Source organism: Atractosteus spatula, chromosome 11 (genome assembly GCF_055471065.1).
Source record: "Atractosteus spatula isolate fAtrSpa1 chromosome 11, fAtrSpa1.hap1, whole genome shotgun sequence".
NCBI lineage: Eukaryota > Metazoa > Chordata > Actinopteri > Semionotiformes > Lepisosteidae > Atractosteus > Atractosteus spatula.
Window position 1 is genome coordinate 24420195 of NC_142716.1, and position 144179 is coordinate 24564373.

The following is a 144179-nucleotide window of genomic DNA, read 5'->3' on the forward strand; positions in this document are numbered from 1 at the left end:
TTTCCTGCTACAATTCTTGCAAGTGAGTGGCTCTCAATTAAAAGCCATCATAGCTCATGTCAAAATGTGCACGATAACAGATTTTTAAATCATATCAGAAATTAAAATAGCCTGTATCAATAATGGGACCACAGTTAGAACAAAAATGGATTTCAAACTTTTTATTATAATTAGTTTCACCTCTTGAGGTAGATTATATTATAATGATAGAATAGTTTTAACCCAATTTATAATCTGCCTCTTCCCCTGTTACCTTCCACCTCAAATTCCATTATCCTCTTTGTTACTTCCTCAACGTCCCTCCTCATGATATGTCCATACCATCATAACCTCGCCTCTCACATCTTCTCAACCACATCCACCACCCTACATCGTCTACGGATTTCTTCATTTCTGATCTTATCCTTCCTTGAAATCTGCAGAATAAATTAAATAAATACACAGCAATATTCTACTTTCTTCATAAACATTTTATGCATCAAAGTCTTTAACTCGGTCGCTTACTGTGGATATTTTGGAAAAGTTTTGACATGCTTGTTCTGACTATAATACATTTAAATACTTTATAAAAAGCTATAATGTTTTTCTATGAGTACTTGCTGTTTTAATTTCAGTAAAAAAGTGTACTTTTTAGAATCCACTTAATAGGGAATATAATATGGAATCACGTAGCTAAAAAACTAATAACAATGCTAATTTAAGGATTTAAATATGTTTATATATCTGGTAGTATTGCCATATTCCACTTTCTTTGTAAGCATCTGCATCAAAAGACCGCAGACACCTTTTTTAAAAATAAATATATAATAAATATTATGTACACTATATTCTGTTTTTCAATTATTATTATGTATCATATATATATTTTTATATGTCACAACTTGTTCAATGTTAAATGAAAAACATGAATGAGAAAAAGTGAATACTGTCAACAGTGGGAGAAAAAAGCAATTCAACTGGTTGTAGGAGTTTTGTGAATTCACTGGGACACTTTATTAATACAAAATATATAAATTGTGCATATAAAACATACAACAGTCTGCCTGGATACAGATTGCAGATCTTACTGTGAGGGTTACCAAGATAAAAGATACATATGATCACGAAGAGATACAAAACAAGGAATATGCATTCAGGACACCGTTCAGCTATACTGTTTTGTTAATCAGTCTCATGAATATGAATTCTATATTAGCTACTCATATGTAAATGTCTTACTCATATGAATTAAATTGATATCAACCCTTGTTGAGATACAATTGAGTTCTCAATTGGCAATATAGAAAATTGGGTTACTTATCCAGATATGGATTTGTATTTCCCAGGGCACGAACACAAAAGACAAGCTGGCAGGCTCTGTTGCATCCAATCGGCGCAATGCTGGCTCGGTGCCCAACCAGTCCTGTTGCAGATCCAAGTTACAGAAAGAAGGAAGGAGAGATTTCTGCTGTCAGCGACGCGCCAGACAGTGTCTGTCTCAGGGACCTAGTAGTCCAGCTGACTAATAAAAACTCTTTATGCACAGAGGGTGACCGCGTGTCCGAGCAAGTCACTCTTTAGGGTGGAAGAAATGTGGTTTGCTTCTGGCATAGTGCTACTGCTGAATAAAACTTATTCAGATTATCGACAAGAGTCCAGACTTATACTTCGGTGATCAAGCGAAGCATCGGTGTTGGCTGCTAGCGTTTCAGAAGGCCTGTTGCACGCTAGACCTCGGAATCAGAATTCTTATGTACAGAATCCTTGGCCTCAGCAATTAGAACAAAGTCCAAGTTCCAGTATAGACAACACTGGCAGTCACATGATTGTTTCTGTACACGAAAACAGCAGAGAAGAGCAAAGTTCTGAGCTCTGCAGTGTCTTTTTATCCAGAACAAAGACAAAGAGATGATTGGTTGAAAGTTTAGTGGGCATTTGAGACCCACATGGGGTTACCACACCCTGAACGTTCCTGATTGGTTGGTCACTTCTAGGGATGAGTAACAATGAACTCTGACACTAGGATTGCAATCCAGATGTTCCTTAGAATGTCATAGACAGATAGGCGCCAAGAATGGCCATTGATCATGATAGCCAGGCATGGCTGAGCGCATCCCCATTTGGGAGCTGCCCCTTATCGGAGAGAAAACACTTTAAAGAGAAACTACATGAATAGCTTCTCTGTGGTGCAGGAAGAGAGATGGGGCCTCATTTAGGAAAGCACAGCAACACTTAATGCTCTTTTATTAATAAGCACTACATGGTTTAATTCAATGCAATTCAAAATTTTTTTGAATACTTTATTCATCTCAGTAGGGCAATTTAACACAAGCCTTTACAACAAGCCTTAAGATTAAATATAGATGTATATATTCTAATTATAGGAGTTCAGGTGGGCAGCTGCGTCAGCATGCGTAGGCTGCAAAGGAACAAGTAATAGGTTTATTCCATGCTGAAAAAAAGAAGAAAGAAAACACATCGTTTCGGCCATGGAGCCTTCTTCAGGTGTGAGAGAGACAAGGCAGTGAGCAAAGGTAATGTAGCAGGAGAACAAAGGCTGGGAGAGAGGAGGTGCGAGAGGCGGGACCAGGGGACAGAAAGAGAGGCCAATCAAGAGGTATGAAGTCAGAATAGGTGTAGAGAGGTGTGAAATAAAAACGCCAATGAATGGAGAAAATTTAGAAGAAAAGTAGTCTGTTGTTAAGAGAAGGGGGAAGGTGTGATCCTAGCTGCAGGATAATTTTGGTTTCTGTAGTCTTTCTGATGTATGAGTTCGGAAAACCATCTTTGAGAACACAGACGGAGAGATTAGAGTGGTCATAGCTGTCAGAGGTGAAATGGGAAACAATGGGTTTGGAGAGATCTTTAATCTTTACAACCCTAACATGCTCTCTGAAGTGGTCTCCGAGTCTCCTTCCTGTTTCTTCAATGTAGATGGCTGGGCAAGCCACTTGACCGCTTCTCTCACTAAACCAGCATTCCGTCTCTTTACAGCTATCTGTTCCAAGACCAAGCTTTCTAACCACCTTCTATTCCTTTACAGATGTCGTCGACATAATATCATCCCTAAAGGATTTCGCCTGAAATTTAATACCTTTTCTTTTGATTCTGATACCACCCAGAGTAACACTCAGAGACTTCTAAAACAATTTTCTAAATAATTAATGCTTTCTACCATTTTCTCCCTCAAAAAACAGATTATCCTTTCCAACAAGAACATCAAGGAAGCTAAGGGATTTCTACGGCAGACAGCTCCACATCATCTTCCCTTTATAACTAACCTCATTAGGTCTCTCAACTCTAAACTCTACCAGTTTCTCACTACAGAGAAGGACAAAAAACTTAGTCATCATCTACAGAAGAAAACCATCAATACCCCAAACACCTTCACCAATCCTAACCTTGTTGTCACTATACCTTCTGACCTTTCCCTTTCACAGGATGAGTGATCCCTCCTCAGCAAAGGCCTCAGTTTAGTACCAGTTCCCAGGAAGCTGGACATCCCCCAGACCAATATCAACCTCAACCGCTTTTACCGCAGGATCTGTCTCAGAGCACATTTTGCTGACAATTTCTCTTCACAGGCAGCTGACAACAATCTGGTTATTGATGTCATTAACAACATTAATCCCAAACAGAACTGTTGGACTCCCCCCTCTGGCCGTTTTCCACCAGTCGATTATTTCATTAACCAATGCATCAATCAAGCTCCCAAGACACTCTCTATACCCAGTAAACACAGGTCCAACCTCACCCAAGGAGAAATTCAGGCTCTCCAGTCTCTCCGCAACAGAGATGATATCGTCATCAAATCAGCGGACAAAGGAGGCGCTGTTGTGGTGTGGCGTAAGGACCTATATATCTTTGAAGCCTCTAGACAACTAACTGACACTTCTGCTACCTCCCTCTCCAACAGGACCCTACCACTGACTACCAAAAGGAAGTGGTATCCACCATCTCCCTTCTTATCAGCAGTAAGAAGCTCCCCCAGGAGGTGAACCGGCTCATCATTGAACATCCTCAGGTATCTCAATTTTACCTCCTCCCCAAAATCCACAGACCGGACACCCCTGGACACCCCATCGTATCAGCATGCAACTCCCCAACTACTTACATCTCGGCCTTTATCGACAGCCTGGCCGAAACGTTGTGTTTTCTTTCTTCTTTTTTTTCAGCATGGAATAAACTTATTATGTATTCTAATTATAATCAACTATAATGAACTATAATATCTTATCTTTATTAACTCTATGAATTTATAGTTCAGGGTCATTTGTTTTTTCCAGTTTTAGCGAACAAAGGACACAGAGCCTTCAAACCACAGACATTTTAAAGATTGTGATTTGTAAACATTTTCACAACTTCTGCATTTTTAGAAACCTTAGTTTGAATAAAGTAGATCCCAGGTGTAAGGGAGTTCATAACACGAGACTTACTATTTAAAAGCTACTGTATGCGAAACACCTGAATATACAAAGCATGCATTACCAGAGTATGCATTATGCTACATTTTTATGCTTTAGTTGGAGCGTTCTGAAGTGTCTGAAAAATGTAAAAAACGTTAAAAAATTAACATAATACTGTACGGCACGATGGGCAACTGATTCTTTTATTTTTTAAAGAAAACCAAAAGTAAGAAACAATGACATGTCCCTGTCTTAACTCGGACATTACATGACTTTAAGAGCTATAAAAATGGGTTTAGTTAAAAAACATTTTTTATGCGTGAAAAAAGGATGATTTTTCTTAGCTTAAAATCTTTGTGCATGCTGTAAGTTTTTTACTTTTTAATTAAACATGTTAAACACTTTAATTTGGTAAACACAAGACGCGTTTTGAACAGAAAAAAAAACATTCTCCACTCTTCCCGTGGTGTGAAGCAGCTAATTGAGCTCCATCAGAAAAGAGGTGGCACCAAGAGAATGAGCAGACATGGAACTTAGCAATACAGAAAGACCATTCTATAGCCTGGAGTGTGTACGGTTTTTAAAATTAATCAAGCAATGTAAAGAATTTATTTTAACTTAAAGTCTTTTAATATTCATTAAACATACAGTAGCTTTCTCACCAGTTTTATTTTTGAAACCATCATTAAAAAAAGCAGGAGCTTATTGTACTTCCTAATGACATTACATGGAAAGATTATACATTTTAATCATTTTTAATTTTTTTTATAAATTTTAGAAAAGTTTAATCTATACAATTAGTTCAATGTTTTATAAACATCTAAATAAGAAAGTCAGGTTTTAGTATAAGCTATTAGTAATCAATAATTAATATTAAAATTTGCACTGTAATAAATTGTTGCACTTCTTCCACATCTTGTAAAAATATTAATTTACAAGACTTTGTGCAAATATATGTTAAATTTAATTATCATAAAATAAGTAAAATGCAAAATTATAAAAGAAAAATAAGAATAAATAGAAATAAATATTTAAAATATTGTACTAACTAAACAATCAACAATTAATAACAATTAATAAAAATATAACTGTTTATAAATGCATTATCTGAAGAAAAGGGTGGCACAGTAGTTACATTAGCATGCTTTTTGTATCTTTTATCAACATAGCACAGTTGGAAATACAACAGTAGCACCAGAAGTCTTAGTGATGTAAAGTTAAATTATCCCGATTACTCAATGCTCAAATTTACAGATCTAGCCATTCAAAATAAGCAAGGGATACTGTGGTAAACTACATTGCATGTATTGCATGATACCGCATTTTTCTGAAACAGGTGAAATACCTTTTAAAAATGCCAAGTGAAGATGGGAAAGCTTGATGTCTCATGTGCAGCATCTGGGCTGTCATCAGAAAATGCCCGGTTTTGAATCCCGATCAATGCTGAGGAACAATCTTTCTTCTAGTTACAGAATTTACGGAGTATACTGTTTAGACTTTTAATAATTTTAAGTGTATTACAGCATGTTAAACATTAAACTGATTAAAAAATAGGTATATTTTAAAAAAGCAAGATTGTTCAGTTGGACAAAAGTACACAACCCTCCACCCTTCAAATAATACATATTTTAATTATGCATAAATATTTTATCCATCAAATACTTTAACTTCGTAACTTACAGTGAGTTGTGGTTTTAACTTGCTTGTTCTAACATTATAAAGGTTATATACTGTACTTCATAAAAGTTATAATATTTTATTCTTTTCTAAGAATACATAGTAAGAACACCACTTGTTGTTATTATAAAATGATACACGTTGTACTGATTTAATACCACTTTAATAATTTAATAATGTTAATTTGGAATCGTGTAACTAAGCAGCTAAAATATCACAAATAGATCATAAGTGTCCTTATAGTGAGTATTGGGCAATGGACTGTAATGTAGCACGCTGCACCCAGTTGGTTCAAAGCCCCATCTGAGAATTACTTTCAGTTTGTTTCTTACATAGCCAAATATATAAAAAATAGTTTACTATTATAGCTTATTGTGAACATGATGTGCCTCTTTCAGGTTTACACCCGAATTGGGAGAATCTATATTTTGTCTTCATCCAAATTTCAGCAGTCAGTAATCAGCCAACAATTTAAATTTAAAACTGTAAACCGTATATTGTACTCTACAGTACTGCACAGTCCGAAGACTTACTCTGGAAGGTTGTTTCTAGCAAAAGTGGCTCTGGTATAAGTGTGTGTATCTGGATGAAATGGTTATAAGTGATGGTTTCATGATTAAGGATTTTTTCATGGAATTCTTTAAGTTAAACAAAGGAGGGAAGAAGGGTTATTTTTACAATTGCCAGTAATCGGACAACAGTTTATCAATATGTTGAAACCGTACCATAGCAGTGAAGACGTGCTACACCTTTACTGAGCCAGTGACTCTGTAAATGTACACTGTCCAGATGCTGACGTGAAATATTTTAGACCAAAGCCCTCACTAATTAAACTCCGAGAGCTGAAACAGAAAGAGAAATCATACAGTAGTTAAATTTAATGGAGTGTGCTCTGTTTCATTAACAAACCTGTGGCATACAGAGATATAGATGTGAGTTATGCCACCCCCATTGCACTTATCTCATAAATCCTGCTAAACTAGAAGTGTTGCAGAAGGTGATAAACTGTTCATTATTTACTGGAGCGTAGTTTAGTTCAAAGAAGGTCGTCCAAGAAGCCCCCTAGATTGTTAATCCTTCCAAATTGCTTTGTCAGTCTGTCTGTGAGGGGAAAGGGGGGGAGTGGGCATCTCCTTGACATCTGACACTCCTCCGTACACTTAAGTGAAAAATTAATAAAAACGCCAATGTAAACGTCTAATTTACAATTGGTTTAATTTGTCATCGCACTTCAAACTTGCATCACAAAGAAAATAAAAATGGTTGTTAAGTTCTCTAAAGCCTTCTCAGTCAAGAACCAAGAATTCATGTAGGGAGCGGTGTCCGCATGAGTAGGCTGCAAAAGATCAACTAAAGAGGGAAGAAAAAGCTTTCAGAGAAGACCTTCTTATTTAGATGTATAAAAATATAATAAATACAATTTTAACAATAATGTAATATTGTTAATAGTGATCAGATTCGTTATTATAGTTTGTTTTGCTGTGTATAGTTATTTAGTTGGGATGCAGTATTTTTTAATTGAACTGAATTAAACCGGTTGAGCTATTTTTTACTTCCACTGTTGACAGTATTCACATTTGCTTCACATTAATATTTTCAATTTATTTATTGAACACATTGTGATATATACAAATAAAATATCAATATATTGTACATAATATTCACTACTTTATTTTTTTGCAAGAAAAACACATGCATTGGGATTCGAACACTGACCTCCTGGTTGATAGGCAAGTTCCTAATCCAACATACGAAACCACCACTTGGTGAGAGTGCTGAAACAGGTTGAAATGTTTTCAACATAATTACGAGTGAATGAGTCAAAGAAGTCGATGCAGATGTTTACAAAGAAAATGGAATATGGTTATACTTTGAGCTATAAAAATATATGATATTTAGATCCTTAAATTAATATCATTATTAATTTCTTTAGATATGTGATTCCATATTATATTCCCTATTAAGCAGATTCTAAACAGTATACGTTTTTTTTTACTATGATAACGAGGACAAGTATTCATAGAAAAGGTTAAAACATTATAGCTTTTTATAAAGAATATAAGCTTAATATCGTCAGAATGAGCATGTCAAAACTTTTCCATAATAACCATAGTAAGTGACCGAGTGAAAGACTTTGATGCATAAAATGTTTATAAAGAAAGTGGGATGCTGTTGTGTATTTTTTATTGAAACTACCACTACCAGCCATATACAGTTTGTATAATATATTTATATTTCTAAATTAATATCATTTATGACGTTCAGAGACATTGTGCTCCTGTTATATGCTCAGCTACCAAACTTTCCTTTTAGTTGTAAATTTCCATATTAATATATCATATTAAGTGGATTTAAACATACACAGGAGAGAGATTAAAAGAAGCAATCATTTCACTAACAACTAATGCACCACAAGTGCCGCCTGTCAGTCATTTTGGCCAGCCAGTAATGTACAGTGGTAGGCTGTAGATGTTTTCCCGTGGTACAGGGTTTTACCATGCATTTTGAATATGTGTGTCTTTACATTAAGGCACCATATAGATTATCTCAATGTGAATGTAAGCCTGAAAGAAACACATTGGTTCACATCAAGCCACAGCAGAATAATAAAATATTTTTCATATATTGATCTGAGTAATGTTGTTTTTGTACAATAGCCCTGCTCTCTTTTTAATTAATTTAATATTTAAAATACTGTAATATATAGTTTAAAAATTAATAAAAGTCCACATACAACTAAAATTCTATAATTGGAAAAAGATTGTCTCTCAGCACTGACCAGGATTCAAAACCAGGCATTTTCTGGAGACAGCCAAAATGCTTCTACATGCCATGTGAATCTTTCACTGCTCCACCTGGCAATTTTACAAAGTAGTCCAGTCTAAGAATTTTTTAAAACATTTTTAAAAAACGTGCAGTAACCCTCACCGCGCACACCGCAATGTACTGCATTATGCACCATGCATTCTGAATGGCTGGATCTGTACACTGCTCAAAACATTTTAATGTTTCCTCAATTTCCCTTCTGCATCAATAAAGTCTTATCTATCTTAATGTTGTTTTAATGACTGCTTGCAAAACAGTGGTGCAAAAAATTGCATGTAAATGATGGTAGTCCACAAGAACAACACTAATACTGTAGTCGATAGATAGTTCCCGTTCCATTTTAAATAGACCTCTTAAAATTTAAAAACTTAATAATTTCAAAATCAATAAATGGCACTCAGAAAAGACGTACAGTATACCTGTTGTTATATAGTGGATTTGCAGTTGTTCTATATTTCAGCAACACAAAAAAATCAATTTATGCTTATATCACATTAATTTGACTTATTTACATATTTACACAAATTCACACAGCAAATGGCAAGAAATGTGTCATGTGAAGGGAGAAAACAGTATAACCCTGTTGGTGGCGAAGTGTTAGCAGTAGTATCTCGTAACGCAATATTATCTTATTTAAACGTACAAATTTTTACATTTCATTGCATGTAGCATGGGATTATAATGCCATGTGTAGCAGAGATTAAGAAGAGTGTAGAAGAGATTAAGAAGCCATAAATGCAGCAACATTCAAATAAAGTGTTACCAAAAGTCTTATGTAGGAGATAACTCCAAATAAGTTTAGTATATGATCTACGAAGGACATAAAAAGTCCTACATATGAGTTTTCTAAAATATTTTTCTTCCTTGTATCATCAGGACTCTGTCATAGTTTAAGGACTACAAACTAAAATATAAAACAAAAATCTTTTGATGAGCAACACTAGACAACTCTACTATGGAAGCCCGTTTCCGCCAGGGAGTCAAAATTAAACGCGCTATGGTATCTCGCAATTGCGACATTGTATCGCAGAAGTTTATATCTCACAATTGTGACTTAAAATCTCAGAATTATGACTTCATTTCTCGTATTTATGACTTTATATCTCACAATTTTTACATCACTTCCAGCGCCAGCAATGAATGTAGCCGGGCCTGGTTGCTCATCTGGCAAAAGAAGCTTACCGTGGTGTTATACCTTCTTGTGTCTCCTTTTGGAATGCTATGTTTAGGAATATAAATGGAAAAATAGTTTGGACAATTGCGGGTAGATATTTTCTTACAAATAAAGTTAAAGAAATTTCATTTAAGATTGTTCATAGATTTTATCCTGTTAAATTGACACTTTCTAGATTTAAACACGAACAAGATGACTTATGTGTAGTTTGTAATAATGAGAAGGAATCTTTCTTACATTTGTTTTTTAATCTGATTTGGATAAAGAATATGTTATTATTATTAATCTGTTAATTATTTTGGCAAAATACTTCATCTACAAAAGTAAATGGTATAATACTGCTCCCTCTATTAAAGTACAATTCCTTTTTTACTTAAATTCTATTAGATATTTAAAGAATCAAAAGGCAAGACATACAATGGAAAAATGTAAAAAGTATCATTTTCAGCTTTTTTAGAATTGTGAATTCCTCTGGATGTGAAGTGTCTATTTCTGTATGTTTTTTTCATATTCTGTCTCCTTTTTTTTATTTCTGGTGTTTTAATAAAAAATTTTTTAAAAAGCCTACCATCCACTATTCTATCCGGGTACTATGGAAGCCTCCCTGGCGGAAATGGGATTCCATAAAATTTAGTGCAATTAATTTGATTTTCATCAGGGCACTTGACAAGACAAGTCTTCAGGCCTATAGATCCTGTACGATTTATTAATATAGTGTAATGGAATGGCTGACATAAAGGTTGTACGATCTGGTTGCAGTGCGGTGACGGCACCGCCCTCCCCTGCGCAAAACAGGGATGTTGGCCGACGGGGCTAAAGAAGGTCTTGTTTAGCTCAGCTGGTAAGACCTGGGTTCGAGCCCATGCAGTGAGGGACGAACTAGGGTGGGAGCGGCGAGGGCACAAGCCCTAGAACCTGAATCCGTTACAACAAATAAGGACAGACAATGAAATGTGGGCATCAAAGTCGCAATTGTGAGATATGAAATTGTAATTCTGAGATGTTAAGTCGCAATTGCGAGATATAAACTCGTAATTATGAGAAATAAAGTCGGAATTCTGAGATTTTAAGTAGCAATTGCAAGATATAAACTCGTAATTCTGAGATACAATGTTGCAATTGCAAGATACTATAGCGCTATTTTTTTTACTCCCTGGCGGAAACGGGCTTCCATACTCTACAGATATAATGAACACACAATACTCAAATCAGCCAGATAAACATTCCAATAAAAAAGAAAAAAAATAGGATCAGCAAACAGGAGTATCCTAATTCATCCACACACATTGCTGTTTCTATTCATTTCAAAATACTGTATACTGAAAAAAAACTTACATAACTAACATAGCTCCCAACTGGCTGTACTTGTGTCCTGTGCCACTAAAACAGTTTGTCAAGAAAGCTCTGCCACATTATTTCTAATTTCCAAGTTAAATTGATAAAATAAATCATAAAATGTAAAGCTAGATGGTACAGACTTTCCACTGTCCACAAAATCTAAACCTCCCAGAACTTCACAGTTCTGCTTCCTTGGGTACTGCAAGTCCCGCCAAGCCCTGGTGTATTTATCTAACGTATGTTTGTTCAGTCATATATTGTTTATTGTATTTAATTTGGACCTTGCAAGTGGTCATTTTGTACCTTATGTTTTTATTTTCAGTTATATTATATTTATATTAATCAATTAATATTTTCAATGAAGTTTGTAAACATTTTATTTTGGCTAAAAAATGTATAACAAAATTAAAGATGATTAAAATCTGTAATCTTTCCATGTGTAATATCATTAGAAAATACAATAAGTTCCTGCTTTGTCTAACGGTGGTATCAAAAAACAAACCTGTCCTTAATGATAATTAAGGGACTTAGAAGTCAAAGAAAATGATTTACTAAATCTCTTGGTGCCGTCTCCCCATCTGACACAGCTGTTTTCAGAGCCTCTGATTGGGGAAAAAAGACCTGATCTTTTTCTTGATCTGTTCTACATACCAGGAAGACAAGAGAATGTGATTTTTTCTATTCGAAACGTGTTGTTTTTATGAAATTCGTGTATTTTAAACGTTTAATTAAGAAGTTTTATAAATACCAATACCAGCAATATACAGTTTACATGATATGTTTATGTTCCTAAATTAATATCGTGTATGAGCATGTGAAAGGCATGGTGAATCAGAGATTCTCAAAACTTACTTTGTATGATTGGAAACAAATACGTGATCGGAATCAAGGGAATCAGTGCGAATTTTAATACTAATTAAATGACCACGGGCACTCTCCACCCCCTCTACTCTAGTAGAATAGGCTAACCTTCGGTGGATGTTTTGAGTTTTGTTCACATATCTCCCCTTTTTATAAAACGACATGGTTGAAAACTGTTCCAGAGGCACTGTTTCATCAGTGAAAAGTACATCATGAAATGTCTCACCCTGTTCAATCCATTAGAAAAAAGAAAAGGAGCATAAAGCGTCTGATGGTCATAAACGATATTAATTTAGGAACAGCATCAGAGATATTATTTTAACTGCACTGCATCGGAGAGAATACCATAGCACGTTTTTTTTTTACTCTCTGGTGGAAACGGGCTTCCATAAGAATCAGTATAGCTTCTGGGAAATACATTTTTCCTGCATTAAAGTTTAACTCATTCAGAACTAATTTTTTATTTCTTTTTTAAGCCATTTTTTGACCATGCTCAAATATTCTTTTGTATTCTTTTGCTCATATCTTCAGAAGGGAAACACAGAAAGCCTTCAAACCAAATGCATTTTAAAGACATGACGAAAATGTTCACAGCTTGCACATAAAACTATCAGTAAACTAATTCTCTTTTTTTAAACTTCCGGTTTTTCATCGATGTGTAATTAAGCACTAGCTGGAATCCGAGGGGATTGCTGTATACACATGTTCACAACGCGAGAAATATGGCTCAATATGTGAAAAACCTGTATATCACCATAGGAAGCATAACAGCGTGGCCTCCAATTACCGAGACTAGCACAGGAATAAAGCTTTGTTTGATTTCTGAAACCCTTTCTTTATGTCCTGTTTTCATTCAGGTAAGGGTCAACTATATACACAATACTGCTGAAAGCAGGAAAATTCCTATACTTTACTCAGCAGCGTCTTAAAAACAGCACTCACGGTGTTCAAACCAATTTTTTTAACACCGAAGACTAACACAGCTTCGCGTTGTGAATCTGTTTTTCTAAGAAAATGTGTCCGTGGGGGAAGGTGGAGTGTGTGTCTTTCATTGGAAGACTTAATGCAGGGCTTTACACCCTGCGGTACCGTTGTGTACATACAGTACGAACATGTGATATTTAGAAATATAAAAAATGTCAATATACTGTAGTGTCCATAATATTTGCTATTTTAGTTTTTCAAATAAATGTTTATTTGTTAAAAGAAAACTCATAGTGATGTAAGAAAAGAAAAGATGTATGATGATGCAGAGACCTGCTTGAATTCTATGTATTTCATCTGTTTTTGTTACATAAAATGGTTTGGTTTCAAGAAATATGATTTGAGACTAAGAAAAAAAAACAGATTAAATGAATCTACTGTTTCAGTAATAACTAACACAAAACAAGTACCATCTACTGATCTACGTTGAGGAGTGAATGGCTGAAAGCAGCATGCTGAAAGGAATTTTAGTATACTGCAGTGTGCTTTCTACTTGCATTTTGATATGCATCCTAGATGGCTGCATTTGTAGGTGGTGCTGTCCTTTGAAACATTAAACCAAGGTGTAAAATAATTGGTCATTACAGAACCCAAAGCATGGCTTGTAAGAGTAGGGGTGTTAACCCTATCATTATCTTAGCTAAATTAAACTCTGGGCTTCTACGGACTAGCCTCCAAAAATTACCTACTTTAATTCCCCAATTTTTTACTTTTCCACCCACGATGCTGTGAAGAACTACTGCGGGTGCATAATGAATTATGCATGTCACCTGAGTACATGCTGGACTTCAGAAGTAGTTGAAATGGGTCCTCTCCTATATGTGAAGAATGTTAGGGTAAAATAAAATACAATACATTGCAAACAATTTTTACATTATTTTACTTATTATTTTAAGTGCTAACAGCATACAAAATTAATGATCTGATCATCTAAGAAACTTAAGTGCTGACTATTCAAATAAACTTATAGTTTAGTACTCTTGAATTCATTATTTAGGAATAGACCACTCACAGGAATAGAACAAGTGGTTTGCTTTTGGCTTTGTATCACAATTAACTCCCAATCCACCATGCTAGGAGGTTAAGGACGGTAATTTATCAGCATCACTGAAGCTTTTCATCTCTGCTGACTATAGTTCAGATGTTACTTAGCTCAATTCTAAATTTTTATTCCTATTTCAACCTCTGTGGGCATTCATCCACACCCTGAAACCATTGAAAATATGATTTTTTGAGGTCTGATTAACAGGGAATAGTTTAGGTCAAGGTGTACTGCAGAGTTATCACAGGAATCCTCAACCCTTTTGCTGGCACTTCGCCAGATAGTAGTCAATAGTGTTTTTCCAGACTTATAAAAAAAACTAAATCTGTGAAGAAAAGAAGAAAAGGACATTGAGTAATGGTGTAATTGTTAGCATTGTTGCCTTATAATGCTGGGGATCTAGGGTGCTATCTTTATGTACATTCTGTGTTTGCGTGGGCTTCCTCCAGGTGCTCCAGTTTCCTTCTATAGTCCAAAGATATAGTGGTAGATTAATAGGTTTCTGGGAAAATGGCTCTGTTGTGAGTGTGTGCGTATTTGTGTCTTTATATGATCTGCATTACTTAGGGATAAACTTGATATTTTTTTATTTTTACAATAGAATATTTAACAAACTAAACTTAACACAACTATTGCTCCCAGTACTCATTTTAAATCAATCTTTTGTACAAAAAACATCAGCATAAATAAAAATTATATATATTGTATATATCTGCAAGCAGCAAGTAAAAGTTATGTTTTGTAAAGCAATAAGAGTTCTTATTTTATTGCATAACACCCAAGGCCCTACCTGCATATATTATGGAATTATATTAATTTTTATTTGACCAAAATGACAGACCAAAGGTCTTATACAGCAGTCAAATCATGTGACTAATCAGCCTTTTTCAGATGTGGTCTATAATTCCCAATGGCTAATATTCCTCTGTGGTTTTTCATGAGCCTACATCATTCTGTTATAGCCATAAATCACAACATATGCGCAAATAGAAATATATGTAAGGTGCATTGAATTACAAATGTGTGTAGACAGTTTTCACATTTTGTTGTTTTAAAGCTTGCAATCATGACACTTTGAAGGAATTAATATATACACAACCTACTTCACAATTTCAAAGCAGAAAAACAGAAACAAAAAATCTGAAAATGTCATGATTGTTGCATGTGTTGCATGCATGTGTATTCAAACATATTGCTTTGGCAATCCTAAATTAGGTGCCTTAACAAGCAACACAGTTTGTTGAGTAGCCTTAGTCTATGTAATATTAGTGGTATACCTGATTTAAGAATAAAAACATCAAGCTCTGTAAGGTCCCTCAGTTAGATGAATTTCAAAATTCAACCATGGAGGTTTCAAAGTCCTTCAGGGATAAAGTTGTATTAAGGCACAGATCAGGAGGAGGATATAAAAACATTTTAAAAACCCTTAATCTCTATTTGAGCAGGGTGGGAAGTCGATCATTAAGAAGTGTAAGGTACCCAGGCAAGTGTCTAGACCAGGCTGTCCCTGCAAACTGAGCGAGGAAGAAACTGGTTAAGGAAGCCAATGAGTTAGAGTTTGGTAGCTGAAATGGGAGACATTGTCCATGGAACAATATGCTGGTCACTCCACAGAGGCTTGTATGGAACTGTAAAAAAACATTAAATTCTACATAGGGTTTGTAACGCCTAATGATACCAATGAGATGAGCAGAGACTTTACATAGATTTTAAAATGTACTTGACGAATTCTAGAGGAAAACCTGCTTAAGACCTAATTGTGGTCTAAAAAAGGTGAACAAAAATTCACCTTTCAGAAGAACAATGACCAAAGTACACTGGAGTGGCTTATGAATATTTCTTTTTCTCTTTAGATTGTTAACATATACTGCAATTGATCTTACCCTTAGAAGTCTTCAGTTTAAGCATTTAGGGTTTAAATAAAAGTATTAAGTTTAGAAAAATGTGTATACTTAATTTTGTAAATGTAAATTTATTTTTTAAAGTAGCAGTTTGTTAAAATAATGATGGCCAAGCGTTTTGAAAAATAAGTTCTGAAAAATCTAAAATTGTTTCCAAACCATGTGACCATTCATTTGTGCTGAACAAATCTGAACACATTGTTACATGAAGTAATAATGTGTACAAAGTTTGAGATCTGTACTGTCACTGGTGTAGAAAGATGTTTATAAATTCTCTAAAAAAATCGTGAAAACTCAAGTATGGAGCTATAGATTATGACCAAACCTATCGCATAGCTTGTTAGCCATTTCCACACTCACACTCCATGACAGTCTGGCACATTGTATCATCATATACAAATATTATACCTATATTAATTGTCAGATGAAGCAGAGTTCTAGTTCTGACTTTACTTCAGTTTCAAACCTCTGTTTGTATCGTGAATCACTCTCTGATAAGAGCCACTTCCACTGCTGTCTAAGACATTAATAAAATAAAGTACAAAATAGAGTGTAAATTCTGGACAGCTTTACAAATATACTGCTGCAAGAATCAAAGGAACTGTGTTCTTTGGAAAAGGCATGTTAGGCAGAATGAGTTACATTTTCAGGAAGTCTTGTACACATTTCAAACTGTCACAGTTCTATGAAGCCCTGGAGGCAGACTCTATCGTCCATCTTCACCTTTTTGTCCAAAGAAAGGTGGTTGTCATACTGAAGTGATGTATCTTTTTCTAAGGCTAAACACATTCAGAGTTTTTTCTCCACCATATGTTTTGCTTTTTCAAACTGAATATAAATAGAACTAAAATATGTAAACATGTTTAAGTGAAATAAATGCCCACGCCTGTAGTCTCTTGGTTGATTTGTACCAATAAAGCTGAACAATTAATTTTAGAAAACAAGAAGCAACTTTTTCTCTAGAGGAAAAGCTTTAGAAATTATTTTACTTATATGACAGAACCATGGTTCTTTAGGAGCTAGATTTTTGTTTTTGCCAAATATTTAATATGCATGATTGTCCATGACTGCTGTGATTCAACTTAAATTAACAACTTTATTTAAACTTAACTCAGCTTAAACCTTATGAAAGATGTATGCCATAAACTTTACTCATTGTCCTGACTACACATTTTAAAACAATTTTTGTAATAATCTGTTCATATTGGAAAAACTAACAGTGTCACACACTCATATTTTTTATAGCAGGATAACACATTACCATAAAGACCTCTAGAACTTGAAAAATAATATCAACAGAGTATAGTGGTATACTCTGAAGCCATATCACGCTACAATGCACGACTGACAACCCACTGAAGCTAAGAAGGTTTGAGCCTTGTCAGTACCTTGATGGGAGACTTCCGGCTGCTGCTGGAAGTGGTATTAGAGGGGCCAGTAGGGGGTTCTCAGCCTGTGGTTTATGTGGGTCTTAATGCCCTAGTAAAATAATGGAAACACTATACAGTAAAAAGGCACCATCCTTTCCGATGAGATGTAAAACCAAAGTCCTGACCTGTCCTTGTGGACTGCACTACATAGATAATCTTAATAGAAGAAAATTCAAAGGAACTGCACTATTGTGCAGCAATTTCAACATTCCCACCTCTGGGTTTAAATTTGAAGATTGATTAAACATCTGTTTATGCCCCTTTTCCAAACAAATTGCGTCTGATAATTGGTATTCATCTCATATTACTGGGTTTATCAGTAAACAATGTAGACTGATTCAATTCTGCACACAATGTTAAGTGTTTATTTTATACTTATATGTATTTACATTTTTAAATGATGAACGTTCCATAAGCAAATTCTTAGAAATGCCAATTGTGGTTTACTAATTCATTTATGTTTTTATGCTTACTTGAATGTTTTAGCATGTTGTTAATTAGTAGGTTGTTGCCATGCCTGTGTCATCTGAACTTTAAAAAAAAAGGTGAGAGAATATCTGCTTTCGCTGATGATGAAGATCAGTTGTTTCAGCCATAATATCAGACATTTTCTATGATATTTTAGTGATTTAAACAAAGTTTTGTAATTGGGGTGAAGGTTGTTTTCTTTTCCTGTTACGCTAATTATTAGAAATTAACAGCTGCATACATACATTTTAACTGCCACAGTTTTAAACACAAGAGATGGAGCATTTTCCAGGGGTGACAAAATCATATAAATAATACAGAACTGGGTCCTTGATGTCAAGAAGAATGTATTTTAAATGAACAATAATTTTACTACTAATTATTATTATTCCTTCCTTCTGGGTACTGTCTCAGATTTTCAGTGTTGAACAACATTCTGTTAAAAACTGCTAGATTTTCAAAAACATTTTCCCTCAGACAAAATGTATGTACTATCTTGCTCTAGGATCCAGAGGGAAGATTAATTAATCTTTTAAATGGGAATATATCAAAGACCAGAAATTAAATTGGTCTGCTCTCTTCAGCATACATTATATGTATTTATAGTTTTAAAAAGATAGGAAACAAAACAAAACAAGAACTTCTAAGAAAGGCATATTTTTATTCATTTTATTTAATAAAAGTACTAAATGGAAGACGTGAAGTTGTCTTCACAGGAAATTTATATCTTAAAGTAGAAAAGGCTTTTTGTTATAAATTAGTAAAATTTCTGGAGAGGCTGAATACAATTAACACTAAACAGAAGCTAATACAACTTTGCTTGATTTAATGCCATTAAATGTAACAACAGTCTGTCATACTGTTTCTCCTTCACTTTACCTTTGATGTCCATATTAAGACAGAGCTCATTAGATCTTTATCCATTCTTGATCTGTTATTCCCAAATGTCACCAAACAGGTTAGCATCAGGACTGCTTTGAATCAATATCTGTTAATTGTTCCTTCAGAACAGAAAAAAATAAGCTTAAGATCAATTAAAGAATGCATTTCTCAGCTAATGTAAATTAAAACATTCAATTAAAAAGGGTCACATTCATAAAGTACATCATAATTACATAACTAATTCTAGTAAATACTTCCACAGATTCAAAGGTTAAGACATTGCTATCTTATATTTTTGACTGTTTAATTGTAACATCAGGCATGTCTATTAAAATTTCCAAAGATTTATAGAACATTTGTTACTGTGTTTTGCTTGAAAGTCTGAGATTCCAATAGCATTGTAGCTTTGTATTATATTGGCTGATGACAGCAGACCACAGATCCTACATATATGAGGTTGACTACAATTACTTGTCTACCATCATTTAATTGGGGGTTTCAAGACAGCTTGATATCCCACAAAAATTGCTTTAAGCCAAAAGACAGCAAACGCAGCAAATCATCCCTTATTGTTGCTGCTCAGCAGTTCTCATGCCAGAATGCATTATTACTAATGACTCCTAAACTACTCATCAATTTTCATCTGGCCATCTGTTCAGTGCCCTTTACCATTATAGTTTCATGTAAAAATCATTACTTCTTTTAGATATACTGTACCATAAGTCAATATCGTTGATTAGGAGGTGTGTTTTTCTATCCTCCTTTAGTGTGCAGTCTCACCTGCTGCTGCTTTGTCCCCTATACAAAGAGCTTTTGACAAATTGGAGAACAAGTTATTTTCTTTTGGAGTTTCGTTTTCCAATAATGCACCAACAGAACATTTTCTGTCACATGAAGAATTAGATTTTTTTAAATGGTACATCTGATCTTTGTGTGCCCATGTGAACAATAGTATCAGCAACAACAGCAACAAAAAATTGAATTGCTTGTAAAAGCAGACACTTTTACATTGTTTATAGTGTGAGTCTCACATCTGCTAATTGATTCTTGTTTGAGCAGGCAATAATATCAAATGTTTTTTTAAAGCCAACCCCTGAATTTTCTTTAGCCATGGTTTTCTAATGATAAAAAAGACCTTCAACCAGCCCTAATTAAAAGCAGAGTTCATTGAAAGTTTTATCGCTTAGAACCTCTAGGGTGTCTAATTGGAGTTTTGTGTTTTATGACTGGAAATGAAAACCATTTTCCCATTTTCAGGCAAGGTGAAGAAAAATTAATAATTCATTCAATTATGTTCTTTATTCTGATGTGGAATGATCCTAATCTAAAATATTATTAATGTACTAAATTATTAAAAATAAATTACAAGGCAAACACTTAAAACTCAACTGAAATCCTTGGGGCAAATTCTATGCTGGCGTTCTTAATAATCTTCCTGGAATGAAGATGCCCCAACCAGCTAGTGCATATAAGAACTATAGAGAAAAAAACAATATGACTTTATTTTAATTTTAATTTTATAAACATTTTTTAATTTTTTTATTGCAATTATTTTTAACAATAGAAATTATTGTATTATTTATTATGTTTTTGAATGTTGTTCAAAATCTTATGTTTCATGAATGTTAAAACTATAACTACACTGTACAGAAAAGTTCCATGTGGCTTAAAACAAATTAAATAATGCCTCTGTTAGTCATCATTAGAAAATCAACAACTTGACATTGCACTGGAGGCTAAAAAAATAAACCGCCTTCTTCAGAAGAAACTGAATTGAATACACACATTGCATATGCTTGGCAAAAAAGAAGCTGTAAACAGTTCCAGACATGACATGTACTTAGATTGTCAAATTGTACAGAAATAAGAACAGAATCCCATAAAGAATTTAAAGAAGAACAGTGCTCAGTTCATTCAATGTCAAAATGGCAATGCATAATATAGCACATGAACCATAATCAGAACTGCTTTTTACACAAACACACTCGTTCACATAGATGTGTGTATGTTAGTGTTAGTAGGTTTACTTTTAATTTGTGTTCTGTTACACAATCCAAAACAAATTGTGCTGTATGTAATTTCTTTTAAAAACAGTTACTTCAAGTGAGAAATAGTAATATCTTACAAATTTATCTTATAATTGATTGATATTTAAACACATGAAAATAAAGCATGCTTTTTTTCGGGTTAGATTTGAAAGACGATTCTGCAGTGACAGAGATATGTAGATTTTACTTCAAAAGAAAAAAGGTATTTTTGGAAACATTTATAATTTAACACAAGCATCTTTTCTATTTCATGTCCCTGAAACATTGATAAAGCAACCCGATCAAGCTTCATGTTTAATCTGTAACACATATGTACTGTAGTTGAAAGTTTATTTTATTAAATAAGGGTCTGAAAAAGTAAAGTTGATTCATAAATATAAATTAGTGACAAGGTATTATTCACTGGACTGTGACATTTTTCTACTTGTTTTACAACATATATTTCAAGATGCAATGGTAGATGCTTTTTGATGACACAGCTGCACCATCTGTTGGAACTAGTTATTGCTTGTAAATATTCAATCTCATTGACCATCTTTCAAGGATTCAAATAGACAATATTGCATGGGATAAGATGCTAACTACAGGATGGATGTGACACAGGTTCAAAATACGTTTTACTTCAAAGTGTCAGCTGTCAACCAAGCACTGCAGTGTCTGGTATTTTCTTGATCCAAATAATCTTGAGTCCACAATCTGCAATCTTTTCTCTCCAACAACCAGCTACAGGCTATTCAGTAGGTGACAGTATACTATGTTGGTGATTTTTACTCCATGCATCATGAGGTGGAGAAAAATTGGTTCCTGGGGCTCCAGTAACACTTAGAACCCTCTACCAAATCCTTGCTAAGGATTTTACTCCATTGTATTTTTGTGATTGTAAACTTTGCAAGTCCAGTGTTTTTTCTTTGCAATTAATATCAACAGTACAGTAATGTTTAATCATTTGTTAAATACTGATATTGAAATCAGGATGGATGCCCAGTGATGAAATGGTAAAAGAAAGCAGAAGAGAAATCCACACAGACTGGGATTGTAGACTATGAGAGAAAGAGGAGAAAAGAAAGGGTACAGGTGTAAGCCATTATCACTGAGATACCATCAGGTCAATTGCTCCCCATAATGTATAGAGAGGTAGAGGTAGAATTTGAAGACATGCCTGTTCAAGTTGGCATAATAAAGAAGAAATTGAAGAAATTGTGTAGTATTGCACAGTGAGGGCTGTATCTGACAAGAGCATAGTGTCATGAGAAAATTAAATATTTTTTTTCTACATGTGTATTTTACTCTTCTTTCACATTCCCTTCAAGACCAGCAGGAGGAGCAAGTGCTGGAAAATGGGCAGGGCAAATGGTGGCCATGGGGACACAGCTGTACTGAAGCTCCATGGAGGCATAAGGTAAGCAGGAATGAGACAAGGAAGAAAGGGTAGCATGGTGACATATATTCAACTTGTTTTCAAGGTGTTAGGATGTTGAATTGGAATGGCCAGTTTGGAAAAGAGATGCACTTGTAAAGAGATGCAGGGCTGATTTGACTGCTAGAAAAGTTGAAATCAGACACGTGTAGATGCATAAGGATAGGTGGAGGACAATATGGTAAAACCAATCACTGGGAGATATGCAAGATTTTTTTACTTTAGATTTAGCAAATTGTACTTTAAATGAATAGGCCTGGTTTACAGAGACTGTAGAAAACTGGAGTTTGTTTTCTTTTGAGCTGGTTGAAGAAAAAGAGAATAGCAAAATGAGCTCTGTTCCTGTTTCAAATGTGAAATTAAAACGTGCTTGAAGGAAATGTAAGAGGGGAGCTTGGCTTTCAACATATTTATGTATAGGAGAGTGGAAGTGGATTCGATTTTGCCTTCCTTCTGAGTATTTAAAAATATTGTTTACAGGGAAGATTTAAATACTCACCAAATGCTAGTGGTTCTAAAACTAATTTATTACATTTTAATGTCTCTCAGTATATATTCTAAGACTGAAATTTTAATTATTTCCTACTTTGTCTGTAAAAAGAAAATAATGAGTCAACATAAAAACTTTAATCATAGATTTTCAGTCTAAGCATTTCCCACTTATGCTTATAATTTATGTTTTTGCTACAATGCATTTTGTTATAATTTACAATTTTATGCTACAATTGTCTTCATACAGTATGTATATTACTGGAACCAAGTTTTGGGCCCAATAGTAACAGGGCAGCAGAACAGTGTATACTGCCTAAATACGCACAAAGATATTAGGATTGGTATCAGCTGTGTGCAGTCAATTTCTCCATAGAAGGTTCAGGGAGTGAGTAGTCCTGGTTGAGTTGGAAACGACTTGACCAGGGGAGTCAGACTCTCACTACCAGCTGTGGCAGCAAATAGGTCCTCACTGTCAGGTGTGGCAATGAGAAGCTGGGTCACATGAGGAGACACAGAGAAGTTGAAAGATCTACACCATGGAAAGGGGGCAGTTTTACCAGCAATCCTAGGGGGGACTGGAGGATTTTATAGACAGCCTGTTCTACTGGTGAGCGACAGAAAAGGGCTGTGTGAAGAAAGCGGTGAGAGAGCTATGTTATGTCCAGTTTGAATGAGGACATGTGTGCGATGTCTAGTTTGAGTGTGTTGGTTTATCACCCTCAGTTGTTGTTATGTCAACTCGCCAGTAAGAACAAGACAGGCAGACCAAATGGCATCAGCTGTGATGGGGTCTGTGTATAGACAAAAATGCATAGATAAAAGGGAAGCACACTGGCATATTGTTCAATTTCTTGGGTGCTATTGGCATGGGGTTTGTATGTTCTCCCTGTTTGTGTGGGTTTCCTCTGGTTTCTATATATACTGGGAAGTTAGGTTTCTGAGAAAATTGGCCCTGGTATGAGTGTGTGTGTCTATGTGTGCGTTGAGATGAACTGGTGTCCCATCCACATATATCCTGCCTTGCACCTGTTGCTAAAATGGATGGATGTGTATTTAAGCAATAAGGCATTAGAGGCCATGCTATATCATGGATGTAGTCACAGTTAAAAGGTGTTGTTAGGCCCGACGTGATGCTTGACTATATCCACTATATAGCACAGGCCTCGAGTGCCTTATTGCTTTTATAAAACGGTCCGCAAATATGTGATTGCTGTAAAGTATGAATTTTAATTTAAAACGCAGAAAACGCAGAAAAACGCAGAAAAACAGTCACAAGTAACATTAACTAGCAAAGAGAGGACATTAGTTAGCCAATATGATAAAGGAATAAATTACTTGTTTTTTGTTTATTTCTTCAGCAAATTTATTAGAAAATTTCCATTTATCATACAAGCATTGAAAAACTGTCAAATCCTTAGTTTGTCAGGAATTTTCTTTTTCGCTGCAGGAGTGGTCCCACTGGTCCAGGATATCACTCCAGTGCTCTGTCATTAAAATTGGGTTTCCAATAACACCATAGTGAACTCTCGTTTTTATGTCCACTATAACAGACATAATCTCCCTTGCTTTTAACCAAGCGTTTCATAATTTCTAAGAATGAAAATGATTTAAACTATGCAACATTTATCATTCAACATGAGCACAAAATATCACAAGGATCCTCAAGAGCGCAACAAAGACAGCAGAAGATACATGTATTAGATACCCAAGAATCCAAGCTTTTTAATATATGCTTTCTTATCTACGCTAAGAAGTAGTCTTTAAGAGCCTATGCGATTGATTTGATGGACCGTCATTTTTCAGTAAGCGCATTCATATTTCTTTATCACACAGTAAAAAGTCTAAATTCCGGGGTGTTCATATATTAGAGAATATAGCATGGCTTCGAAAGTGTGTCAGCCAATCAGATTCTAGGACCGGAACTATCTGTTTTATAATTAAAATCAATCAATGGCTAGGCATGTAAAAGATGTGAACATTGTGTAATTAATTTATGTAAAAAGGTGTTGAGCATAATGTACAAATTTTCACTGTATATAGGATTACAAAATAAATACTGTCATATTTTGTTTCAAAATTCAGAACTAATATTAATGGTTTGTGTATGTACTTTTTCATACAGTAGGACTAATTAATATACTATTATATTGTTTCTACATTATAACTATATTAATTATAATTAATACCACAAATATCTATTTATTCATATTTATTTATATGTCATATTTTAATTTATATATTTGTTAAGCAACCTGTATTTCAATAATCCAAGCAACTTCCTCTGCTTCTGCTGAACAGTACTTTAATTAGGACCTTATTATGGTATAGGCTATAGAATTCCATCTCTTCAGCTCATTTTAATCACTGCTGAGTTTTTGTTCTTTGAGGTGCGGTGAGGATGTGACAAGAAAGTAAATCTCTTCAAAGAAGATCCATTCACAGTTTGATTGACAGAGTCTTCAGGTGTCCTGTTGCACCCTTGTCTAAGCGGATTTACAGAATGATAGATGTTCGTGAAGGGAATTTCATCTGACAGTCCAGGTTTTACCCAAAATTGTCTACTTTCATTGTTCTTTTTTCTCTTACCAATCCCAAAAGCCTGCAGCTTTTAACAACCATACAGAAGAGTGATTTACTGTCATTTCTAAAGCTAATTTTAATCCAGTGTAAGGGGAAAGAAATGCATGTTGTTCCCAGAGTTGATTAATTGGCCAAATTTCTATCATACTGGCATTTATGTAAGAGTGGTGGGTGAATTGCATTATATTGTTGACAAAGACTAATATAATGTGAAATTTGATAAATGCAGACAAAATAGAATAATTTAGATATTTAAAAGAAATTGAACCGACCAAAGAGGATGTTTATCATTTTACTTCCATTATTTTATGCTGTCATAAAAGCCAGACATCTTTCTTTGATATTCACAGTTAAATAAGTAATTATGAAACAATCCATCTATAATATTATCCTTTATTAATGTCTGTAGAATACCAGAGAATTAAAAGAATAATAAGTTAATAAAATCATTCTATTTTAAAGTCTGTATTTGGACAATTCATATGGCGTACATTTGAGAACAGAGATTTTGCAAGCCTTTATTCATATATAAGTGAATGAGGGAGTCTTCAGATGAGACTCCAGTAGATAATTAATTTAATTGTTAAGCTACAGTCCCACACATGGGTGGTCTTGTCACAGCTGACTTGAGATAAAAATAAAACTGTTTTGTTTTCTTTACTGTACATACATTTTGGAAATAAAAATAACATTTTTCATAAAATACATAAAACAAGTCAAAATTAAAATTGATAGAGATCTCCACACAGTAGTTCCAGTTCAGTATTTGAAAGCACTCTTACAGAGTTTATAGAAACATGACATAAAATGATCCTGAAAATTACATTTAATCGTTTTTATGATTTTTACATTTAAAACTGCCTCAAACTGTAAACATGCCTATTTGGAATTTTCTCATATCATAAATGTTTAAGCTTTTGAGCCATATAAACAAATTAATAAATTATAGGAAGGCTAAAAAATATGGCAGCAACATAAAATCTGGTTAAAAACTTGATAAAATAGGGTTACAATATTTTAAAGTAAAGTACAGAGACAGTTTTGTTTCTCCAAAATTAAAATTAAAATCAAGAAATCTTTCCTTTTAAGGTGTTATGGTGTGGGTACTGAACAGACAGGAATCTTCCATTCCTCATAGGGCGCACCTCTCTAATGATGGCTACAGTCCCTTTACTTTTTTTTAAGTTGGATTTTTGTTTATTCTATCCACACTGCAGCTACTATATCTACTGATCACTAGCCCTTTAAGAACAGGCTTCTGTAGCTCAGAACATCTGCTATTTAAATCTATGCATTAAACAAAGGTAAGCAGCTACCAGATAGAGCATAGTAAATTCACTGTCCCAGATTTGCAGCAGGAAACCTTTTGACAAAGAGGAGAGAGGGAATATAACTGGGGTGCATGGTGCAAATGATTCCATTGTATCTGTACATTTATAGAAAGCCTCTTGTTACATAGCTACATATATTTAAATACATCTGTAAAGAAACTGTTAAACAATTATACTTACACTTTATCAGATTTGCTTAGTAAATATAGAGGTCAGAGAGGGAAAATTCTGCTGGTAGAGGTTTGATAGAATACCTGAATCCAGAATCTGGCTTTGCAATTATTTTTATAGTTTTATAACCCAATCCATAAACATTACATTAACGGAGTACATTTACAGTAAAATACTCTAACTTAACGCATCACAGATTAAATCTACATGAGCATACCTCAAAATAATGATTTTTAGGATAAAATGCATTACCTTTATGTCTGTTTTAATGGGTACATAGCAAATTAGAAAGAACTTCAATTTCTGATTTTGCAGTTAAAGTACCAAACTGAAAAGTACAAATTTTATTTCTCACATAAATGAACATTTTATGTTCATCTTAATACAATCTTATGGAAATGATCTCAATAAGTTTAATGTTTCACTGTAGTGGGTTGGTTATGTAAGTTTTTGATTTACACTGCAGATAATGGTGTTTCATTATCTTTTGGCTTAATAAACTTGATTATTAATTGTGATTCTTTAGAGAGCACAAGTCCTAAATCCAAACTGCAGATGATATCAATGTACCTAAACCAGCATCTAAGATCAACTACATCTACAATCCTTGTGCTTTTATTGACTTCCAACATAAAGCTAATTACATATGCTGCAGGTAGCTGGTTCCTATAGTTGTTCCATGTGTCTGCAAATGGTATTAGCCACTGAAGTGAAAACCTTAACAGAAGTAGAAATGTAAACACCCTTAACGTTAAACGTTCAATTGACAAACTGATCAACCCAAAGAGTTTTTTCCAATCGTTTATCTGCCTTGTAGAGTGGGAATGCAAGGGAAGTCTTTCCATCTCAGATGTACTTCATTCTGTTTAGTTTTGAATTAAGTTTGCATTTATGTCAAGTTGTCTTTAAATGTTTTTGATGTTTCTTATTTTAAAATGCCTGGATAATGTGTCATGAAAGGAGCCACATAAAACAAGTCTCTGCCACATAATTAATAAAATGTATTTAATTTAAAAAAAATACTAAAACCTAAAACATCAGATTAGACACTCTCAATATCTGTTGTTTATCCTCTCAGGTTATCAAGAAACACTCTCTACTCTATACAGAAAGTTATTTTTTCTTTGATGCACAGGCTTTCTGAATTCTTTGATTACAATTGTTGGCAAAAAAAACGTTTTTATATTATAGGTGTGATTTTAACAAAGTGTGCCTCTTGTTTTGAATAATTAATGAAAAGAGAACCTGAAGAAAAAATTGCTAAATGTTCTAATATTGAAGTGAGATGGGGGATACATCATTTATAAATTTCAAGTTAGAAAGTAAAAAATAACACATTCTGAAATTGTTTAAAGTTGAAAAACAAAAGTTACTTTATATCCAATTGTATGCTTGTTTACTGATGCATTTGAAACTAGGCTAAAAATGGTTAGGATGATTATGATTATGAATATTTTTAAAACATACACACAGAAGCAAAAAATATTCTAAATTTTATACAAAAAAGTTTGTATTGTACTATTTTTAACCATTCTGTGTTTGATCAAGTTGGAGTATGCTGTAGAGTTTCAAGCTGTAAACTGAAAAATAAAATCTTATTTGTTATTATGGTATTTCAGGCTTTGAATTTTAGCAGTAAATATCAAGGATTAGAAAAGCAAATCCCCAAGTGATGATGCTTATCTGCTGTTAGCCATGCATTTCAGTTGCCCGGTGCAACCAGAACTCTTCACGGTTTAATTTATAATTGACAGCAAAAAGTAAACACAAAAGAATTTCAGATCAGGAAGGTTTTAAATGCTGGAATAAGCTGTCTGTACTGCAGACACAGAATAGTCTTAAAAGGGACCTCAAAATGAGGGAAAGTATACTGCAAATTCAAAGCAACGTACATCAATCTTTAATTTTTTAAGAGGCTGTAAGGAATTATTGGCACCCAGCTGCTTTGAGTATTCATGGTAACAACAGTATGACAGCACTTTTAGGAAACTATTGAATTCTTGTCACAAAGATTGAATGTAGTAGAAAATGTCTTAAGTTAAATTTAGACTTTATTTTAAAAAAAGACATGGCTACCTACATCTTAAGCAATCATTAAAGCAAAAATGTTATCAAATTAAAAAACATTCAATTTTTACATAATCATACTGTATGAAGTCTTATGGTCTAATTAATGACATCCTAGTTAACCCATTTTAATCTAGTATTTTTTTACAGTAAATACATAAGTATACTCCTAAGGTTTTTTTCCATCATAATATGCTGATATTTCAACAAAGGGCTCTTGCAAGTTAAACGTGTTGGATTCTCTGAATGGAGTTGATTTTTTCTCATTCTTTTTAAATTTCCAAAAAACTTTAAAACCCCCAAAATGTGAGAGGCAGCTCACATACTGTATGGATTATTCCATAGCACATTCCATAGCTGCAAAGTTTTCCTATCTTTTATAATACAGTGAAAACTCAATGAGACTATAATTGCATGAATACCTTTGCTGAAGGGAGGTAACCAAATGAAAATGCTGAAATTAATTGCAGAAATCTTTCTGTGTATTCTTCTAGAACATTAATGCCCACACATACAGCTGGGTCTTTAACAAGATCTCTGTGCGGTCAAAAAACAGATGCTTGGGAGCTGTTTTATTGTGAACAGTTACTGAAAAACTGTTCATATGTTATAGGAATTCTTAAACTGAATGGTACTATTTTAGAGAATATGAATAAAATCATGCTCCTTGGTTCGTTTCTGCTTCAGCAATGGCTTTTTATAGTCATGACATGCTTATCAGATTATGACAGCATAGGGCTCTTGCATGTTAAATATTTGGTTTTCTCTGAATGCAGTTGCTTTCTTCTTATTGTAAATACATTTTTAAAAGTATAACCTTTATAAGAAGTGTAGCTGCAACATAAGCATGTTTTTTTCTGTAGCACACCCCCCATCTACAAAACTTTAAAACATTGGGGGTGACACTTCCATGGATTTACAGTACATTATTTCTGGATGAACATCTTGACTGTAGTACTCTTAAAATATCCTGATCTTCAAAATTTCAGGTGGAGACCTTTGCATCATTTAGTGAACTGTCACAGAGGTCTAAGGTCTCCTTTAAGTTTAGAACCACTGATGGAAAGATCAAATCCTCAAGATCACTTCTGGAGAGTTGAGGCTTTCTGCCTCATTCACTTCTTTTACCAACAGTTTTGTTTTGACAGATCTTTCTAGAACTTGGAGTCAGATTATAATCTGTGCTATAGTGCATTTCATGTTTACATGAGGTTGGACTTTTTGTATTATTTGCACTTCATAGCAAAACACTGCTGTTTTACACTGAGTAAAATTGTTCTCAGAAAATAAATTCTCCTCAGTAAAAACCATACTTTAACCAAAATATTTGGTCTTTGAACATAAATGCATGTGTATACAAGACTGACAAACTAGGTCTGGCAGTTTTAAATAGTTCCATGAATATGAAAATTACAGATCTTTTGCATAAATTTAATGTGAGACCCCTGACTACCAAACACTTGATAGGTTCTTAAACCTATCAGAAACATTTTTGTATTGAGGTAAATATATATGGTATATTTATCAACTATCTAAATAGTTGTTTTTTTTCATTGTAATTGTAATAAGATTAAACCTAGTTCAACTGACTGACTCACAAATTTCTGTTTGCCATTAGCACTGAGGCAAATCGGTCTGTATTTAACTGATCATGTCTGTCTTTTACATGGAAGCCCTTAATCAACTCAGAGAGAGACAGCCATGCTATCTCTTGCAAATACAAGATATTGAACTAAGGTCATGAACATTTTATTATTGATGATGATGATGATGATGACGATGACAATAGTTCTGGTCCTTAATCAGAAAGTTATGCTAAAACTATTAGATACATGGTTAAACTTTAATTTATTAAATTCATTAAAATTTAATTTACTTTTTGCTTTTATAACATATACAAATACTAGTTCCTTGCATATATTAATCCCAAGGGATCTCAAAGCGTTTAGCATATTAAGGGGGACCATCTTCATCTACCACTATAGCTTCTAATTAATAATAAGTATATTGTTAATATAAGTATATTGTTACAGGTACAAAATTCTGGATTTTATAAGCTTTTCAGATTGCAGTTGATTTTTCAAATATCAGAAAAAAGGGTAATGGAATTAGCATCATTTTAAATTGGTGATGTAATAATAAAGACTTTTCTGCACAGCAGGCCTTGTTTCCCATGTTTCTTTATATGCCTGCCTTCCCTAATTTTCCAATCACTTACACCCCCAAAGAATATCCATGTCTGGAAAGAAATTAATCTTGATGGAATTGGCTCTTTCTAGACTTATCCCATGTTAATGAAAATATGTAGGAGGATGATTTATTCTATATCTCTTGGTATTCCTTATTTGTGGTTCAAACAGCCTGAAATTCCCAGGAGAGAATGTGGAGAACTACTGGGAGATTACTATCAGTGCAAATTTACCTTGCTGTTAAATCAATAAAATCAGACCTTATTTTACCTTCAAGTTAATAGAGCTGTATGAAGGTAGTCAAGTTTGATTTTATATATACAGTTTTTTGGTGAGTATGAGTTTTGTAATGTCACTCTTGCTAGAAGTATCAAAATGGATTTAATTACATTGTTTACATTTGATTTAAAAATATTCATAAAATTATACAATATCTAGTAGGAATTTGCAGCAGCATCTGTTAATTCAATTTTGAGCAGTAGAAAGAAGAGATAGTGTTTCGGCTATTCAGCCTTCTTCAGGTGTCACACTTAAAAAAGACTCAAAAGCCAAAACATTGATTTTCTTCTTTGTGCTTTTCAGTGTGGAATTAACCTTTTTTTCTATACCATATCTATTTTGCTTAATTTAATGGTATTTTCATCAAAACACATCAAGAGAGAATGACATACTGTATCTCTCTTTAACAATCTCTTCCATTTTTCTTTCTCTAAATAAAGATAAAGCTTTTGTACATTTTTAAAATTTATTTTACATGAATCATGTGTTTCTTGGAGTCTGGGTTTATAGTAACATTTTAGAATATGTGAATATGAATAAATTGATATGGATCAATTTAGCTGCCTTGGAGCTGTTGCGTTGAGTCCATATTGAGTTCAAACCATCCTCATCCTCTGCTTAGTTCCAAGATCATCCTTACTAGAATTACCTTGAATTCAATCAGAAGACAAAAAGATGTTCCCCATAATTTACAAGTGCTTATTTTTTCTGTTTATAAGGTGTATTTTTCATGTGAGGATGTATTATACAGATGCAGCCATTCAAAACGAGCGGGGTACGCTGCGGTACAACGCTGTGGGTTTTTCGCAATATACCGTATGCAAATTAGATTATGTTAATTGTATCCAGAATCACCTTGTAAAACCACCAGGTGGAGCTAATAAAGCTTAACCTCTCCTGTACAGCATTTGAGCTGTCACCAGAAAACACCCAGTTTCGAATCCCGATCACTCCTGAAGGACAATCTTTATTCAATTAAGAATTTAAGTTGTATACTCTTTAGACTTTTACATTTAAACTGTGTATTACAGCATGTTAATCATTATACATTAAAAAGTTGGTATATTTTATGAAAGCAAGATTGCTCAGTTGGACAAAAGTAAACAACCTACCACCTTTATCATAAATATTTTAATTATGCATATTTTATGCATCAAAGTCTTTACCGAAGATATTACTAATAGTATTAATAATGAATGATCTTGGACAAACTGTAAACTCAAAGTATTACCCTGGTCCACATTCTGTGTAACCGTCTTTATAAACGAAAATACTTTATTTTTTCATTGACAAAAAGTAAGACCAGAGTATTCCGTTGATCCGATCAAACATTCATTTCCAATCATACAAAGTATGCCTTTCACATGCTCATAAAAGATATTAATTTAGGAACATAAACATATTACTGTATGTAAACTGTACTGTATATGGCTGGTCTTTGTAGTTTAAAGAAAAAATACACACCAGTATTCCATTTCTCCCTAAACATTTTAAGCATCAAAGTCTTACATGTGGTTATTTCGGAAAAAAAAATTACGTGCTCCTTCTGACCATATTACTGTACCTTTATATACTTTGTGAAAAGTGATCGTTTTAACCTTTTCTGTGAATACACTCATTATCGGAGTAAACAAAAGCAGACTTTTAGAATTTGATTAATACGGAATATAATATGGAATCCCGTATTTAAAGAAATAAGTAACGATATAATAATATTCAGGTGCTGTAGCACAGACAGTAGTATAAAACTTTCCTTTGATATGTGTATTGCTATTTCAGTACTTGTCACATGACTGCATCAGTGGTGTGATAGCTTAAGTGACTGACTTATAAGCGTAAGGTTGGGTGTTCAAATCGAGCAATCACTATGAGTTTTCTTTTAACAAATAAACATTTCTTTGAAAAACTAAAATAGCAAATATTATGGACACTACAGTATATTGACATGTTTTATATTTCTAAATATCACAACATGTTTGTACTGTATGTACACAGTGGTACCGCAGGGTGTAGGGCGCAAATCTGCAAGCCCTACATTAATGTTGTGCATTTGTTTTATGCTGCGGCCGAAGAGCGCCCGGTTGGGGTACGCGGCGAGGGGCAGGACAGGAGTGATTGCGATCAGGGCGAGGATTAGGAAAGCCGCTGACCAGTGCAGCTGACCCACTTTGAAACGGGCATACAGTCTGGGGAGATCACCTGGTTTTCTCACCCCTGTGTCTGCTCTGCTCCGCTCGCTCGCTCGCTCGCTCTCTCTCTCTCTCTCTCTCTCTCTCTCTCTCTCTCTCTCTCTCTCTCTCTCTCTCTCTCTCTCTCTCGGGAGTGCTGGCTGTGCCGAATTTCACTCCACAAAGTCTGAGTGTGTCTACATTGTTTGTTAAGTGTTTCCTCAGCTTCTTCATTTTCAAAGTAGAATAGGGCAAGTCATCCAATGAAAGACAGTCCACCTTGCCCCCACGGACAGACTGACACATGTTTTCTTAGAAAAACAGATTCACAACGCGAACCTGTGTCAGTCTTCTGTGTAAAAAAAATCGGCTTGAACACCGTGGGTGCTGTTTTTAATAAGCTGCTGAGTAAAGAATAGGAATTTTCCTGCTGTCAGCAGTATTGTGTATATAGTTTTATGTACAGGTTGTGAAAAGTAGAGGCCTTAAAATTAGGCGGGGCAAACTATTTTTTTAATTCTTAAAAAATAAATCAAAAATGAGATATAATGTGTTCCTGCTTAGACATTGCACGACTTTAAAAGCTATAAAAACAGGCTTTGATATTTAATAACCACAACAGCATCCAAATCATATCAGCTACTGTATATAAAATAAAGTAATATATTTAGAGTAATTTAAAGTATATATTTAAATTAATAATTTAACAATATATGTAAATGTTTTATGATATGTCTTTGTTGTAAATGTCTGTAATATGTCTGTAGATGGTATCTTATTTTTAGTTTTTGTTTTGTTTCATGTTAATTTTATAAGGGAGAGTGTCATAGGGAGACCCCCTTGCCCTCATCTTGATTAAAATCGCAAACGTGTGTTTCATAAAATACTTTTATTTTTCACAAACTGACAATGCAAGACAGAATTCACATTCACTGCGCCCAACGGCCTTACAGATCAGCAAATCAAGGAAGAAAACAATTATCATGCCCGGCTTTTCAGTGGAATTGCTTTAACTTGCTATTGCATTACTGTAACAGTCCGAGTGTGGCGAGTTTCTAATGTCTCTTGACTGTCTTGGGCGAAAGGAACCTGTCTTTCATTGGAAAGTAGGGGGGTGCTGTACCAGCTATACCGAAAAATAAAGTGCCATTTTTCATTCAACGAATGTCTGAGTCACTGTGTCCGTCCTATATAATAATGCCACAATATGTATTTTATGTGTCGCAAAAAACTGACTTGTTTTAACAAAATATATTTACTAATCCTTTCGCCTGGCAATCTACCTGAATGCCCAACTATCTGAGAAGCCCTCCGTGAAACCAAAAGACCCACAATTGAACGAGTTTTGATAATAAGAGAGAGAAGAGAGAAATAATAAGAGAGTCCCCATTACCCCCATTTTGATTTAAATCACAAACGCCTGTTTAATTAAATGTCTTTATTGATTCGCAATCTGAAAATGCAACATAAATCGTTATCTTTGTCTTCTAAGTATCTTAATAAACTTTCAGCATACATTTCTCACCATTTAGATTTATTTTTCATACCATCGCTAAACAAAGCAGGAGCATATTGTACTTCCTCTTGGGATCAAATGTGGAAAGATTAGATTGTAATCATTTTTATTTTTTAAATAAATTTTAGAAAAGTGTAATCCATACTAAAAAGCTTTATTTATTTAATACCACTTGATAGTTATATTAATAAAGATAAGAATTCAAGTTGATACTGTTTAGACTTTTAATTATTTTGAACTGTATTACAGAATCATACACATTAAACATGAAAAAGTGTGTATATTTTATAAAAGCAAGATTGCTCAGTTGGACAGTATAAAGCAAGTATGATTTTAATGTTTGTAATCGCTATTCTTGCAAGTACAAACATAAACTGGAATGCTACAGAACCCTTAACAGACAATACAGTTTGTCTGGATTTTACAGTTTAGCAGGATTTGCGCGATAAGCACATTGTTTAATGGGGATGACATTACCCACGTCTATTATCACTATTAGCCTGCGTAGTATGCAAAGGAACAAGTAATAGGTTTATTCCATGCTGAAAAGAGAAGAGAGAAAATGCAACGTTTCTGCTGTGAAGCCTTCTTCAGGTGTGAGAGTCTTCAGCTCAAAATGAAACGCTAAAATGTAATGTAGGCTCTGAACGGGTTAAACTTTGATTTTGGCTTGCTTGACGTCACTGCCTTTCATCTGAAATCCTGCTTGAATCCTGCTAAACTAAAAATTAGACACAAGAAGAGTATTATTGGACAATGTTGTGAGGCTCTGGTGAAATTTCTCTGTGAACTGAAGAGATAAAGTGTAGTGTCTCCTCCTTTTAAATTTGTTAATGCGACACAGAAGATATTACTGTTTTAATGATGTAGCATTTTAGGCTCACGTGGGTTTGCGCCCTACACCCTGCGATACCTCTGTGTACATACAGTATGAACATGTTGTGATATTTAGAAATATAAAATATGTTAACATACTGTAGTGTCCATAATATTTGCTATTTTAGTTTTTCAAAGAAATGTTTATTTGTTAATAGAAAACTCATAGTGATTGCTCGATTTGAACACGCAACCTCACGCTTATAAGTCAGTCACTTAAGCTATCACACCACCGATGCAGTCATGTGACAAATACTGAAACAGCAATACACATATCAATGGAAAGTTTTATACTACTGTTTGTGCTACAGTACCTGAATATATCGTTATTAATTTATTAAAATATGCAATATTATATATACAGTTTACATAATATTTGTATGTTCCTAAATTAATATCGTTTATGACCTTCAGATGCATTATGCTCCTCTTCTTTTTATGCTCGGCTACTAAAAATTCCCTTTAGTTGTAAAATTCCATATAAGTATTCAATAATAAGCGGACTAAAATGTGCACAGTAAAGAGATTAAATGATTAAATATTTTCACTACCGACCAATGCACCACGAGTGCCCCTGTCGGTCATTTTGGCCAGCCAATCACGTAGTGCGGTACTGTGCGGTGGCTGGTGCGTAGTTGCATGTGGTACTGGTTTGTACCGCGAACTTTGAATGGTTACATCTGTATGTTTTCCAACTTGTGATTAAAGATTAAAGTAACAAAGAACGATCCTTAAATTGTGTTAGATTTAAAAAAAAATAATCATCTACTAGAAATCAATTTTTTTCAAATATTAAAGGGATAAAAGTTCCATTGTGTGACATCATGCCATGTTAACTAATTCATTTTCCCCAGATATTTTAGACAGGGCTTGTGTTAGAGATGGTGAGGTGTCTTGTGATCTGCTATTCCTGATATTCATGCTGTATGTCATCAATTATATGTGTGTATCTACTTTTTCCTGTTTTTCATGAGATTAAGTAGAATGTGAGGCACTATAGAATATCTGGATTTCTTGTTTATCCCAAGAACAAAACATCCCCTACCTACTTTTAACTTATACAGTATATTCTGAAAATTACATATAGAACAAGGTATGGAATGCACTTTATGATGTCATATTTTTTTTAGATTTCAGGTACCTTTTAAGATAGCCATGCCTAATCCAAAAAGGTGATGATGCTTATTTGAAATTCTAAATTTAGATCTATATTGAGTCAGAGTACTAGCTGCAGCAGCCTTTTCTTTATTTTATGTGAAATTACAGAAAGCCAAGGTTTTGAGGCAATGTCCTAAGATGTTTTGCTTGTCTTTTCATAAGGTACTGTGATGGTATTTCTGATATTCTGTGGCTGTCTTTTCCACAATACTTGAAACAGAGACAGACAGACCCTTATCAGCATACGCCGTAAAAAAAAAAGGTTACTCCTCTGGCATCGTCAGCTGTATATTAAACAGTAAATAAAATAATAATGATGTATTGGTGCTATTTTACTTGATTAAAACTATGTTGAATTGTCGCTACATCAAGAGAGATGTGTATAACTACTTAAAAAGTTTTATGTGAAAACATTCTTGAACGCCACCATAATTAAGGACAATGAATGTGACACTTTTCTTTTTTATGCCCTATCCTCATGTGTATTTTTGCATTTTAAACATGTTTAAATACATTTTGCAGGTTTCCAGTGGACAATTTACAGGAGGCTGGTAACCTATTAATTTAAAAAGCTACATTTAAGACACTCTACACTGTTGCTTTACACAGTAAAAAATGGAAAAAATGTTCAGACCATTGTTTCCAGAAACCGTCTCTTGATACTAATAATATAGATTTGCCCTTTATGGATAAGAGAGGGTTCTTTCAAAAAGCATTGTGGGTTACAATATTCCATCACTAATTGTTTATAGAAAGAATAAAAGGACTTTTGCTTCACATGCAAAAAAAGCATTTGAAAAGCTTTTTTTAAAGATTCGCTTTGATTTAATTATTCACGAGCCAAGCTTTTTTTTTTTTTTACTTCAAATGACGATATTGAAAAGCTTTCTTCAGGCAGTATTATGATAGTGACCTACAATATCACACCAGATATTATATGAAAAGGGTTAACAAAACAACAGTGATGAAGGTGATGAGTTTAAAAAGTTTAAGTGCAGAGGTCTGGATAAGCTAAAAGACACCATAGGGTAGAATTGATAAGATACCTGGTTTTGGAATTTTTTGTGTTTTAGCCATAGCTTGCATTGCCATTACTGATTAATCTATTATTGAGTGTTTGTAATGACAGAAAATCCGATATTACTTGGAAAAAATATCAGATAATTATATCAGATAACTGGAACAGATATAAGTATGCTCTGTTTTATTTCTTTAAAAACTGTTTATCCACCAAATACTAGAAATGCCTGCTTGAAATCACATTTTTAAAGAAAATATCTATATTTTGAGTTAAATGTGTGTATCAATATGGAATTAATCCATCTACCATGAAGCAGATAACACTGAAAATTCTGTTGTGTACAACCTATCATATTTTTGGTTAAAAAGTGATAATGGATATATCACAGATTATAAATAGTCACACTCAGAGAAGGCTCCACAGCTAGAACATTGTGTTTTCTTTCTTCTCTTTTCAGCATAGAATAAACCTATTACTTATTCCTTGATAATAAATAGTTACAGTCTACTGTACCTTTTTTAAGACATATTTCTGTTTCATGTGTCAAGACAAGTCGTAGCTACTCAGTTTTAATAGAATTATGCTCATTTTCACCATCTAGGAATTCCTTTGAATAACAGCAGTATATTACTTAACTACCTCATAATGTTAGAAAGCAAATTGTTCATGCAAGAATGTCCATCTGTTATGATTACTATTGTCTAAATATCTTAATGTGTACACCATTTATTCACTTTTTATCTTTTAATGTGTGTTAATCAACCCTAGGGGATTAATACCTACATAATAACAGGATTGCAATTTCTCCTTTTTATCTAAAGGACAAGTCCTCTTGGAAATAGAGGAGCTTGTATAATGCCTCTTCATTACCCCCCCTCCCCCATATCTCTTAATTGTTATCACACCTGCTTTGATTGGAAGTGCACCAGCCCAATTAGGAGAGAGGGCAGGGATGACTTCAAGTATGAAGAGTAAGAGTAGCAGCAGAAGATGAGCAGTATGATTACTCTCACTATTTTATACTCTCACCATTTTGTTCTAGTCTGAAACTTATATTAGTGGATATTTCCACATTGCCTGCCAGCTAACTGTGTTTGTAATTAAAGGGGAAGTGTAGTCCCATTTTCTCAGACCAGTTATTAAATCTTGGTAGCAAAATAACTTAATTGATGGTATCACAAAATTTTTCAACTTTCAAATCAAACACAAAATTGTGAAATTACTATATGTTGTTGCAAACAACTGGTCTCATCATGGGCAAGAGTGAGATTTTTTGTGTGAATTGGGACTTGAACCAGCCCTTCCTGCTCTCTAGTCACTGCATTGACTAATGATAATGTGATAATGTTGCTTTATTAGCCCTATACAATTTCTTGCATTAGGAATTCATTTTTTCGCATACCCCAGCTTTTCTCCATGAGACACAGACATACAGACAAGGAGAGAAGCTTGGGGTCAGAGTGCAGAGTCAGCCATTGTACGGCACCCCTGAAGCAGTTGGGGTTAAGGGCCTTGCTCAGGGGCCCAACGGAGTAGGATTCCTCTGCCGGCTGCGGGATTTGAACCGGCAACTTTCCAGGCACAGGCGCAGATCCTTAGCCACAGAGCTACCACTCCACCCCATTACTACTCTACTACTGTACTACTGTAAGGCATTGTACTGTATGAGTGAATAAGTACAGGTTATGCAGCAGACATTTCACCACAGGTATCTTCCAATATGATCTACATCCAGAGTTAAGAAGTAAATTGTATTTGTCAGCAAAACCATCTTGAAGTTGAAAGCAATATTTTTTTTAATTAAAAGAGATAATGCAATATTGCCTCTTCACCTCACTGCAGGCTTGGTTGCCTCATTCTGAATTGCAGAATATGGTCCTGCACATACCTGGAAATGTAATCTATTTTGTGATGTAAATTGGACGTTTTGCATGTTACTGAGTACATTTTACTTTCATTGTGGTTTGAAATGCACTCATCAATGCTTATTCTTTCTAATATAAAAAATCATTGCAGTTCCCCTTTTAAGAAACAATATTTTAAATATGTATGATTGCCTTTATAGTCTGTTTTTATAAATATTAAATGTTTAATTTTCCAGCTTAATATTTCCTGGACTTTGCAACTTTATGCACTTCCTTTTATAATTAAATATCATCAGTCCAGTTGATATAGTTAACATTTTGCATTTATTTTGGTTGTACTTTCACACTCAAAGGTATAACTTTCCAGTGGAATATTTAAGGTCAATTGCATTCTAAATTCAAACAAGTACAGAACATCCTGAATCAGATGTCCTAGAAATTGTATTTAGATAATATTTTCTGTTTATTTAACTGCTGGACTTGAACAGTCTTTCTCGGATCACTGTCCATTGCAGCCTTCCAAAAATTCCCTTTCAGACTTCACCCTCCAATCCACAGGAACAAACACGAAAGTCCTAACTCTTTTTAACAAGTGTTGACACTAATTTTCCATATCCTTTCCATCACAACAATAAATACGAATTGGATTTCCCTTTTCTTATCTTGGGCAGTGCAGCATTCTTTCCCATATTATTATTAACCTCATGAATCCTAGGCCAGGGACTGGAGGAATAGGAAAACAGAAAGTTTGGCTCTGGGGAAAAACAGCCTTCTGCTTTATACAGCTTGCACAAATAGTGCATAAGATAGTCAAACCCGATAACTAGATCTTATGCAATACAAGCCCAGAACAAGAAACTAAGATAACGGGAAGGTTGTTCTGATTTATTGCATTTCCTACCTGCAGGAAATGGAAAAGCTAGTGTGATGTTACAGAGCCATTGAAAACTGGTTATTAGGCCAATGAGAGCTCTTAGAGATTCCTCCTGAGAGTTTTTACTCATGACAGAAGGCCTAAATATGCTGCACAGTGACAGTATGCTTCAGTATAACATCAGTATATGTCTTTACAATTCACTTTAAAGTTATAATGCCTCTTAAATTATTTTGGTTTCTTTTTTGGAGTTTGTTGCAAATGTTTTTAATAAACTGAGCTGTGACTTGTAAGGCAATAGTTATGTGTCTTTGTGGTTGCATACATTTTCAGAATTTCCTGTTAAGCATACCCTCTGGGTTTTATTTTGCATTGGAAAAAATACACAACCAATGATTCATTTTAAGTATTGGCTCAAGATGTAGAATATGATGAAATAACTGATACTGCAGACTTTAGATAAAAAATTAGCAAATATTAGCAATTTTGAGGATATATCTATTATATTAAGACTGGTTTGATGTGCCACCTAGTATTGACCAATGCAACTAGTGACACATTAAATACATTGGGGAGAATTTAAGAAAGCATATTGCACATAATATAGCATTGTCAGCTTTAGTAACAAGGGATTTTAAGATCAAATTAATTTATTGATATTGTTTGATAATGCATTGAAAATAAGTACATTAGGCCATTACTTATAGGGGGTGTTGAGAGGGTCTCTGTGAGCTTTGTACATACTTTTTTCTGCTGAAGCTGCAGAATTTATAAGGTGCATTCAAAACTGGTTTGAACTGGAATGGAAGAATGCTGGACACAAGGGCTACTATGTAATTCTATACCATACTGTGATATATACGAACGTGTGCTACACAACTAAGTAACCAATTGTGTTAAAATAAGTTACGTTTGGCAAATAGGGAAGAGGAAGATGTGCGTGATTCTGGAACACTGCCAATCTGATAAGCACAGGGAAGCATGACAGATAACAGAAAAATATTTAAAGACTGTACTAATTTAATCACTTTGAGAAAAATACACCAAGCATCTCTGTATGTTTCACTCCCATGCTCATGAAATAAAAACTTCTTTTAACTTCTGAGACAAACTCATGTCATGTCACTCACATCACACCCTTTATGAAGTATATTACATTAATTTATTAATGGAGTGCTTAATTCCTGATCATGTTAAATAGATTTTTTTCTTGAATTCTTCTCAGCAGGAATACCATGATAAATATAATCAACTTTATTAGAGGATTGTGTACTGTTCAGTTATCCAGAAAATGTTTTTTTTTTCCTATCAGGTACACAGACATTACAATAAAAGACATTGCACAAATACATTAAGTACACTTAATAAATAAATTAAGTACACTGATTAAAATTTGTCATCTACAAATTCTAGGGTTAAAGTTACTTGCTAATAACATGTGGCCACCGTTGGAAACAATACAAGCTCTACATCTGCAATCATATCTTCACAATAAGTTACTACCTTTTGAGTTTTTGTAAAATTCCTCATATAGAAGCTGAATGAGTATATGACTATTTGGGTATAAAACAGGTTATGATCGCTTATAGATAATACTTTGGCTTGAAAACTACAATTTCCATCAAACCTACTAGCGACTTTGTGACAGTGTCTACATCACCTGTGGGCAAACTATGGCCTGTGGGCTGGATCTGGCCCGCCAGACAGTTTTAACCGGCCCTTGAAGTAAAAAATAAATTAGTCAATATTCGCCATATTCCACTTTGGTGCTGTTTTTTCTTACATGTCATTATTTGTGCTGTTAAATGGCGCACAATCGATTTACCACAGTGATTCCAAACTGCATCGCGCCACCTTGGGGAGGCACCATTGTCGGTCAGAGGTGTCTCAGGTATCGCCAGTCAAATAAATATTTTATTACGAGCAAAACCCACTGTTCGTGCACACAGTGTATGAGTCACGCACTACTGTACCTAGCTAGATTGTGTCACATGACACTGGCCACAAAAGTTGGATGTCTGTAAGCAGTGTACCAGTTGACCACGGCTTTGGTGTTTCATATTTCTATGAGTGGTCATTTTGTGAGCTTACTGTTACAAGATCGCAATTATTTAATTTTTAAATATGAGTAAAAACCATGAAGGACACGGAGCCTAGTTCTTAAGAGAAACGGAAACAGAAAGTATGAAGACAGTTTCTTGAATTTCGGTTTCACATGCACAATTGTGGACACCGAAGAATGTCCTCTGTGTGTTGTCTACCTTAAAGCATTGGCTGCTGAGAGCATGCTCCCCAATAAATTGAAACATCATTTGGAAACTGTTTACAGTAGTTTGATAAGTAAGCCTTGTGAGTATTTTTTTTTAATGAAGTTAAATGAATGAACAGAAAGCTGCTTTTTCTAACCAAACTAATAACCAAGGAATAAGCAACAGAGCTCTCTGAATTCTGCTTCCCTTTACAATTTCCTGCCTTTGTGAGGCTGGGTTTTCAGCACTTGCAGTTATCATATCCAAATACAAATCAAGAGTCAATGTTGAGAAGGAGATGCATGTTGCCATTTCAAAAATACTACCCAGTATTTTTGGTGAATTATATTAACAATTTATTGAACAAGCCCACCTACCAATTAAGAGACACAAACAAAAAGACATTATATTTCTCCCTCTTTTTAAAAAAAGACATTGATGTAAAATTATTAGATTTTCTAAGTCATTTTATTTGCATTTTTCAAAGATGTTGATTTTTTATTTTTTTCAAATTGTTTGCACATTCAAATAATTTCAATAAAATGTGTTGTCGAGTATTTCTACAAATTTGATTAAGCCTATTGGTTTTGAAAATTATTAAAAATAATAAAAATTGGATCAACTTTGTTTTATTTTAACACATCATTTCCTTCTCAAAAGTTATAATCTTTTGTAAAATATCGCACTGCCATAGAAATGTTTTTTGACACAGGGGAGGCATGTGGAAAATCTGTGGAAAATCAAAAACCATTTGATTCACCCGTTAGAGTGGGTCCGTCGTACTGTAGGGAACCTGCGCCAAAATGAGTGGATTGAAGAATCAGAAAGTTGACAGTGAAAGCAGTGTTCAATAAAGAATGGACTGCAAAATACTTTTTTACATAAGTTGGAATAAAGGATATATGTTTAATTAGATAGATAGAGATAGATAAATGATTTCTTGATCCCGTGAGGGAAATTGCAGTGCAACAGCAGCTTAACACAGTCAACACAGCACAGTGTAACGAAATTATACAATAATACAACCATACAATACAATACAATACAATACATACAGATGCAGCCATTCAAAATGCGCGGTACAAACCCACGGTACGGTAACCTACCCACAAGCCACTGCGGGGCACCGGAGGGCACCACGGTAAGTGATTGGCTGGCCAAAATGACCGACAGGGGCACTCGTGGTGCATTGATTGGTAGTGAAAAGATTTAATCATTTAATGTCTTTACTGTGCACATTTTAATCCGCTTAGTTTTGAATATTTATATGGAATTTTACCACTAAAGGGAAATTTTAGTAGCTGAGCATAAAAAGAAGAGGAGCATAACGCATCTGAAGGTCATAAATGATATTAATTTAGGAACATAAACATTACTGTATGTAAGTAAACTGTACTGTGTATGGCTGGTCTTGGTAGTTTAAAGAAAAAATACACACCAGTCTTCCATTTCTCCCTGAACATTTTAAGTATGAACGTTTTATGAAACGGTACCCAAATATGCGATTGCTGTATAGAATGAATTTTAATTTTAAAAAATTATTTAACATGAAAATTAAGCTGTTTACATCTTCCGCCTGAGAACAGTCACCCGTTGCTACCCAACACAGAAACACAGCCACTAACTAGCAACGAGAGGACATTAGCTAGCCAATATGATAAAGAAATAAATGATTATTTTGTTTATTTCTTTTGCACATTTATTTGAACATTTCCATCGATTGTACAAGCACTTGGAAACTGTCCAATCCCTAGTTCATCAGGCATTTTCTTTTACGCTGCGGGCATTCTCCCGGTCTGGTGCCGGTCTGTGTCTTCTAGGATATAATGCCAGCGAACTCTTGTTTTTATGTCCACTATAACAGACAATCTCCTTTGCTTTTAACCGAGCGTTTAATAATTTCCTAAAATGAAAATGGTTTACTTTATTTCCCTCACGGGATCAATAAAAGTATCTATCATCTGTCTAAACTATGGGACAGAATTCTGGGTTCTCCCTATACCAGAGATTATGGTAGGGCTTCAGAATGGTGATTGGCTGACACCATCTGACACCCCTCTGATTGGAGAAAAAAGACGTGCTGGTTTGCTATACATACAGTACTGTACCAGGAAGAGGATTTCTTTCTATTCGAAACGTGTATTTTAAAAGTTTAAGAAGTAAAAACCTTACAGCGTACACAGATTTCTAAACTGATCAGGATCGTTATCTTTCTCTTATGCATAATAATGTTCACCGCTCTGTCCAGCAAATTAATAATAAACTTTATTTTATATAGCGTTTTAAACGAATAAGTAATTAGATTGCTCATAAACCTAATCACTTATTCTACATAAACACAGCGTAATTGCTCTCTGAAAATGCTTTTTCTTTTTATTTAGGCTCAGATTTCAACTATAGATCGTATTATTAATAACCATAATAACAACCAACCAACAAAAACAACCATATAAACATAATACCAACCAAAAACATAGATAACAACCACAATACAAAATCAAATATATCAAACCATTATACTCTCGCAAATTCCTCCAATTATCATAATCCCGCCCCTTATGCAAAACCAAACCCTCCTCCCATCCCAGTTTATCCTCTTTATCATAAACAAAATCCACCTTAATTTTCAACATAAAGCATTACACAAAATCAATACCTCAACACTCCATACTCAACAACGATAATTCACAAACAGCCAGAACATGTAACTCCACATTCCCAAACAGACCTCATTTCCATAGCCCCGCCCCTTATGCAAAACCAACATCCCTCCCCTGTTCTCTCTCTCCCCTGGCGTTTGTAATCGTTTTTATTTTCAAATAAATTTTAGCAAAGTCATTTATTTTAAAAATCTTAAGATTTCTATATTTATGTCTTTATTTAGTGGTTTCATTAGTGACAAAGGCTAAACTTTCTTGGAAAAATGTCTTTTATGTAAACCATGTTTGCTATTAATTCATTTAGGGCTAAAATATGTTAATTGTCTTCCAATGAAAGAAGGGTTCCTTTCGCCGTAGTCGGGTTGACATTAGAAGCTTGCCACGCCCGGACTGTTACACCAACGCATTAGCATGTTAAAGTGATTTCATTGAGGAGCCTAGCTTTCTTAACTAGTAAGCACTGTACTTACTGGGTTTTTGAGGGGGGGAGGTGTCTTTTGCTGGAAATCTCGCCCCCTTCTACTTTGAAAATACCTGTGAAACCGGTTTAATTCGTCACAGCCAGCACTCCCGCAGAGAGGGGGGTTGTACTTGCAGTGGATCGGTATACAGTAGCCAGAGCCGACCGCTACGCCGCCCACGTGTTATGCTCTTCGTTAATGTCTAAGCCGGAACACATCATTATATCTCATTTTGTATTTCTTAAAAAAAATCGTTTGCCCAGCCTAACAGTATTGTTGTTATTGTTTTTAACCTGTAAAGCGCTTTGAGGAGCCACCTTTAAAGGCGCCATATACAATAAAGTTCATTATTATTACTATTGTTAATTTGCTGGACAGAGAGGTGAACATTATTACACAGAAGATTACACATTGTGCATTGTGCTGCTGTAATACAGTTTTAAATAATTAAAAGTCTAAACAGTATCAGCTTTATTTATGGGTTTTAAATAAAGGCGATTTAAACGCAATTTAAATCAATATAAATGTATATATTGTAACGCATAGGTGACTATTCATTGTTATTAAAATGACTTAAATTCGATCATGTTGTGATATTTAGAAATATACATTTGTTTGGTGCGAGTGAGGTTTTATTTAATCTCTGAGCCATACTGATTCTTATGGAAGCCAGTTTCTGCCAGAGAGTATAAAAAAAACACACCATGGTATTCTCTCCGATGCAGTGCAGTTAAAAACATATCTCTGATGCTGTTCCTAAATGAATATCGTTTATGACCATCAGACCCTTTATGCTCCTTTTCTTTTTTCCAGTGGATTGAACAGGGAGAGGCATTTCATGATGTACTTTTCACTGATGAAACAACAGTGGCTCTGGAACAGTTTTCAACCATGTCGTTTTATAAAAAGGGGAGATATGTGAACAAGCAAAACCCAAAACAAACATGTATGCCATGCGGCGTACGCGTTACTGAAGCTAAAAGTTTAGCCTTTGTCACTAATGTAACCACTAAATAAAGACATATAGAAATTCCTACGTTACAGACTGTATATGGCTGGTATTGGTAGTGTAGCGGCGAGGCTTAATAATAAGGCAGAATTAAGTGTTTCTGAGCTTCCCAAATGAGGCCCCATTTCTCTGTTCATCTCTGTGGAGCAGCCACAGAGAGACCATTAGTGCAGGGTGATTTAAGGTTTCCTAGGACAGCTCCCAAAGGGGGATGCACTTAGCTAAGTCTGGCTATCATGATCAATGGTCATCCACTGGCGCCTATCAGTCTAGGGAGTGCCGGATGGACATCTGGACTGCATTACTAAGTGTCAGGACTAAGTGACTCATATCTCACCTTGATCAACCAATCAGGGACTGGTAGGGCTGAGTAACCCACGTGGGACTCTGATGCCCATGGAACTTTCAGCCAATCAACAAGCTGAAGTTCCTCCAGGTAAAAACAGGCCACACAGGCCTGGAGATTCAGATTCAACAAGATTCAGATTCGGGAGATTCAGTAAGATTCTGGAGAGGATTCTGTGGACTGTTCTAAAGGGAATTCAAAGGAGAATTCCAGGGCAGGACGGCCCAGGAGCAGAAGGCTCCCAAGGGCAGGACATTCTCGCAGCGCGCCTCCTGACCATCCCGAGACTCAGCCCGGACAACCACGGAACGGCCAGTGTGTCCGAGTGCCAGAACTTTCCTTTGTTCTAAGAGTCTAGAGTGGAGGTTGCCAGAGAGTAACCAGCAGCAGGCCTCGTGGACAGGTCAGAACTGTGGACAGCTGAATCACTATTCAGAACTAGCTCTTCATCAGGAACGAACCGGTCCTCTTCCTGACTTGCTGGGATCCACAGTCATCTTTTCTCCTGTGCACAAACTTTGCTAGTTAAAGCCAACACTAACTAGCCGGTCAGTGAGCATCAGCAGCGCACCGTCGCAAGCCGCACAGCACAGCCTGGCACGGAGCCAGAGAGCGTGGATTGGACAGCAACAAGCCTGCAGCTGATTGTTTGTGCCTGCAGGAGATCTGAATCCCCAGAAATTGGATGAGTATTCAACTTCAATGCATTACAGCTCGAGAATTCAATTGTTATCCCAACCAGTTGATATCAATTTAATTCCTAAGAGTTATGTACTTGTTTTGAGTATCTAATGTAGAAGTTATAACCAAGTTCATTTACGAAACGGTCTTAATGAATGATATACTGAACGTATGTCCTCTTGATATGTGTAACACTTCGTAACTGATTGAATATATACCTTTGTATTCTGATAACCCTCTCAATAAGATCTGTTAGGTTTACATGCATATTCTATGTATTAATAAATGTATCCTCGTGTATTAGTACCTGTGTGTGTGCGTTGTTTGAGTTATGTCGCATGGTTGGATTCTAAAGCCATCAAAAGAATCAACTTTGTGATTTACTGCTACAATTGAAAATTGTCTCAGTAAATGCCCAAACCCTACAGAACTGGTGCCTTCAGAGAGCCACAACGTTACATATTTGGCGTCCCTGAACGGCTATGAAACATTACATTTATGGCGTCCCTGGGTGGGCCTGGCAAGACTGAAATGAATCAACCAAGCGGAATAATTCATATAAAACGCCGCGGGTTTCATACACGACAATACAGTGTGCTGAAAGCCGAAAGGAAAAAAGTTCCCCTTGCTCTTTAAGCAGTGCTTGAGTGTTTTGTGATCTTTTGCGATCTACAGGGTTGATTGCATACTTGATCTTGTGGTTTTCTGTGGTAAAACTGTGATTTCGTGCTTAAAAGTAATACTCTTTAAGTTTAACGATGGTTGCTAAAAGGTCTGAATTCGAGTCGCTATTAGGCACTCTCTCTAGCAGCGACAGGTCTGACCACGATCTCCTCCATATCTCCGTCAGCGGAGAAGCTAGAATAAATCTCCATTCTCTGAGAGAGCTAGCGAAGGACATAGAGAGATTTGACCCCGCAGTGTCAGAGGATAATATCGAGAGTTATATTCAAGACCTCAGGTATAACCTGCAGTACCTGCCAAACGCCACAGAACAGGAGAAAGTGTTTCTGGTCAGGAAAACTACCAGCAGAGCTGTACATGAGTGGATGGCTAGGCAGATGAAAGAAGTCTGTAATGACTTTGAGCAGCTATGTCAAGCACTTATCGAAGAATACAGTGCGTTTATTGATCCGACTGCCGCGATAGCCGCCGCCCTTAACATTAAGCACGAGAGAGCAGAGTCCCCTCGCGAATATTACGAGAGACTTAGACGAACTTATTTTGCAGGGCGAAATGATGAGGGTTGCGAAGAGAACACACATTTCAAGGGTTTATTCATTGCGAATCTCCACCCATCAGTCAGAAAGATGATCTTAATGCATACAGATGCACAGACCATGAAAATGACTGATATTAAGAGATTCGTGCAGAAAGCCTGGGAGTATGATGTCCAAAGTCGCTCTGAGCAAAAAGCTGTTAAAGCGACTGTGTTCGCCGTCAGAGCCAGCAGGGTTAACTCCCTCCTGCTCGAAGGAGCACAGGCTCCTGAGCTGGCTAAGCCCCGTTCCAAAGCAGGCACACAGGACCGCACCCAGCATCCTAAATGCCATGAGAACACCGGGGGAGGGAAAGGGCTAGATAAAGCTGAACAAAAGGATTCAGTAGCCGCCCGCCTGGCCAGGCTTGAACAAGTTTTATTAGGACAGGGACAACCGCTCCCCAAGGCTGCCGGAAGCGTGAATGAGCTGATACTCTCCACTGGAGGAGGCGGAGACCCGCCCCCTCTCCCTCCCTCAGTCTATCTGATTGAGCGGAAGGGTTCCTGCCTGGATGAGGTCAGCCACTCCCAAGTGAGTGCTGACTCCACCCCTGAAGTCACAGAGCAGGCAGTAAAACACAGAGGAAAAGCAGGAAGCTTTTACCTCAAGGCTGCCATGGGAGATGTCTTACCCAGTGAGACACTGATTGACACTGAGGTTGAAAGGTGTTTGATGTCACACAGCAAGCTCAAACGGGTAAAAAAAGAAAAGGGTATGCGACTCAGAGTGGAACCTTTGGTGGATCACCGGAAAGGCAAAGTGTGGAAACAGGTCAAGGCTCCTAAGCCTTCTGTACAGAAGGAAAGGGGGGCCAAGAGGCAGACTGTGCTCACACAGTGCCCACCGAACACAGAAGCCTATGTGGAGATTCCTTCTGTTCCCTCTGGACAAGAAATAAAAATATTTTCTTGTTCCCCGGATATACAGGGAAGTCGTGTCCCGGCTGAGGTCACAACAGCCTCCCTGCCACAGGAGCGGTGCTCCGAGCAGCCGCCTGATCCACCAGGTAAAGCACACCCCTTTTACATCCCTAAAGAGGAGCAGATCTCCCCACCTGGCGATGAAAAGGAGCTTTCCCTGTGCACCCTGGCACCCAAGAGGGGTCAGGAACACCACCCTGCAGTGGTGGAAGGGATCCAGATGGCAGGAGAGCAGGTTGGTGATGTAGCCCTCACCCTTAGCCCTGAGAGGTCCTCTATTAGTGAGGATCTGCTTGAGCAGCTGTCGCAGGGCCACCGCCAGGTGCCCCTGGTGCAACATTCACAGGTTAGACAGGAGGTCCAGCTGGACGCTGAGACTACTGCGCTGTGGACACACCTGATCCCAGATGCCGATTCCCTCTGCTGCGACCCAGGGAACCTGCAGTCAGGTAACATTATTTCTCACAACTACCAGGTAGTGAGTGAGACTGACCTGATTGTTCCTGCCTCAACGGCAGGGTTTCCAACACACCCAGTCCCCCAGAAGGGACAGGGAATGAAAGCCGAGCTGGTTTTCTTACAGCCACCAGCTCAGTCTGTCAGTCTGAGTCTGACCAACAGTGGTTCACCCAGACTGGAGCTGGATGGTCAAGCCACCCGCCTGCCAGTGCAGGACATCGCAAAGAGGGGTGTCAGAATCCCCGCCTGCACTGACATGGGCCTGGTGGGTGATAGTAAGTTCAAAGACAATGAACTAGCTATCCCAGTGCTGGGGCAGCTCCCTGAACCCCTAGCGAGGGAAGGGGGGAGCGAGCAGGTGTCCTACACCCACGCCCAGCGAACGATTGTAAACATGCCGATAGAGGGATTCCTCAATCAGGAAGTGTGCAGGGTGGACCTGAACAGTGAGAATGGGGTAACAATCCCAGATCACTCAGGTGCTCCAGATGACCACTCAGCCGAGGGTCAGGCATGCTCCACCGCTGCACCGCCCCCTGCAGGGTTCCTAGAGCACAGGCATGAACAAATCGAAAAAGCAGATGCCCTGGAAATGGAGGAGCAGCATCAGCAGCTGTGTCAGATCTCCCCAGATTTCCAGGATGTTGGTGCCCAAGATGCCACATGGCATACTGAGAAAGACACCATGTACATGCTGCGCCAGCTTAGAAAGACAACAGTCACTCAGAAGGAGATGACTGGGGTCAGCCACCCGAAAAGACTTTTGGGAGGACTGATTGCTGCCGCCACTGTTGCACGTTTGCTTTTTCTGGTAGGTTTGTGTGCTACTGGCACTCTCACCCTGACTGCCCCAAGAAGGCAGGTGTCAGAGATGCCAGAAGGTAGTGACAGACTGTATCGACAGCAGCAAAAGTTGGAAAGCTTAGGGAAAACCCTACAGGCAACTTCCTATGCAACAGGGTTAAACCTTATTCCCCAAACAGTGGACATGATTGTTGGTGGTATACAGTGGGTTTATGCTTGTGTGCAACAGGCCAGAATGTTGACACAAGACCTGTTAAGGGAGTTTAGTGCCACTGTAGCCAGTCTAACCACGGCACAAATCCCAACCCACTTGATTCCACTCTTCTCAGTAGAGGAGTATGTGACATTAACCCCATTGCTCATAGCTCACCCAGAAGGCAATCCAAGATTGAATTCGGTTCCAAATCTTGAGATGGGTATGGCTACTAAAGCTATCCATTGGGGGTGTCTAAACGATTCACCAATGAAGGGTGTAAAGCTACTAACGAGCAGAGGGAGGTTAATGAACCCCATGAAGAGCAGGTGGGAAGTAAATGGCTGGTCAGCACACCACATTTAACTGTCACCATGACTTGTGACAGGCATGATACAGCTACCGCAATGCAGCTACCTAATCAAAATAGTTTTCCTATAAGTTCCCGAGGAGGCCACAGTGCTCTTGAACGTAACACTGTACTGTCTAGAACCAGACAACATAAGACCATACTTGAGGTCATGGATGCCTTCAGATGCCACACTAAGGAATTGGATAGAAATCCAAGAAACAGTAAGCCTGAAGAGGTACAGGTAGTTGAGTTTGCTTTAATGGAACAAACCTCCAAACCACCCTAGCAGATACCCAACACAGGTGTTGTGGTTTATCGGGGGGCTGGGAACAGGAACTGGTGTTATTGTAACACTACTGCCGGGTAGCTGGATCATGACTGACAGTGTACTCTGAATGCTGTACTCTTACATCAAGATGTACTCCGGGTAGCATGAATGAGTCAAAGGTAGCATGTCAAAAGAAAGGAAGTGACTTCTCCCCAAATATCTACTACAGAGGTATCAGATATTGACAGTGAGCTTCCTGATGTGTAATTCCTAGACTTAGATAATGTCTCCTACCGTGTTTATACATACTCCAGATGTTATTCATCCTGTTTGTATCCAATGCTGGTTCTGGTATGAATTCTCGAGGAGTAATGTGGACATTTAAGATTAATGTTCTAATGGCAAGTGACATCACTTAACTCTGTTTTGTTTTGAAGGCAACAACGCCTCAGGACCTCGTGACCTTCAAAAAGGGGAGATATGTAGCGGCGAGGCTTAATAATAAGGCAGAATTAAGTGTTTCTGAGCTTCCCAAATGAGGCCCCATTTCTCTGTTCATCTCTGTGGAGCAGCAACAGAGAGACCATTAGTGCAGGGTGATTTAAGGTTTCCTAGGACAGCTCCCAAAGGGGGATGCACTTAGCTAAGTCTGGCTATCATGATCAATGGTCATCCACTGGCGCCTATCAGTCTAGGGAGTGCCAGATGGACATCTGGACTGCATTACTAAGTGTCAGGACTAAGTGACTCATATCTCACCTTGATCAACCAATCAGGGACTGGTAGGGCTGAGTAACCCACGTGGGACTCTGATGCCCATGGAACTTTCAGCCAATCAACGAGCTGAAGTTCCTCCAGGTAAAAACAGGCCACACAGGCCTGGAGATTCAGATTCAACAAGATTCAGATTCGGGAGATTCAGTAAGATTCTGGAGAGGATTCTGTGGACTGTTCTAAAGGGAATTCAAAGGAGAATTCCAGGGCAGGACGGCCCAGGAGCAGAAGGCTCCCAAGGGCAGGACATTCTCGCAGCGCGCCTCCTGACCATCCCGAGACTCAGCCCGGACAACCACGGAACGGCCAGTGTGTCCGAGTGCCAGAACTTTCCTTTGTTCTAAGAGTCTAGAGTGGAGGTTGCCAGAGAGTAACCAGCAGCAGGCCTCGTGGACAGGTCAGAACTGTGGACAGCTGAATCACTATTCAGAACTAGCTCTTCATCAGGAATGAACCGGTCCTCTTCCTGACTTGCTGGGATCCACAGTCATCTTTTCTCCTGTGCACAAACTTTGCTAGTTAAAGCCAACACTAACTAGCCGGTCAGTGAGCATCAGCAGCGCACCGTCGCAAGCCGCACAGCACAGCCTGGCACGGAGCCAGAGAGCGCGGATTGGACAGCAACAAGCCTGCAGCTGATTGTTTGTGCCTGCAGGAGATCTGAATCCCCAGAAATTGGATGAGTATTCAACTTCAATGCATTACAGCTCGAGAATTCAATTGTTATCCCAACCAGTTGATATCAATTTAATTCCTAAGAGTTATGTACTTGTTTTGAGTATCTAATGTAGAAGTTATAACCAAGTTCATTTACGAAACGGTCTTAATGAATGATATACTGAACGTATGTCCTCTTGATATGTGTAACACTTCGTAACTGATTGAATATATACCTTTGTATTCTGATAACCCTCTCGATAAGATCTGTTAGGTTTACATGCATATTCTATGTATTAATAAATGTATCCTCGTGTATTAGTACCTGTGTGTGTGCGTTGTTTGAGTTATGTCGCATGGTTGGATTCTAAAGCCATCAAAAGAATCAACTTTGTGATTTACTGCTACAATTGAAAATTGTCTCAGTAAATGCCCAAACCCTACAGAACTGGTGCCTTCAGAGAGCCACAACGTTACATATTTGGCGTCCCTGAACGGCTATGAAACATTACAGTAGTTTAAAGAAAAAATACACACCAGTATTCCACTTTCTCCCTAAACATTTTAAGCATCAGAGTCTTACATGTGGTTATTTCGGAAACGTTTGTACGTGCTCCTTCTGACCATGTTACTGTTTACTGTTACTGGCCATATTAAGTTTAAGTGCCTGTGGGCACTTTTCCTGTCCGTGGGGGGTGGGGGGTGGACCGTCTTTCATGAGAAGGTTAGTCTGTTCTACTCTGAGAATGTAGAGGGGGTGGAAAGTGCCCGCGGTCATTTAATTAGTATTAAAATTCACACTGATTCCCTTGCGAAGATACGGACATAGGAATATTCGTGCGTGGTCAAAAAAATGGCATAAAAACGACAAAGTGAAGGCTGTGAAAACATTCACAATGTACTTTATACACAAAGCAAGTGTTCTCACAACTCTAGGAGGTTTCGTGAAAATGCTACAGGCGTGCCAAAATCGTTTTTTTAAATTCAAGGTGACTTTACCACGGTTTTCTTTTTCAGATTGTGAATCAAAAAAGGTATTTAATTAAACACGCGATTGCGATTTTAATCAATTACTGTATTGATTGAAACACACATTCTGTACAGATACAGTACAGTCACATTCTCCTGTCATCCAGTGGTGTAAAACGAATTAGCAGGTGATTGAGATAACAATGCACCGACCACTGAGTGGAATGTTCTCATTTGTTCTAAATTGTAAAGAGAGGTGATAATTCTTAATAATTCCATGTCGCATTAACTAACCTCTTCAGTTTATTCCGCCAGACAGTACATGAATATAATTATATCGTTATTAATTTGTTTAGATACGCAATTCCATATTATATTCCCTGTTAATCAAATTCTAAAAGTATGCATTTGTTAGATTACAAGCGAATTCACAGAAAAGGTTAAAAGACTATCACTTTTCACAAAGTATATAATCCTAATATAAGTCTAAATCCTAATATAAGTCTAAACAGTATCAGCTTTATTTATGGGTTGCAAATTAAAAAAAGTCAAAAACTGCACTCAAAATGCAATTTAGAGCTTTCTGGCAAGAGGAGACACCCAAATTAATAACATAACATGCCACTGTTTGTGCATGAACAAGGTTATACTGCTATTTCCTTAGATACGCGATTAAAAAAAAAAAATTTTTTGAATCTCCGGCGGAACACATTCCATAAGAATCAGCGCTTTTATATATCGCCTTTAAAGGTGGCTTCTCAAAACGCCTTATAGGATAAAAACAGCAATAACAGCAACAACAACAATATTGTATTTCATTGCACTTTGAAAACCAATTAATAACTTAACTATATGTGCAAATGTTTTATGATATGTCGCTGTTGTGAATGTCTGTGGAGTGTATCTTATTTGCCTGTCTGTCCTGGCTCTCTCGCTCGCCCTCCCCCTCTCTCTCTCAATTCAATTCAAGGTGCTTTATTAGCATGACAGATGGGTACAATCAGTGCTGGGTATTTACTTTGCTTTGAGATGCCACTTTTAAAGGTGATATATAAAATCAAAGCTTTCACTTGCTTTAACTACGCAAGTCTGAGTTCTTGTGTCTGTCCTATCCGAACCCGAAAGTATCACGATATGTATCTTTATTTTTAAATACATTTTCTAAAATGTATTTAAAAAATAAAAACGATTACAATCTAATTTTTCCATGTTTGATCCCAAGATCCCAAGAAAAATAAATCTAAACGGGGAGAAAGCTATGCTGAAAGTTTATTAAGATACTGAGAAGACAAAGATATCAATTTATGTTGCATTTGTCTGATTGTGAATCAAAAAACACATATATTTAAACCCGCGTTTGCGATTTAAATCAAAACGCGATTTAAATCAATATAAATGTTTATATTGTAACGCCTAGGTGACTATTCATTGTTATTAAAATGATTTAAATTCTATCACGTTGTGATATTTAGAAATATAAATTTGTTTGGTGCGAGTGAGGTTTTATTTAATCTCTGACTGAGGAAACATTTAATTTTTTCAAAGAAATGTTTGTTAAAAAAAAATCATGGCTCCAGTGGGATTCGATCACAGACCATGTGACATGGGAGTCAGGAACCTAACCCACAGTGCCACCGGCAAGGTCACATGCAGAGTGCTGAAAAAGCACTACAGAAACATTATCAACAGACAATGTACAGCGTGTACTATTCTTGTGTTGCGGCACATGAATATAATTATATCACTATTAATTTCTTTAGATACGCGATTCCATATTATATTCCCTTTTAATCAAATTCTAAAAGTATGCTTGTTGACTCCGGTATCATGTTAGTTAAAGACTTCGATGCTTAAAATGTTTAGGGAGAAATGGAATACTGGTGTGTATGTTTTCTTTAAAGTACCGAGACCGCTGTGTTAGTGGCAGCCTGTTACAGCAGCTCTGTGTCTTTTTGTAAGGAAACACTAATTTGTAAGGAAAGTGTCGCAGTGTTCAAAGAATACAACCTCAGTTGGCATTTCTTTACCAAACATGCTAACTATGCTAGTGAGGAGTCATGCAAGGAGTGGGCTAAATAGAGCTTCCCAACTAGCCACTAGTTTACAGGCTCAGCAAAATGCATTTTTCTGCCCTTCTACTATCCAAGAGGCCATCACAAAGGCAAGCTACCTGCCTGCATATAAAATTGCTAAACAAAGCAAACTGTTCTCTGAAGGGGAGCTTTTGAAGGAATGTATGATAGAAACTGCAGATATTCTTTGTCCAGGGAGCAAGAGCAAATTTGGGAAAATAAGTTTATCTCGCAGAACAGTTACCAGTCGGGTCGAGGTAATTTCAGTTGCATCATCAATTTATGCACTATCTTGTAATCATAACCTGGATTAAACAGAGTATATTTTTAAGAATTTGTATAGTTCTTATATTATAAATAAAGTTTCAAGCTTTTTGTCAGGTAAGTTTACTCATGAAAATATTTATAACTAATTGGCAAATAAGAGGAATTTTAGTAGCTAAAATATTGATCTGAAGACCTCATCTAGCTACTTCTCGAAAGAAGAGAGTGTGTCAGACTCAGCAACATACTGTAGCCAGCCATAACCTTTTATTGACTTCCACTACCCTTGAAAAAAAAGTGCCTCCTGATCCCAGTTCTGAATCCCATCTCTATGGTTTTCACTTACTGTATGTTTTCTGATTAATGTTTAAGTGTTGGTTCTAAGAAGATACATTTTTCTGTTAATACTATATGTCAAAAATCGCTGTAATAAAATCCCAACATGTACCACTAAAAATATGCCATAATAATCACTAAAAGTAAAATACCTAAAACACACAAATTCTGTACAGGGAAGGGGGAGACTAGATAGGGAGATACAGAAGCTACAAATGCTAAAAGCTGCCCTTTTAGTCCACCATCAATTCAAATATTAAACTCCTTAGATGAGTTGTGTGCAATGAAGCTTCTTGGTCCCTGTTAAGCAAGCCCACTGCACTTTTACTAAAAGTACATAAAGTGAAAGTTCAAAGGGGCAGTTGCTTTCACTCACTTTGATATAATGTTCTGATGATCTGACTCACTTATGAGGCAATGTCTCTGCTTCTTCTTGGTTTCTCTGTTTCACTCTTAAAATAAGTAGGGTGGCATCTGAAAACCTACCCTTCCATTGTCTGCGACTCTGTTCAGTGGGAAAACTGCCTCCAAAAAGATGGAAAATGTATATGAAACACTGTCCATTGTGAAACTATTTGATTATTAGCCATTACATGTGATTTAATTGCTGTGTGAAAAGGACAACTAAAGAATCTTAGAATTAAACAGGTTGATTTGAATTTACCTTTTGCACTGCATTCCTTTATTTGACTCATATTAATTAAATAGCTACATGAAACACATAATAGCAAATAGGTACTGTGTGAAGCATTTTAATTTGCTCCTTACCTGTTTGTGATGTGCTGTCTTGCATGTCATAGTGTGATTTTATAGGTAGATAATTTTGTTGCAAATCATCTGGAAGGTAAACCAGGCAGATATTAAGAAGAGATAGGAAAGTTGGTGCACAATTTTAAAGGATTTACTTGTTAAAAATGATTTATTACATGAAAAAGTGAGAGAGATCAGTTTCAAGAAAAAGTCATTTGTTAACTTTGACTGGAAGGATACAAGTAATCTGCTAAGGTTTCCTTGCACACAATGTGTGAATCTAGTTAAAATGTGGGTGGAGGGTAGGGAAAAAATAATTATCTTGGATATTCTAGACTGTAGTATTGTAGCATTCCTCTCCCCCAACCCCCACTCCACCCCCAGTGCTTGACTGCTTTCACTGCACTGTCACCCTTGATCCTGGCTGCATTCTGTTTCCTCCTACAATACCCTATATAAGGGGGTCCCCTCACCTTTCTTTCACTTTCGCTACATGTCCTGTTATAGGAGACTGTGGTTACCTCTCTCTTTATCCCCTTTCACTCTCTCCCAGAGTGACTAGCATTCCAAGTAAAGAGCAATAAACCCACTCAGGTGGAAATGAACTCCTGTCTCCAGCCTACTGTGTGGCACCATCCAACTGCTGAACCATAGAGTAGGGCCGTTCTCTTCATTTTTATAAATCAGTGGAGGTCATTTAATTTTTGTTATTCTGGAAGTTTTCACTTTAATGTTATAATAATGAAATGACAAAACTTGAATTAAAGTACCTAAATTCTGTTATGACTCTGATAATTTCCTTTATAACATCTTAGCACATATTCTATTTACTGTCTCCATGAGCACCTGATGACTGTCCTGATATCAGTCTGACATTCGACTTTGGTCCATAATACTATCCTAAACATTTATTGTTCTAAATGGGATGTTTGTTAATCCTGAATATTTACATATCATACCTGTTGTCATAAAATGTAATTAGTTGATTGAACTAACAAGATGTTGGATTGTAACTTCTGCAAGTTTTTTTTTTCAAAACTTGGATGTCTTGTGTTTCTTTTGAAACTCAATATAGATAAAAGACAACCTCAGTTTTCAGTTTATGAAATGAAAACAATTAAAAAGTCAAATGAATCCTATTAGATTAAGTATATCTTCAATTACATAACTTGGAGATCAGCAGTAATGAAAGCAAGCATGTGTGTAGGTGTCCAAGACCATGTCTGGCAACCACATTTTCCCCATAATGTGTTAAAGACTAAAAATTAGTATATTTTGTGGGTACATTTTAAAGTTGAATGAAACATCTGTTTTCTTCTTTACTTCTTTTTTATGAATATAGTTTTGTATATTTCAATGCATTTCAGTCCTTTATGATATGTTTTATTCTACGGTATATACAGTATTTACTGATACACTTTCATGAAACACTTTCGTATCATGTCATCAGTTGCAACAAGAGCCTGTTTTTACAAATTAAATGCTTTTTAAATTAGCACAGTGCAGACCACTAAGGCACACATCTCTATCTCTTGTAACATCTAAATCATTACAGCATTTGAATCTTCCATTAATGTACTGCTGAAACATAAACCTCTTTTAAAAAGAAAGTACAACGTAAGATTCATTACATGTATAGAACAAGGAAGCCACAAAATGATTGACTTAAAAGTGGTTCTTAATGCCTTCTAACCTCTTGGAGACCACAACATCAGGAACTTGCAATATTATCTCCTCACTTAAAAGGAGGAAAGACAAAAACACTCAGAAACACTTACAGTGCCCCTTAAATGTATTCATACCCCATATGAAAAAGGAACAATAATGATCAAAGAATTGGAAGATTTATGGATTGGATAGTATTTCTTGCTTAACAAATTCTAAAAATGTTATACAGTAATCCTAATAGCATTGCACAGAGTAAAGTCATATTTATCATAAATAATTAATTTAAGTCCAGAAAATGAATGGATAAATCCTCCTTTGATAGGGATTACACTGACTAGACACCTCCTGTAGCATCTTGTGTGGTTAAAGGAGAACTGTATGAACACAACTCCTTACAGAATTGCTCATTCCACCTAGAAGTCCTTCATACATTTTTTACTTTGATTAAAATGTTTTTGATCTAGAGTTAACATCACAGATATTCAATTTCATAGAGATCTAGAGATTGAGATGGCCAGTTTAGAACATTTATTTTGTGGGCCGTTAACTATTTGTTTGTCAATGATGATCTATACTTGCATCAATGTCATTCTGGAATTGTTATTTTCAGCCAAGCCTGAGCTTCTAGGCACAAGGAAACAGTTGTCTGGCCAAATATTTCCTGGTATAATGATTTGTTCATGGTTTCCCTTATCTTGATAAGGGCTCTGGGAAGCCTAGATGCAAAAAATAATAGTACCCTCACTGTATTTCATAGTAGGCGTGAGTGTTTTTTCAACATGAGCTTTGTGATTTTTTATGCCAAACATAACACTGATGAGTATAGTTATTACATCTTACCATATTAACTTTCATTCAAATAATGTTTGGCAAATTTGGGTTGCATCTTTTCCTTGCAACCCAGGTTTAGATGCCATAATAATGCAGGTGTCTTTGGATGGTAATATTTGACACTTTTATGCTGAAGATGCCAGTACCTATTAGAGATCTCTAACTGCCTTTATTTATGGTTACCTCCCAAATCACTCACAGCCTGTGGAGGCAAAATACATTTCTGTTCTATTTCTACTGTAGCAGGTTTGACACTATACCAATATATTTACATTTCTTAAAATTGACACTACAGAACAACGTGGCAGCACAAGGTGGTCGGCTTTTTGTGTTTTTTTAAGTCGTTGTCCAACTTTTTAATGTCAATGACTACTTACCTACAGTTTCCAAATTGTTCTTTGACTTTAACCATAATTCTTCTACCGTTACCTCCTTTTATTCCAAAGTGCAACAGCAAACCTTTGAAGAACTCTATAAAGTGGCAGAGGATTACATTGAGCAGAATGTTATTGTAGATGGGTTATGTTGAATTTTATTTAAATGAATACTTTGAAGCATGAATAAATGTGACCCACTTATTTTCTGGAAAGCAATTAATTATAACAAATTGACTTTACCGTGCACGATTCTATAAAAGTACACTTTAAAATGATTAGATGTATATTATCTATAACTCATTCTGCTATATTTTTTCCTATTTCATTGGTAATGTGAAGAAATCTGGAGGGCACTGTATGTTATACCTTTTGTGAAGTACCTTCATTTTTTCAATACTTAACTGATTACTGAATGATTATGCTCAAGAAAGTTTATAGACTTTTTTTTACCTTAAGATACTAATTAAAAGATATTTAAGGTGGGAAACACTCAACTTACTGATTATTTTTAAATTCATTTTAACAACTGATGCATTGTTTTTAAAACATGGTTGCAATATTTTTACATAAATAAGATATGTAAATAACATATAATTTTATTGATATTTAATATAGAACACTGTTACTGTGTTACTGTAATTAGAGAGCAATTCTTATTGCATTTACTTCCTTAACAGAAGCTTTCATCAAGTATTTTTCCTGATGAAAAACTTTGGAGAGAAATTCCTGATTGCAGAATCAATTGCAAAACTGACATCTAGCAGATGAGATGTAACAAAAGAATATAGTTTATTAAAGTGCTAGAAACTAAGAAGTGAGTTTTTTTGCTATAGCTTGTTTTTCACTGTTGTTTTCCTGACCCTTGTAACCTGGTGTTCAAGTCTTGATGAGCTAATGATCAGTCACATTTTGTATATCTCATAAATTATTTTCTACCTGACAAGTGATTAAAATAAATCAAACTAAATAGGTGTGACAGAAAATTTGATTTGAGATTTGAAGGTGAGGCCACAGTGTTTCCACTGTATTTTTCATTTTGTTTTAAAAACCTGGCTGTGAGCTGTTCTTTTGAATTTAATATTCACTTGAGGGAGTGCATTCAGGAGATGATGTGGAACCCTTATTTAATTTAAGACCATGGCTGTAAGGCCTGAGAAAAGTTCAAATTACATCTAGTAACTTTTAGGTTATTTATATAGCTCAGCCTATTAAATAATAAGGCATAATGAATGAGTGAAGCAGGCCTGGTATGAGGATGTGTTGTTAGGCGATAGAAAATTACTTAAACATAATTTATGTTGGACACACAATTAAGCTGGAAAGCAAAAAGATCATTACGATTTTAAGACTCTGTTTGTCCATATTTACTATATTATTATATTTATATATAAATTATTATATATAATGTAATATAATTTATATATATAAATTATTATATATTGATCTGTATATATATGATTATATATTTCAGTTGTGGAGCTTTTTAATCACCTCTTGGCCTTTAGAAGTATTCTTGTCTTTGAGAAGGAGTATATTCCTATTTATTTCACATATTGAAAACAGGGTAGCAACTTTACTTCTTTCATGTCTGTACACTACATAAAATATACATATCTAAGCCCTGCACTGCTAACAGTATGTAAGACCAAATTCATACACTTTGACCAACCACAAATTCATGAATAAGTGAATCTGTCCCATACTGTACATTGTGATACCATGTTATCCATTGATGATTATAATAAAGCACTAGGTACGTATCAAGATGGATTATACCAGAAAACTGAAGCAAACACACTTCTTACTCTATAGTATTAAATCATAATGTCAACAATTTTAATTTGTTTTAAATTTTAATGCTCAAATATATTAGTCAGCTTATAAAAAATGTATCATCATCAGACACCTCTGAAATGGCCGATTTCAGATGGCAGCAGAAAAAGCCAGAACAACAAAGTTATAGATGAGTCACACGTACAGTATATTGCATTCATTGATGCCAGTGGTGGTCATAAAAATATTTACTTTGTGACTAGCATTTTAGGTGGCACAGTGGTGAATTGTTTAGCATTGCTGTCTAGCAGATCTACAGTCCTGAGTTCATTTCCAGACTTGGGGTACAATCCTGTGTGAATATTCTCACCATATTGATGTGGGTATCCCCTGGGTGCTCCAGTTTCCTTCCATTTAAGGTGCCAGTAGATTCAGTATAATAACTTCTCTTTTAATTATTTATTCTTCATCTTTAGCTCTGCTACCAGTGCTTGTCTTTTAGATAACAGCATTGTTGGCTGCTGAGAGGCAGAATATTATGTCCTCCTTATCTCTTACATGTGACGCTATTGGGACATTTAGTCTTTGTCATTAGCAGTGTAGTATCATATCATTCTCTCCTTAATATCTCCATGTCTACCTGGACATTTTTATCTGAGTGTTTCCAAGTACCATTTAAGGGTAGCCTGTCTTCTCTATAGGAACAAGTAATAGGTTTATTCCATGCTGAAAAAAAGAAAGAAAACACAATGTTTCGGCCGTGGAGACTTCTTCAGGTGTGAGCACACACCAAATGTTCCACCTTTCACGCCTTGCTTGCTGGGAGAAGATCTCAACAACCCTATATTAGATAAAGCAGTTAGAAAATTAGTGGATGAATGAATGAATGCACTAACATTTTTCTTCCAATGGAATGTTATGTGGATTGAAAGACATAGAACTGAAAGATTTTAGGAATTTTTTGTCTGTATTAGGAATGCTTATATCTTATATCTCAACAATACATCTCTTTGCCATTTTGTGAATTTGTAGGGGCAGCATAGTTAGGTTAAAAAGAAAATGATTTTCTGCATCCTTAGTACAATATATATCCGTCATTTAAGATCTGAATTTGTAATTTGCTTAAATTATTATTATTATTATTATTATTATTATTATTATTATTATTATTATTATTTAAACCGCTATTATCTTCATAATCTCTTCCAAAAGTATTGGGGCAGCATAGTCAAAGCTGTAAGTTTTGGTTTATGGTCAAGCAATTTATATTTTGTAATCATGGGATTAATATAAATGATGGGTACAATATAAGATACTGTATGGTTTATTATTGGGTAGTTCCATACATAAATCTGAACATATTACAATAAACATCACTTAGCTGAACACAAAATACTTTAAATACCAATACAGTAAATTTTGGGACACCTTCAGCTTAAATAAATTTCAATGCATTTGGTTGCTTGTCCTTTTGAGGCACTGAGTTTGGGTAATCATTTCATTTATTAGGCCTTGCCTTTGCTGCAGCAACCTCTTGTCTATTTTGGCAAGTATACTGTAGGTTGAAACAGACATAATGCTTAAATTCTCTAAAATAATCAATGAATGGAATGCATTATTAGGGAAAAGAAAAACAGCACACTGCATATTTACAGTGACCTAATCTAGATTATTCAATGTTGAATAATGGGTAACATAATTTAAGACACTTTTTTTGTTATGCAAAAACATCTGGCTCATGTCTTCCTAACATGGTTTATGATTGTTTTTTAAATATCTAAGTCTGTAAAAGTAACAAAGATCAAGTATTACTATTTCTATATGTATATACATTTTTGTCTCCAAAAGTAGTGGGATAAATAATTTGATAAAACCATTAATCACAACACTATTATTGTACCTTATATAGACACACGAATACACAGGAATATCATTTTCTTTTATATTATGGATTTACTTTACAGTAACTGGCCTCCACTGAAGTTGGCAGCCAGAAAAATGCAATATATGGGACACAACAGGCAGTGCAGTTCTCATGAAATATATTAGAGACTGCGCTGTTATGAAGCATGCAGCAAGAAATGTGGAGTGATTGAAATGGCTCATTAGTATGCTAGCCATGATCTGTGCTATCTACATCCAAGGTCACGTGAATCAGTTTAACCAATTACATGGTGTCATTTTCCCAAGCCATTTTATAAAAAAGGTATACATGTTATGTCACGCATATTGAGTCAGGTTTTCTTTAGCTATTTGGGTTGGTTTCTGTTGTTTGTTTATTAAAGATTTTCAAGAATGTTTATTAGTTTTTTTTAACAAAATATTACCCTAAACGTTATATTTTTAGTATAAAAATAAAAGTTATATTTTTTCTATACAAATAAATAGCAGGCTGGTGTGTTTCATTTTCATACCAAGTTTAGTTCTTCAGTTTGTATTACTGCATTTATTAAGCAAAATGTTACTGTCACAGATTTCTTTTGAAGTTATTTATACAGCCATTCAAGTAAAGGTCTGGCAAACATGCAGCCTCTGTAATTGCTTATGGTTTGAATGCTTATGTGACTATTTTAAATTTGGGATACTACAATATCTCTTTACTTAAGCTGCTGAGCACAGGTAACCACTGAACAGTGTATTTCCTAAGTACTACATGGCTTTGAATGAATTGATTTGAAGTCACTGAAGACAGTGATGTGGTGCATGCTAAATCACAATCTTTGAATTCTTCATTTTGTCACAATTTTGTTAATGGATACAGGGAGTTTTTACAATTGTCATTTAGCTAATGGGAGTTCTGGAAATGAATTCTAAAAGTCTTCTGAGCATATCTTTAATTTACACATGTTCCATGCCAAGCTGCAGGGATTCTGTTTCTTATTATAATAATCTCACCAGTCCATCTACATTTTGTCCAGACCATATCTTGTTCTTTTTTTAAATCTGTTTTTGTATTTTTATTATTATCCTTTTACTCTGATTTTTGGGGTTTGTGTACATCAAAGGCTGTATTGAAAAACATCAAATGACAATAGAATTTCTCAGCCTTTTCCTAAAATATAAAGTTATACTACTAATGTTATTATTGCTACCTTTAAATATTCTTTTTTTTTGTTCCATACCATTTTAGATCCTTACTATTTGATCTTACAAGTGAATGTTGTTATTAATATTTACTTACCAGTTTAAGCTCTGTTTTATGAATTACATATCAGCCTAATGGTGATATCTGGTTTCATTGAATGATAAATTAAAGCTTGATGTAAGAATAAGATGAAAAGACGGATTGGTCATACTGTCATACTTTTGTATCACTGTAATAATAAGCAATGATACATGAATGCCTTTTGACTATTCACTGATTGCCTATTCAGTAATGTAAGGTAATACTTTGTGAAAATAGCCACACAAGTCTTCAGTCATACTGAATTCCATCTCAAAACTCAAAAGATAGTCCAAAGATAGTCATATTATTCTTTTGTTATTGTGATGAAAATCTTTAATTAAAAAGTGTCATTAAATTTTGCAGATGTTTTGTCAATTTTCAACAGTGCAAATTTTGAAAGCAGAGGAGCATTCACATGTTTGGAGCCACCTGACAATGTAGCAAGTCAGTCAATTCCCACTAGACTAAATGAAATATATAAGATATGGGCATGTTCCACGTTTTGCCATACTATACCATGAAAAATAACCATAAGCACAATTCCCTGACAAAACATTTCATAAATCATATCTTATAACAAACAGGTAGGAACATGTAATGCAATAATTTCATAAATTCTAAAATAGTCAAGGTTTTCTATATGATGAACTGAACAGACTTAATTAACATTATTTATTGCTTAAGTGGAAGAAACATTAAAGAAAACATTCTGTAGGATGTGTTAAGCTGTTCACAATAGAACAGGAAGCCATCTTATCAATTTACTTAACTGATAAACCATCCTGCATTTTGTTTATTTGCTGTTCCACTTTTTAAGTGATTATAACAGTGACATTAAAAATGACAGCACAATTCTGAAATTAAACTTTTGATTGTATTACTAGAAATATTAATGAACTATTCCAAGTTTATGTTGTATTTGACAGATTAAAAAAATAATTGTTTTACAGTACTTTTGAACAATCCCACATACAGAAGGTCAGAGTCTTAGAGATAATTTATATCAAATATTATGAGCACGTGCAAACTGAAATAATAAAGGTTTCAAAATTGTAATTACTGTTAAGTGCTTATTGTTGTAAGTCACATTTCATTTTAAAAAAGTATTTAAAATAATTTGTAACTTACTTAGTGAAACTAAGTTTTAAAACTTCATCAAACTTGTAATTATAGCTTGTTATTTAAGTATATAAAATAAAATTCATGTTATATAAAAGGTATGGTTTTGGCCAAAAATATTTTAAAGAAAATATGCCAACAAAATGGGACAAATTTGGCAGCAAAACATTAGACCAATATACAGTACAGTATACTAATATATACAATATTGGAATATATAAATGTAGAATAAATGTCTAATAAAATACAGAATCTATTGTAGGTAGTATTTTAATTATAAATCCTAAGTATCTGAAATAATTTTGTTGCTGTCATTGATGTTAGATTTGTAATATTGCAGTGTATAGCAAGTGAAAAATGAATGGCAAACAATTTGAACCTCGAATGCAATTGATATTTTTTCACAGAAGGATGTGGTTATATAAAACAAACTATGTAGATATAGAATCATTGGGAATATAAACAAAGAGGACTAATAGGAAGCTATGATTAGTGAGTTGAGCTGAGTGGCCTTCTCTAATCTGTAATTTTACAGTACTTTCTCTATTGTAAAGCAACATAAAAATAGGAACTTTTTGAAAAGGACTTCCCAACAAAACAATTTCTGTTTTTTTATTAAGAACTTAATCTGATCAAAACTAGATAAAAATAACTATGCTCCATCTCCTCTTTTTCATGATAATTTGTCTGCATGTCATTCATGTAATACTAACATAAACCCATGCTATTTTAACTTGTCCTGGTTTATAAAAATAGAAAATAGTAAAACCTTCAGTTTGTAGCATTGATGCATTTTATTAATTCACAAATCTTAAGAAATCTGAAGACTTACTACAGAAAATGTTTTTTAGTGTTTAGTTGTAGGTGGTATTCATATTCTTTTAAAAGTTTTTTAAATAGAATTATTCCTGTGTTAAAAAGTTATGATTTACAGTAGTGGTTGTGTGCAAATTTCAATGCTCTTTAGATTTTTTTTAGTATGTTGGTGCTATGTTTTGTAAAGTATATGCATATGGCAGTATATCAGATTTGTTTTCTGCTGTAATTAATGTACTAAGAAGAGTAATTGTAGCAACAAAAAAACAGCTGTTACATGTGAATTTATGGAATGTGCCCTTACGTTGAGATCAAATGTAAATGAATGAGGGGAAATTATTTAATTCTGTATATCTCTAATTTAGAAAAAATGAAAGGAAAATTTAGCAAGCTTGCTAAGTAGCACTGGTGTCTTGAGGTCCTAGGCAACGTCCAACTCTTCATCCCCCAGAAGAGAGAGAGCGAGAGAGGACTGTGATACATGGCCATATAATAAGACAGTTTGAGCAGGGAATGGAGCACTTTCCATTTACAGAGCACAACAGAACATATAAAATTCTAAAACAAGTGTGAAAGGGATGTCAAAATCTAAAAAATAGCTAGCTTTCCAGAAGAAACACAGGAAATGCTTTATCTACAGTATTTTTCTCCTCTGAACTGAGACCATTTTGTCTAGGAAATAAAGAGAAAATGAAACAAAACAAGGAACATAACAATCCAAAAAGAAGAATTACAACTTGTAGTTCCAAAGGAGTGTTGACAACAAAAAAAATATTCAAATTCTTCAATATTTAATTTTACACATTAAAACTCAAAATGAATAGTCTTCGCTTATTACAGTATATGTACATTTTAATCATTGTAGACTTTTTCATTTTCAGGTAAAAAGATAGTAGTGAAGATGAATGAAGTTCTATACTGCAGTTACCAAAGAAAAATAATTTAAAGAAGCAGCGATTCAGGTACTCTACTAATTTAAAATGATGCTGGATTAACAATAGTTTGATTTACAGAATGAAAAGCCTTAGAGCCTTAGACATTTTAATGTCTAAACATAGATCTAAAGTCTAATTGTTTCGCAAATTGTCTTCCATACTATTTACATTTGGCTTTTTAAATTATGTCAGCAATGATTAATATACGTTTCTCAATATATATTAAGATTAGTTACCGAGAGTAAGGAACAGGTAGCTTTCCAATACTTGTGAGAAAAAAACAGAACTGTCGTAATACAAGTAATTTAAAATCTAGAACACGATTCCCTTAGAAGTCATTATAATAAGAACATACTGTAAATAAGTTTACTAATGAAATGAGGCCAATCAAACTATTTTGAATAATAATGTAGAAATCTCCAAAATTGTTGGCACCCTTGATAAAGTTAAGGAAAAAGGCTTAAACCTGGCTGCAAGTGATTCTTAAAGCAAGAAAATGACCCCAATGACACTCAAAATCTACAAAGAAACGGTTAATTAATCACAAAGTCAAAATTTTACAAGTCTCCAGACTTGAACCCCTTGAAATTCTGTGGTGTGAATTGAAGAGGTCAGACCATAAGTGCAGACTGAAAGGATATGGAAAGATTCTATATGGACTAATGGTATAAGATCCCTCTCAATGTATTCTCCAATCTTTTAAAACATTATTGGAAAAGGCTGAGTGTTATCATTGCAAGGGCTGGGTGCCAAAAGTACTGAAAACAAAGGTGTCAATAACTGTAGCATTTGTTTGAAAATGGATTTATAATTTAAGAAATGTTGGTATATTCCACTCTCTCTCATCCTAGCGTTAATCCCGCATCAGCAGGGTCCGCCTGTCGGCACGTCCGTCTCCATTTGGTTGTTTGAACCAAATCTTTGAGCTGACGTTACCATTAAACGTGACAGAGGTTACTCCAACCGGCGCCTCACTCTGCCTGCCGTCGGAGGGGGGAGGAGAACAAAGTAATGTAGCCAATTCATAGAGAGGGATTATTAGGAGGCATGGGAAATTTGGCCAGGACGCCGGGGTTACACCCCTACTCTTTTCGAGAAACACCCTGGGATTTTTAATGACCACAGAGAGACAGGACCTCGGTTTTTACGTCTCATCCGAAAGATGGAGCTTGTTTACAGTATAGGGGCCCCGTCACTATACTGGGGCATTAGGACCCACATGGACCGCAGGGTGAGCGCCCCCTGCTGGCCTCACTAACACCTCTTGCAGCAGCAACCTTACTTTTTCCCAGGAGGTCTCCTATCCAGGTACTGACCAGGCTCACACTTGCTTAGCTTCAGTGGGTTGCCAATTGGAAGTTGCAGGGTGACATGGCTGCTGGCCTATGTTGGTTTATTCCACTGAATCTTTTATAAAGTAAAATATTGTAGTGCCCTCACCCGGTGGTGAGGAGGAAGTGCACCTAGGCGCTGAGGGTACCACAAAGTAGGCTGGGAGTTGTAGCTGGGAGTACGAGGGTCCATAAGATGACCAGCAGCTGACCCTGCTCATGAAAATAGACCTGTGTTTAAGTGTTCTCTGAAGCTTAGTAAGTGTGTAGAGTCTATTAAAGAGTTACCTCCCTAAACCTGTGTACGTATTCCGTATTCCGTCGGTCCCCTAATGTGTGTGTAAATCCTATGGTTGGTGTTCTTGTAAAGGAGAATAAAAGGAGCTGGAGCTGGTGCTTGTGTGCCTACTTCGTGTCCGCTTGTCCTTTGTCCTGCACGAACCAGTAAGCGTTACAATGTATTTAACGTTGGAAAACTACAATATATCGTATTACCTATGTTGTTTATTTTGTACACCATTTTCTGCTTATCTTTATTAAGGTTGACAATAATTTTGGAGGTGACAAAATGTGAACAAGCATGGTACAACTGACACAGCCCAAGGACACACAGTATGGTAGAAGTGACTAAACTGAGAAGATTGTTTTATGTTTTGACACCATCCCTTTGTCAGGATAAGTGACCAGAAAGGCAGTTACCCCATAATGGTGTTGGACAACTTCATCTGTTTCAAAGTGTGTATATGGATTGCTGTGATGCATATACTGTAACTCTAGCAGTGACCCATAGAAAGCACCATGGAAAGTATTGGAAGACTACTGGTCAAATTAATAACATTAATTATTGTAAGAATACAAATATACAGATGCTAAATAAAAGAGAGGTATACTTTTATTATATAATTTAATAATTCTATCATTATTAAATTTGAAAAGGACACAATTATTTTGCTAAGTTGTCTTTTGGTTTTGTGTAAAGTGCCTTAAAATTCATCCATATTCCATATTATTCATCAACTTTCTACGATGTCCCATTTTATTGAATTACAACTTATGTATACACATTTTTTAATGAATATTTTTTATTAAAATTTGAATTCTCAAACAGATCACTTTTATAGCTGAAAGCAGTTAAATGCTAGCAAAAACTGCAAATGAAAATTCGAAAACTAACTGACTCCCCTGGGTCAATATTGGGTCTAAACACCTTTGGCATCAACCACTGCTGTGGGTTTTAAAGTTTTCTAGTTTTCATCCATTCTTCTTTGGAAATTTGCTCAAGCCCTAGCAAGTAGGTTGGGGATCATTGATAGCACTATTCATGTCTTACAGCAGATTTTCTGTTGGTTTCAAGTTAAGGCTTTCACTGGGCTTTTCAAGCACATTCACTTTCTTCTTCTTAACCCACTTCAGCTATGACATTATGCTTTGGATTATTATACTGCTGACAGGTGAATTTTTGTCCCAGTTTTAGGTGTAGTAGACTAAAATTAATTTTTCTCAAAGATGTGCCTGTATTTTGCTCCATCCATTTACCCCCATTCTTGACAAGCTTCCTAGTTCCTGCTGATCAGCAACATCCCCATAACATAATGCTGTCAACACAATCCTTGACAGTAGGCATGTTGTTGTTCTGTTTACACTGGAAGTAACACTTTGCATTTAGATATAATATGTCCAAATTTATCCAGTCTGACCATAAAGCCTTTTGCCACATGTTTGCAGTATCACTTAGATGATTTCATGCAAATTCCATTAAAGATTTGGAATGAGTTTGTCACTGTGCCATACAGGCCAGCCTTGTGGAGTGACCAGAATATTATTGTTACATGGATATTTTCTGCCATCTCATCCATGGAACTCTGTAACTCTTTAAACATTGTTGGTCTCACGATGATATTCCTTACTAGTTTCCTCCTTTCCCCAACTGCTTACTTTGGAGGGACACACTGAACTAGACATCGTCTGGTGGGATGATCCTTTACATCTTCTAAACATTATGATTGACCTCATTGTGCTCAACAGGATATTCATTGTTTCTGATAATATTTTGTTGTATACCATTCTCCTGATCTTTGTGTTTGTGTCTCATCTCTGAGTTGATTTGAAAACTCATTATTGGTCTTCATGATTGTATATTTGTTTAAAACATCTTGGCATCTTGCATGACAGACCTTACAGAAACAGATGTATTTATTCTTAAATCAAGCCAACTACTATTATTACACAAAGACATACTGTAGGTCATTGAACTAACTGTGTGACTTGCCATCGTAATGTTGCATATCTCAACTCATTTAGGTTTGCCTTAACAAAGGGCTTGAACACTGATGCAATCAACATTCAAGATATTTATTTTTTCTTTACTGTGTTTGTTGACATTAAACAGTTTTATGAATGAATGATGTTAAGTTTAAACACTAGCATATGGACTAAAAATTTGCTTTCAAAATTGTGTGTACATAATTTAAAGTTAAAAAATGATAAATAATTTGAAAGACATGAATCCTTCTTGATCTCAGTGCTGCTTTTGACACTGTTGACCATGACATCTTACTTTCTCATCTTGAGACTGTGTTTGGAGTTTCTGACACTGATCTGAAATGATTCAAGTCTTACCTCACTGATCGCTATCACTCTCTTAATGGGTATAGGTCTGAAATTGGTCTTGTTAAGTCTGGTGTCCCTCAGGGCTCAATACTGGGCCCCTTGCTGTTCAGCATTTACATTTTTCCACTTGGTCAGCTTTAAAGATCACATGGCCTCAACTATCATTTCTATCCTGATGATACTCAAATATACATCCATACCAAACCTGACACTGATGTGGCTGTCTGTATTCTATCTAATTGCATCTCTGTCATAAAAACTTGGACGACTCAAAATTTCCTTCATCTTAACTGTGACATGACTGAAGTCATGGCACCCCCCCATCAACTTTGTAAAGCCAATCCTGTAACCCTATTTGTAGATGGTTCTGTACTTGAACATCAGTCTAAATTGAAAAACTTTGGGATGATATTCGATTCTGGCTTAACATTCAACCCACATGTGCAGCATATTGTCTAAACATCTTTTTTTCACCTCAGAAATATCGCTAGACTACGCCCTGTGCTATCACTAACTGTGGCTGATAAGCTGATCAACACATTTGTGTTCTCTCAAATTGACTACTGTAATGCTCTACTCGGTGGAGTATCTAAATCGACATTGAACAAACTTCAGTATGTCCAAAATTCAGTTGCCAGAATCCTGACCAGGTCTAGTGCAAGTGATCACATTACACCTATCCTGGAGTCCTTGCACTTTAAAACTCGCGTATAAGGCTCTGCATGACTTGACACCTCAGTACCTGTCTGAACTATTATCGCCCTACTTTCTGCCTCGCAACCTTCGCTCTTCTAATTCTAGTCTCCTAACTGCCCCCCAAGCCCATCTATATTCTATGGATGACAGTGCCTTCTCCTGTTATTACCCCAAACTCTGGAACTCTCTCCCCAAGGATATCAGAGAGTCACATTCTCTAAACTCCTTCAAATCCAAACTCAAAACCTTCTTCTTTAGAAAAGTCTTTACTTAACTGGTTCCATTCTTTACCCCTCTGCTTCTACTATACTTAGTACCACCATGTGTATTCTCTGTGTATTATATATGTGTTTTATCTTGTGTATTTTTTAGTTATTGTTGTTGTCATTCTGTAAAGAACTTTGAAAAGCCATGTTTAAGGGTGCTATATAAAATAAAGTTTATTATTAAAAAAAATAGAGTGCAGTATTCAGAAAACCACTATTTATTGAAGATCTTCAATATATTCCATTATTGAGATATTGCATTGTATAAATTCTCTACACATGAAAAAGTAAAACTATACATTATTGTACTTTTCTCAGATAAAACCAATAAATCTATTTCAGTGCCTTTTTCTTAGCAATATACAGTTGTAGAATTCTATAATTCCCTCTTTTTTTCATAAGATATATCATAGCTTTACCAAACATGCCACCAGAGCTAGATAATGAAGTATAATAAAAAGTCATTTCAGGGCAGTATAAAAGGCAAAAAAGAAGCACTAGGGGATAGATTTGAATATGAATCTTGGTTTTGATATCAAAGTAATAAAAACGATGTGTGGTGTCTGTCATAATGATTGATCTCAATGTGTTCATGATGTCAATATTCAGTGAAAGGACTGCATGATAAAGTAACATTTTGAAAATGAAAGATCTAATGACATTTAACTGTGGTTATTTTTATAACGATGTGATTAAAATGTTAAATTGCTGAAGATACAAAATGTAGTTCAGTGAAGGGTCCGGTGTTTCAGAGAAACAGAAGCTTTGAATCCAAGTGTCTGCCTTGCATTTATTATATACAAAGGGGCTACTGGTATTTTTCTAAGAAAATGCACTTGGAGCATGGTGCTCTAAGGGTCGAGCAAATCAGATGGTGGCACCAGGAGTTTGATCTTCCTCCAAGGCAAGTTTTCTGTTTCTAATACTTGTGATCCAATAACTGTCACTACTACTGCTCAATTAAATTCAAAGTCTAATTTATTTTTACAATTTAGCAGTGAAAGAATTATATAAAGTTAATTCAGAGAAACACTGTCATTTCTTTTAAATTTTAGTTTTAATTTTTGGGTTTAGTACTTTTCCACAAAAGCGGTATTACAATGGTATTGCAAATACAGGTCCTACAGTTGTAGTACTATGAAATAGTAGTGGTGAAATACAGCAAAGATACCCTAGTTTTTTCCCCTGTAAAATGTTTTTGTATTACATAAATACAGGATGTAGCAATTAATTCTACTTAAATAATAGATGGCAAGTAAAGGGTCAGTACCATTTTTTAAGGTAGGGAGTTACGCTAAGTTGTTGGAACATAATGTCTCCATAAATTAACATGAGAAAATCTAGATATAGAGAAAAAACTTTATTTAAAACTGCAATTCAGACTGAAGACTTCACCTCAACAAGAGGGAGAAAATGTCTTAAAAAAATAATGACACCTGAGAAGTCAGTGTAAAATACATATTAATTGTGTGGATGTTGAGTTTTGAAAGCTAGAAAAACTCAAATCAACATTTAAAAAAAGTACATTTGAATAGTGAATCTTTTTATCCAGTAAAAGACTAGCAGTAAAATATGTAATAGCAATGGTGATAAAGGGAAATGTCTGCCAGTAAAACAGAAATTATACAATAAATGTGCTTGAAAGCATACCTTTATAAGATTGTCAGCGTCTTAATGACTAATGTTTATTTTCTAACATATTTGATATAGTTTTGATATCTACAGTATCTGCAGATGTGTTTTAACTTGTAGCCAAACAATTGAATTTTCACATTGTGGTCAACAGAAAATTGAAAGAAGTGGTAACCTCAAATAAGAGAAATGTCTTAATATGATTCTTCTGCTACATGATCCTTCTTACTGTGCTGCACTACTGTCCAGTCAAAGAAAAAATAACCTTGAAGTAGATGTCACTATGTACTGAATTCAAATTTAAATCAGTTAAATATGATCTATTTAGAACTGCAATAAAAAGGTAGAATGAAAACCTAATACAAATATTAAAGAACATTTTAATACTATATATTAAAGTATTTCATTTGAAGAACACTGTGAATAAATTGATGTCAGTTAACCAATACTGCAGTATTCACTATGTAGTGTTTGTAAAGAAAACTCTTATAATACTGAAGCAATATAATCACTTATTTATTGCAACAGAAAAATATATACTGTATGAGTGTTTACATTTAAAAAAATGTTATTCTGATGTACAGTGTACATCATTTATGAAGTATAATGGTCACTATAAATAAATAAAACATTCTGAAAGATCATTTTATGAATAAAACCTTCCATTTAGGAGGGCTTAAGAAAATAATTAAATTTTAATTTTTGCACTTTAAACGGACTTCTCTTGTTTCAGCTCTGCAAGTAAGATTAACATGTCTATTTGGTATTTTTACAGGGCTTAAATTAACTTCAGCAATATTCATTTTTTTAGCATTAAAGTTAGTTTTGAAAAAAAACAGGAAATCGTTAACATCATAATTCCAAAGTTATGTTTCTGCAAATAAGCTTGGTAAGTAAAATGTATTCCAAGTCATTCACCTTCTTTTGATTGGCCATACCTTTTCTGTTCATTTCTGCAATAGCTATTTTCAACTAGCTGATCTGGATCCCTGTTTGAAGGCTTTCTAACAGTCTAACAGTCTCTCCAAATGGGTCTTTGGATCTCCCTTCTTTTTTCTCCTTTAATTACTGTTTCCTGTATGAATGGACTTTGTGGGTTTGTGTTATCAAGCTCCTGAGGTGCCCAGCATGGTCTCTTTCAGGCCTGTGTATTCATCATTCCTCAATTCCAAAGTGGATTATAGCTTTTGAATACTGGTAAATGTCAAGGCTGCTTCCTTCAGGTAGGGAGGGGGGTACATGTTTCCTTTATTAGTCAGAAAGAATAAACTGTTTGTTTTCAGTTAAGTTACATGTATTACATCCAGGTAAAGTCATCTTTTCCATTGTGCATTTTTTTTTGTGCACTGTTTTTTCAATTTTAAGAATTATGGAAACTGAAATGTTTCAGAAGAGTTTTTAATCAAAGGTGAGGAAAATCCTTTTCTCATGGTGCAGAAATCACCAGCTGTCAGATTGTTATCTGCAAAAGCACGGCAGTCTACCTCCTATTGTATTTTACTAGACTGTATCTTTTAGTCACTGATCAAAATTAATGTGACAATGGGTTACACAGGTTAAAGCGTTTAAACTAGCTTTCCAGAACTTTCACTTACAGTAGTTTGTAAATGGTGTGACACACTGTGGCCTGTAGTTAATTTAATCTACTAGTCACCAAGTCTGTTTATTATATACACTGAAATGTGGCTAAAATATGTCTTCTAAAGTCTTAGTAAAATTGACAGTTATGACAATTATGCATATACTCTTTGCAAGTTACAGTAATCAAGAGGAATGACGCAGGACTTTAGAATGCAACTCATAACACATGCAGGTTATGAGGGGACTTATTATTTTGACATATAAATTACTAGTACTTGTGAAGTATGTAAATTCCTTGCATACTAAAATAGAAATTATGCAAAAAATGAAGAAATTTATGAAGATTCTGAAAATATTAAATCATTTGCTATTGTACTAGAATTTCATGTGTTTTAATGGAAGTTTAATGGAAGGAGAGTTGATTTTGCTTCTGGAAAAATATAAGTTATGACTTCTGGTCAAATTTAGTTGTACATCCTCTGGGTAAAGTGTTTTTTCTTATGTATTATTCCATAAAAGGAATATTTTTGCTTTCATTATTTATCTTTCTTGTCACAGAAGTGTTGTTTTCTGTAGAAATATATAACTGACAATATTTGTGATCAACCATATTTATTCAGAAAACTGAAGATCAGTATATTTTCCCAAGGTACATAATTTCTCATTAATTAAAATACCCTAAATATCTCATTAAAACACTTTGAGTTGTGCCAGAATGAGTTTTGTTCATAAAAGCACAGTACTTTTATTTGATTGTGAAATGTGAGTTTAATGCAATTCTTTTGATAAAACTTAGTATTTTTTGAAGTTATAAGTAAAAAAAAATATTTAGTATAAAATAAAATAAGACTGAAAACACTACATCTCTGTTCAAGAAAAGGAATTAAATATTTCTCAGTGAAAATATATACTGACTCTGGCAATTTTTAGCTTTCATACCTGAAGAGAAGTGTTGAGAAAATAATAAAATTAAAAAAATAACCACACATTTGAAACTTTTAAAATGATAAATACCTAAATCCTTTACATTTTCTAGCAGACTTTCTGTCATTATGGAGTAACTAAATGAATTGTTAAATGTGTTTTGGTGTTAAAAACAAAAAAAAATCATTTTGTTTAGCAATGAGAGATTGGGTAAAACATTCTACCCTTTCCCATAAACTGTTCTTTTCTGTTCTTTTCACTGAGCTGAAAAAAATATCATTAGTGACCCAAGTACTCTGTTCTGAATTATTTTTGTATTAAGACTGGATAATTTTGCTTTCTTCTCACATTTTATGTACATTATTGAGGCACAAAACAGAGTTTGAAATATGACAGAGATAAAGGATACTATAATTTATGTTTAAGAAAAGCATATGATGGTAAGATAACAAATACACCACATTATACTCTAGACCTTCAATAAAAGACAATAATAATATGCAGAGCAGGGCTGACAAATTTACAGTAGCAGCGTCTCCCAGATCTTCAGGTGCTGCTGCTTGAAAGTGACTTGCTAACCTGCACACCAGGACCAATACTAGACACCCCTCAAGGTAGAGTAATTAATTAATCAGTTGTATGAAATAAAACAATCTACTATAGACTAATTTTAACTATTAATTTAAACCATCCTAAGTGAAAAAAATGTTAGTTGTATTTGAAAAGCATGAGTACTTAGTTTCCTATTTTGGAGTGTTCAAGATTTTGACAACTAAATGCTGCAAAAGAAATGGCAGGTAATCTCTGTTTGCATTAAATACGTTATTAAAAGACAACTCATTTTCAGCTGAATAGTTAAATATTCTGCTTGATGCACTTGTGAACACTGTCCCGTTGTGTTATACCCTATTAAATTGACATTTTAGATATTTTTTTACTGCTTTGTTTTCTGTGGTCAATAGTTTGAGCCTCTTGCCTAGGTCAGCATTGTAAATGAGAATTTGTTTGCAATTGATTTATCTAATTAAGTAGGGGATTATTATTAAGAGGCATTTGACTGTTTAAAACATGTCTAAATTAAGGATATTCACAGGATCAGAAATCCTCTGGGCATCAACAGTTATGAGCCACCATTGTCATTCTGTGAATTTAGAACAGTAAAAAAAATGTAATACTGCTGCAGTTCTTTAAGACAAAAGAACACCAATGAAGAAGTATATTACATAATTTATATATTAGTCAATTGACCTTGGCTAGCTATACAAAAATAGTTTTTGTTACACCAGCATAAAGATTAGATTTTTTGTAAACATATCTACTGTATGTAAAAATGTTTGGTAATGTAAATATTAGTAAAGCTTTCAAACGGAAATAAAGGACTAGTTGGATTTTGTACATAACTTTTCACGCAAAAAGGTAGGAAAACAGGTAAAACAATGTAACCAATGTAGTCCCATGTTGATATATGACCTAGAATGTACAGATAAGAATAATAAAATCACTGCAATTATATTCAAAAAGATATTGCAGAGATAGAAATATCTCTGGAGACGGTGACAATAAATAATGTGCTTATGTAAACATTACACGGTGTTCCATAACCCCATCACATTAAACAGAAAAAAAATGATTAATGTTCTTTTTGTACCTGTGCACAAGACCTTGTTTAATAACAAGCCTCAACAATGACTTTTTTTTCATTAAAACATTTTTAAATCTTTAAACTGATTCTGGGCTTGCTTTTGCCCTTAATAACTTTGCTGCTTCTGTATGTTTTATTTCTCCCAAAGGAATGCTCAGTATTCCATTGTGCCTACAGTGGGTTTGCTTGATGCCATTGAAGTTGTAGCACCTTGATCTATAATTACAGTTGTATGAAATAATTATATTAGATGAATAGAATACATTAGACTCACATTGCAGTTATTAAAGCAGCATTTTAAATTATCAATTGTAAAAGAAAAGCTCATTCAACACATATCATTTGTGTAAAGAAATTCTGCATTTAAAAATACTCAGAATACATTGCATTTTCTTTGACAAACACAAATTAAGATTTAAAAGTAATAAATGAATTTTTAAAAATAAAATGTTACACTTTATAGCTTAATTAGTTTATCAGTTTAACAGCTGAAAAGTGGTTCAGATAATAAAGATGGTTATCAATTGTAGAAATTGCTGTGAAATGGAAAACGTTATACATTGTGATGTCCACCTTAACTTCTTACTTTGAGTATGGCTTGCCTGAGCATTCAACTGAAACAGTAACATTCCAGTTAAATCTGACAGTTTTCAATAGTTAAATGTGAAATCTCTTTATTTATAGCTTTTGTTCAGAGCTATAACTATACCCCAACAATAAGTGCTAATGTTACTTGAATCCCATCTCTTTATTTCTCTTTAAATGATGCTTCTCACATAAAAGACAATATGTACTCTGTCACAAAATTATTAACCCTGACCAATATGTGATTAAACACTCCAGTCATCCAGAGATATCATTTGCTGGTTGTATTCTTCTGGTACAGAAGTAGATCTGTAAGTTTTCTATGAATGTTTTTACTTTCAGTATCATCCTCTGTGCCTTTTGAATACATCCATGATTTCAGTTTTATGAAGTGAAATATTAATACAAGTTTCTGTTCCTAGGATAACCTTGGATACAGTAACATTTGAGATAAAACACTCATCTTAACCAAAGAAATAGAATGTTAATATGTTTGTGTATTGCACTGAAGGATAGACGTCAAATACTAGCTAAAATTCCTCTGGGATTTAAAAGATTACATTGACCATGAAAGTATGACCTTACAGCCTAGCTATAATTCCATTTCCAACAGATTATATAAAACGTTATGAAGAAATACAGATAGCATTTTAGTGTTCATTTTCTTCACAAAATCTTCTTTTTATTAAAATTGCCTTTTCACTTAAATTTTATACTCAAGTATTCTAAATAACATCTTCCAAAATAAATGAATAAATAAGTAACTAATGGGAGACACAGTATAATTATTTTTTTATGTTATTTCAAACTTATGTTCAGTATGAGACATTAGCAAATTACACCCTCTATATTAAAATCCATTCACTAATACACTTGAGCTGCCACATGCAAAGATGAATGCTCTAAAGGAATATTCTACATTCACTTCTATAAGATACATCTCTCAAAAAATAATACAAATTTGTTTTTTATTGGGTGAAAACTTTGTTAGTGTTATAAGTGTTAATCAGCTAATAAGCTAATGAAAAAAAATAGCTTTTGACCATTACCTTGGACAAACAATCATAGTCTAGGATGATATTGATAGCATACATAGAATTTGGTTATGTATTTTAATTATAAATTGTACAATCCATCATACTGAGTATATATCTTTTAATTTCATCATAAAGAATTCCTTACACTTATGAATTAACGTTTCTTAAAATGAGCTTCACATTTTCTAGGCCAAACAAGATGCTGATGATTTCCTTAAAAGCTCACTTCTTGTTTCAACTGACTATAAAAACAAGGTTCCACTTGCCCTTCAGATGTTAAATCATGTCTTTTTGTGGTTTGCCCTCAGCTTCCTTCTTGCAACCACAGCATGAATGCCTTATTCATGCGGTTAAAATGTAATAGTAATTTTCAATACTTTGTATCCTTAAGATATAGCCAGCTTGTGTTGGAGGCCTCCGTATCTTTTTATTTATGGTTGCCTTCCAAGCCACTTGTCTCTCAGTCTGTGGTGGGAAGAGACTGCATCCTTTTCCTGGCAGGGTTGCCACTAAACCAATAGACTTATTTTTTTAATTAATGGACACTACAATGGAAAGTGGTAGATTCAACATTTTATGGATTATTTCATAATCCCCCCCCCACCTTTGTGGAGGTAAATGGCTGTTTGCCTGCCATCATCAAAGAGCTCTCTGGCCTTAACCATAATGATGCATACTGATTGAATGTCTTCTGTGTGCTACCTCCTTGAATACCCAGAGAACCTAGAAACCTTTAGAGCATGTGCAATATACATGCTTCCATTGCACTTTCAAAGAGCAGGATATTTTTGTAGATTTGTTGAATTTTATTTAAAATTAAATATACAGTACTTATACTTAGAGTTATGAATAAAAGTAACACTAATTTTTAATCAATTTACTTATGACAGATATGTTTGTTTTTTTTTTACAATATAACACTATTTAATGAACATACATTATCCAATTCTTAGCTCTTTCTGTTATGATGTTTCATGTTCCTAAGAAATCTGGAAAGCACAGTATATTTTGGTTCCCCTTAAACAGTGTTTTAGACCACTTTTAAATTGAAACTGAAAACTGAAAAGAAGTGTTTTAATAGTGTTAATAAAAAGGTAGTACAAAACAATTTAAAAACAGAATGACATGCTTTTGTTTATACTAGTGACAGACTTTTTTATTTTTGTGACCTCTATTTAGGCCATATCAAAGAAAAGTGTTTTATCTCTTGCTCTGTAGAGAGAAAAGAATGACTCAGCTAACTCATAAACTGAAATCAAATGTTTTAGAGATAAAGCTTTTCCCTTTTGTAAAAATCAATGTCATATCAGATTTTCATTTTGCCTTGTACTTTTCTTCCCTACAGGTCTTCAGACCAGCTTATTGGTCCAGCGTATGAACAGTCTGATGTCATGTGGTGTTTGGGAACCTTTTAGACACTGACCAGTGAGTGTACTATAGGAGATGTCAACTGGATTTTCTTACAGCCCATCTCTTTCCTGTCCAGATCATCAGAGCAATGTAGGATTTCAATATTTTCTATGGTTAATAATTGATTGCGATATATAACATAAAAATAATATACCATATACTGTATGCACATTATAAATTACATTCACAAATCACCAAGTAAATTGTGCATTCTCAAATGCTGATAGAATTATAACTGGCTTATATTCAAAATTATGTTTGGGAACATATCAAGACTTGTTACATTTCAGGGCTGTAAGTGGAGGAATGTCATAATGCGAAACGAACCATCATGACAACACTGAATTGATCCTTAGAGCGTAAACACTTGAGCTAATGGATAGTGTCTTCCAGATTCAGGAGCTACTGTACACAGGGAGGGTGAAACAGAGGTTATAGAAGCTCTTCAATATTTTAGTTTGAACCTCCTCCCAGGCTGTAATTAGACAGATTACCTGTTATGCATGGTCTGGTGTGCTGAACAGTTTTAACTGGTCTGTCCTCAAGGCAAATGGAAGGGAAAGTCAAAAAGAATTACACGCTGCACGGGCAAAAAAGAATCTTCTATTAATGGCCCTAGTAAAAACCAAACTCTCCCATGCAGGGCACCACTTAATTTTTAACTCGTTTGAGTACAAAAGGGTTGATTAAATATTCAGCAGCCTCATGGCTGTCAGTAGCATTCACATGTTGAGACAGTTCCATCTTAGAGATGCCGGAAACGATCAATTCTGAGTGCTCTGTAAATCTGCCAACACTTAAAACATACATTAATGTTCCATGTTTGCAAGAAAGCAATCTGGAGATTCTGTTCTAAAGAACTAAAGGATGTAAACACCAGGAAAGATATATAATGCTATCTCATGAAAAGATCTGTAGATAGGATAAAAATATAGCTCCCAGGTCATTCATAGCCTTGTTGTGATCTTGTGTTCATTCTTTCAGATTTTGGTTCACGTTATTTCAGTTGATATGCTGTTTCTTTATTGAAAAATATTTTTAAAAATGCACTAATATCTTAAATTTAAACAGCTTTAAAACTTTTAAGCTAATATTTTTTTAACAAACTGCGTATATCAATGAGGCTTGTAAACTACCAATTATTTTTTTAGCAATCAGTATTGTGACAATTGGATCGCAAGTACACAAGGCACTTATTTATATACTATTATTTTGGCACCTACTGAGTTTTATTGATGCTTGGCATGAGCTTTTTTAAATTAAATCTCTGCAGGTGTCCATTTTTTTTACCATAGATGTTCTCATTATTTTCAGAGAATATTTAGTCACTTAAAATACAAACAACACATTAATAAGCATACAGTTAATATTTCTCTTTAGCAAATTGAAGAAATAAGTATAAAGAAAAAATGTGTGATGGAATATCTTAGTATTTCTGCTAAGTATTCAATTAAGATTCATTAGGGTTGTGTAAGTCTACAAAAGGTTAAACTGCATTTTAGCTTATTAGTTCCCATGATGTTTTGTGTGTTTAGATTAGGCGGGAACAACCTGCAAGCTGAGATTCTGTGCAGCCATTAGATTCATTTCATGAAAGCAGTCAGCATTTTAAACCGGAGGAGCAGGAGGGGGGGTATGAAAGGCTTTATGCCAGCTCAATTTACGTTAAACAAGACTCTCTCTAGTTCAGTGTTTCAGCTAGAGCAGCTTCCACAGAAACAAGTGATGCACAAAAGTATGTGATTTCTTATTGAGCATTACAGGTTCATGGTCATGTCAAGACAATGGAGGGAGGGAGGGAGGGGTGTGCTGGAAGAGGGAGCCTTTTTCCTTTCTGCAGAAAAACAGGGACAAAGGGAAAATGTGAACATACAGACTACAAGACTTCACTTGGGCTATGAAATGCCACCAACATTTATCAAATGACACTCTTTCCTGTGTTTTCCATGGATAACAACTAACTTCATTTATACCAAAAATAATGCTATTCAGAACCTTGTTTCTTCATCTAGCAGTCACCTTTTTTAATGATTGACTTTAACAACAAAAAACATTATTGTTGTTGTTTCAGACTTTCAAGACGGCACAAAAATAAATAAGAGTTATGTCTTTATTTGTACAATTTCTGTTGCTGCCATAGGCATTCTTTTAAGTTCCATCAATAATAATAATAAAGGTATAAAATACACAGAAAAGTATAGATACACATATATAATTTGGTAAACAGTAAACATCCATGCACAACATTACATACAAAATTCAGAATATTGTGTAGTTTAGGTGCATTACAAAAGAAAGCCAATGATAGTTTGTAATCTGGCTATAATAGAGAATACTGTGCATTATTGAACTGCATAGTGCAATCAGGAGTGTAATTCATGAGGCAATCATAAATATTGGAGGCAAAGAGTCCCTTCATTAGCTTAAAATAGGAAAATCTTTGTGATATTCAACTTAAATTCAGTGTAAAGATTTGAGTGCAGGTATTGCACGTTTATTGTATGACAAACAAAGATACTTAGTTAAAACCATAGTTGCTGAGTTTTGAGCAGATCATTCTTTAGATATCTCAGCAAGTAGAGAATTATTTTAGTCAAGTATGTATAAAAAATATCAATTTCAGAAAGGGACACATTAACTAAACAGGATGTAACAAAGATATGTCTCTAAAATTCAAATGAGTAGCTGCTATAACCAGAAGAGCAGGAGCAGGAGGTTTCTCAGGAGATAACCATTTTGTGGGACTATAGATTAAGTTAAAGAAAACTGAGATTAAAATCAGTACTAAACACACTTAATAAGAGGAACTATTTAATAAGCATATATTTAAATGTGTTTATTAAGGTAATCTTATTTCACAGTAAGAGGCTGCAAGTTTTGTCAACAAGAACAAGTATTAAAAACATACGATAGGTGCTGAAGGAGATGAAAAAAGTGCCTGGAAGTGCAAATACTATATCTTGGTCTGTGCACAGTAAATTCTAGGCGGTAGGCAATTTAGGCTAAATAGGGAGTCCTATATCTAGTCCTGGTGACTGGCACACCTGCTGGTTTTCATTGCATCTGAGCTCTTTACTTAAATAAATCTTTAATTGAACCAACTCTTAAGGGTTCAAATGATTTAATTGAGTGCTCAGGTGGAACAAAAGCCAGCAGGCATGTGGGTCCACAGGACCTGGAATGGGAATCCCTGAACTTAAGAGTCCAATATGACCAATATGGTTTGAAAGAATAGTTTTCTCCTGAATCCCTTTTGAAAAAAAATTAACACTTCAATCAAATCAGAAAAAACGCTACCACCAATGGAAAGGCAGACAGGCAGAAACAGAGCACAGTAGTCAGAGATCACCACTGGAAAAGCCATTGCAAATGATAAGAGGGTGGGAATCTGCTAAATTCATTTCAGGTAAAACACATACAAAGATCAGAGTAGACCTTTCCACAGTTGAAGGGTTAAGGTAAATGGGAGGTGAGGAGACTGAGCAGTACATAAACCTGATTCAGAATAGATACATTATTATTAAAACTATTACTACTGTAGCTCCTTTAACTCTGATATTCAACTATGACTCTAGGAAATAAATTGAATAAGAAGAATAATAAGAAGAATACTGTAGCAAAAACAAGAACGCAGAACAAAGAACTGCTGGCCTATCAGTGTGTTTATGATTTTACCACATGATAAGCAAGCTAAAAGAACTGAGCATTTGAGTATATGTATTATTTTCTATTCATTAATTCATGGTTTAAACTGCAGGCCAATATTCAATGTCAATCAAGAAATAATAAGGCAAAAGCACACCATATACAGATTGAACTTCAATTGAAAATCTCCCTGAATGTATGAGTTAACATTGCCTTCCAATTGTCAGGAACTTAAACGGCTTCCCAAAAAAATAGAAAGGGGTTAAAAAAGCAAAGCAATTAGGTAAAAAAACACATTTAGGTTTCAGCCTTTGACTGAATGCAGAGGCAGATTTTAAAGCTGTCGTATATATATATTTGTGACAGTTACTGATTTTAGTGTAATTATTAGTGCTGTGTCTTTATAACTCAAAGATGCTGTTTTCCAAAGATTTTAAAAGAACATGCTTCCAACAATGACCATTTATTATAACACCACACCTAAGATTTTCATTCAAATTAATAGATGTGTTCAGTAGTAATGAAAATGCTTTTTCTTGTTATATTCACAAATATGTTTTGTTGGTTTTGCACATTTGTTGCCTTGCTTTAAACTATGTGTTGTAATGGATTTCAATATGCTCCAAACATTGTCTCATGTATTTGAGTTGTATGTTCTTAAAGAGAAAACTGTTGTCATTAATTTATGTCAAATTTAAGGACTGAAGAAGCACAATATGCATATCCTGGTCCTTCTGTATTTCATGCAGAACATACATTTTAGTCATAAACAAAAACTAAAATAACTATGTTTGCTACTTTGAAATTTATAATTGCTGTGAATACTTAGAACATCACACTTTTTATCTGAAGGAAGCTACATTCTTTGAAGAATGTCTTTTGAAAGGAACATCCAGGGCTGTACTTTTTCAGAAAGTGAATAACCTGGATATAGTTGGCATAAAAGGGGATATTGAAAAAAGAGCAATGTGCCAGAAAGCAATATTTTTTTCAAGTGCATGATAGGCACAAAGTAAAAGAGTAAACAACTGTGCAAATGCATAGGAAAGACTGCAGATTTGTGAACTGTAAGCACTTGTACATGCTCTGCTCAAATAAGGCTTATTGTTCCCCTGTCAAATGTAGTCAGTTACTAATAGCTTTTATTCAAGTAACAGCAGTGCCTTCCCAATTTCATTCTGCAGCGGGTACCAAGGCAAACAAAATTGGAGTTAAAAACAATTGCATTTTTAGAAATACAGACTCAGTGTTTTGGTTCACATATTTACATGTTCAGCTTATGTAGAAGAAAATGGTAAAAAAAAACACTGTTCTGGTACTTGTCGGTGACTCCTGGATCATATGTAATGGAAAATGTGCCTAGTAGTTAAAAGAAATATTTTCAGTCTGTAGTTCAAGACATGAAACTCTTTGTCTTCTTACTAATCATTATAGATACTGCCCAGAGCCTGATTTTCTTCCTTTGCACTCTCCTTTGCTGTGTTAGCTGAAATTCTTTGCTTTTTCTCTTGTAGTTGGGAACACATGTTGTCAAGTCTGAGTCTCAGGAGACATATTAGTACTCTACAATAATCTCAGTCTCCAGCCAAATTCAGGTATCTTGTTTGCCTCAAACTACAGGCCATGGGATAGAACTGTGACAAGATAAATGAGGATGTGCATTTACACCACATGCATAAATTAAAGCTGTCTATCTGTACTTAACACATTGTTAAATAAAACAAATTAGCAGTATAAATTTAACTGTAGTATAGGATAATTTTGTAGTTCTTACAGGGACTGCAGAATAAAGCTCAATTGAATAGATTGCATTATAGGGATGTCAAAGATAATACAATGAGAGCCTGTTACATAATAGAACTTACAACTCTTATCTGTCAAGTATTTTACATTTTAGTTTGTTACAGGATTGGAATCCAATTTGCAGAATCCATTAAAATGAAAATGAAACCTGCTAAAGCATCAAGAATATCATTGTTAAATATCCAAGCTCACATTTATCACATTTAACATATATACATTTTTTAAGACATTCGTTTTGCATTTAAATGTAACTATTTGCTACTAGAGATAAAAACATCCTTGAGAGAACGTAAGGAATAAGAAAAATAATGCTTTTGTAATTTATCTATAATGAGGAATTCTGGATCAATAAAAAATGAGTTTATTTTTCATAGTACACACTCATTAATTCATGTCCACTTTAAGAGATAGCCACCTCTGTTGTTCTGTTCTATAATTGGACATGGCGCAGTGCCTGTGAGGTTGGTTTCTCCCAGTGGGTAAGGAAACCATCTGTACAGTCAACTCTATACTGATGACTGCTTCTGCTCAGAATATTTGTTGGTAGGAATACTTCTCAGGCACACTTGTTGAGACAGTAACTTATTAGTAACTTTCCAATATAAGTAGATCTTAGAAAAATACAATATTGAGTTAATTTACTTGGGCTGCTGTAAAGGACCCTTTTAAAGATTAAGGCTAAGATTGTTATATTTTGACACTGCTATTTTGATTTTAGTGTAATATAACATTTTTTTATTATTCTTGTTGTCATTCTAATTTGATATCATATTTTATCAAAAATATGATAAAAAATAAGATAAATGAATAAAACAATAAAATATTGGCAGTGTTAGACTTTCAGGGGAGCGATGCTCCAAGAACACATTATTTCATGCCAAATTATTTATTCCAGCAATTTATTCACAGGTGTGCTAGATAGTTTCCGTGCAGTGCTGCTTACTCTCTGAAGCAATACACTTTCACCAAGCCCTATGGATTTTTGTAAATTATCATGGCAAATTCTTGGCTACAGTGGACATTTTGGTACTAAGTCATTTATTGGTAGCAAAAAGTGGTTTATTTCTGTTTGTTTTTGTTGAGCCACACAGCATTATTACATAACACCCTCTACACATCTAATGACCGTGGCTGCACTGGTAATAGACATGCCTATTGCATGGTTGTAGCTTTAAATAGACTTAGAGTGAAAACATCCCTTTAACAGCTGCAAATAATTAAGATCATTAAGGTCAGCAGGGACATAAATTAAGGTGATGTTAATTAAGCCAATTAAGACCAACAGGCACTGGGATGTTTAGAAGTGTTTAATCTTCTATTTATACATTGCATTTATTAGAATAACTGAGTTAAGTTTTGAAGAGGTATTCTCCCTTTTACTTTTGTGGAACACTTTAACCATCTTCAAATTGTGAAAGAAAGATTGTGAGGTGTGTGCAGAAGGATGTACTGTATATATTAAGTCAAATGTATTTTTTGAAAAGGCAGATTAATATAGAGCCATATATTGTTCTTCTGTTTGTATCAAGGAAATCTGAGTGAAGTAGTTCCCAAATAAAAATAAGATTGATATTCATCAATCCTATTTTTACTTCATGTGCAAAATGCAGATGTTTTTCTTAGAAAAAAAACATACATACACATTACATTTTAGAATGTATTTAATAGGGATTAGATCTATTTTCATGATTATAATGTTTTTTAATACTGAATGATTATTACAGTTCGTAAAATAATATTACAGTATATATATTTTTTGACTTGGCACTTTGTTGTAATTGCTGAATACAGGAATAACTTGGCGGTTTTCTGTTTTCATTCAGGTTACTCAAGGGTTGTAGTTGCTTGTTATTAGTGTTTGCATTGCCTGCTCACCTTTTACAGTAGTTTTCATTTTTGAGGGAGGTTAGTTTTTTGTACTTATTCCCCATGAGAAACATTTGAACAATAATGTTAGACAATATATTAGTAATTTTCATGACTTCCAGGTTGTCTGTGGCCCTGACATTTATTCTCTCTTGTGCCTGATTTATTGTCTCATCTGCCATTTGTTTATTAATCATTACTTAAATGAAAAACCCATTTACGCCTGAGCTTGGGCATGGAAAAAATCCTTCCCAAAACTACTGTATGTTGCCAATAAATTCAGTGTAATGTCTTGCCCTTTAATTATTTATCATTCAACTTTAGCTTTGCTACCAGTGCTTCTTTTTCAGATAACAAAAAAGTCCTGGCTGCTGAAAGGCATAATATTATGTCCTCCTCAGCTGCTGCATTTGAAGCTATTGAGACCTTTAGTCTTTGTCGTTAGCATTGTAGCATCATATCATTCTCTCCTTAATATCTCCACGTCTACCTGGGCATTCTCATGCCAGTGCATTCAAATATCATTTAAGGGAAGTCCATCTTCCTGGCAGACTTTTATTGCAAACCTGCTAGGGAAAGCAATCTACCTAGGTGGCTTTAAAAGAGGTAAATTTTTGGATGGGGAAGATTAGACAGATCTGCATGGAGTTTTCACTGTGTGCTCTGGTTTCCTACCACACTCCAAAGACATACTAGTAGGTGAACTGGTTTCTAAAAAAAATGGCACCAATTGGCCCCCTGGTGTGAGTGTGTGCATGTCTGTGTCTGTGTGTAACCTGCGATGGACTGGCATCCTGTCTACAGGGCATATCCCACCTTGTACATTTCCCACAACCGTGTGCTGGATAAAGCAGTTAGAAAATGGATGGATGGATGAAAAATTAAGTAGATCTCCTCTTTGGTCTCACAGTGGCATGCCTCACTAGTTTCCTCCTTGCCCAACTGCACAGTTGGCAGGGACATGCTTATCTAGGGAGTGTCCGGGTGGCGTGATTAACGTTCCATTCTTGAAGATTGTTTAGGCTGTGCTCACAGATATATTCAGAGACTTCAATATTTTTTGTATCCTTCTCCTGATCTGTACTTTTCAATGACTTTTTCCCTGACTTGCTTTGAAAGCTCTGTAGTCTTTATGGCTTTTTCATTCGTTTGAAGTTCGTTTGAAGTTCCTTACCAAGGAACCTCACAGAGTCAGGTGGTTTTATTCTGAAATTATGTGAACCATTATTGCCGCACTCAGACATAAGCCATTCAAAAAACTGTGTAGCTAGTTAAGGTAATTGTGTGCACCTACATTAATTTAGGCCTGCCACAGCAAGGGGTTTGAAAACAACATAACGTTTTTTTCTTTCATTCTATTTACATCTTTTTGTTATGCTTTTTGGAATACATTGTATATATTACAAATATGAACTGATACTTCAAAGTGTCATGACTGCAAGCTTTAAAGCAACGAAATATGAAAATTGTGCAGTCTGTTTTGCAGAATATTGAGTCTGAATACATTTGCAGAGGCACTTTATTTCAGCACAAGGAGTACAGCAGAGTATTTTATAAAGCAATTTTAACTAGCAATGCTTTTAATGAAACGTTTGATAAGGTATGATCAGGTACAGAAAAGTTTAAATAGAAAGGAAAAAATAATTTTCCATTACAAAGGGGGTAGGATGAAACTTTCCTAGAATTTCCTAGAGTGTCTGAATGTCTCACACTTCACAATAATGTTGGAACACCTAGCAGTCTTGGGACATTACTGCAGGTAATGACAGGACATTAATTATGCAGCTTACTGTATGTCCCAGAGGGGCTACTAGGAAAGGACAAAGTGTTACTGTATAAACATTTCTGTATGCACATATGTTGTCTTTGTATGGTTGTTTCTGCCTGCAGTTGATCTCCCTAGCTTGATTCCTCACTGTGTTGGTGTTGGTGTAGCAGTTATATCACCAATCTGCCTGAAGACTGGACTTTAGTCTCTGGGCTGGTCAAGTGGTGAGCAGCTACTGTATATGTCAGAGGTTTAGGAGTGGGGCTTTTTGCTAATTTCAGAATCAATAAAGCAGAAGTATTTACAATACTCTGGTTTCTTTTAATATTGCATAAAGCAGAGGCAACTACCCCACCTTGTGGTCTTCCTGAGTGGTGTCTTTTCTATTGAGAAAATATTCCATTACCTGTAAACCCACAGCACCTTTAAGTACTCTGTGGAGTCTGTGGCAATGGGGCTGCTTTGGCAGTTTAAGGGGGTGCAGCTGCTTGCCGCCTCCAAGCTGGAATGGCTGGTCCCTGAGCATGATGCCACTCAGAGGCTCCTGCCCTTTCCCGATGATAGCAACCCACAGCACAGAGTAGGGCAGCAAGGGGGCTGCATCCAGAAATGTTCAACTGGGGATCTGCCTTTAAGAACACAACAGAATCTAACAAAATTCAACAAAATGGTGGAAGACCTTTTACAGCACAGCAAAGAGGGACTGAGTGAGGAGGAGCAAGAACAGCTAAGGGCTGTGCTAAGAGTATGTAGTTGTGTTTGCTACAACCTAGGAAGACAACTCATACAAACCTGGTTCAACATACCATCCACACTGGCAATACAAGACTCATCCGCAACGCCCCCTGCCACTTGGCCACCCACAAGTGAGCTGAGAAGAGGAAGCAAACAGCAGTATGATTTCAACAGGCGCGATTGAGCCCTCTGATAGTTCTTGGTCTACTCCTGTTGTATTGACCCAAAAGAAAGACAGTTTGTTGCGGGTGTGTGCAAATTACAGGTGGCCCAACAATGTCACCAAGAAGGACTCTTATTCCTTTCCTCACATTTCTGAGGCTCTGGATTACACCTCAGGGTCCCATTGGTTCAGCTCTTTGGACCTGTGCAGCTGGTACTGGCAAGGTGGCCCTTGAGGACAGGCCAAAGACTATATACTTTATGGCTTAGAACTGTGCAGCGCCGCAGCCACTTTTGAACAGCTGATGGAAAAAATACCAAGTGATGTGCCCAGGTCAATGTATGGTGTTCCTGGAAGACCTACTGGTGCTTGCACCCTCATTGTGTGGGGCCTAGGACAATTTATGAAAGGTCTTAGACTGCATAAGGAAGGCAGGTCTCAAATTTCATCTGGAGAAATGCTGTTTCCTACAGCAAGAGACCTGATTCCTGGGACATGACATTGGGCCAGAAGGGATCTCCACAGACCCTAAAACAGCGGCCACAGTAAACTTCTGGCCAACCTCCACATCAGTTAAGGATGTAAGGAATTTCATGGGTTGGCCTCCTATTACTTCAGATTTGTCCATAAATTTGTGAATGTTTCAGCGCCCTTTATTCATCTTACACACAAAGGAGCTCATTTCCATTGGATCGACGACTGTCAATTTGCTTTTGAACAACTGCGTTTCCCTTGCAAAATCACCAGTGTAGGTCTACCCTGATCCAGAGTGCCCTTTCATCATGGCTATTAAAGCAGTGATGATGTTGGAGGAGTATTATTCCACCCTGGCCTTACAGGGGAGCAAGTGGTTGCCCTACTAAAGCAGGGCCCTCAGCCGTGTTAAGAAAACTACTGTGATACATGGCTCAAGCTCCTAGCTTTGGTAAAAGCTATCTACTATTTTCACCCCATCTCTATGGCTGGCCTTTCACTCTCCACATTGACAACACTTCCTTACACTAGCTGATCAGTTTCAAGGAGTCCAAACCCAAGGGTCAGGTGGATTATTAGCTGGGGGTAGTGCAGGTAATTGACAATAGAAAACCATGCTGAGAAGTGACATCTTATTGTAGATGCTCTCTCTTGTTGGCCTTGTACACATGGTGCACACCCTTACACTTAGTCCTTTCCTAGTAGCCCCTCTGGGACATACAGTAAGCTGCATAATTAACCATCATCACTACCTGCAGTAGTGTCCCAAGGCTGCTTTATCCCCTGCTTGGAGAAACAAGACAGTGCTGGGGCTCAGAAGGAGTGGATGAAAGCTGTTATGACTCTTGGGACTGGTTTGAGAAACTTGTCTCCAAAGGAACTGAAGTAGCAGCAGGCTGTGAACCCTGAGGTGGGGCCAGTTCGCTGCTGGAAGAGTGAGAGATGCCGGTCCAGTCTGGAGGAATTATCTCCCCACTTTCATGGCACAAAAGTTCTGTGCTGCAGGATGGACTCCTTTACAGGAATGGGAAGGACCCATTGTGCACCATAACACGGGGCACCTGGTGATGCCACATGGCCTACATAATTTGGTGCTGCTGTCAGTACATGGTATACCTGGCTGTAGTCACTTCAGGGAGACGAAGACAATATTGCTGTATGTGCAATACCAGTGTGGCACAGAAGAGTCCCAACACTGCCCCTCTACAGTCATTTCAAGTAGGAGTACATTTGGAACAGGCAGGGATGGATTTTTAAGACCCTTTCCCTTGTTCAGGATCTGGTAATTGATACGTCCTAGCAGCCATGGACTTCTTCACCAAATGGCCTGAAGCTCATGCACTGCCAGACCAGAGTGCCTCTGCTGTCAGATGCTCTTTTGGATGGCATGCTCAGCAGGTTTGGTGCTCCACAGGAGCTGCATAGTGACTAGGGGCAGAACTTCAAATCAGCTGTCTTAGGAGAGTTGTGCCAATATTCTAATAATAATCTAATAATCTAAAAGACTCCAGCCACCCCATTGCATCCCTAGAGCAATGGGTTTTTGGAGCATTTCAACCTGACACTTGCTACTCAGCTCACCACCCTCACCGCCACCACCAAGTGGGTCAGATACTTGCTAGTAGTCCTTTGCCAGAATGCAGTCTACTGGGGTTGCACACCAGGAACTGCACATTCAAGTGGACATGGTGTTTGGCAGGCCCCCAAATGACCGCTGGGATGAGCAGTTTCCTACAGGGTCTTAAATCAACCTCCAGGAATGCAGAACAATGCACATACTTTTGCCTGGGGACAGCTCTCTAAGGAAGGAACCAGACAGAAGAGGCAGTATGATGTTCATCAGGCCAGATGAGCCTTTGCTGCTGGAGAGCAGGTATGGGTCTATAACTGTTAGAGGAAAAAAAAGTTGTCCCCAAAATGCTCACCACATTGGGAGGGCCCCTGCACTGTGCTTGGTCAACTATCAGATGTGATCTAGTGGTTGGGGCTCAGGCACCGTTGTCAAGTGGCTGTACCAGGATCAATGGGCCCCTATAGACAGTGTGATTAGTCAACACCAGCCAGTGGCTCAGAGCCAGACAGGCCAGAAGAGCCAGGCCCGAGTGGTTCCCCATAGAACCTCCCAAATGATTAACCATCCATGGCTGCTGAGAACCCAATGGTGCGTCCGACATACACCTAAAGGCCCCCAAGCCGCTTAGGGAACTTTGAGTGTAGCCTTGCAAGACAGTTTGGCTTATACCTCAGAACGGCTGCTAGGCAATGACTAAGTCTTGCTGTGTAAGTATTGCTGTATGCACATACTGCATGTTACCTTTGTGTGATGGTTTCTTCCTTGTAGTTGATCTCCCTGGTTACATTCCTCATCAGGTTGGTGTTTTTAACTCTGTCAGCAGTGGACCCACCAATCCTCATGTGGACTGGACAGAGTAGTCTCTAGGCTGGTCTGGTGGTGAGCACCTGTGAGTGTGAGAATTGGGGCTTTTTGTTAATTGCAGAACAAATAAAGCAGAGGCTTCTGCCTTACCTTGTGGTCAGCCTGTGTGATGTCTTTTCTATTGAGAAAATATTCCATTACTGGTAAATGAGTAAACCCACAGCACTTTAAAGTGCTACAATATCAAGGTTTTTCTTTAAGTAGATTCTTCAATGTTTCCCATTTGTATCTATAGTTAATGTTTTGCTATCTGCAAGTTATTCAGCACTTTACATTAACCAAAGGTAATCTGTGCAGTCTTCAATTGTCTAAATCTTTTTTTAAAATGTCATTTACTGCTGCCACAGTGTTTGTTAATCCTTCTATTTTGGTTTTAACTGCAAACTTGGCTATCCCAGAATCGAGATCATTCATCTAAATGAGGAAAAGCAGTGTTCCTAATATGGGCTCCTATGGTACTTCACTAATTACATAAACCCAGTCTGACTGTTACAACCTTAAAAATATGTCTAAGGTTTGACCAAAAGCCGCTACATAAAAAGAACACCCGAGAGATCGGATATGGGGAACAGAGATAGTTGAGCAGTGTGTGATCTTTGGGATGGGGAAAGACATGTTGTATGTTTTTGTTTTGGTTTGGTTAGTTAGTGTAGATAGGTGTAGAATGTGGGAAACTTTTTTTTAGTACAGCCTTATTGTTTAGGCACAACCACTTTTTTTTCTGGTTCAAGTCAAGTTTGTCAAGTCTAGTTTGTTTATTTTTCTTTTATAATCACTAGCTTGCTTGTTTTTTTTTTGTCTTTCCCCTCCTTGACTTTGGGTTCCCTGGATTTGCGATGATAATAAAATTGATTTGTTTTCCCAGGGAAATCCGATATCTCAGGTGTTCTTTTCATGTTGCAGCTTTTAATCAAACCCTAGACATATTTTTAAGGTTGTAACACTGATCATTCACTTCTTATTCTGTTATCTCTATTTTCTATCCATTAACAAATTCTCAATTCATACACACATGTACCTCCAGTAATTTGAAAACTAGTCTTTTATGAGTATCAAAAAACAAAAAAAACTTTTGTAAGCAATACCTACTTTTGAGAAACTTGTGTTGTCTTTCCCCTAGCATAATTTTTCTATAAAGATGATCTTCATGGTTTAATTTTAATTATCTCCATAAGCTTACTTGTAATATAAGTCAGATGTTATTATTAATTTTATCCCTTTTTTAATCAATGGACACAACACTAGATATTGTCCAGTCCAAGGGCATAATCCCTGTCTTGAGTGAGCATTGGAAGAGTAGTCTCATTGGTCTAGGAATTGTACCCTTTCTTTCGCAATTGGTAGAATACCATTCAGTCCTGAGGATTTATTAATCTTAAATGTTGCTGGTAACAATAATAATTGTACAGTACCTATTTTATGGTGATACTAAATAAAACAAGACTTTGTTCTTCCTATGTCTAAGGTACAGATGCAGCCATTCAAAATACGCGGTACAAACCTACCCACAAGCCACCGCAGGGCACCGGAGGGCACCGCGGTAAGTGATTGGCTGGCCAAAATGACCGACAGGGGCACTCGTGGTGCATTGGTTGGTAGTGAAAAGATTTAATCATTTAATGTCTTTACTGTGCACATTTTAATCCGCTTAGTTTTGAATATTTATATGGAATTTTACCACTAAAGGGAAATTTTAGTAGCTGAGCATAAAAAGAAGAGGAGCATAACGCATCTGAAGGTCATAAACGATATTAATTTAGGAACATAAACATTACTGTATGTACATAAACTGTACTGTGTATGGCTGGTCTTGGTAGTTTAAAGAAAAAATACACACCAGTCTTCCATTTCTCCCTAAACATTTTAAGCATGAAAGTTTGATGAAACGGTACCCAAATATGCGATTGCTGTATAGAATGAATTTTAATTTAAAAAAACTATTTAACACGAAAATTAAGCTGTTTACATCTTCCGCCTGAGAACAGTCACCCGTTGCTACCCAACGCAGAAACACAGCCACTTACTAGCAAAGAGAGGACATTAGCTAGCCAATATGATAAAGGAATAAATGATTATTTTGTTTATTTCTTTTGCACATTTATTTGAACATTTCCATCGATTGTACAAGCACTTGGAAACTGTCCAATCCCTAGTTCATCAGGCATTTTCTTTTACGCTGCAGGCATTCTCCCGGTCTGGTGCCGGTCTGTGTCTTCTAGGATATAATGCCAGCGTGTACTATTCTTGTGTTGCGGTACATGAATATAATTATATCATTATTAATTTCTTTAGATACGCGATTCCATATTATATTCCCTTTTAATCAAATTCTAAAAGTATCCTTGTTGACTCCGGTATCACGTTAGTTAAAGACTTCGATGCTTAATGTTTAGGGAGAAATGGAATACTGGTGTGTATGTTTTCTTTAAAGTATCGAGACCAGCCATATACTGTATGTTTCAAAAATTCCAAAATTCCAAGTTCCAAAATTAATATCGTTTATGGCCTTCACACGCGTTACAGTATGCTCCTATTCTTTTTATGCTCAGGTACTAAGATTTCCCTTCAGTGGTAAAATTCCATATAAATATTCAATACTTAAACGGGCACAGTTAAGACATTAAATATACATATACATACTGTATACAGTACAGTTTGCATACAGTAATATGTTTATGTTCCTAAATCAATCTCTTTTATGAGCATGTGAAAGGCATGGTGAATCGATTCTCAAAAATCACTGTACTTTGCATGATTGGAAACAAATGCGTGATTGCGAAATGCTGTGGTGTTACTTTTACAAAGACGGTCAATGAAAAAAAGAATGTGGACCAGGGCAATACTTTGTTTACAGCTTGTCCAAGGTCATTCATTATTAATACTATTAGTAATATCTTCGTTAAAGACTTTGATGGCGACAGCTCAAACATGAGAGGTTGAGCTTTATTAGCTCCACCTTGCGGGAATTCCGGATACTATTATTTTAATTGCGGTATTATAGGAGAATTTATGGTAACTCGCGGTAGACCGCGTAAAGCACACCGCAAAATAATGCGGTATCGCCCGCGCAGTTTGAATGGCTGCATCTGTATTTTGTTGATTTCTACCTACAGATGCAGTCATTCAAAATGCACGGTACAAACCCATACTGAAGGGCAACTATGCGTGCGCCACTGCGCCGTACCGCGGTATGTGATTGGTTGGCCAAAATGATCGACAGGGGCACTCGTGGTACATTGGTCGGTAGTGAAAAGATTTAAACATTTAATCTCTTTACTGTGCACATTTTAATCCGCTTAATATTGAATATTTATATGAAATTTTACCACTAAAGGGAAATTTTAGTAGCTGAGCATAAAAAGAGGAGCATAACGCATCTGAAGGTCATAAACGATATTAATTTAGGAACATAAACATATGACTGTATGTAAACTGTGCTGTATATGGCTGGTCTTGGTAGTTTAAAGAAAAAATACACACCAGTCTTCCATTTCTCCCTAAACATTTTAAGCATCAAAGTTTTATGAAACGATCCCCAAATATGCGATTGCTGTATAGAATGAATTTCAATTTAAAAAAATTATTTAACACGAAAATTAAGCTGTTTACGTTCCTCCGCCTGAGAATATAGTCACTCGTTGCTACGCCCACGCAGTTTGAATGGCTGCATCTGTATTTTGTTGATTTCTACCTACAGATGCAGTCATTCAAAATGCACGGTACAAACCCGTACTGAAGGGCAACTATGCGTGCGCCACTGCGCCGTACCGCGGTATGTGATTGGTTGGCCAAAATGATCGACAGGGGCACTCGTGGTACATTGGTCGGTAGTGAAAAGATTTAAACATTTAATCTCTTTACTGTGCACATTTTAATCCGCTTAATATTGATCCCCAAATATGCGATTGCTGTATAGAATGAATTTCAATTTAAAAAAATTATTTAACACGAAAATTAAGCTGTTTACGTTCCTCCGCCTGAGAATATAGTCACTCGTTGCTACGCAACGCAGAAACACAGCCACAAGTAACTAGCAAAGAGAGGACATTAGCTAGCCAATATGATAAAGGAATAAATTATTTTTTTGTTTATTTCTTTTGCACATTTATTTGAACATTTCCATCGATTGTACAAGCACTTGGAAACTGTCTAATCCCTAGTCCGTCAGGCATTTTCTTTTACACTCCGGGCATGCTCCCACAGGCGCTGGTCTGTGTCTTCTAGGATATAATCCGGCGATTTGTTGTTAAAATTGGGTTTCCAATAACGGGGCAGCAAACTCTTGTTTTTATGTCCACTATAACAGACAATCTCCCTTGCTTTTAACCGAGCATTTCATAATTTCCTAAAATGAAAATGATTTAAACTATGTGACAGAATTCTGGGGCGTGCCTATACCAGAGATTATGGCACAGCTTCAGAATGATGATTGGCTGACACCATCTGACACCCCTCTGATCGGGGAAAAAAGACCTGCTGATCTGTTCTACATACCAGGAAGACAATAGCAGATGATTTTTTTCTATTCGAAACGTGTATTTTAAATGTTTAATTAAGAAGTAAAAACCTTACAGCATACACAGATTTCTAAGCTGATCAGGAGGAAGAAAAATCACCCGTTTTTCGCGCATAAAAAGTAGTTATTAACTATCGAAACCTGTTTTTATTTCGCCTGGCAATCTACCTGAATGCCCAACTACAGTATCTGAGAAGAACCACAATTGAACTAGTGTTGATAATAAGAGAGAGAGAGTCCCCGTTACCCCCATTTTGATTTAAATCGCAAATGGGTGTTTAATTAAATGTCTTTTTTTATTCACAATCAGACAAATGCAATGTAAATCGTTATCTTTGTCGTCTAAGTATCTTAATAAACTTTCAGCATAGCTTTCTCCCCGTTTAGATTTATTTTTCTTGGGATTTTGGGATCAAACGTGGAAGGATTAGATTGTAATCGTTTTTATTTTTTAAATACATTTTAGAAAAGTGTAATCTATACTAAAAAGCTGTATTTATTTAATACCACTTGATACTTATATTAATGGAGTTTAGTTGATACTGTTTAAACTTTTAATTATTTTAAACTGTATTACAGCATTGTACACATGCTTAAAAGAGAAGAGAGAAAACACAAGCCTTCTTCAGGTGTGAAGGTCTTCTGCTCAAAATGAAAAGCTAAAATGTAATGTAGGCTCTGAACGGGTTCAACTATGATTTGGGCTTGATTGAGGTCGCTGCCTTTCATCTAAAATCCTGCTTGAATCCTTCTAAACTAAAAATTAGACACAAGAAGAGAAGAGGCTCTGGTGAAATTTATCTTTTTTTAATTTCTCTTTTTTTTCTTGGAAAAATATCTTACCCGCTGCAATCCGGGCACAGAAGGGTTAAAAAAAGTCGGACAGGCAGGGGGGAGGGTGAGTTGTGAAACTGTTACCTGGATAAAGAGGTATCCAGGTAACAGTGAAACGGGCGTACAGTCTGGGGAGATCGCCCGTTTTCCATGTAAAAAGTTCCCTGATTCCGCACCCCTTGGTGTTACTCTCTCTCTTTTCTCTCTCGCTCTCTCTCTCGGGCTCGCGCTCTGGCTCACTCACGCTCTTGGCGGGCTTGTCTTGTGCCTCTCTCTCTCATCTGGGCACGGGAGTGCTGCTGGAAGGTGTTGACGGAAACACCTGATCATCTGCTCGAAAGATTTTAGTGCTTTGTGTATATTCTAATCGCAGTGGGGGCAGGGTTTGTGGGAACAGGTTTGGTTGAAATTGCATTGGGGATCTATGTTCTTCACACCTGAAACATTTTCTCTGAAAGCATTTTCTTCCCAGTTTAGCTGATCTTGTTACAGCATGTTACTGTTTACTGTTACTGACCATATTCATTTTAAGTGCTTAATGCCATTTTTTTGACCACACACAAATATTCTTATGTCTATATCTTCGGAAGGGAATCAGTGCGAATTGTAATACTAATTAAATGACCGCCGGCGCTTTCTACCCCCTCTACATTCTCAGAGTAGAATAGAAAACGTTTCTGAAATAACCACATGAAAGACTTTGATGGTTAAAATGTTTAGGGAGAAATGGAATACTGGTGTGTATTTTTTCTTTAAACTACCAAGACCAGCAATATACAGTACAGTTTACATAATATGTTTATGTTAAGACTGACAGCAGGAACATTCCTATTCTTAACTCAGCAGCTTATTAAAAACAGGGTGTTCAAACTGTTTTTTTTACACAGAAGAGTGACACAGCGTCGCGTTGTGAATCTGTTTTTCAGTGTTTACAAGGAAAGTGGAATACAGTAATACTACCTGCTGTATAGATACATATTTTTAGATATTTAGATCCTTAAATTAATATCATTATTAATTTCTTTAGATACGCGATTCCATACTATATTTCCTATTATTAAAAGGGATAATTCCGGTCCTGAAATCTGATTGCCTGACACACATTCAAAGAAGTCCTATATTCTCTAATATACGCACACCCTGGAATTTTGACCACTGTGTGATGAAGAAATTTTTAAAGACTTCTTCTTAGCGTAGATAAAAAAGCTTGGATTCTCATGTATCTGATACACATCTTTTTCTGTTGCTCTTGAGGATCCTTGTGATATTTTGAGCTCTCGTTGAATGATAAAAGTGTCGCAGTTTAAATAATTTTTGTTGTTCGAAATTATGAAACACTCTGTTAAAAGCAAGGGAGTTTTTATGTCTGTTATAGTAAAAGAAAATGCCCGACGAACTAGGGATTGGACAGTTTTTCAGTGCTTATACAATCGATGGAAATGTTCAAATAAATGTGCTAAAGAAATAAACAAAAAAAGTCATTTATTCCTTTATCATATTGGCTAGCTAATCTCCTGTCCTTGTTAGTTAGATCAACGAAATGCTGTGGTGTTACTTTTTGTCAATGAAAAAATAGTATTTTCGTTTAAAATGACGGTTACAAAGAATGTAGACCAGCGTAATACTTTGAGTTTACAGCTTGTTCAAGGTCATTCATTATTAATACTATTAGTAATATCTTTGGTAAAGGCTTTGATGCATAAAATATTTCTGCATAATTAAAATATTTATGATAAAGGTAGGTTGTGTACTTTTGCCCAACTGAGCAATCTTGGTTTCATAAAATATACCAACTTTTTAATGACTGATGATTAACATGCTGTAATACACAGTTTAAATTTAAAAGCTCAAATGCTGTACATGAGAGATTAAGCTTTATTGGCTCCTCCTGGCGGTTTTACAAGGTGATTCCGGATACTTTCCGGTATGACGTCAAATGACGCGTTACACCGCGTCATACCGTGTTTTGATGCGAAACGCCCATCGCGTTGTACCGTGGTGTACCCCACGCGTTTTGAATGGCTGCATCTGTAGGTTAACACTTGGTTAAAATAGTCTTTTATTGTATAATCTATTTCCCTTTCACAGTCTATAATTTTACTGTTATGTTTTGGATACATTGTACTCTTTTAATGTTATTTTGCTGCTGGAATACTGAAAGAACAATTTTATTATTAATTTTAGCCTCCATTCCAATATTATAGTACTGTCTACTTATAGGCCTTTCTAATATTTACCCATATTCATTATGTTCCTTTTCTGTAAATGGATCCTGTTCTTTTTTAATAAATTTATAAAGAGGTTTCTGTAAAGCATTTGTATCATTGCTTTATACCCTTTGATTTACTTACACTTGGGATAGAGCTGCTCTGCACTTCACATACTGTAGAACAGCTTTATCCTTTTTCCATCTGTTCTCTACTTATTCCATATCTTTTTTATACTGGTCTACATCTCTCAGGTTTAATCCCATTGCTTCAAAATTCTGCTTTCTTGAAATTGTAAACAACCTATACATTTTCAAAGTATATTTCAAACTGCATCATATTCTGATCACATTTCCCTAATGGCTCTCTCACCTCCTCACTGTTTGTTATAAAAAAAAACTAGATCAATACAGGCATTCACTCTTGTAGGTACTGTGGCAAACTGAGTAAGTAAGCAGTCATTAACTATGTCTAAGATTTCAACTTCTGCTTCTGACCTTCTGACATTTGTATAGGTTATTCCCAGTCTCTGTGAAGAAAGTTGAAGACTAACATAAAAAATGTCTTTAATTGCACTTATTTTTTATTTCAATATTGAAATTTTAATTTCAATATTCACGTGGATTTATATTTAATATCTACATTTGGTGGCCTGAAGTATACTTCTAACACTATACTTTTAAAATGTTTTTTTTTAGTCTGACCCATATAGATTCTGAGGCCCTAGGTTACTTTAAGATAAGTTAGCCTAAGATGAGCCTAAATACACTTTTTGATGTATAGTTCACCTCCCCCTCTTCTGTCTTTCCTGTCTTTTCAGAATATTGTGTATCCACTAATGTTGTATGTCATATGTCTTATCCACTAATATAAGCATGTCATTATTGAACTGCCTTGTAGGACTATAGTTAATGCCCACTCTAATGTAATTGTAATAAGACTGAAATCTTAAATGTAATAAGCCTGTAAGATTGCATCTGTGCTGACATATTTCAGTGCTTAGCTTTATACATTTGAGGTGTATATAATCCTTCATCTTATTTGCTGTAAGTGCCATTGTCCTTTTATTGTGTAAATGCCTTCAGTTCAGAATTTTTCATTATACTGCAGATTCGTATTTGATTCTTGTTGTGACAGGGAGGCACAATAGTACAAAGAGAACTCAATAAGCTATTCAGCAATACAATAAATCAGAATAAAAAAGAATAATTCTCTCTCTCCAGATAAGGTTTAAGTTGTCTCCACAGTTCACTTTCTCCAAGAAAGAAACACAAGACACAGAAACACAAGAAAATAAAAAAGTCCTACTCTCATGCTCCTGACCAAGGATATCCTGCCACAGCTGTCTGTAAATGTTGTTATTGTAATTTTTTCTATGAGATCTTCTTAAACAGTGCATGCACTAAACATTAATTTTGTTACGTTTGTAAATAAAGTAAGTGTGACATTAGATTATTGTAGTGGAAATAATATATTATAATCAATGTATGAATAATAGTGACATATCTGTAAATTCTTCATACATTTCTCAGTAACTCAGAGTATGCAATCATTTGTAAGGAAAGAACTGACATACTAGACTTTGGCATGGTGAATCATGTGACTTTGTGGTGTTGACGTTTGTCTAGGAACAAATTTAAAGTGACAGGGGTCTCTTAGGATATTTTCCCTCCCACTACAGGTCTAAGTTTCACTGGATGTAGAGTGCATACATGATTTTCCACCGCTCTACAGCTTTTCAGTTTCACATCCTGGTCTTGTTTTGGGACAGCTGCCTCCTTTGAATGCCTTGCATTGAATTCCTACAGTCTATACCAATTTCATGGTTTAAGTGCTTTTGTGTTTACTTTCTATTACAATGTGAAAAGCTTTGCAAGGTGTTTTATCCCAATGTTTCACAGCATGCTCTTTTCCTCAAGGAATACTACTTTTTTAAAAATAATTAAAAACTAAAACAGGAAAACATTTTTATTCTATTCCTATCTGTATAACCTTAAATCAAAAGTTTAAATAATATGACTTGCGGACTATATGGCAGTCTTGTACGTGAAATTGGAAATTTTGCAAACACCAATCATTATTATCTAGTAGGTGGGATTAAGATCAAATTGGGTTGCTGATGGGATAGTTTTATTTTGAAGTCTCTAAGTTCCCTCATTCAGGTAGTGAATTTTAAGCAATGAAATAACCAAATAGCTCTATAAAAAACTCAAAGGTAAGGTACAGTACTGTATATGAAGGCAAAGACCAGGAGAAGTGTTTAAAAACACTTCACTGACTCTTAATATCTCTTTAATAAATATATTAAATATGGGAAGTTAATATCTCTTTAAATATGGGAAGTCAATCATTAAGTACTAGAAGGCACTGAGATATTGCCTAGTTCAGGCTGTGCCTCTAATCTGAGCTCATGAGGAACTTGTTAGGAATTGCACTATAAGGGAAATGGTGACTTTGAAATACTGTAGTTCCAGAGTTCAGTGGCTGAGATGGGAAAAAATGTCCATGGGTTAACAATACCCCAGTAATTCCACAAAGGGGGCTTCTATGGAACTGCAAAACCATCCATGTAATAGGGTTTGTGGTCAGAGAAGACAAAATTGGAACTGTAAATGCAAAACTTTACATCTGACCCACACCCAATATAATGCATCATTAAGTGAACACCATCCCTACTATATATATTATGGTGGTGGCAGTAATATGTTGTAGTTCTGAAAATAAGCAAGGACTGGGAATCTTGTGAATTGTGATGGGAATATAGATGGAACAACATACTGGTCAATCTTAGTGGATTCAGTTCTAGAACTGTGGCAAAAAATCACCTTCCTGCAGGACAATGATCTAAAGCACGAGGCCAAAGCTACACTGGAGTGGCTTAAGAATAAGAAAGTCAATGATTGTTTATGTCTTAGTTGAAGTCCTGAATTGAATTCTATTGCAAATCTGTGGAACAACATGAGAACTGCTGTTCCTAAGTGATCTCTCAGTAACATGGGAGAACTTGAACTGAACTGACGAATGTGCACAAATTGCAGAAAACCCTTAAACAAAGTGAATAAAGACTTACTCAAAAATGAGTGTGCCTATAATTGCTGCAAAATGAGCTTCTATCAAATACTGAGTTTGCTAGTCAACATACAGTATTATTTCTTTTCTTGTACCAACATTTTTAGTAACTTATCTTACCCCTAGATACAGTATATTCAGTTTAAAAAAATAAAATATAAAAATGTTGTGTTGCATGATTTTGTAATTTCACAACTAATATTTAAATCTTCACTTACAAAAATAAGTTCAGGAGGGAGGTTAGACCCTAGTCACTTGCACACTTACATTTGTTTATGTATGTCTCACACCCGAGACGTATTTTTGTATCTCTCTCACGCATCCCTTCTCCGATCCCATCTACACCCTTGCAGTAGACTCCCTAGCTGAATCCTTGCAGAAGTTAGGGAGGTTTGGGCAGCTTCATCCTCATGGCTAGGCTGCCATTCCCTTAGCTAGGTGAGTCATGACAAATACTCTCTTACAACCCTTTATCGCATTCATTCGCATTGGATCTAACTGAATTACTGAAATTATTTGAGTGAAAAACAGTGAAAAATGTTGTATTTGGTGTTTCCCTGTTCTAGCTTATCTAGTCCATGTTTTGATCTGGCTTAAACAAACTGTTAAAGGGTAATGCAAAATGTTTGTAAAAGTAGTTCAGGCTCCCAAAACAAATATTTTAATCATGTATGCGCTATGTACACACCTGTATTGGAGGAGGTAAGCTAAAGAACTAAGGAATAAACTAAATATTTTATATTTAAACTAAATTTTAATCATGTGTTCAACATTTTTACACCTGTATTGGACGACGTTAGCTGAGGACCTGAGGAATAAAACATCACAGGAAAATATATCAGACAAATAAATAGTAATAATTGCCCTCTACGGATGAAGAATAACAGTTCCTTTTTAGAACTGGGTTCCTCTCAGAGTAACAGCATCTGGCAAAGTGGTTAGCCACTTCAACTTAAAATTGTACCCTATGTATTTTATTTTTAAACTGAGAAAAAAATGTTTTGAAACAAATAAGAAAGCCAGTTTATTTAAATGTGTATGGTGGCTTCATATTCATTAGGGTATCATCAAACTGCACTATAGAATTTCACTGTCAGGAAGTTCAACAGAATTTCTTACAATGAATCTGTTAAATGTTAATATGACATCCATATGGTACAGTAGTTTAATTTTCTGCTGAACATATATTTTTGCCTTTAAATGAGCATTTTAAAAATAAAAGCAATGTTTGATTTTTGTACTAAAAGAGAACTATGCGGCATTTTGTCTCAGTAAGCTATTGTAGGGCATTTTTTTCAATGTATGTAAAATTATTCAGAACATAAAATGTGCTTTTTCATCCATTTATTATTACTGATTTTTTCAACCTTTATAAAATGATACTCATAATAAATTACTTTTAATTTATTATTTATTATTATTTACATTATTTACAATTTTATTGGATGCTAAACATTTTTATGAATATTTAACTATATTAAAATTGCAGTAAAAAGAAACAGCAGTTTTATATACTCCAAAAAACTTTAAATTGAAGCTCCAGTCAATTTGTAAATGATTTAAATGGAACAGTAGAAATTTGTTTTCAACTAATGATACATGGAAATCATGTTGAATGTCAATTAGAAATATGGATGCCTTCTGATATGTAGGGGCATTTGGTTTTTATGGGACAGGGTTGTTAGCCAATATGGAGGATCTGGCACCCAACGTGGGACACTAACCCACTATCCTGAGATTATGAGTCTCATGCTCTACCAACAGAGCTAGCTGGGGAGCTAAAAAGAAATATAAGTCAAACAAAATACATTAAAATTCTGCTTCCTGTTAGAATGTATAAGGATGGATTCCAAAACAAATAATGGTTCCAGTCTGTTTCGATAAGTGGTAATCCATCATTATATCAACAGTGCATTAATATACCCTGTTGTGATGGTGAATGTGTTTTGCTATTTATATCTGTTTAACTATATTGACAACTAATTGTATCCTGGTTAATGGTACTTCCTGCATTAACATTTAAAATAAGGACCTTTCTTTTACAAGTTTTCTAAAGTGCTGTGGTTCTTATAACTTATGTTCTGTCATTCCCCTGATCCCACTTTAGAGTGTTTCTCTAAAGAATGTAGTTTAAGTCATTGTGTTTTAGAAAGAAAGTGCAGCATGTATTAACTTACATGTAAAGGTTCTGGAAGAAACCTAGACAACTATGCCAAAGCCTGAACCCTTGACCCAGTTGTAAACTATTCTGCTTAAAAAGACCTGGCTATACTTTTCAAGTAATAAGGATTTGCCTGTATATCTAACACTCTAGCATTTGTAATTGATTCTGTAAATTCTGTTATGCAATTCCTCGCATGCATTTTACCTAAGAATTGTATCTTCCATTGTCTTTTTAAAGCTTAAGATAACTCATGTTGTTTTACTAAATCAAAAAATAGGGATGTCAGGTGTGCATAGACAAACTTTGGCATATTTAAAGATGATTTTCTGTTTTAGAAGTTATGTAATAAGAAAATACATAGTAGAAAGTCCTAATTAAAAGCTGTGCAATTGACTTTGCAAAACAATGCCACCTAGACACACATACTGTACTTTTTCTTTACTCCCCCACCCCCCTGGGGAAATGGTTAAAACAAGTGTTTTTGCTTAAAAGACTCTTTATAAACAGTTCTAAATCTAATTATTGAAGTGGTTCAGAAATGCCAATATAAAAGACAAAAATACATCAAACTGAGACTTGTCTGTTCTGGTTTCTTTAAAACACAGTCATGTCTGAGAACCATAATGAAGCATCAAAAATGTGCTGTGTTAGCTGTTTATTTTTATTTTTTATTTTTTTTTAAAAGCTGCAAATAGAAACAGTTAAAACCTTTCAGCATTTGTCTGCTTTCTTCTGAGAAGATAACTTTAACCTCAATAATAACATACATATTCATCTCAGTAGCTCATTTTATGGATACCAGCTGCTTTCTTTACATAAAAGCCAGCATTATAAAGCTAGGCCACAATTTAAATCTTACTCAGAGGAAATTAGAATAGATTTCATACATTTAACTGTAGATGTAGAATGTTGAATGCTGTATCACCTCTGAAATGTTGATGGAACTTTATTTCCAATATACATTTCTTCATATGAAACTAATGTATCTAAATTAACACTGTTAAAAAGTTAATTTCTCTTTAATTAAGAGAAAATTGGCATGTTGTGGAGGTTTATGTGTTTTCTTTCATTTGTGTGAGAGAGAAATTAAAAATAAAAAAGTTTTTGTTTGTTAAATTTTTAAGTTTTTTCCTCCTTTTCTAAATACTAAATTAAAACATTAAATTGATTATATAAGAGTTATATGATTCTTGAAATATATAAGATGTTAACCTAACAAATGCTAATATATTTTTACTGTTTTGTTCTTAGTATTTATTTTATTAATTTCAATAGTAAACAAGCTGAATATGAGGTATATATTCACACATTTAATGCTGTAAATATGTATCTTATTGGAGAGCAAGATATAGCAAGGGAGTAGATATTTTTAAATAATTGAGCTTACACAATGTAAACGTCTTTTTAATTGGGGTGACAGATGTTTTTAAGAGTGAGCAGTATGTTTCTGTTGTACATTACAACAGCTTTAAGGCACATCATTGTGCGATATGAAATAGCTTCGTTTACAGTGTGCTTGTACTCTGAGAACAGTTCAGTTCACTCACATTGTGATTGTGATTTTCATTTTCTGTTTTCACACTAATATAAGTGGACAATCAAAATTCAGGGCCACCAATAGATTTTAGTGAATAATCAGTTCAAATGGCAATATTTTAACACACACTTAGTAGTGTAACAGAGCATTGTAAGAAAACTTAAATATTACACATACAGAGTAATTGACTTTACATGAATCAAGTGGACTAACCATGAATCATTTTGCATGGATATGTCAATTTGTAATAAGCTGAATTGAAAACAAATAATAAATGTAAAAATCTAATATTTTTCTGTTCACTACTGCTCCACTAAATCTGTCACTTTTGCTAGAGCTTTTACGGGAGGTTTTATCAATGGTATGGTCAGTGCTGCTCTCTCACTCTCATCAACATTTACACAATCTCTGCAGATAAGCAAGAGTGAATGTGGTGAGTCTAACTCAATGTTCACAACTTCTGTCCTGGAGCGCCTCACTGTCTGTAGGTTTTTATTCTACCTCTGCTCTTAATGACCTCATTAATCTTATCATTAACTTAACTGGACCGATTTCAGCTGTTGACAATTTAAACAGAGATGAGCTTTGGAAAGCCTCCTGGATTCTGGCCCTTGAGGGCTGGAGTTGTGCATCTGTGATCTATCTTGAATTAAAGACCTGAGAAAAGAGTCAGGTGGAGAGTTACTGTGTATGTGGTTACAAAGCAGGTATATGTTTTACTGAGATTTTACTGCTAACTGTTCTCAATAAAATATAATAATATTTAATAATTTCTTACACTTATCTAGTGCTTCTCTGAACACTTCACTCAAAGTGATTTACAGGAATGGGGACTCCCCTCCACCACCACCAGTGTGCAACATCCACCTGAACAATGCGAGGGCAGCCATAGTGCACCAGTACGCTCATCACCAACCAGCTATCAGTGGGGAGGTGAACAGAGTAATGAAGCCAATTCATAGATGAGGGTTATTAGGAGGCAATGATTGGTAAAGGCCAATGGGAAATTTGGCCAGGACACTGGGTTAATACCCCTACTCTTTTTGAGAAATAACCTGGGATTTTTATTGACCACAGAGTGTCAGGACCTCAGTTTTACATGTTATCCGATGGCAAGTGCCATTTTTGAATATGGTGTCCCCGTCACTAACCTGGGGGATTAGGACCCGCACAGACTACAGGGTGAGTGCCCCCTACTGGCCCCAGTAACACCATTTCCAGCAGCAACCTTAGTTTTTCACAGGAGGTCTCCCATCCAGGTACTGCCAGGCTTAGTTAGCTTCAGCAGGTTGTAAGTTGTGAGATGCAGGGTGATACAGTATGGCTGCTAGCATACATCCCCCATTGCCTTCAATTATAGCTCCATACATAATATGCTAGGCGTTCCTTCACATAATTTAAGCAGTGGATTGTTCCTCTTTCTTTCATATATTATTTCTCAAAGCATGTTATTCTGTTTGTTATTCTTTCCACTTTCATCAAAATCGTCCCTCATCACTTCATTAGAATTCATGTCTGTCAGCACTGGAGGCCATAGTAGCAATTTCACAGCCTGTTGCTGTTCTCTCCGACATACAAAAAATTATATATATTGATATGTATATATAGACTGTCTGTGTAGGGCTGGGTGGGCCAGTGAGTCTGTACGTTTTAATTGCAATCCAGCTCTTCACTCTTCAATCACCTAGTTACTGGCTTAATTGGGCCAATTTATTTTTTTCCTCAGCTCTTGGGAGTGCCACTTCTTTAAACAGACCTAGAATGCAGCTATGTTAATTGCGGAGGGACACCATTATGTCGTTTTTGCCTCCTAGAATATCCTTCATTGTGAAGTGCATTAACTGATACATCCTACGAACCTAAAAGTACTGTATGCACTTTTAAATTCAATATTACTTTATGCTTTATTCATTACAAAGTGAAAGGAAAGTAATGAACAAACAAAACACAGAAATAGCTATTTAAATGAAGTTATCTGTACTTAACTCTAAAACTGGTTAGATTTTGGGGATATATTTTTTTATTTCAAAGAGTGCAAGACCATAAGACCCTGCTTTACAAAAATAACAAAAACATTTTTAGTTTTGCTATAACATTAGATAATAAGATAATAATTAGTTAAAATAATTGAAACTATGTTTTTATAATGAATTTCAATCTAAGGTAATTTACCTTATATTTTTGCCTCACCAGTTTGTACTTTTGCATTAAAAACAAATGCTAAGCCCACAAACCCTTAATTGACTAAATGCTTAAATACTAATTAATTGTTGTATTGCATTATGTCTGATACACCTATACCAAAATCTTAAAGTGTATCAAGATGAATACTCTAATAACACTGCAGTTCTACATATGCATGCATTTGAAGTGCTCCATAACAATTAAAATATAACAATGTAGTTATTAACATACACACAGGAGGGTGACAAAACTGATATTTTGATAGTCAAAAGTCACTTATTCTTTGTACTGTATACAACTTTTTCCCATCCTGAATTTATAAGGGGATAGATAAACCTGAAAATAAAGAACAGAAATACATTTTAAAATGCCCTTATATTTTAATGTTTTTTTAATTTTTCTACTACATAGTCTTATAAGGGCAACAGGCAATTATACGTGTTTTATTTTCATCAGGAAGTAATTTAAATAGATTCTTATGATTCTTCCAACTCAGAATATCTCCTGGAGAACATCCTTAGGCACTTTCAGTTGGACTACTTTATGTGACTGCTGATTAGCTTCATTTAATGTTCTTAAGAAGTGAATTATAGGTACAGTAGTTAAATGCTGTTTAATGTACCATCAGTCAGCCTCTGCTTCTGCGTATTCCAGAGCAGTCTTGGTTTTTGGTTCATGAGAGGATATGTCAAAACAAATTACTGATTTATGCATCTTCTTCAGTTAACATTCTTTTCTTGATTGTGTTAGACATTGCTTTGTTGAACAGAATGGAAAGATCCAGATCATAACACAAACATGACTTTTTAAAAAAAAGTGACATAACTCAGAAACAAGTTATTTCAATAATGTTCAATAAAGACACCTCTGGATATACCGAATAATGAAGGATTTGATCTGCATATTTGTTTCTGTGTATGTATTCAGTGGTTTCATTGCTTTTAATTGGTGAAACTTAATTAATATATCACACATTTATACATGGTATTTAGTTCTATTTTTATTTAACTTTAGTTAAAATTAAAACTTTTTTTTTTCAAAACCTCAGAATTATTTATTTTTGAAGAATGAATCCAAGGAGGCCTCCATTTTATGCATAACATCAGTGAACACTGAAGGCATCCATTTTCTAAGACTTCAGACAGAACATAACGCTCATCCCTGGAGGCCTCTGTAAATGAAAATGAGCAGATGCTGTATTCTGTTTGCCATGTCTGATAACTGTAAGTAAGCTTTGTACAGTGTTGAAATCAGTTTAACTGGAACTTAAATGTTCCTGTTAATTGTATAGATAAAATATAAAAACAAACCACACTGTCTTAACTTACAGTATGAGTGTATCACAAAGGCTAATAATGATTCATTAAGCCTCTGTATCTTTTTCATTTTGGAATTTGGGCTCAATATTACATATTTCAGTCCTTAATATGCTTGATCACTGAATCCCCACCTTGATCTTTTTTTGTGAATAATACTTTATTGATGAGGATGCTGTAAATACAACCTGAAAGTCTCACCTTACTTTTTTCTATATGACTGAAAATAAGACAGAAATTGATACAAAAATCCTTAACAATAATAAATATGATTTTAATAAAACTAGACATATAGTAAAACATATCCCTTTTATCTTTTTTATTTTAGCACTTAAATAAGTTATACTTTACTTAATGATACAAGAGGTCTGGATACAAGAAAATCCAGTAAAGATTACTTTTTCAAAAACAGCTATACAATTGATTGCACAACAACAGGAAGCTCTTACAGCTCTTACAGAATGAGCTTACAGAGCTCAATACAAATCAATTCAAAACTAAAGAGGAATATATATATAGGAACAAGTAATAGGTTTATTCCATGCTGAAAAAAGAAGAAAGAAAAGAAAGTGCTTTTCTGTAATTTAACCTTTACACAACAGTAAAAGATGAATTACAGAAAATGTACTGTATATATCAAAAGTATGTGCTAATAAGTGTGGTAATAAACGTTAGAAGTGCTTACCAAAGATTATGCAAAACTGTTTGTAAATGTCTGTGCCAAACATTTTGGATGTCTTACACTTTTTTTATCACATCGTTTTTGATAAAAGATTTCAATTATGAGTGTGGAAGATGGAATCCACTTACATGGACCTTTAGGTTTTGGTAATGCTTTGAACTGTAAGGAGACTGTCTGAAGTGATTTATGCATTCCAAGATCATTTTATTCTTATAATGAAGAATTCCAGAACATTACAGTAATTTAAGATTAATGTATTGTAAAATATACATATATAGCTATAAAGGAGTCACGTATTTAGGTATTCAGGTGTCACCTGAAGGAAATCTGAAGACTCAACAGCTGAAATACTGTGTGTTTTCTTTCTTCTTCTTCTTGTTTTCTTTCTTCTTCTTTTCTACTTCTTCTCTTCTTCTTTTTTTCAGCATGGAATAAACCTATTACTTGTTCCTTTGCAGCCTACGTATGCTGACGCAGCTACCCACCTAAACTATATATATGTTGCTTCTATAAAATGCTGCATCAGAAGGTGATTGGTTTTTAGTCATTTGTACGTTTGTTTTTATTTTGAGGTACTATTAAGATTTTTTGCTTGTTTTGTTTTAGAGGTGCCAATTAACTAATATGTGTGGTCTTTTTACATGGCTAAGTAATAGCTTGTGAAATTGTTTGGGTTTTGTGAGGAACATGAAGCTCAATATTTGTCAATGACAATTTAGCAATCTGTAAAAATCATAGATAGTTATAAATTATAACTGTGTACTGGTCCAGTAAAACATACTTTAAAAATTAAAGGGGGGTATACATCTTTAAAAGTGCTTTAAAATGAGTATCAAATCTACATTTGTTAATTTGTACTCTAACATACATGGAGGTATTGATGAGGCTAGCTGTGTTATACATAACAAAAATTCAATAAACAAAAATTACAAGATCCAAATAACAGTTCTTAATTTGAGAAAAAAAAGTCTTTATATTCTGTACTTTTTTACTTGGTCAGTTCAGAAAGATGATGATTTATTTTATCTAGAAATTAAAAAATGTTGAGATAGCACACACTGTTTAACAGTAAACAAAAATGACTACAATCTCATTAAAGAAAAACTAAGGTTTTCTTTTATTATTCAAACAAAAGTTATGAATAAAAGGGATTTTATACTTCATATTTAAAGAGAATTTCTCTCATTACCTAATACAGACAAAAAAAGTAAAGGCAAGTTGTACTGTCTTCATTGTTTTTACTGTCCATTGGTTCACAGAATGTTTTTATCCCTTTTCTGATACCACAGGCAGAAATATTACATTGATTAAAATCCAACTTGTAAAAGACCTCCATTTTATGCTTAAACTCATAGTGCATAGATGGCATCCATTTTCTAAGACATCAGACAGAACATAAAACATACCCCTAGAGGCCTTTGCAAATAAAAATCAGCAGATGCTGTTCTCTGCTTCCAAGTCAGGCTATTCCACAGTTAGCAACGTGCTTTTCTGTAATTTATCTTTTACACAACAGTAAAAGATGAATTACAGAAAATGTACTGTATATATCAAAAGTATGTGCTAATAAGTGTGGTAATAAACGTTGGAAGTGCTTACCAAAGATAATGCAAAACTGTTTGTAAATGTGCCGTACATTTTGGATGTCTTACACTTTTTTATCACATTGTTTTTGATAAAAGATTTCAATTATGAGTGTGGAAGATGGAATCCACTTACATGGACCTTTAGGTTTTGGTAATGCTTTGAACTGTAAGGAGACTGTCTGAAGTGATTTATGCATTCCAAGATCATTTTATTCTTATAATGAAGAATTCCACAACATTACAGTAATTTAAGATTTATGTATTGTAAAATACACATATATAGCTATAAGGGAGTCACGTATTTAAGTATGCAGGTGTCACCTGAAGGAAATCTGAAGACTCAACAGCTGAAATATTGTGTTTTGCCTTTATATTTTTCAGCATGGAATTAACCTTTACATGTTCCTTTGAAGCCAATGTGCCACTTAAACATTTTCAATATATAGCCATATATATTATGTAATATATATAGTTTAGTTGAGATATACAATGTTTTGCAGTGTACCACACTATCATAACAGCAAAATAAAGAAAACGTGCCACACTTTTGTTGTTTTTTCGAATCGTTGTCCTATACTAAAATAAGATATTGCTTAAAGTGCCCAACACTTTTACGTAATAAGATGTGTGTTACTACTTACTTTACTTTAAATGGCACTGTCACAAAGATTTTCTGGTGTATCTAATTCCAAGAATGAGGTGAGACTTTGATATAACTATGGAAAGAATGTCTTCAAAAATGAATAGTACCTCAAATTCCTTCTTATGGAAGAGATAAGGAAGTATCAATGGACTTCCACTTTTTTCAGAAACATTTTAAAATTCAGCTGCTTCAAGATTCATAGTGAATTAAAGTTTTGGGAGGTCTCTTGGACGATGATTCAAATTTTTAATATTGTGATGTATTTTTAGATACTGTACTTCTTAATAATGAGAATTGATCATTTGCATGTCTTATAAAAGGCTGAAGAACAGAAAAAAGGTTATTTGAGTTAAGTGTGCTATACCAGAAAGAAATGGGTTCAATTAAGCAATTAAAAGCAGGGTTAATGTTTTTTTTACCTATTATTATAATCAATGTTAATTCAGAAAACCTCAATTTAAAGGGCTTGATTTTCATGAGTGATACTGTATTTTCTGACAGGAGAAGAAGAATAAACCTGTACTCACAGAAACATGCCCTGTTAGATGTTTAGTCTTACAGACAAGTTGATGTTTTGTTTTGTGTACTATGATACAGTTGACTGGCCATAAAATATATGCATTGCTTATTTTTTCACCAACATTTCAGAGGATTGTGTTCTTTCTGCCTAAGTGATCAAAGCATTTTCAGGACCTTTCAATTATTCTACTGATTAAAGTATTTTTTACCCCTTTCTTCTTAAAAACTAGAAATAAGTCAGAGGCTTTGTATTGTCTAGCTGATGATTAACTTCCAATTCCATGTGGTCAAATTGAAATGAGACTTGTATACTTATAGTTTTAGTGCTCTATGAATTCACATAAAAACAACTCACAGAAACAGTATGGTTTTGATTAAATTCTCCAGCAGATTGTGAAAAAAAACTTCTTCTACAGTTCTCTATTTATTTAATCAGTGATGGTTAGGACTAACGAAGAGAACTATGTCAACTGTACACAGAGCATAGAGGATTTTACTCCCTTACAGATGTCATTTGTATGCAGAACTTTAAACAGTAAAGGTTTAAAATAAAGCCTAGTGGGACTTAATAGTAAAACTGGAGGTGGCGAGAATTCATTATATCCGTTTTGACTGTCTCCTTCCCCCGACCCCCCAACCTATCTCCATAGAATTACATTTTCGAAAACATCATGTGCTGAGAAGGATTCTTCAAATCTGTCAGAATTGCACTTAAGTTTCCTTGAATTTAAGCATCAATATATTTGCTTGGTCAGCAAATTGTGTGCCAAAATTCTAGCGTCTTTATTACAAAAAACAAGCTGGTTGTTCACTAGGTAAGTATAGGGAAGGTTTGGCAAGTATGTTGTTGTTCTATGAGCCATTAATAACATCCATTAATAACAATACTGCATTCACTTAATGTTACCTGCAAAGGTTACAGCTGAACTGACCTTAGTCAGAAATGCAAAGGAACAAGTAATAGGTTTATTCCATGCTGAAAAAAAAGAAGAAAGAGAACACAACGTTTTGGCCGTGGAGCCTTCTTCAGGTGTGTCACACACCTGAAGAAGGCTCCACGGCTGAAACGTTGTGTTCTCTTTCTTCTTTTTTTCAGCATGGAATAAACCTATTACTTGTTTCTTTGCAGCCTACGCACGCTGACGCAGCTACTGTAGCGGCAATGCTTGTTAATAAGACAGAATTAAGCGTTGGTATGCTCCTAAAGGAGGCCCCATCTCACCCTCCATCTCTGTGGTGCAGCCACAGAGAAAGAATTCATGCAGGCTGATTTAAGATGTTTTCTTTTGATAAGAAGCAAGCTCCCAGATGGGGATGCAATTAGCTAAGCCTGGCTATCATGATCAATGTTCATCCATTGGCGCCTATCAGTCTAGGGAGTGCCGAATGGACATCTGGACTGCATTCCTAAGTGTCAAGAGTAAGTGACTTATATCTCACCTTGACCAACCAATCAGGGACTGGCAGGGCGTGGTAATACCACGTGGGTCTCCAATGCCCGCCAAACTCTCAACCAATCAGCACACATCTGGGTCCTGATCAAAAAGGGAGCGCAAGCTCAGTTCTGGGCTCTCCTTGGCCATTTTCGCGCATCCTCAGAGACAATCACGTGACAACTGCTGTTGTCTGCAAAAGGACTTGGACTTTGTTCTAAGCGCGAGGCCGAGGATCCCGTACGTACTCAGAATTCTACCAACGTGAATGCTCCGCTTGATCAACGGCAGCCTACAGTTGGACCCTCGTCGACAACCTGAATAGCTTATTCAGAAGCAGCGCTGGACCGGGAACGAACCAGTTTCTTCCCAGGCAAAAGAGTGACTTGTGAGGACTCGCGGTCACACTCTGTGCATAGAGACTTTCTACTAGCCAGCCGGACTGCTGGTAGATCCCCTCGGAGCAACGACTGCCCTGCGCGCAGCAGTCAGATTCCTCCGCCCGTCCTACTCCGAGCTGCACCTCGACTGGTTGGCCGGTAGCCAGAGGACGCCGACACAACGCCCATTGGACAACCGCTGGAACAGAGGCTGCAACAGAGCCTGTCAGCTGGTTTGGTGTTCGTGCCGGGAAATTCCAAATCCAAACACAGTGGATAAGTAAACCCCATGTTCTACATTGCGTCTCGATAATTCAATTGTACCTCAACACAAGTTGTTATCAATTTAATTCAAGAGTAATGTATTTACTTCCAAGTTTAGAGTAACAGTGGGTAATAACACTGATTAGCGATTTGGTAACCGAACGATATATATATTGACATATATTCTCTGTTGTGTATCTCTTTGTGTTTGCATCTCTTCGAGATTATATACCTTGTATATTGATAACCCTCACAGTGAGGTCTGCCGCTCGTATCCAGGCAGACTAGTATATGTTTGGTGCACAGTTTATATCAATAAATGTATCTCGTGTATTGAACCCGTGTGTGTGCGTTGTTAGTTGTTCTGACGATTGATTTTCTAAAAGCCCCAACGAACAACCTCGTGATTACTGCTACAATTGATAATTGTCTCAGTAAACCCATCAAACCACTACACTACCCACCTGAACCATTAATCAGAAATGTCCATAAGGTCATTGATTACCTCAGTGATTACAGTTTGATTTCTGAGAAGGGGTTTAAATTATGGGGGTTAAAACCTGGTTCTTTATGTGAACCAAATTACACAAATATTGCCTGATGCTGAAGTTTAAGGAAACCCCTGAAAAACTGTAAAATATGACATGGCATGCGATTATCAGGGAGAAAAAAACACTATTATTGAAAGTCTCTTTTAAAACGACAGGAGTACTGTAAATCTTGCACAACACAAAAGTTTATTCAAATATAAAAGTTAATGTAGGCTTATAGGGTTAGGTTTGTTTTTGTTATATTTTTTAATTAAACCTTAATCCTGAAGTAGTTCAAGTAGGTATCTGCATCAACATGTGTAGTCTGCAAGGAAACCAGTACAGGTTGATTCCATGCTGAGAAGAGAAGAAAAGAAACACAACGTTTCGGCTGTGGAGCCTTCTCAGGTGCAATAGTTTTTAAATTGGGATCAATGGAATTGCTAACAGAGCTTGTGGTTATTCACTTGACCTATGTATTATATGGCATTGTTTTGCAGGCTATGTTCATTTCTATTTCATGTTTAAACTGACATTAGCATGTTTTGTTGTCTGTGTAGTTTTGCCAGTTTTAACAAGATCAATTAAAAAATAATCCCATAACAATAAGCATAATACAGAATTTCTTTAGTTATACTTAGATATTCATGAACTCTGACTTTTAATGTAATAGGATAAGTATAGATACTTTTTGTTTAGGGGTCTATGAATAAATACAATATATAATATTCAGCAGTTTGAGTAGATAACTGTGTCAGCAAGTGTAGGCTGCAAAGGAGGCATTAACCCTATTAATTAAAACTAAAAACGTCTACAGTGATAGAATTTGTCTGACATGCTCAGTTAAGTGTCCAAATAATAATAATAATAATAATAACTGTCATCCTGCCACAACGACCCTGAATTAGATGAAGCGGTGATCAGTGAGAAATGAAGGGATTTATTATTATTGTTATTATTATTATTATTATTATTATTATTATTATTATTATTGTTGTTATTATGATTATTTCTGACCTTTGTGCTCATCATCAAACATCTTTAAACATAGTGTCATTTTCCCCTGTGTATTGTTTTCTAGTTAATATGGATAATAAGTATTTGATGTACAGTATGTGTGTGTCACACACATACTGTGTTTGTGCCACTGAACTGGTTTGCAGCATCTGATTACTACACTTATTCTGTTCTGAAACCATCTGTATTATACACAGTTATGTTTCTGTCACAAAATACCTCCTTCAGTTGTCTAAAAAACTCAGATCTGTTACTAGCAACCAAATATGCAAAATGCACCAATTTGCCTATTCTCATTTGTAACCTTTCTTATATTCTTTAGCCTTTATTTCCTGTTATGTTCAAAATTATAAATGTCAGGGGTGTGGTTAATGGTATTTCAGCATGCAGCAGACCCCTATTGTCATTGTAGGGTGGAATTTCAGATTAAAAGAGGAACCATGCCTGTGCTACTCAGTTGTTTTCTGGAGTTTAAAAGACCACATCACAGTCTTATGCTTGAATCTATTCTCTGAATCATTTTTGATAAGAAAAAGCTTTCTCAAAGACCATATTACTGTTAACCAGCATAAATCAAATGGAATCGGTTCCCTTGAAATTAGCACAATTCACATATTATCAGTATATTAAAATTTGTTAACAGTCTTTTACTGTATATATTATAAAGGCCATCCACGCAGGTCAGGACCCACAGAACTCAGACATTGCATCTAGGGAGAAATTATACGGTTTATGTTCTGTATTAAATGGCACAATTGGTGCGTCTCTGGTGGCAGGAATTTGGCATCAGCTCCCACCAGAAGGCACCCCTCATGTCATTCATTACACTACCCCCTGGAAAGGCAATAAATTCAGGCTCTTTTTGTAGTAAGTGTATCAATAGGGTGCCCTGTTATGCATGTCTGTTAGTGTCAGTTCAATTTCCTTTCTTATTCCATGCAGTGTCTAAAGTAGCTAAAGTAGCCTGTGAGCTTTTCTGCCTAAACATCTTTAGAAACAAGCTGTTTTGTCACAGTATTTACATACATATGAATCATGTTGAAATGGAACAGCTTGCAAGTAATTAGATGACAAAATCTTAGTAACACTTATGAAGTAATTTTGTACAATTATATTTAAAATATCAGTAAAATGTTCTGCATGTAATTTTAATAACCAGATTAGTTACTGACAATAATTTAGAGATTTCTTTTAAATTATGTTATGGTTACTTAATTGGGAATAAAAAAGACTGAACAAAAGTATAAATGTCAGCAGGGTGTGGTGCATAGTAACATACAACACTATACATACCCATATGACCATATAGCAGCCGTAGAACAAGCATTTCTCCTTGTTAATAAAGTAGTGTATAATGTGGCCTATTTTCTTCTTGCGTGTTTGGGTAATTCTGCTATTTGAGCAGGGAAGGCAACAATGCAATGTAAGGTATGCTTGCCAAGGAATAGTATTCTTTCATCTTTGACAAAAGCATTTGAAGGAAGATGCTTTTATGCTTCATTTAGTCAACTCCATATACAGTTGTTCAGTAATATATGGAAATAAATGTATAATACAGAAGATACAATAAAACATTTCAAACACAGTACATCAGTATTTCTTACAGTACCGTTCCACTCCACATTTATTCTACTCCTGTAGCTTTGCCATATTTAATTTGTTTCATAATACAATAAATTAATTATTTTAGTTCAGGTGGGTAGCTGCGTCAGCATGAGTAGTCTGCAAAGGAACAAGTAATAGGTTTATTCTATGCTGAAAAGGCAAGAGAGAAAACACAACATTTTGGCTGTGAAGCCTTCTTCAGGTGTGAGGTTAACAAATTAATTTGGTTAATAAATTATTTTGTTCCTTTTGCTCTTCAAGTGTAGTGCATAGCAATCCTGCATTTATTTGCTGTTGCAAATTAATTTCTTCACTCTAATTCTAAAATAGATGCTGTAGACTGTGGTTTATTAGAGACTGGTATACTTGAAATCGTGCTATGTAACTATGTAACAAGTAGATGTGGGCTATCGTTTAATGTTTCATTTTCAAAAATCTGTATATTATAAAGATTTAATAATAGTAATAACAGTGTGCCCAGAATCAAGACTACTATTGTAGAGTAAAAATATTTGTCTGCATATGTCATCACACCAACTTAGAGAATGCAGTACTTATCATTTAGTTACAATTAAAGAACATTTTGATGAATACTTCTATTTTGATATACTGTATACAGTACCTATGTGTGTTTTTGCTTTTGTCTTTTTTAACCCTTTGACTTGTTAGACAGTTTTTTTTGTTATCACTATTTAGGTATTCTATATCCGTGGCTGCAACCTCAGATTAAAAGCACAATAGTATAGTTCTTTGTGAAAATTCCATCAGGTAAAAATATAAATATTTAAAAGTTGCATGTTTTATTGTTGCTTTCATATTTTGTTGAATAATTCAGCTTAGTAGTGATTCTGAGAGTTTATAATTCTCATAAAAATGCACTAAGTGGTAATAATGTAAGCATTAATTAAAACACTTGGCACAACTAAGATTGTGCATTATGTTGTTTAATTATTATCAAGCTACTATAAATATTTTGACCTAAAGTATGTCTTTATATGTCCGATCTTATCTTAATGTAAATGAATGCAACTATTGTAGTGTACTTTATTGTATAGCAATAAAGTTTAACCTTAATCATGCAAATCATAGCAAATTAATTCAATATAATTATGATCCATGTTTAATACAATATATGTATATCAAATAAAACTAACATGCAATTATTCAGTTATTTCTCGGATTGCTTTTAAGGATACTTCTGAATAATAACAATATTTAATTATTTATTGCACACTCTTCCACACTCTGTGCCAAGTTCAAAACAAAAAATGTTTTTAACATTCAAATAAGGAATAATGAAGAAAACAAATAAAATAGAAAGTATTTCATGTATATGTTTTTAATAGAAAATGTAAAAGAGAAATAAAAGGAATTACATGAATGAAAGGTACTTTCAGCAAATCCAATGTCTCTGCATTGAGGTTATTTTCCATCATGTGATGAACAGACCTTAGATCTAGGTACTAAGTGAGAATATTTTTGGTTAATGTTAAGGTTAAAATAATGGGAACTAAAGCTTAAATTGCACTTTGGAGCAATGGTAGCATTATACTGAATCAGACACACACACAGAACACAGCCAACATTTAATATGTAATTAATACACTAATTGAAAAGTCATGTAAACAAAAACAAAGGTCCCTATATTCAAACCAGCTTGGCTCTTAATATACATTGCATACTGTGAGGTATGGCAAGTTGCCCACTGAGAGGTCATATTGACTACAGGTCTGCCACTAAAAGATGCCAAAAACATCCTCAGAAAGAATTGTTTCCCTGTGTAAGTAGTTTCAACCATGTGCACTAATGGTTTTATTGAGTAATTGTTTGCAGTGTGAAATTTTCACATGGTATTAATTATCAAGCACTTAAAAAAAAACAGACTATATAAGGATGTGATGTGAGCTGTGAAAGTAGCAGGGTTTAAGTGAGAGAATGTTGATGGTAGAGTTCATTTCCCTTGTCTTTCCACTTTTGTAGATTGCTTTTGGTGTGGTTTTACTTCTTTGGTGGAAAATATGAGGTAATGAAGTGGTGATATGTTTGGGTCCTTCATTTTGCATTAGTGACTGGAGAGCATTTGTGAAAGTTCTGACCTATACTATCATTCAGGCATCTGTCACATTTGCAACAGTGGTGGGAAAGTATCCACTGTGTTTTTAAAATAGTGCCATCTCAAAACACTGTAGCCTTGGCAATGCTATCCCTTCAGGTTGCAGTGACAGGCTTGATGGAGCTTTTGTTGTGGGTTGGGAGATAGACCCCAGTCTGCTCTAGTTTTCTGGAAGCTTTAGTGTAGTAGTAGAGTTGATGAGTGAGTGGGGGGAAAGCCATCCCATTTGTGCAAGAATTAAGGTGGTACACAAAGGATCAAGTAGTTTATTTAATTCCATGGCTTTGTCTTGCAGGGGGTTGTGCAAGTTGGGTGGTGACCGCACTCTGTGTTGGACTACTTGTGTTGAGAGGGAGCACAGCAGACTCAAGAAATTTGGATGTGACTGGTATTGGTGTGCATTCATTTTGGACACCAAAATGCACTTCCTGCTTCAGGGATTGGAGTTTCTGCAGCTATCTGGTCAGGAGGAGCTGAGATGGTACATAAAATGTTCCTAGACCCAGGTAAGAAGATGAGGAAAGGCTCAGTAGTGGGGACAGAGGTGAATGGTGTTGTGGTGTTGCAAGGATTTGAGCATACTGCTCATGGTGGGGGGGGGGGGGGGAGAATGTTGGCCTGTAAGAGGATACTGGTTGTCTAGGACATGACCTCCTGCCTTTCCAAGCAATGCCTTGCAAAAGTCTAATCTCATCTGTAGGGTTAAGTGGAGGATGGGTAGCCTGGTGGGAGGTCTATAATGCTGATGGGTCTGCCACAAAAACGCTACAAAACCCAGTCTCAAAAGAACTGTTTGTGTGAGAACCTATGATTTAATTATTTAAATTTGTTACTAAAAAGTATTTCTTAAAGGGTTAATTATCAGGGTATATGCAATACCTGTGACTTGATTTTATTTTGCTAATGCTGGTAAAAGCCAGAATCAGTTCCTGAATGCTTCTGCATGAACTACTCTCCAGACATCAGTACTGTATAAACAATACTAGTGGAGTTGGAGACCTTCTGCGGGAGATTGAGAACTTAAGTGCTTTGCTTCGAAATGAGTTCATGCTGAAGTATTTAGAAAATGAGAGGATAAACTGCAAGTATTCTAATAAATGAAATGTGAAATAAGACTCCAGTGTGAATTATTTTAATCTGTATATAGTACCTTTTTAAAGCAGTGATTTTTTTTTTCTCCCCCTTACTGTGGCATCATGTATTTTGCTTCAAGCATCTAGAATGAGTGTGATATACTGTACATGGCATTTTAAAAAGTGCATTATGAACACCTAAAATATACACTTAGGTGCCTTACATTTTCTTTGGTAAAATATTAAAATGGTTGTGCAAATCCTATGTAAGTGAAACAATAACAGATGAAAGCTTTCATGGGCTTTTAATCTGAGGATTAAGTATGTTGGAGACCAAGGGCATACACTGATTTGGGTTTTCTTCATTGCCTGTGGTGAAGTTCTGAATAGCTAACCCTGGGAGGTGCTATATCCTGTTAATAGCCACGGACACGGTGAAGTGAAGTAATGCCTTTTGCTTTGGCGTACTGCAGCAATATGTTGTGCACGTGTTCTGGATCTTTCATGGGTAGTTTACTTACACTGCATTGAGGATTTTTGTAAAATAAAGCAGACTATTTTTAAGATCTAGTTCAGGGTTCTTATGGATATCTTATTTTGATGAATGGTATAGTAAAAGCTGATATTAAATTTTTTTTATGAGTGAATCTGGAATATGTTTGACCATACTTCTGAATAAACATACTAAAGCTAGTTGCAGTATCTCATGCCTTTTTGTATTACTCACTCAAATGTTCTTGTTTTGATGTATAGCTTGTAAAAGGCAACTGACTCATTTCCCCCACACCACCACCCCCTTTGTTAGTTTCATATAGAAAGTTTTGCAAAAAATTGTGATAAAATGGATACTTGGTAAAATAACTAAAACCAGACTGTTGTGCTATTCACTAAATATTTCCAATCCAAGACTTATAGATGTGAATATATAAGTGAAGCAGTCAATACAAGCTTTTTATAAAAAAAAATCAAATCAGCCAGAAGATGGTTTCAATTTATTAATCTATAGCTTCTATACATTTATATTGATGAATGTACATCTGAATGCTAAATGGCAATCACAACTTTTTTTTTCCCTGATATCTTTAATACTCAAGAACTTTTTCTTTTCAGTGTGCTTGATCTCGGTTATGGCATGCAGATTTTGCTTTTTATCCATTAAGTTTTAGGAGAGATGAGGATCCAAGACCGGTCTTCTGTTACCTCCCCACAATAATATAGTTTGACCACTTGTTTCTTAACTGCTGTATTTATAGGGTGACAGTAAATTATACTTCTAAATTTTAAGAGTGTTTTGTAATTAGCTAGGGTGTTACAATTGCAATTATTTTGTCTAACAAATTACAAGTATTACATGCAATTTAATTTGGTAAATGTGTACTTTCAGGTTTATGGTTAGTTTTGAGTCTTTTTTTCCAGTAACTGTTCACTTAAGTAGTGTAATGTTGGGTTTTTTTTTTAGTATCTTACAAAAAAGTATCAATCTGAAGCCTATGTAGAATAAAGATTACACTAATGAAATAAGAGTACAATCACAGACTGTTTTTGTCAGTGCTACAGCAAAAACATTAAATGTCAAGGACTGTAAATGAGATTCTGGCCATCTAGCTTGTTTGGCTTTTAGTGGCTAATTGATCTGATGACCTCACCCTGCATTTTCTTGAAAGAAGTCAGGGTATCGGCTTTGGCAACGTGGCTGGGTAACTGTACCAGACTACTCCAACCCTGTTTTTAGCGTGAAGCATCTCCTGTTCTGCATTTTTAAAAGCACTTCCCCTTCATTTCAATTTGTGTCTATGGGTTTATGTTTCACTGATTCTGAAGAAGTCCATATGGTTGAGTTTGACAGTGCCTTTGAGGATTCTGAATACTTGAATCGGGTCTCCTTGTTTTCTCTGTTCAAGATTGAAAAGATTTTTAGCCTGTTAATATTTCTTTAAGGATACTACTGCATCTGGTTGATCTTTTCTGGGTGGTTTCCAGTGCAGCAATATATTTTGTATTGTGGTAACAAAAACTGAACATATTCTTCTAAATAAGGTGTTTATACAATTAATTCTGTGTGAAAAATGTGGCCTTGTTTTCTCACATTGTTTAGAAGGCAATGTCAGTTACTATGAAAATGGTATTAACATTTGTTTCACTTCCAGTAATTAGGTAATGACATTTAATGGTGAATCTGCCACAGCCAGAAATTCACTCCAAAAAGCTGACCGCTGTATCAATGACAAACCAATCCCATGTTTGCTACAAAGTGTTTAAGTGATGTAGTCAGATGAAACATTGTTTGTGGAATTACAATGTTCCATTTGCTGCACAATCAACACAGTGCTTTGCTTGATCAACATCACCAGTCTGCTGGTGATGCTAGTGTTGGTGGCAACATTACTCTATGGGGATACATCGCCCCAACAAAAATGGTAAAGTTTCTTAGGACTGAAGAAAATGGGAACAAAGAGCAAAGCACTGGGAAACACTAGGGGAAAACCTGCTTCTGACCTCTAAACTGGGACAATATTGCACCTTTAAGTAGGACTACTGTTTGCTCCAATGCTACAACAGAGTGGCATAAGTATTGGTGTGAATGTCCTTGCATAGCCGAGTCAATGTCCTGAATTGACTCCTATTGAAAATTGTGGCAAGATTTGGAACCTGCTGTCCATAGATGACCCCTAAGTAATTTGAAAGCATTTGACTACCAAGACAAATAGGCAAATACTGTACCGAACCAGTGTAGGTAGTTGGTAGAGTCTTAACCAAAAGATTTGCAGCTGTAATTGCTGCTGAAGGAGCTTCCATCAGATCCAAGTACACGGGTTTGAATACTTATAACATTTTTCTGTCTATTTAGTTTTTGCGGACATTTACTGTACCTTTTCAAATATTATCCTTATTAATCTTCAGTATGTGTTGAAGTTTTAAACATTAGTTTAAAAAATGTTTGTAACATCTTGTAATGTCACAAATGTCAGCACTGTATACAAATCATACTGTGTCTGTTTTAGACCTTATAGAGTGCTAACTACTTTATTCCTCTCTGTTGTATTAGTCTTATTTAAATTTGAAAGATAATTGTACTAAAACATTTCTTTATGTAGTTTATTTCATTATATTAGATATCCTTCAAAGTTTTAAATAGGAAGGAAACCACTTTATTTACCTCTGAAGTGCACTCTTGTGAATTACTTGCAGCGGCCTTTATATACCAGATGCTCCTCTTCAATGATACGGTAAAGTAGTGAGAAATTTATTTACCATCTGAATGAGAAGGGAAATGACAGGAAAGCCACATAAACATTTCCACTACAATGTGCTGTGAGATTGTTAATGACCACATAGTCAAGATCTTGGTTTTCTCATTTGAAGGATGATGCTTCCTGCAGTGCCATATCAACAGTCAACACAGATGGGAGTTGGTATGGAAATTCTGGAAATGGCAAGAGTGCCACTTACTGGTCCACAAGTACCATTCACAGTAGCAATCTCATTTTCCTTAGAGGTCCTTCCATCTGACTATTTTCAACCTAGCTTAGCTTCTGAGTTTCAACACTACCAGAATCCAAGGTGGTAACATTACTATCAGACAGAACAAGTAACCTTTTATTTTCATGAAGTCTAGTTCAATACTCTTGTCTTGAATGTAAATTCCTGACTAAGCAAATGGATGATCTGCTTTAGCAGCATGCCATACTACCTTTAATTTGTTTTGCATTATTTGATTGGCCAGTAGCTATATATACACACAACTGGATACCCACTGAAGTTAAGCAGGATTGAGCCTGGTCAGTACCTGGATGGAGACCTCCTGGGAAGCTATGGTTGCTGCTGGAAGTGGTGTTAATGGGACCAGCGGGGGGTGCCCACAATACGGTTTATGTGGGTCCTAATGCTCCAGTATAGTGGCGGGGACAGTATACTGTAGTGGGCGCCATCTTTCGGATGAGACGTTAAACCGAGGTCCTGACTCTCAGTGGTCATTAAAGATCCTTCAACAAGAGTAGGGAGTTATTCAGGTGTCTGGGCCAAATTTCCCCCCTCGGCCTTTACCATGGCCTCCAAATTGTTCCCATGTATGATTGGCTTGCACTTGCTCTGCAATGGACTTGGGCCCCGTCCAGAGTGTACCCTGTCTTGCGCTCCTTGTTTGCCGTGTAGGCTCCGGCTTCCCGCGACACTGTATGGTATAAAGCGGTTTGGCAAATGACATGACATTATTTGATTGGTTTCCTTTCTGAAGCCAAATGTTTATATTTTATGAAAAATACCAGAAGGTCAAATTATAAATGTTGCACAAATTCCTTTCCAAAAGATTTAAATCTGTTCATTATTACGTGAATGAAAAACAACACAGTTCATTCCACTGGAAAAAAAATTGTGCCATTTGCCTTCCACCTATAAAGACGGACTGTGTGTATTATACACAGAAAATATTATAGAAGTTCTTTTTCACTCCTAATCATTCATTGGTTGAGTTAAGTTTCCCACTGTTCTTAAGAGAAAGCATCACAAAACTGTCCACATTATGCTGTGTGGACAGAAAAAGAGCTTTGTAAACATGCAGTTATAACTTTAGGAGGAAGAACCAGCCTTGTAAAAACATCAGGATGCATTGTTTCTGCAGAGGTGTTAGAGCATAATATGTTCAATAATTTGAGTTGCAATCAAAAATGGGAACTAAAGTATGATCCCAGATGAATATGAAGCACTCCACAACTGGCTGTCTAGTTGTACAAGACAAAGGTCAAGTTTCAAGTCAATGAAACAGAGAACCCGAAGAATAGTAAAGTATAAAGGCAGTTACTTGTAAGACAGAAGTATTAAAAGAAGCAGAAAAAAGAATATTTACGATAATTTGCACTGCTGTAACTGAGCATTTAAAAAACCTTCAGTCTAAACCTGGTGTTCACCTGTATGTATTTACATTTCTCTCTAACTTTATAAAACTCTGAGTGTGAGAGATGTTGGAACCTGCCTGCAGTACAGTATATTAAAAATAAACATTAAAACCTGCATTTCCAACAGAAATGTCTGCAATGAAGAGTTGTTTTAAGCTTTGTGCATATATTCCTAAAATAATATCAAAAAAATGCCTAAAATTAGATTATTCTTGTGTATGCTTGCTCGTCTACTGATGATATATTACTATTAATGATAATGTCTAGAAAACTGTACTCATAGGACCTGGTAAATGTTATGCTTCACTGGTTTTGCATAAGAGACACTGCATCTCTGAATGACTAGGTACAGTATTAAGGCATTTCAATTTCATTTTGTATTGCAGAAAGTGTATTGTAATTTACTCATATTATGCTTTCATTGCCCAGTCATCTTCCTGCATCCTGCTCATAAAAAAACTTTCCTTTTCTGGCCATATGTCACTTTACACCACTGACTGGAAAAATGTTTTGCATTTATATATCATATACAGTTAGTTGGCTTTAGAACATCCTTACATTATATAATTAAGTATTTAAAGAAATTTTCATTCATCTTCTTTATATAATGTTATTATTTTGGCTTGATTTTTATAAGTATGATTTGCATTTGTTTAATGTAATATAATATTCTATTATTCTGTTCTATACATCTTTTACTACTGACAAATCATTTAAATAGCTACGATTGCTATGTCCTTTTTTCAATAGAGTTAATGCAAAGTTTCTGTTTGAAACAACAACATATCATTTAATAACTTAACAGAAATGTTCTTTTTCACTCATTTCACTATTTTATACACTGCAGTCCCTCATCCTCTGAAACTTTTTATACTATAAGACATAAGTGTGTTTATTTCAAAACTATTTTGTTGGTGTAAAATTACAGAGAAAGAGTTTACAATGGAATTGCCTTGTCTTTTTCTGTGTGAAATATAGATTTTGGAATTTGCTGTCCATTTACACTACACCAACATGTATGCAATTTCAGAAACCACTCTTCAAAACAGAAGCAAATAGATGATAATAACAATAATAGACCTTCCATCTCTTGTCTTGTTCTGGAGAAGTTAAGTGTCACTTTTAATGCTTTGAGAAAGATTAGATACGTTAGCAGAATGTAAAGCAGTGTCAAATGGTTTTTAATATAAGAAGTCTTTTAGGATACCTTCTTGCATTTTTCATCATGCTTTCCTTAGGGGTTATTACTGCTTTTTCTTCTAGTGGAAGAAATATTTTAACTTATTTGAAACAATTCAGTAACGTTGGGGTTACTGTTGAACTGTAGTTGAAAAAAATAGAATGAAAAATATTTTAATCATGTCATTATACAAAAAATGTAGTTTTCTCATACTGCTAATGAGAAGCTGAATGTGTAAAAGAAGTGGTATTCTCCTGATCAAGGATCAAATTATAATAGAAAATGAATTGTAGTACATGTAGTACAAGCTGTTGCTCAAAAACTATGCAAAGATTTGATGTCGTAGATCTTACCTAAGAACCAAAGGCAACACTGTTTTTCTGATTGACGTTCTAGAGATCAGAACTGACTTTTCTAGATTTCTCAGCAGAATAATAATGATCTGTGTTCCTTGAGATTAAAAAGATCTTGCTTGCTGTCAAATCCTGTCAATGATTAAAAAATCATTGCTTTCAATAGTTATGTATTTTAACTGTTATTAAATTTATATATATAGTCCAGCATATTTCAAGAAACAGCATGACATTTAAAAAAAACTTTAGTATCAGAAAATAAAATATATTTCATATAAAATAACTGATGGTATAATATACAAACAAACAAGCATTCACCATCCCTGCATAATGTTAAGTATGCAAACTAAGGAGGTCATATATAGTAAAGATCAAAATGGCCTCTTTATATGAAATGTGAAGACATATGCTATTAAATCCACTTAGAAAGCATTTTTCAACAAAACTCTGTTGCAAAAATTGATATTTCATTCCATGGAATGGAAATAGATTGTATGCACTGTGTGTTACTACTGTGTGTCTGTAATGGCATTCAAACTGATGTGTTTCTTGGTAAAAATAGTTTTCCACATCTCCACTAGAATATGTTTAGGTGATTGGAAAGACCCATTCGGTCTCACTAATTTTAAGATCCCTTTGTAGATGTTAGAGTACACTGGATGATTTCTATGTGAAAACCTTGCAGTGAATGTTGTTTTTATGTTCTCATACAGATAGCTTTCCTTGTTCAGCATCTAGATTGAATTTTCAGCAGCTTGAACATGTGGGAGATGATTCAGATGATGTAAATAAAGATAGTTTGTGTACATTTACATGTATTCCCAAAACCTAAGGTGACACACTTTAAGCTTTAAAGATGCTGCTTAAAATATGCATAGTAATATTCAATACTGCTAAAATATTATTTTTAAACAAAATGAAAAGACCACTAAGAATAATTGGTCAGTAATTTTTCTTTCACTGCTTTTATCATCTTGTTTAAGTATTAAAAAGATATCCAGTCCCAAAAGTTGTTCCACCAGTGGCCACCATCCTCATAAGTATAAGGAATTTTAGATTTTGATAAAGTAAGTCGAAGTATATGGAACAAACTCCCCAGTCATATTGGTGGTTCCCTGAATTTTGTCATGAAACAGCTTGATAAAATTATTGTCCTTAAGATATTGCAAACAAATGGGAAAGCTGGGCTGAAAGACTTTTCTCAATTGTACCCTTTCTTTTAGAATTCTCCTTCCAAATTTATGTAAACCTTTTTTATTGGAATACAGTTTTGTTAATTCATCCAGCCATCATATTTTGTCAATGAAATTTGCAGGCCTGGCAACAATTGAACATAGTGTATACATTTAGTTTTGTTTTAGTTATCTTCTTGTGAGGTACTATTAGCTACCAAAGAATCTAGATGGACTGAATGGCTTCCTTTCTTTTGTAACTTATTTTCCTAAAGTTTTCTAAGAGACTTGACCCTTGTCCACATCCATTAACATCTTACTTTATTAGGTAGTATTCCTTCAAAACCTGATTTAGTTTCTGCCAAATTATTCCACAGGTCCCTGGCTGATAGTATAGTAATTTTACAGACCCTTCAAAAACATCTTCCATCTTTCACAGATCTTTTACTGAAGAAGGATCTTAAAACCCTTGTTTGAGTGTCTTTATTAATAACAGATTATGTACTTTTAGGAATGCCATTTGTTAATGCTTATGTGTAAAAAATTCCTTTGCATCTTTACAACTTTTGAGGGGCTTTTTATCATTGTTTCTTCTTTTCTGTTACAGAAATATTTTGGCTTAGAAATAAACATACTCATATACTTTTACTATCATTTTTTATCCAACTGTCAATGCAGTTGTCCATAATCACATTTCACCTACCTCCATGAAAGCAAACTATGCAATTGTTTAAATCCATAACCTGAATCTGTTTTTGAAATGTGGATTTATAATTAAACATTTTATAATTAAACATTTGAATTTTAATATTCACACTTAATTGCTTAAATCTTGTCATGTCTCCTTGGGTGAAAGTAACCTTCTTTCACACACAAACCTAAAATATTTAATTCAAAACATTTTTATTCCATTGTATCCTTACTAATCCCTGTTAGAATTGTTTTAATTTAATGCTCTGCTTGATTCTTTATGCAAAGCAAGCTGGGTTACATAGTGATATTAATGCATCCTTCTTAGGTCTTTGTGTTGACAGAGAATTTATGTGACAATTCACTGCCCCCATAAAGCTACTATTGTCATTTGAAATTTATGCTCATAAGTGATTTGAAAGGTTAAAAAAATGTTGCTCTTTCTTCTTCTCCAAAGCATATGTTGTAAATGTATTTATACATCCGATTATCTCAATTCAAGGTCCTTAACAGTGTTTCATGTGGTATTGTACCTATTTAAAAAAAATATTGTTTTTCATAATGGAAATTACATATCACTCAATTAGACTAGGGGCCTTTGAAGATTTAAGCATTAATCCTATAGACAGCGTGGACAAGGTAAGCTTGTCTTCATAAATATGTAAAGCTTGATTGGAGTTTTCATTAAACATTGTCTTTTTATAATCTACAAAACAAGCAATTGTTATATAGCTATAGAAATTATATTCTATATGAAAATAAATGTTGAAATCAATTTATAGAGCCTAAAATCATTACATGGAATGATTGCATGGAAAATGCATGGAAAAACTCATTTCTGTGTTCCAAGTAAGAAATGAAATATAGGAGTTACTGTATTAGATAACACTAAAATAGATTGGTTTAAAATAAAAAATGAAGCTCTGTGAAAAGCCTGCAGCCAGCTAAAATTCACTAACCAGAGAGGGCCAATTGAACCTTTGTTACAGGACTCAACATTGTCTTGATAGAATTAAGTAACAATTCGTTTTTGACTGCTGTAGCTCAGCCAAAAGGGGATACAAACATTTTCACAAGTCTTTCAGATGAGCATTCTCATGAAATGACGTTCTTGTCAGGTCAAATATTGCTACATGTTACAGTATGTAGCTGGATGTATCAAGAGATATAAAGTGCTTTAAAGTTTCATTTTGTTGAAAAGTTTCTGTAAAATTCATCCTGAAAAACAACAAAAAATAAAGCCATACTACTTTTAATAATTGTATCTCACTATGTGAAGTGATAGTTTTTTTCATTATCTTCCATCATCCAAATAGATCAGAGGGGAGGCAAGGTACAGAATGACTTATTATTTTCTTTAACAAAAAAAAATCAGTTTTATTTCCTTTGATAAGTCATTTGACAGGTCTCAGACATAACCAGGAAATAATGGTAGTGGCAACAATTTATTCTATGGGGAATCTAGTTCATAAAACTAATTGCAAATGTCAAAGTATTAAAATGTGTCAAGAGTTTTCATAAATGTAAGCATGTGTCATGGTAAACCATATAACGAAGACCTCTCCTTTTGATAGGTTAGAAAAGACGATATGAACTCTGAGGAGCGTAGAAAGTGGATGAAAGTACCTTTTTATTTTTGTTTGAGGGGAAAAGGTAATTTGTTAAGAAACCTTCTTGACAGGATGATGGAGCACGTTTCCTTTGTTTTTTTTCCCCACAGTGTATTGCTGTAAGAGTCAAAAGAAAACTAGGCTTACTGTAACATGTTGACTGACAATTAGATTAAAAAAAGGAAACCCTAGGAAATACAATCCCGTAATGGTACCTAATGGGATTCTGAAACAAAGTCCACTAGTATAGTGTTTCACTGGCCAATGGAATTAAAAGAAAAAGCACATGGTATTCAATTATTTTGTAAAATACAGCTCTGTGCTGTCACAAGTGTTGAATCTTGGCAACATTAGTATAAAAATATGATTATCATTTTTATCTTTATTTTGTATGAGTAAAAATAAAAATACATAAAATTCAAATAATTAAGTAAATAACATTTAATATTTAAAGAGTTTAAGTATTTGTTCAAGTTGATTTTTTTCCAAAAGTATACTTACCAAAAGTATTAACAAAGGAACTAAATACATGAACAGAGCATTTTAATGAATATTGGGCTTGAAAACATGTACTTTCTCCAATGAATGTGTTTTAAGTAAATGCTTATTTTTTGTTTATAATCAATGCAAAATTGTTTAGGATTTTAAAGTTTAATAAATCAAGTCTAATTTACTGTGGATCTAGTGGTCAGGGTCTCAGTGATTATAACCTAGATTTCCTGAGTTTGATTTATCCTGAGTATTTATGGTTTGATTAGTCACTCAGAAAACTGCATTAATAGAGAAGAAGGGAACGTAAAAGGAAATAGATGAACATTTTGCTGTGTCTTAATTTATGCATTCCAGTCAAATATTAATTCTGTGTTTTGCAGCAGAGTTCATAAATAATAAGAAGCAATGTGAGTGTCCGTCATGGATGTTTTTACAAAAAAAGTCTTTGAGGATTGTGTGTCATTAGCATCAAGGCTTTCAAAGGGAAAATTTAATTAGTCAGACATCACAATATTCAGAATTTTCTTAAATCTAGTGTATTAAGAAATCTCAACTGCCATTCTTTAAATTGTAAAACAAAGGCATTACAATTTTAAGTGTTTGCTAAGAAAAAAGTATATTACTGAACACCTATCCAATAGAGTGCATCACCTCATTCATTTTAGTTATGTTATTTAATCTGTTTAGGATCTTCTATTATTCTTTTAATAAAATGCAGACATCTTAGGGAGCTCTATCAGATGTATGATATTCATTGTATGTACACAGTGATGATGATGCAGGCTTGTCTCTTTTCCCTTCATCGTGATTGCAAGAAAGGAAGCAATTAATAATTTATGTACATCTGCCGAAAGGAGTGTGCCAGAACAGGGAGGGAAAAAGAGTTTTCACATTGAATTAATTGAGTTCAGCTGTTTTTCATGGATTTAATTCAAAGATTTTAAGGATAGCATGGTAAAAGATCTCATTCCAGCACAGCTATCTATTTCATTGTGGTATTGGCATGTGTCTTCTTATGTGTGAGTATGCAGTATGTGCATGCACAATACTCATACGTACATAGGAGGAATTGGAGGAAAATCCCAATTTACTGTTACAGGGGCTTATATGGGAATAGCCTGAGTTGGGCAGAAAAAAATGCTGAAAATTGCACTAGGAAGGAGATTGATGATGTTTGTGGAGCAAAGTCTCACGGTGCCATGGAGGTGTTTGTTCCTAAGGCTTAAGAATTATTTTGGTGTAAAGCCATTATCATTAAGTTTGATGATGTGCCTACAACCTGTGAAAAAAGACCCCTGCTCCTTGCAGCAATGTGATTTGTATTCTGTGCCATGACAAAAAACGTTTCATCATCCATTCCGATGACAGCTGTGATTGGTAGAAGTTTTCTTCAGGGTATTTGAAACAAACCGTCAGATATTGTGCCGTTTCAGCTAGAGTTTGCATATTTATTTTAACCTCACACAGAATATAGTATGGCTTTATTTACATAAGTTGTTAATGTGTATGAGGCACATGTTCTTTTTCATTCTATTTATCACTCACCCTAACTGACTGAAATATACTGATGAATTATACTAAATAAAAAATGCATCTGCTTGGGGTGGAGTAGTATTTTCTGCTGAAAATAATGCATAGCTTAAAATTGCCTAATTGAAGTTTTTTAGTACTTATCTTTATTACACTCAGTTTTAGTAGTATTAAAAATAAAGAAAACCCAAATGCTTTCTTACATTTGTGTAAATATAGAAATTAACCCAGTAGGTGTTTTTCAATTTTAGTTCAGGAATGCAGAACCTGTTTTTGTCATCAAAGATTTAAATATTCATAGCATAAAAGCTAAATCTGATTTATGAATGAGCCAGTTCACTCCTAAATACCTGCAATATGTTTTTTTAGATATTTTATGGTTGCATTGCAGTTTTAGTAATTCGAACCAAACTCTAATGGAAATACTGAAAATGAAATCAGAGAACAAATCAATTTCAAAATAAATTTAAAAATTGAACTTGAGACAGGTATTTTGAGAAATCTGAATTTGAAATTCAGATGGGAAAAGTGTAAAAATTAATCATGAAAAACAAAAAATGAATTGGTACAGCTTTTCCCTGACATTGGTTTGACTAGCTGGATAATGCCCACATAAATTATATTGTCTAAAGATTATACTAAGCATTTCAGGTATGCAACTTAATGCAAACATTATTTTTCAAAAAAGCTATAATATTTACATGTCAAAACAGGCCTAAATAATAAATTTCAAACAGAGATGCACAATGGTGCTCATGTTAGAACACTGCACATCTACTCTAGTTTTATATAGTGAGCATCAAAACCCCATTCCTCACCGTTTGCAGGTACTGATAAGCACTTTAAAACAAAACATACTGGACAGTTCATCATTGTTTTAAAAGAATGCAGGTTACATGCCTGCTGCCTGCAGCACACTGTCATCAGTATTAAAAAATGCATAGGAACTATCTGCTTCAGAAAGTAATGTTATGCGGCAGAATGGTTGTTGTTATAAGTTTAATTTTGGGGGTGAGGGGCCATTTATTTCAGTTCTTTAGATTTGTGAAATGAGATGATTCTTCTTACATTAACTGCTTACTTTGCTTTTATGGATAGTCAAATTAGAATATATACAGTACATACACACGTTTATATAGTGAAGAGTTTCCATAACAAAGTTATTGTATCTCTCATTAATTATTAGCTAGGAAATTAATTATCCACTATCTAAAACATACAGTATATATTGTATTAGTTCAGGTGGGTAGCTGTGTCAGCATGCGTAGGCTGCAAAGGACCAAGTAATAGGTTTATTCATTGCTGAAAAAAAGAAGAAAGAGAACACAACGTTTCCGATGTGGAGCCTTCTTCAGGTGTGAGCAAGAAGGCTCCACATCCGAAACGTTGTGTTCTCTTTCTTTTTTTTTTCAGCATGGAATAAACCTATTACTTGTATATATTGTATTATATCTTTGTTTTCTAGAAGCAGCATATAGTTTGAATTAACTCAGCAAAGAGTCTGTAACATGGCATGAATTTAATTGAAACACCACTTAAAAACATTTTGATATTAAAAAGCACATATGCAATTAATTTACTTTTTTGGCAACTCTGTGTAATTATGGTCATAAAAGAAAACAAGCTTACAATGAGGCAGCAAAATAAATTATAATAAATACACTGGAAAATGGAATAATAATGTCTAAGATTCACACAAAAGGAAATGTAGCCGAGATCTTTATTGTGTCTGTAAAAATGACTAAAATGACTGTGGACCTGATGCGTGTAATGAACTAAAGTAAGATCGAAACTTATATATCACCACAATGACTGTAAACGCTAATGATTTTGCAAAAAATCTATGCAAAAACTGGTTGCAAATCTTCACTAATTTGTAGCATACCATTGTAATAATTTTTAAATGAAGTTAAAATACTAATACTGAGTAATAAATTGCAACAAATAACAGTTTTGGTGACAGAATCTCAAACATAACTCTCTAATAGAATATATGATTTCATACTATTTTTTGGTTTGTCTGAAAAATTGAAAAAGACATTGAGTCTCATTGAGTCTAAAGTGAGTTTTAATATTACAGTAGTGGCTTTCAGTTATGCAATAACCTCATGGTTGTAGAAACAAAACCTTTAAATGTTTTGTGTTTCAATCAAAATAGTGTTTTATTATTCATTACCAGCTTACAAATTTGTATTCAAGTCTTTTTAAAAATGCTTTGAACTTAAGATTTGACACAAATACCATATTGCAGAACAAAACAGATTCTGGTTAATTGAAATGAATAGACAAATGTAAAGCAATATAACAGAAATGAATGCCCATTGTAGAACCCATGAAATTTAATGTATGCTATGAGTGTTTAGTTTCATATCCCCCATATTTCATTGCTGCAAATAAAGACAATCCCAAAGGCTTCATCAACATTTTATATTCTAATCTGAACTATTTTGACCCTTAAATTACATACAGGTTTAAAAATAAATTAAAATAACTTTAAAAAAATAGCTTCCTGTTATGTTTGGGAAAACTTTACTTTCATTAAACTTTGCTCAGTTATTACTTTTTCTTCTTCCATCATTTCTAAAATAAGTTGCTTAAAACAGCTAGTAATTAGTCCCATTTTTAGATTTGTCTCTTTAAAGGTATGAGTCCTAGGTGCAATTGGCAAGAATGGACAAATTCTTATAATCTCAGTGTGTATTTCCAAAGAGCTTTAACAGGTGAGATGAAAAAGGTCATGGAGAGAAACTGTCTGATCCCCCCTGCACCTGTTACATAATGAAGAGACAGAGGCATAGATGTGTATTGTTCTTTGACCAGATGGAGTTCTGAAAGATCAAGGCAAAGACTTGGCTTCCAGCAACTCGTAGTTGCCTGTATGTAATGAATGAATGGCATTACAAAGGAATATTTGGCATGTCAGTTCGAGCAGCTTGCAGATCTTTTAACTGAGTATAATTAAGCAATATGAGCGTACAATACTGTATTGTAAATTTAGAGATAGAAAAGAGAAACCTACTGATCTCAATTGCCAAATGATCTCAAACCCTCAATTGCCTTTGTAATCAAAATTTGAGTTGGCAGTTCAAGCCATTATTTCTAGATTTTTTTAAACCAAGGTTTCAGGGAAAAAAAGTACTAGAAAAAGTCAGAATGTTGGTTTCTTGTCTGTTCATTTGAAACAGCAGAATCCTCTGAGCTATCATTATTTCAGAGCAACATCTACATGAAATGCTTGCATTTTGTCAGAAATATTTTTCCACCACTGCCTAAATAAAAAGCAGAAACTATAAATCAACAGGCTCTGATACTCTGATACTTCTATTCCTGATACTCAGTACGTTTATTCCAAAAGCTGGATTCTTTAGCAAACATGGCCTGTAGTACTTTTGTTACATTGAATTGTTTAAAGAGTTGCAGTTTATTTCTTTTCTAGAACAGTACTAATATTAAAAAAGAAAACAAATCAAGATACAGTCTTAGACACACTAAAGTTCTCAGACTTGAGTGATGACTGAAGCAAAAGAGTTATAACAAAGTTTGTGCTTACCATTACTATCCAGATAGATTTTCAGTTAGTTGCAAATACAGTGAAGGGTTACTGTATACAAAAGAAATGACATTACATACTAAACAAATCTAAATATAGTGAATAAAAAGAGAAAATGACTGAATTTTACCACACGATTCTAGGTAGGAATCATGGTTCTCTGTAAGAGAAGTGGCTGATAATGGAAATCAGTAATTGATCCATGAGACCTAAATAGGAAAAATGCTGTAACTTTCCTTAAAACATGTACAGTATTTAGACATCCAGAAAGAGCCTTTCAGTGGCACACAAAGCTTCAGTTGGCAGATAGTGCTGGAAAACTATCATGAATTTGACGAAGGAGTAAGAAAAGTGGCAGAGCGGAAGCTGAGGTAAAGCTGGTGAAATGTATCAGTTAACAGCTGTAATCTTATTTGCAGTCAAAGCAAAGACACTGTTGCAGTTTTGCTCTACATTTTAAAGCTTTTGAGGTGTTTTGTATAAGGTAGAATAGGCAAGATTATTGCTTTTGTTTTTACAATATCTCTTTCATCCATTTTCCAAGAAAGTATGCAAAAGTACAAACATTATTTTCACTGTTTGCATATCAGTATACAGTATACTGTACTTTTTAATACCACTATTATGAAACAAAATTCAAAGAAACATAATTGAAAACTACTTTGGTCTTATTATTTCTTAGTTTCTTCCTCTTCATTACAAATAACTTCCATCTGAATAAGAAATGGTTTACTTGCGGTGCAACTTAGAGATCCTTTGATGTATGGAATTATAAGGATATTTTTTAATGTAAGATGTAGGTAAAGTAGGTCAAGCAAAGTGCAAGATTTACAGTTTAGCTTTTGAAAATAATTCATTTTTTTCTGTAAGTGTTCAATTTTAGACTTTTGCAGATTCTCACATTAGAAATGTTATGTTCTTAAAGAATTGGTTGGGTATGATTTAGTATTTCTTCCATTTCCTTTGTCTTCTATAACAATTTAATTGTAAAATGATTTTTCAATAGGAAATAGGTACACTTGACAATTGGTACTGTTAATAAAACACAGGATGAACATTTGTGACAGCTAAGCTTGTCTTAGGTGGTGACATATTTGGCATCCACTTCCTATTGGGGGGAAAAGAGACCTTCATTGCACTTACAGTAAGTCTATTAAAGGTTGGAGCTATGACCCAAACTCATTGTTGATGCAGGAATATTTCTTGTGTGATCTTTGCCAATGTTAAACTTTGTTCAAACTATTTTGTGTTACATCAACATTATTAGGGTAATTACATAAAGAGGCCATTCAGTGCAATGTTGTGTGTCATTCATCTATTGATTTTATAACCACTTTTTCCAATTCAGAGTCACAAGTGAGTAGGCAAGCAATGGGCACAAGGTATGGTACACCCTGGGAGGGATATCAGTCCATCGCAGGGTAGACACACACACTCACACCTAGGGCCAATTTTCCCAAGAAGCCAATTAACCTACTAGTATGTTTGCAACTGGGTTTTATATGAAGATCTCTTTTGAGGTTGTGATCAATGTAAAAAATCTTATCTATAGAAGACTTTGAATGTTTACTGGACAGAGTTGTATACTTGGGATACATTGCAGCTTACCTCATCAATTATTATGATCCTGAAGATGTCAATTGATTTATGGTTTATTTACAATGAAATATAAGTAAAGGTGGCTGAAATAATTCCTGGCAAATGTTAAAACCATAAATAATACAATTACCAAATGCTTTTTCTACACAGTGCTGCAACATATTTGTCAAGATATCAAAACTGTCTTTACATTATTTTTCAGTGTTTGATTTTAGCATGATTTAAATGATTGTTGTTTTTGTTAACAGAAGTTTGTTTTTGAATAATGAGAGATCTGAGCTCCCACAAAGTTTAAACTAGATAAATTAAATATTGGTGCTGACATGACCCTTGTTTTCTGAGGAAAGACAATTTAGTTGGTAGTTACTAACAAGACTTTTAGCATTGATCTCCTTTGAACGATATGTCTTTGGCACTAGTAGCACATACAGATTGTGGTTTGAGTCACATGGGGCCTGAATGTTCAAAAGTAAATGGAGCCTCTGCTCAACTATAAGGACTGTGTCCTTGAAAGTAGTTACATGACAAGGGAGATCACATAACAATTGTGCTATGTAGTTACAGCTATAGTTGCCAGATCCTGCTTTTCTTGTTTTGTATCCCCTTCTTGTATTTTTTTTAATTTTGTTCATGCTTGTGATCTGAACTAGCTAGCTGAGATGACTATTCTCAGCAGTTGGACAGCTTGTGAAAACTGATGGCACTATAAAAATCCTGGATTGTTCCAATGGTTAAGGATATAAAAGCTTAGAGATCAGCTATTCAGCAATTTGTTATAAGGCTGGACTTTTTCTCAGGTGAACAATGGGCACAGAAAAGCAAAAAAACAAGCCTGAAAAGTCTGGAGAGGGGGAAGTGAAAAGTGGTAGAGCTGGAAGGTTGCTATCATCGAAATAATATTCAGATAGTGGAATTGCCTAAGTAATTAAAATGAGATTACTTTGTTGGATATGTAGATTCCAGAATCATGACAGGAAGTTGTAGGACAACCTATAGGATATATATCTTTCATTAGGATAAAATGCAATAAGTCAGATATGCTATATTTTCTATACAAAATAATCCTGAGAGACTTAATAGTTTCTAAGACGCATATAAAACCATTGTATTTTCACCTATTTGCAAAAACTAATCTTTTTTTATTTGTAACATAGAATGGATTTTTTGCCATTGAAAGTAACTGTTTTTTCTGAGAGTTTTAAATCTTCAGTCAGTTCTTGCAAAATATCTCAACAGGCATTTTTTTTGTTGTTGTTACTTAAGTCATGCAACTTTTTTTCATTTTGACATTCAGATTCCATTTACAGTAAGATTCTGTTTGCCAGAAAACGTGTAGTTTCACTACTTCAACAGTTGTAAGCAATGATAGTGTTATATAATTACTAAAAAGGAAGATATAAATGCATATTATTGTGAGATAGAGAAACAATTTCAGTTACACTAAAGATCAATAGGGCAATTGTGATATTGATACCATTGATGTAGTTTAAGAACAGTGTTGGGAGTTAAAGTATGGTATAATAATTTGAGTGTCTTAATTTAGAGCACAGGTCATGACTGTACTCCACACTTTTTTTCTGTATTGTAATAGAGCTTTTTCTCAGTTCATTGTCCCTGAGCACAATTTGAGGAACAAAGTCCAT

General features: G+C 35.0%; 1 pseudogene; it reads left to right on the plus strand.

Annotated features, from left to right (window-relative positions):
- Positions 1-2933: 2933 nt before the first annotated feature.
- Positions 2934-92906, plus strand: LOC148823721 (uncharacterized; annotated as a pseudogene).
- Positions 92907-144179: the final 51273 nt, after the last annotated feature.